The sequence below is a fragment of the Malaya genurostris genome, chromosome 1, assembly GCF_030247185.1.
Source record: "Malaya genurostris strain Urasoe2022 chromosome 1, Malgen_1.1, whole genome shotgun sequence".
NCBI classification, from domain to species: domain Eukaryota; kingdom Metazoa; phylum Arthropoda; class Insecta; order Diptera; family Culicidae; genus Malaya; species Malaya genurostris.
This window is the reverse complement of record NC_080570.1, coordinates 115823538-115944532: the sequence shown is the minus strand read 5'-3', so window position 1 is coordinate 115944532 and position 120995 is coordinate 115823538. Positions and strand designations below refer to the sequence as shown.

Sequence of the window (120995 nt, the reverse complement as noted above, 5' to 3'; positions counted from 1 at the left end):
CATGGGCAGTTCTTGAACGGCTTCTGGTTGCTCTTCACTCCAAATGCGGCAATTTTGCTTATTTACGTAGCCATTCAACCAGAAATGAGCCTCATCGCTGAACAAAATTTGTCGATAAAAAAGCGGATTTTCCGAATGGACCACCTAAGACGCAGCCGCGGTCAACATTTAAATGAAATTATCTTCAAAAAGTAAATGTCATGTACCAATCTAACGTTTAAAATAAAGAACCGATGAGATTTTGCAAATTTTATGCGTTTTACTGTTTAAAAAAGTTCTCAAGCTCTTAAAAAATCACCCTTTATAAGTAGGTAGGATTTTATAATAATTAAAACAAACAAAAGTTCAAACTTTGAAATGTATACTACTAGAAATTGAAAAATCGGTACATATTAATGTAAGAGAAAAAACCAAAGATGAAGAGCCATCAGGCTGAAACACTTGCAATGTACTAAATTAATGTAAAACACATAAAAATATCAAATAAACACATAATTAACAATTAAACGAGAACTATGAAATGAACCAATCTCTCCCACCAACGGATGATTCGTATGACACTGCCAATTCTGATTCGAACCACGAAGCAATGAGCATAGGTGATTACGACTCCGAACCAGAAATTGTTGTCAACAGGAAAGGAAATAAGAAGCCGAACAAACCCAACAATAGCCTTTACAGCCAATAATCAATCCAGACGAAAAAAGGATAAAATAGTTGACAACACATTTGCCATACAATGGAACATCGCAGGACTACGACGGAAACTTCATGAGCTTCAACTACTAATAAGTCAATACTCTCCCAGTATATTAGCTCTCCAAGAAACGATGACACCAGCAAATCGTACTCCAACCATAACGGATTACGATTTGTACACTGTGCACGGAAAAACAAATATAAATTGTCACGGAGTTGCCGTTGGAATTCGAAAAGGTATTCCACATAACCATCATAATGCACTGTATCTAATCACAGATTAATTATTGATCTATACGCTCCATAAAACTTTGTTTATAGTAGATTTAAGTGTAAATAGTTAGGTTAAGTAATTTAAAACGAAACAATCCCGACAAATCGGTAATTCATTGTTACCGTTCCTTTGGAACGTTTAACATTGGAGAAATGTCTAGTAATGCTTTTTTTTTAGTATTTAAGATTTAGTACCTAAGTTAATTAAATTTTGTTTTTTTGTTTTTTCTGGCTCTGTAAAGACTGTCATTAGCTTTATTAATTTTTGTTGAAATCAAAATTTGTATTTTTGTTTAACATAGTTTTGAAGTAAAAGTACTAACACTATTAAATATTTACCCCATAACTACGCACAAACCAAAAAAAATTAGAAAAAAAAGTTTGTAAACGCTATCGTTAGAGAAATTACGGACCCACTGCTTAACATATGGTGCAGGTAAACCTAAAAGAGACCTTTTGCGTCCACCCCGGAACGTCCATACCTGGTGTTGGGGCTTAGCTTGATTTCCCTTTTGGTATTCAAGAATCATTGTTTATCAACGCAGCTGTACTTCTCAAACGATAGCACAAAAAAATATAGAACCACTATGTACCGGAAACACCGCAACGGCAAAAGACGACAAAAAGACCGCACTAATAGCTAAAATACTAATATGTTCGAGAACCGGGAGTACAGCTAAAATTATACCACTTTTTGGGAATTTTTACTTCACAACACTACTGTATCCGGATAACGAGTGAGAGAAAGAGAGAGAAAGAGAGAAGTGAGGATGGCAAACAGTTGGACGGAAGATCATGAAGGCATTCGATAAGTGATCTTGAGTGGCATAGGACGTTTTCTGTTGAGTCCTTTATTTTCGATAAAAGTTCAGTGAGCTCAACGCGGCGTGGAAATAAAGCCGCCAAAAGTTCGATTGTGCCATATAAGTTGTTCCGGCTTTCATCCACCGGAACACCTACAACACAAGTGTCGGTGAAACCATTGACCGGCGGGCAGGTGAAAGTGCACGTTAAAACCCGTTTACCCTACGAGTGCAGTTATCGGAAGGCCGGCGTCCCTCGTTTAGCCGCCTGGACAGATCGGCAGACATCTCCAAGCAGCTGGGACGGTTATCCGTCGGAATTGCAGACTACGTCGACCAACAGTGAACACCAGAAGTAACGCCACCTGTTGTCCGCCACGCACGTCGTCGAAAATATCCCAGGTATGCCATTCTCCTTTCTCTCTTCATCGTTCATCAATGGGCCCCACCGTTCATCGTACACCGCCGTACAGAAATTTTGGAATCCATCAATAAACGAACCTATTGTAAAAATATATTTTTTTATTCAGAGTCAGAACGCATTTTCAGAGTCAGAACGCATTTTCAGAGTCAGAACGCATTTTCAGAGTCATTTCTCCATAAGTTCGCTTTGTTAACCGGTAAGTTTCGGGTTGATCGAGTCCTCCCTTAAACGGTAGCCGACCCTGAGGTTGTAATAAATTGAGCTAGTTGGGTCGCGTGTGCAAAGCAGCACTTACATCATACTAAATCCAACGTATAGTTAATGCTATTTGCAAAACACTTTGCTGTTACACACGAAGTGTAATGTCTAAACTGACGTCTAGGACGAAACAAGTTTCGTGTGGGCCGTACAGATTGTGGTAACTTGCATGGGGAAAAGTTTATTTTTTACCCCCAAATTTATGCTAGACGCACAAAACCATTTAAAACTATTCTGATTTGGCAGAGGCTGTTTTTTTTGGTTTTTGCTTCTGATGACAGACCGACATTTGACTCGTTGTTCAAACGACTTCGGTTTTTGTTTTAGTACTAATTTTTCACTGTCGCAAGATTTAAACTTCCTCTCTCGGAATTCCGATGTCCAGGTTTTATATTTGCAAGATGAACCAAATTCAAATGGCACAACAAGTGCATTACAAACGGTGACAAAAATGTTTCACCACCATGCTTTCAGAAAAACCAACTCGCCCGAGCCGGCGACGTTGGCATGTTTCGGAAGGCATATTCGGAAATATTATGCTCACGGAACATATCTGTTAGTCAAATTGTTTAAAAATTGTATTTTCCAAATGCAGAACCTCGCGATCGGTAAAAAAAAATCTATTCTCCAGCGCAATCGACCACCACACTTGTCACTTGTAATGTGGGAAATTGACCTAGAAGCTGTGGAAAAAAAACAAAGTCTTATGGTGCTTGCATGAGTAAATATGATTAATCGATAGTAAAATAGTAAATTTCTACAAGTTCTTTATCAGAAAATTGTGGTCGTCCTGAAAAGGACGTTTTATCGATTGGTTTCAGTGCGAATCAAGTGCAATTTAGGCCTTCTTTTCGGTTTTCTTCGGGAGCAACACTGCCTGGATGTTTGGCAGTACACCGCCCTGTGCGATGGTAACTCCGGAGAGCAGTTTGTTCAACTCCTCGTCGTTTTAAGACCATCGGAGACAATCAATGTTTCGTATGACCTCACACGAAATATTGATTGGAAATACTACGCAAATTCGATATCTGAGAAACTAGAATCAACACAAGAACTTCCTCCGGAGGAAGAGTACACGTTGTTGGCTGGCTTGATTCTCGACACCGCGACTCAAGCTCAGACGAAACGTGTACCTGGCGCGAAAACCAACATCCGTCCTCCTAACCTGTGGTGGGACAAAGAGTGCTCATCACTCAACGCGGAAAGATCTTTAGCGTTCAAAAAGTTCAGAAAAAATGGAACACCCGATAATTATCGGAATTACGCGGCGTTAGACAAGCAAATGAAGAACTTAGTCAAAGCAAAGAAACTTGGTTATTGGCGACGGTTTGTTCAAGGATTATCAAAAGAAACATCGATGAGCACTCTTTGGAACACAGCCCGACGAATGCGCAACCAAAACGCCACGAATGAAAGCGAGGAATATTCCAACCGCTGGATATTCGATTTCGCTAAAAAAGTATGCCCAGACTCTGTTCCGGAACAGAAGACCACCCGCGCCGCGACATCAAATACAAACGAAACACCGTTTTCGATGGTAGAGTTCTCACTCGCACTCTTGTCGTGTAACAATAAAGCCCCGGGGCTAGACAGAATTAAATTCAACTTGTTGAAAAATCTCCCTGACCCTGCTAAAAGGCGCTTGTTGAATTTATTTAACAAGTTTCTTACGGGTAATATTGTCCCACACGACTGGAGACAAGTGCGAGTGATCGCCATCCAAAAACCGGGAAAACCAGCCTCCGATCACAATTCGTATCGGCCGATTGCTATGCTTTCCTGCATCCGGAAATTGTTCGAAAAAATTATTCTCTTTCGTCTTGACAATTGGGTGGAGACTAATGGCTTGCTTTCAGATACACAATTTGGTTTCCGCAGGGGCAAAGGAACGAACGATTGTCTTGCGTTGCTCTCAACAGAAATTCAAATGGCATTTGCTCGTAAAGAACAAATGGCGTCAGTTTTCCTCGACATCAAGGGGGCCTTTGACTCAGTTTCCATAAACATCCTATCTGAGAAGTTGCATCAGCATGGTCTTTCGCCAGTTTTGAACAACTTTTTACATAATCTATTGTCTGAGAAACACATGTACTTCGCGCATGGTGATTTGTCGACAATACGATTCAGTTACATGGGTCTTCCTCAGGGCTCATGCTTAAGCCCCCTTTTATACAATTTTAACGTAAGCAATATTGATGAATGTATCAACACATCTTGCACGCTAAGACAACTTGCCGACGACAGCGTTGTGTCTATTATAGGACGCAAAGCTGCCGATCTCCAAGGACCATTACAAGATACCCTCGACAACTTGTCGACATGGGCTCTTCAAATGGGTATCGAGTTCTCTACGGAGAAAACTGAGCTAGTTGTATTTTCAAGGAAGCGAGAACCAGCACAATTACAGCTTCAACTAGGGGGTGAAACCATAGCTCAGGTCTTCACATTTAAATATCTCGGGGTCTGGTTCGACTCCAAAGGCACCTGGGGATGTCACATTAGATATCTGAAACAAAAATGCCAACGGAGAATCAACTTTCTTCGTACGATAACCGGATCGTGGTGGGGTGCCCATCCAGGAGACCTCAGGCTGTACCAAACAACGATATTGTCCGTTATGGAATATGGATGCTTTTGCTTCCGATCCGCGGCGAACACTCATTTCATCAAGCTGGAAAGAATCCAGTATCGTTGCTTGCGTATTTCCTTAGGTTGCATGCAGTCAACTCATACGATGAGTCTCGAAGTGTTGGCGGGCGCCTTACCGTTGAAAAACCGATTCTGGGATCTCTCATATCGATTGCTAATCCGATGCGAAATCTTGAATCCGAAGGTGATTGAAAACTTCGAAAGGCTTGTCGAGCTCAATTCTCAGACCCGTTTTATGTCCTTGTATTTTGATTACATGGCTCAGAATATTAACCCTTCTTCGTTTGTGCCCAAACGTGTCCTATTCTTGGATACTTCTGATTCCACTGTATTTTTCGACACATCCATGAGAGAAGAGATTCGTGGAATTCCGGATCACGTACGCCCTCAAGTGGCCCCCAATATTTTTTATAACAAATTCAGAACAGTCAACTGTGAAAAGATATTCTACACTGACGGATCATACATCAACGAGTCCACAGGCTTCGGCATCTTCAATCAAAACATCACCGCTTCTTACAAACTCAGTGATCCAGCTTCAGTTTACGTCGCAGAACTAGCTGCCATTCAGTACACTCTTGAGATCATTGAAACCTTGCCCAAAGATCATTACTTCATTGTCACGGACAGTCTAAGTTCAATAGAAGCTCTCCGGGCAATGAAGCCAGGAAAGTATCCCCCCTATTTTCTGGGGAAAATATGGGAACACTTGAGAGCTTTATCTGGACGGTCTTATTTAATATCCTTAGTCTGGGTCCCATCGCATTGTTCCATTCCAGGCAATGAACAGGCAGACTCATTGGCTAAAGTGGGCGCATTAGAAGGTGATATTTATGAAAGACCAATATGCTTCAATGAATTTTTCAGAATCTCTCGTCAGAAAACTCTCGAAAGTTGGCAAACTTCATAGAACAATGACGAACTGGGACGATGGCTACACTCCATTATCCCTAAGGTATCGACGAAACCTTGGTTCAGGGGGATGAACGTGAGTCGCGATTTCATTCGTGTTATGTCGCGGCTCATGTCAAATCACTACACTTTCAACGCACATCTCCGGCGTATTGGGCTCGCGGAGAGCGGTCTCTGCACCTGTGGCGACGGTTATCAGGACATCGAGCATGTCGTGTGGTCGTGCGTAGAGTATCGCGACGTCAGGTCGGAGCTACTGGAATCCCTTAGGGCCCGAGGTAGACCGTCCAATGTTCCGGTTCGGGATGTGTTGGCGAGTCGGGATAGTTTATATATGCTTCTCATATACCAGTACCTTAAACACATTAATATACAAGTGTAATCCGTAGTTTCCTCTCTCTTGTCGAGGCTAAGAATAATCTTCACCTACAGGTTCGAGACTAACATTCGCCCGATTCTCCAAATCCCTCGCCTGTCCACCATCTCTGTATAAAATAACAAGATCTTTTTGCTGTCACTAACTTCTTCGTTCCCCCTTTCTCCGTTTCTCCACCATCTCGATGTCAACTAATTAGATCTTTATCGTTTTTGGTCATTCGTTCTCATACCTCCTTTTTCATCCCGTTTTCCACAAAATTACTTCTCTATACTTCTTTCATTCTCTTAGGCAAAGGCATCGCCCACGGGAAAACTGCTTCAATCGATGAACAACATGCGGGCCACCCGCTGGGTCTCTGTGACCTGGGGGTGTTTCCCGCGGACCCATTGAAACGTATAATCGTCATCTGGAAGAAACTAATGCCATATTTAATCCACCGACCATTGCCGATCGCCAGCTGCAGACTGAATCTGCAGAATCGACCATTGCGACCGGAATTCGCCACTACCCTAATGATAATACCCTAGTTTTAAGTTAGTTTTAATTTAAAATAAGAAAATGCCCTTGGCATCTAAGAGCTTAAGCAGTGTGCCTTCAAATATGTTACTATTGAATAAAAAAAAAAAACTCCTCGTCGTTACGGATGGCCAGCTACAGATGACGAGGGATGATTCTCGTTTTCTTGTTGTCACGGGCAGCGTTACCGGCCAATTCCAGCACTTCGGCGGCCAGGTATTCCATCACTGCCGCCAGATAGACCGGTGCACCGGCACCGACACGTTCGGCGTAGTTTCCTTTCCGAAGCAGACGGTGGATTCTGCCTACTGGGAACTGCAGACCAGCACGGTTCGAGCGGGACTTTGCCTTTCCCTTAACTTTTCCTCCTTTGCCACGGCCAGACATTTTCTTTTATGTGTTTTGTTTTCGTAAAAAATCCACGAAACGATGCTAACAGCTAGGATGCTAACTCGGTAATACTGGCTGCCGCAGTACTAACTAGAGATGGGCAATTCGCTCCTGAGCTGTTCCAGTGAATCGAATCATCGAAGTGAGCTGACAGCTCACAGCTCTTTTCAAAAGAACCGCAGCTCACCAGCTCACTCATTTGCTACCCAGTTCACTGCATTATGACGAAGGGAACACGCTACGAGCTGATCGGATCTTCGGCTCTTTAAGAGATTCAATTTAGTCAACATCAATTAAAGATAAGTTAATTCGCATTGCATTCATTGCATCATTGCAAATCAATGATTCAATTTCGATCATGCATATGAAAGAAAACCGGTGCATAAGAAAAACGGCGCACAAAATGAACCTTCAGTTTAAACTAAAAGAGCTGATGAGCTGATACATCGAATCGATTCACTTTGGTGAGCTGATCGGTTCGGAGCTGTTCACCAAAATGAGCTGTTTTGCACACCTCTAGTACTAACCCTCTGTTTTATACCATCTCGCTGTTTCTCGTTCTGCGAATAGGCAGAGCATAAAGCGCAAAAGAGGATCAAATTTTGACAAAGGGGCTGTCCCTACTGCGTTGCCTGTAGCAGGTATAAAACGGGGTTTCTTGGGCGAGCTAGCGTCGATTCATTCGGTATTCAAGTGTGAACAAGTCCAGACGTGTTTTCTCTTGCGTGCGCGTTTTTCTCTCGTGTTTTTCCTCCCGTTCTTCGCTTATGACGAAATGAAGGCGGCGTTCGGGCGCCGGTTCGAAATCTAGCCCGAAACAGAAAACCAGTACCGGTGTGCTGGTTAGTCCCAAGGAACCAGATGGCAAACGTCTGCGATCAGATGCAGGCATCGTTTCTAATCGTTCTTCACGTCACGCGAGCATAGCTAGTGTTGCTAAAACCGTGACAAATAACAGTGAACTAGATGGGTTTGGTGATTTGAATCCAGATTTTCCACCAAATAATCAACCGCTACCAGTCAAAATCAAGCTTCCCCCCATCATGGTGAAGGCAATTCCCCTGGATAAATTAATGAAAACACTCAAAGCTCTCGGAATCTGTGCGCAGTATAAAATCTGCCAGATCGGCATAAAAGTGATAGTGCAATCTAAGAATGAATATTTCAAAGTTACAACATATCTGAAAAAGTCGAAAACTGAGTTTTTCACCCACGACATCTCTGGTGATAAACCGTTCAAGGCTGTAGTAAGAGGACTTCCACAGATGAGTGTGCAGGAAATTGATGACGAGCTCCGTTCACACTACAAGCTATCTCCAGTGGGGATATTCCAAATGTCTCGCCGAGATAAAAGCCAATCGTTCCGGGACTCTCTTTACCTGGTCCACTTTGCAAAGGGCACTGTCTCGCTCAATGCACTGCAGGCTATAAGAACCATTTGCTCAGTGGTCGTTCGATGGGAACCGTATCGGGGCACAAATCGAGACGTCACACAGTGCCAGCGGTGCTTAAATTTTGGACATGGCACCAGAAACTGCAATGTAAACCCACGATGCGGAAACTGTGCGCAGTCACATGCAACTAGTGACTGTTTGCTTGAAGGTGCAATCAATTACCGCTGTGCCAATTGCGGTGGTAATCATCGGGGATCAGAGCGCTCCTGTCCGAAGCGGGAGGAATACAAATATATTCGAAAACAAGCTTCTTCGAAACCCCAACAAGTAAATAAGAAACAACAAACCCCTCCATTATCGAAGGCGGACTTTCCTCCTCTACCTGGCGCTGGTACTAGGACCCCTCCTAATGGACCCTCTGTAATGAACGGAAACCCTCCAGGCGGTTCAGTCTGGAACAACGGACACCCGATGAATCCTACAGAACAGCTTTTTTCGCCAGAACAACTGATGAACATCTTCACCGAGATGTGCGGCAATCTCCAGCAATGCCGAACACGTCGTGACCAGATCTACGCTTTGGGTCTTCTCGTCATCAGATATGGCTGCTAAACCGTTAAAAATCCTCAACTGGAACGCTCGTTCTCTTAGAACGAAAAAAATAGAGTTAGTGGATTTCATGCGCAATCGTGAAATTGACATCGCACTTGTTACCGAAACACATCTCTCCCCATCGGTAACATTCTCAATTCCGGACTATTCAACCATAAGACTGGACCGCACTGCATCACAAGGTGGCGGAGTAGCTATCATCATTCGAAAAGGCGTTAAATTTTCAACACTTCCTCATCCTACCACATCCGTCATCGAAGCACTGGGGGTTGAATTAGCAACAACTTCGAGAAGCATCAAAGTGTTTGCTGTTTACTGCCCGTTACAAGCCAGGGACAGCAACGGTTCAACGCGGCGGTTCAAGAACGACTTGGCCAAACTGACACGAAATCGCTCCCAGTTTATAATCGGAGGTGACCTCAACGCCAGACACGATCTTTGGAGAAATAATCACCAAAATAAGAACGGATCGATCCTGTACGACGACATGCAGCTAGGCTACTACACTGTACATCATCCGGATGAACCGACCTATCTCTCTCCCGCTGGTATCACCTCAACGCTCGACATCTTCCTGACGAACATCAACATTGGTAAGCCGATAACGTACCAAGAACTGAGTTCCGACCACTACCCGGTGGTATGCGAACTTAGTGAGCAGATCTCAACAGCACCAAAACATCAACGGAAGAACTATCACAACGTAAACTGGATTCAATTTCAACGGATAGTCGATTCTCGGGTCGGCGAGAACCTCCAGCTGCAATCCCCAGCAGACATCGACCGGGCGCTGGATATCATCGGCTCAGCCATTGATGAAGCGGACAGAACCTGCGTAAGAAAAGTACCTGTTAGGGGTAAGTTCATTCATTTAGACAACTACACGAAAATGCTGATTAGGTTGAGGAACATTCGCAGAAGGCAGTTTCAGAGAACAAGTGACCTTAGAAAAAAAGAAAGCGTTAACGTTTTAAACAGCATGATCCGAACTAGGGTAGAATTTTTGAAAAATGATAGCTTTTCCAAAAACATTCAAACTTTAAAAGACCACTCACAACCCTTCTGGAAAGTCGCCAAGATTCTTAAAACCAAACCTAAACCAGTACCACCTTTAAAAATAGCCAACAACATTTTAATTGCCCCTATAGAAAAAGCCAATGCAATTGGCGAACACTTCATAAAATCCCACAACTTAGGTAGCACAATCCACAGCCCTCTAGAAGTTCAAGTTTCTGATAGAATCCTCGCGCTGGATAATACTCCGTGTATAGTTCCAGACAATAAGAAAATCACAGTCGAGCAAGTACAGTCGGCCATAAAAACGACGAAAAATATGAAAGCACCAGGATTTGACGAGCTAAATTACTTCCCAAACATCTGGAAACGTGCTAAAATCATACCCATCCTGAAACCTGGCAAAGATCCAACTTCCCCGACAAGCTATCGTCCCATAAGCTTGCTCGCTTCGCTCAGTAAAATTTTTGAAAGGCTGGTACTGGACCGCTTACTAGCCTTTATTGATGAAAATAATATAATTCTTCCGGAACAGTTCGGTTTCCGTAAAGGCCACGCTACTACCCATCAACTGTTGAGGGTGGTGAATATTGTCAAAAAGCACAAAACAGTATCGAAATCCACCGGAATGGCACTTCTCGATGTGGAAAAAGCTTTTGATAATGTCTGGCACGACGGACTATTGTACAAACTGTGTGAGCTGAATGTACCAATCTACTTATCAAAAATCATTCGCAGCTATCTGCATCAAAGATCCTTTCAAGTATCGTTGCAAGGTGCTGTTTCAGAAACTTTCCAAATCCCAGCCGGTGTTCCACAAGGCAGCTTGTTGGGACCAATACTGTACAATATATTTACTTCGGACATTCCCCAGTTGCCCGCAGGTTGCTTTCTCTCCTTATTCGCTGACGATACAGCCATTCTGGTGGGAGGCAGACAACCGCGTGAAATTAAAAGTAAACTACAGCGTTGCTTGAACATCTATGTTGAATACATGAATAAATGGAAAATTAAACTAAACTTGCCAAAAACCCAAGCAATAATCTTTAAACATCGTCAAACCTATCGACTAGACCCTCCAGAAGACTGCAAGATCGAACTCGATGGCCACCTTATCGATTGGTCACTCGAAGCCGTTTATCTTGGTCTCAATCTGGATTCTAAACTTCTTTTTCGCCAACACGTTGAAAAAACAAAAACCAAATGCTCTCTACTAGTGAAGCGTCTTTACCCGTTGATAAAACGGCGGTCAAAACTAACTAAGAAGAATAAATTAGCGGTCTATAAACAAATAATCAGTCCAGTCATTGACTATGCTGTTCCGGTGTGGAACTCCTGTGCAGTCACTCATAAGAAAAAACTGCAATGTCTTCAGAACAGAACTCTCCGAATGATCTTGGATGTTCCTTATGATACCAGGACTTCAGAAGTCCACCAGATGGCAAATTGCGACTTGCTACAGGTTCACTTTGATAAAATAATAACAAAATTCAGAGAAAAAAGCACTGTATCCGATCATAGATTGATCAAAGAGCTATACGCTCCATAAAATTGTGTACATAGTAGATTTAGGTGTAAATAGTAGGTTTAGTAGTAGATATAGTTAGGTTAAGAAATCAAAAACGAAACAATTCCGACTAATCGGTAATCCGTAACAAATCCAATGACCATTGGAAACATTGTAACATGAGCAAGACAGGAAAAATTTACCAAATATGAAAAGTGTCATACTGTATCACTTAAGAGAAAAATATGTAACCAGGGTTAAATGAAAGAAATAAAGTTCAATTTAAACAAACAAAAGCGAGCTAGCGTCATTTACGTGAAAACAGCTACTCTGAACGCACATCAACGTTAGAACGATGGCACCGAAAACTAGTGGAAAGGCGGCCAAAAAATCCGGCAAGGCCCAGAAGAACATCGCCAAGGGTGATAAGAAAAAGAAGAAGATCCGCAGGAAGGAAAGCTACGCTATCTACATCTACAAAGTGTTGAAACAGGTCCACCCTGATACCGGAGTATCCTCGAAGGCGATGAGCATCATGAACAGTTTCGTCAATGACATCTTCGAACGCATTGCATCCGAGGCATCGCGTTTGGCTCATTACAACAAACGTTCGACGATTACCTCTCGCGAAATCCAGACTGCCGTTCGTCTGCTTTTGCCAGGAGAGTTGGCCAAGCACGCCGTTTCTGAGGGAACCAAAGCCGTCACCAAGTACACCAGCTCCAAGTAAACTGAGTGAGAACAACCAAACCCCCCCCGATCGTGTGTGTGCATACGAATCGCCAAGCATAATCGGCCCTTTTAAGGGCCACAAACAAATCTACACAAAGTGTTAAGTTCGCATATTTCCCTTATTCAATCACCAAACACATTTTGTTCGTTGATGATTTTACTTTCATCAGCCAACAAACACCTAACGAGAAAAACAGACCAAATTATGAACAACACAGGTACAATTGTTCTCGCGTTTCGGAATATTCATCCATGCCATATGGACAATATATTGTTCGGAGCAAAAATATGTTGGTTTCGAAATAAAGAAAAGTATCGATTACTTTTCGGATCAATCGACAGAATTTGGAGGCGACCAACCAAATAACAAATTGCTACACATGCATGCTACTGTAAACCAACCAATGACATATCAACAGCAATCGTTTTTCTATCCTAGGCGGCTTTGAGTGAATGCTGCATGTTGTATAGTCGAAATTCGAAGCCAACAACATTGACAGTTGAATGGGAATGAATGATTTCGAAAAGATAGTTCATGTTAAACAACATAACTAATTTCTTTTCTCAAATGTTACGTTTTCCAACGGTGCGTTTAGTAGTACTTGACAGCAGTTTGAAACTCACAACCGACCAGAAATAAAATAATGTCGTGTTCGCTTGATGCCAAACCCAAACCCAGTTTCCATCCTAACGACTTGGACTTGTTGGACTGAAAAATTTAGTCAGTTTCGAACTCGGTTGAATTCACACTACTCACTCTATTGCACACTTCTTACTATTCTCATATCATCATCACCACCACCACCATCATCATCATGATTATAGATTATAGATAATGCAGAATACCAGCAAATGCTAACTAATTCTTTGCGAAACATATTGGTGGCCCTGAAAAGGGCCTTTTATCCTTCCGTATTATGTTATGTGTGTTCTCGTTACGACGTTTAACCTCCGAAACCATACAGAGTGCGACCCTGTCGCTTCAGAGCATACACGACATCCATGGCGGTGACGGTCTTGCGCTTGGCGTGTTCAGTGTAGGTTACTGCATCTCGGATCACATTTTCCAGGAACACCTTCAGCACTCCACGAGTTTCCTCATAGATCAGACCGGAGATACGCTTGACACCACCACGACGAGCCAGACGACGGATAGCGGGCTTGGTAATTCCCTGGATGTTATCACGAAGCACTTTACGATGACGCTTGGCGCCTCCTTTTCCGAGTCCCTTTCCTCCTTTGCCGCGACCAGTCATTTTTCTCTGCTAGCTGCTTGTTCTTGCAAGTAAGACAGTACAAGTGAAACTAATGCCACTTCGCTTTTGTTTTTTGTTTAAATTGAACTTTATTTCTTTCATTTAACCCTGGTTACATATTTTTCTCTTAAGTGATACAGTATGACACTTTTCATCTTTGGTAAATTTTTCCTGTCTTGCTCATGTTACAATGTTTCCAATGGTCATTGGATTTGTTACGGATTACCGATTAGTCGGAATTGTTTCGTTTTTGATTTCTTAACCTAACTATATCTACTACTAAACCTACTATTTACACCTAAATCTACTATGTACACAATTTTATGGAGCGTATAGCTCTTTGATCAATCTATGATCGGATACAGTGCTTTTTTCTCTGAATTTTGTTATTATTTTATCAAAGTGAACCTGTAGCAAGTCGCAATTTGCCATCTGGTGGACTTCTGAAGTCCTGGTATCATAAGGAACATCCAAGATCATTCGGAGAGTTCTGTTCTGAAGACATTGCAGTTTTTTCTTATGAGTGACTGCACAGGAGTTCCACACCGGAACAGCATAGTCAATGACTGGACTGATTATTTGTTTATAGACCGCTAATTTATTCTTCTTAGTTAGTTTTGACCGCCGTTTTATCAACGGGTAAAGACGCTTCACTAGTAGAGAGCATTTGGTTTTTGTTTTTTCAACGTGTTGGCGAAAAAGAAGTTTAGAATCCAGATTGAGACCAAGATAAACGGCTTCGAGTGACCAATCGATAAGGTGGCCATCGAGTTCGATCTTGCAGTCTTCTGGAGGGTCTAGTCGATAGGTTTGACGATGTTTAAAGATTATTGCTTGGGTTTTTGGCAAGTTTAGTTTAATTTTCCATTTATTCATGTATTCAACATAGATGTTCAAGCAACGCTGTAGTTTACTTTTAATTTCACGCGGTTGTCTGCCTCCCACCAGAATGGCTGTATCGTCAGCGAATAAGGAGAGAAAGCAACCTGCGGGCAACTGGGGAATGTCCGAAGTAAATATATTGTACAGTATTGGTCCCAACAAGCTGCCTTGTGGAACACCGGCTGGGATTTGGAAAGTTTCTGAAACAGCACCTTGCAACGATACTTGAAAGGATCTTTGATGCAGATAGCTGCGAATGATTTTTGATAAGTAGATTGGTACATTCAGCTCACACAGTTTGTACAATAGTCCGTCGTGCCAGACATTATCAAAAGCTTTTTCCACATCGAGAAGTGCCATTCCGGTGGATTTCGATACTGTTTTGTGCTTTTTGACAATATTCACCACCCTCAACAGTTGATGGGTAGTAGCGTGGCCTTTACGGAAACCGAACTGTTCCGGAAGAATTATATTATTTTCATCAATAAAGGCTAGTAAGCGGTCCAGTACCAGCCTTTCAAAAATTTTACTGAGCGAAGCGAGCAAGCTTATGGGACGATAGCTTGTCGGGGAAGTTGGATCTTTGCCAGGTTTCAGGATGGGTATGATTTTAGCACGTTTCCAGATGTTTGGGAAGTAATTTAGCTCGTCAAATCCTGGTGCTTTCATATTTTTCGTCGTTTTTATGGCCGACTGTACTTGCTCGACTGTGATTTTCTTATTGTCTGGAACTATACACGGAGTATTATCCAGCGCGAGGATTCTATCAGAAACTTGAACTTCTAGAGGGCTGTGGATTGTGCTACCTAAGTTGTGGGATTTTATGAAGTGTTCGCCAATTGCATTGGCTTTTTCTATAGGGGCAATTAAAATGTTGTTGGCTATTTTTAAAGGTGGTACTGGTTTAGGTTTGGTTTTAAGAATCTTGGCGACTTTCCAGAAGGGTTGTGAGTGGTCTTTTAAAGTTTGAATGTTTTTGGAAAAGCTATCATTTTTCAAAAATTCTACCCTAGTTCGGATCATGCTGTTTAAAACGTTAACGCTTTCTTTTTTTCTAAGGTCACTTGTTCTCTGAAACTGCCTTCTGCGAATGTTCCTCAACCTAATCAGCATTTTCGTGTAGTTGTCTAAATGAATGAACTTACCCCTAACAGGTACTTTTCTTACGCAGGTTCTGTCCGCTTCATCAATGGCTGAGCCGATGATATCCAGCGCCCGGTCGATGTCTGCTGGGGATTGCAGCTGGAGGTTCTCGCCGACCCGAGAATCGACTATCCGTTGAAATTGAATCCAGTTTACGTTGTGATAGTTCTTCCGTTGATGTTTTGGTGCTGTTGAGATCTGCTCACTAAGTTCGCATACCACCGGGTAGTGGTCGGAACTCAGTTCTTGGTACGTTATCGGCTTACCAATGTTGATGTTCGTCAGGAAGATGTCGAGCGTTGAGGTGATACCAGCGGGAGAGAGATAGGTCGGTTCATCCGGATGATGTACAGTGTAGTAGCCTAGCTGCATGTCGTCGTACAGGATCGATCCGTTCTTATTTTGGTGATTATTTCTCCAAAGATCGTGTCTGGCGTTGAGGTCACCTCCGATTATAAACTGGGAGCGATTTCGTGTCAGTTTGGCCAAGTCGTTCTTGAACCGCCGCGTTGAACCGTTGCTGTCCCTGGCTTGTAACGGGCAGTAAACAGCAAACACTTTGATGCTTCTCGAAGTTGTTGCTAATTCAACCCCCAGTGCTTCGATGACGGATGTGGTAGGATGAGGAAGTGTTGAAAATTTAACGCCTTTTCGAATGATGATAGCTACTCCGCCACCTTGTGATGCAGTGCGGTCCAGTCTTATGGTTGAATAGTCCGGAATTGAGAATGTTACCGATGGGGAGAGATGTGTTTCGGTAACAAGTGCGATGTCAATTTCACGATTGCGCATGAAATCCACTAACTCTATTTTTTTCGTTCTAAGAGAACGAGCGTTCCAGTTGAGGATTTTTAACGGTTTAGCAGCCATATCTGATGACGAGAAGACCCAAAGCGTAGATCTGGTCACGACGTGTTCGGCATTGCTGGAGATTGCCGCACATCTCGGTGAAGATGTTCATCAGTTGTTCTGGCGAAAAAAGCTGTTCTGTAGGATTCATCGGGTGTCCGTTGTTCCAGACTGAACCGCCTGGAGGGTTTCCGTTCATTACAGAGGGTCCATTAGGAGGGGTCCTAGTACCAGCGCCAGGTAGAGGAGGAAAGTCCGCCTTCGATAATGGAGGGGTTTGTTGTTTCTTATTTACTTGTTGGGGTTTCGAAGAAGCTTGTTTTCGAATATATTTGTATTCCTCCCGCTTCGGACAGGAGCGCTCTGATCCCCGATGATTACCACCGCAATTGGCACAGCGGTAATTGATTGCACCTTCAAGCAAACAGTCACTAGTTGCATGTGACTGCGCACAGTTTCCGCATCGTGGGTTTACATTGCAGTTTCTGGTGCCATGTCCAAAATTTAAGCACCGCTGGCACTGTGTGACGTCTCGATTTGTGCCCCGATACGGTTCCCATCGAACGACCACTGAGCAAATGGTTCTTATAGCCTGCAGTGCATTGAGCGAGACAGTGCCCTTTGCAAAGTGGACCAGGTAAAGAGAGTCCCGGAACGATTGGCTTTTATCTCGGCGAGACATTTGGAATATCCCCACTGGAGATAGCTTGTAGTGTGAACGGAGCTCGTCATCAATTTCCTGCACACTCATCTGTGGAAGTCCTCTTACTACAGCCTTGAACGGTTTATCACCAGAGATGTCGTGGGTGAAAAACTCACTTTTCGACTTTTTCAGATATGTTGTAACTTTGAAATATTCATTCTTAGATTGCACTATCACTTTTATGCCGATCTGGCAGATTTTATACTGCGCACAGATTCCGAGAGCTTTGAGTGTTTTCATTAATTTATCCAGGGGAATTGCCTTCACCATGATGGGGGGAAGCTTGATTTTGACTGGTAGCGGTTGATTATTTGGTGGAAAATCTGGATTCAAATCACCAAACCCATCTAGTTCACTGTTATTTGTCACGGTTTTAGCAACACTAGCTATGCTCGCGTGACGTGAAGAACGATTAGAAACGATGCCTGCATCTGATCGCAAACGTTTGCCATCTGGTTCCTTGGGACTAACCAGCACACCGGTACTGGTTTTCTGTTTCGGGCTAGATTTCGAACCGGCGCCCGAACGCCGCCTTCGTTTCGTCATAAGCGAAGAACGGGAGAAAAAACACGAGAGAAAAACGCGCACGCAAGAGAAAACACGTCTGGACTTGTTCACACTTGAATACCCAATGAATGCCACTTCGCAGACCGGTGCTTTTTTTTATACCTACCGAGAGGGTCCGTTTCGTGCTTTGCTTTGTGCTGATTGGCTGCTTCAGAGCGGTCGGGCAGGTATAAAACAGCCAGCCAGGTCCGTTTTGAGCTCATTCTGTGTTTTGTTTTCAACGCGTACAGTACGGTGTAGAGAGAAAGGATAAGCAAAAGAAAGAAATAATGGCTCGTACCAAGCAGACCGCTCGTAAATCGACCGGAGGAAAGGCTCCTCGTAAGCAACTGGCGACAAAGGCTGCTCGCAAAAGTGCTCCTGCTACTGGCGGAGTGAAGAAACCCCATCGTTATCGGCCAGGAACAGTAGCCCTTCGGGAGATCCGTCGTTACCAGAAATCGACTGAGCTGTTGATTCGCAAGCTGCCGTTCCAGCGTTTAGTGCGTGAAATTGCCCAAGATTTCAAGACCGACCTTCGCTTCCAGAGTTCCGCCGTCATGGCACTGCAGGAAGCCAGCGAAGCCTATCTAGTCGGTTTGTTCGAGGACACCAATCTATGCGCGATCCACGCCAAGCGTGTTACCATCATGCCAAAGGACATCCAGCTGGCTCGTCGGATCCGTGGCGAACGTGCTTAAACAGGCTATCGGCTTTCGTTTGATCTCACAACATATACCCCAAAGGCCCTTTTCAGGGCCACCCAATCAATTACCAACGAGTTTACGAATTCGAATATTTTCCCTTAAACAATCACATACTCAGACACACACACACACACAAGTTGCGCGCGCACAGAAAATGACATCCGATCCGTTGCACAATTCATGCCCCCCATATGGAAAGTCAGTAATCTATAGGTGTTTGAAATGTTTTCCTTATTTTTTGGTCTTTCATTTTTGTTTCTGCTAAAGTAGCAGTTGAGAGGAGAATAGACGACCTGCTGACAGACAAGCAGCACAGACAATACACATTGCTTCCCTGTTACATAGTTCAGCAAAATTTGTAACCCAGCTTGCAACACATCGTGCACTCGCCGTGTCATGCCATGTGACTGACTGCCTGACAATTCTGACGGGATTCGGCCACCAGTTACTAGTATTACTCTGCTACTGCTACTCTCAATACACTATACTATACAATATTGGTTCAAAATCATGAAAATACCAATTTGTTTCGTTCCAAGACTACCCCGACAGACGCTTGCTTGCCGTTGACATAGTCAACGTCCCATCCCCAGACGACTGGTGGGGATGTTTCTGGCGAAAGAAATACACAGCAATTGCCAATCTTTGAATAGTAGGCTAATGTTCGGTTGGGTTCGGTGCTTTCTTCCGGTACGTGACAATTTTCGGCCAATATCTATCAAATATAAGCAACACTCAAATTCGGTATCAAATCAAATCACTGCTCGAGTTCTTTGTTGCCAATCGATTGAGACTGAGAGACTGACTATGTCTGGCACGCACGCTAGACAGATGGAGGTGTCGAAGGATTATTATTATTATTTAATGGTAATACTTGCACCGTATATTTTGCATGTAAAATCCTAAATGCGCTCCACAATTCCGGTATTCTGATTTGGGAAAGATTGTTTTTTGGTTTTTGCTTCTGATGACAAATATTCTCAGCCCAGCCAGCCGTTTGTGGTACGTGAACAACACACCACACATTTGACTCGTTGTGTTAGAAAGGACTTCGGTTTGTTTGATTCTAATTTTTCACTGTCGAAATTTTTAAACATCCTCTCTCTTGGAATTGACCTGTCCTGATGTTCAGGTTTAATATTTGCAAGATGAACCAAATTCAAATGGCAAAACAAGTTCATTACAAAAAATAGTAACCAAAATGCTTTCAGAACAACCGACACGCCCGGGCGTTGGCGACGTTGGCCAGCATTATTCGTTGGCAGTGCCATCGTGTTCCAGATTTCGGAAGGCATGTTCGGAAATATTATGCTCACGTAACATATCTGTTAGTCAAATTGTTTAAAAATTGTATTTTCCAAATGCAGAACACGGAAAAATTGAAAAGCTTAGTCACCGGTTCGTACTGCGTTTTGGTCGTTTGATCGATTTGCGCCAGACAGCAGGTTCAAGTTTGACCGATTCAATCTCGTGCGCGTCGCAACCGTCATCGAACGGGTTGTGTTAGTTGTCAAGAGAAAATATTTCTCTTCCCAATGAACCATGTTTCGTTGGAGTCCGCATTGTTTAAATGGTACTGTTTTACTATTTTTGACAATTCGAAATAAGCATGTACCGTTTGTCCGATATTGAATGCATATTTCGCTATCATCACTGCCCGTCCGGCTGTTCGCGAATGGTGGAGCAGAAAGTTCAAACATCGTAGCAAACATAAAACCACTCTTTGGCGATACTTCCGCTGCTGTCGATTCATTGTTTACAATTTAAAAAACAATAGTCCAGAAAAATTACCTACACCTACCTAGCACCGAATGGTAACCGTCATGTGCGTATTCCCTAACAGGGCCGACGGATTCGGTGCCCGAACGTATCGCACGATTCTACTGCATTCACACACTCGTTTGTATTCGCTTAGTCGTTCGCTCGTTCTACCTGCTTTAGAAAAGTGCACATTAGAAAAAATGGCTGAAACCGCTGTTGACGTATCGGCCGCAGCTCCGGTTGCTGCTTCACCGGCCAAGGCACCGAAGAAAGCCAAAGCCGCCAAGGGAGAAGCCAAAAAACCGAAGAAGCCATCGACACATCCACCAGTCAATGACATGGTAGTGGCTGCCATCAAGACGCTGAAGGAACGCAACGGATCTTCGCTGCAGGCCATCAAGAAGTACATCGCCGCCAACTACAAGTGCGACGTCGCCAAGCTGGCCCCGTTCATCAAGAAGGCCCTGAAATCTGGCGTCGAGAAGGGAAAGCTCACCCAGACCAAGGGTTCCGGTGCATCCGGCTCGTTCAAAATCAAAGCCGGTGCCAAGCAACCGGCTGGCGAGAAGAAGCCGAAGAAGGCTGCTGCCAAAAAACCGAAGAAGGCTGCCGGAGAGAAGAAAAAGGTTGCCAAGAAACCCGCTGGCGAGAAGAAACCGAAGGCCAAAAAGCCTGCAGGTGAGAAAAAGCCGAAAGCCGCCGCTGCAAAGAAGGCTAAGGCAGCACCAGCCAAGGCCGCCAAGAAGGCTGCTGCACCGAAGCAGAAGGCCACCAAGCCATCGAAAGCCGCTGCCAACAAGCCCAAGACCCCGAAGCTAAAGAAGGCCGCGCCAGCCAAAAAAGCTGCCCCGAAGAAGGTGGCTGCCAAGAAGTAAATTGACCCATCGTCAGTCAGTCATCATCATCATGTCGAATTCTACCGTTCTTATTTCGACGGTGTTCAACAAAACAGTCCTTTTCAGGACTACCAAAAAATCCATGCAAAGAATTAATCGATATTTCCTACTTCGCTCGCTTTTGGGTAGTCCGCTTCAACAAAACTGCACAGTAAGAAAAAAAAAAAAAGTATGCTTTTATCCATCACAGCAGCACTACTTTCTGAGCGTGTGCTTCACCGACACGCTATAGTGGATAAATTGGTGCGCAGCCATAGAGCCGACCCCGCTGCTACGCGCATGCTTCTCTTGTAGTACAATCAAATATGTTCGTTCGCTCAGTCGGTAAGCAGCGACGAAAGGATCGGTAGGTGATCAAATGAAAATGCGGACGGATTATGCACGATGATTGATGAAGTCCGTTCGTAAAAATCTAGCTTGCGAAAATTCATCAATAAAAATGGTTGATGTTTTTGTTCCCAATTATATTTGTATTTTAAAACTATCCCAGTTTTCCTTTTCTTGGAAAATGAATGCCGTTATAGTTTCCATTTAGTGTAGAGCCAGTTCGGACACGGTATCGCTCTGTACGCGGTTTTTCGTATAATCATATTTAATTTAGTAGCTTGACTCTCCAGACGATTGTCGTTTTCATTCAACCAACCTTGCTTGATCGGTAAAAAAAAAATAAATCTATTCTCCAGCGCAATCGACCACCGACCATCGACTTTTCACTTGTAATGTGGGAAATTATCCTAGAAGCTATGGAAAAAAAAACAAGTCTTATGGCGCTTGCATGAGTAAATATGATTGATCGATAGTAAAATAGTAAATTTCTATAAGTTCTTTATCAGAAAATTGTGGTCGTCCTGAAAAGGACGTTTTTTCGATTGGTTTCAGTGCGAATCAAGTGCAATTTAGGCCTTCTTTTCGGTTTTCTTCGGGAGCAACACTGCCTGGATGTTTGGCAGTACACCGCCCTGTGCGATGGTAACTCCGGAGAGCAGTTTGTTCAACTCCTCGTCGTTACGGATGGCCAGCTGCAGATGACGAGGGATGATTCTCGTTTTCTTGTTGTCACGGGCAGCGTTACCGGCTAATTCCAGCACTTCGGCGGCCAGGTATTCCATCACTGCCGCCAGATAGACCGGTGCACCGGCACCGACACGTTCGGCGTAGTTTCCCTTCCGGAGCAGACGGTGGATTCTGCCTACTGGGAACTGCAGACCAGCACGGTTTGAGCGGGACTTTGCCTTTCCCTTAACTTTTCCTCCTTTGCCACGGCCAGACATTTTCTTTTATGTGTTTTGTTTTCGTAAAAAATCCACGAAACGATGCTAACAGCTAGGATGCTAACTCGGTAATACTGGCTGCCGCATTTTTTTTTTTTTTTTTTTTACATTAAATATTTATTGTTTCTCTTTGGTTACATTTCTGTATGATATTACATGTCAAGTGATGTAGTAATGTTACTTTTCATCTTTTGATTTACGGTAATTTACTAGTTAATAATTTTGATTCAATTTCTTTTTAACAGTTTAACTGATAGACAGTTTGATTTATAAAACTAAACTACAACTAAAACTACAACAAAACTAAAATAGTGAACTAATAAGAGGGTATTCAGAAATTGCACATTTTTCTTGGAATTTTCCATTGGCTGCAATTAGTTTCTCGTTGACGGTAGTGACGTCTGCTAGTTGATGAACTGTTGAAGTCCTGGTGAACCACGGAAGATCCAGAATCATTTTCAGGGCTCTGTTCTGCAGCACTTGGATTTTGTTCCGATGTGTAACGGCACACCTCCCCCACACAGGCAACGCGTACTGAAACACTGGAGCGATGATCTGGGTGTAAACGGCTAACTTATTCTTGCGAATAAGAGATGACCTTCTCTTGATTAATGGGTAGAGACATTTGATGAGCAAAGAGCATTTAGATTTTATCTTGTCGACATGCGAGCGGAAAAGTAGTTTACGATCAAAAGTGAGCCCCAGATAGACCACCTCATTGGACCAGTCGATTTGAAGCCCATCAACCACGATCTTGCAATCAGCTGGAGGAGTGAGTCGCTGAGATAGGCTGTATGGAAACAGGATCGCCTGAGTTTTGGAAGCGTTAATTTTTATCTTCCAGGTGTTCATGTAGCTGACAACGGAATCAAGGCAGTTTTGCAGCTTTTTGGTGAGATGTTTTGTGACCCTTCCTTTGCAAAGGATAGCTGTATCATCCGCGAAGAAGCAGAATTGGCAACCATCAGGAAGTCGAGGGAAATCCGAGGTGTAGACGTTGTACAGTACTGGTCCGAGAATACTACCCTGAGGTACTCCGGCGGGTACAACAAACCCGTTCGATAGGGTTCCGTTCACGCTGACTTTGAAGCTTCTGCCACTGAGATAGTTTTGTACTATCTTGATGAGGTACACTGGGAAGTTGTAGCGATACATCTTGTAGATGAGACCTTCGTGCCAGACGTTGTCGAATGCCTTCTCGACGTCCAGCAGAGCCATGGCTGTAGACTTTGCGACGTGCTTGTTACGGTCGATGATGTTCACTACTCTTTGCAACTGATGAGTTGTGGAATGACCCTTTCTGAATCCGAACTGTTCGGGCAGGAAAATGTTGTTGTTTTCGATGTGCAATAGAACACGATCTAAGATGAGTCTTTCGAAGAGCTTGCTTAGCGACGACAGAAGGCTAATGGGACGATAGCTAGAGGGATTCGTTGGATCTTTAGATGGTTTAAGTAACGGTACAACCTTGGCGATTTTCCACTCCGAGGGGAAGTAGTTCAAATCGAGACATCTGTTGAAAACACTGGCAATAAAGGTGTAGGTCTGATGGCTGAGTTTCTTCAGTGTAAGGTTAAAAATCGAGTCAAAGCCCGGCGCCTTCATGTTTTTGGATGCTTTTACTGTTGCGGCAACTTGTTCGGGTTTAACCTTAACATTTTCCGGAACGTAGCAGCGGGTGTTACGCAAAGTGGACATCGTTTCTCGAACTGCGTCTTCCATGGGACTGACAACGGAATTACCCAGGTTGTGAGAGCGCAAAATGTGTTCGCCGATTGCGGTCGCTTTTTCAAACGGGGTTACCAGAATGTCGTTGTTCTGAGTTAACGGAGGGATTTGTTTCGGTTTTGACTTTAATACCTTTGACACCTTCCAGAAAGGCCGCGAGAACGGGTCTAGCCTTTGGATCATTGACGAGAAGTTTTCGTTTTTCAAGTCATCAACTCGAGAACTGATCAGCTCTGACAATTTCGATGCAACGTATTTTTTCGATAAATCGCCTGACCGTTGAAATTGGCGCCGTACTTTGTTACGTTGACGGATAATTGCTTTGGTCATCGTGTCGATTTTAAGCAATACTCCGTGGATCGGAACCTGTCTAACGCAGTGGTTCTCAACTACAGAGATAGCGGCCTTCAGCTCGGATAAAGCCTCATCTATATCGTCAGTGTAATTCAACGCTTTAGTAGCATCGATATGCCGATCAACAATCCGGGCGAATTCCACCCAGTTGACGTCGTGGTAATTTTTCCTGGTTTGCGGTTCACCGCACTGAATATCACCACCGATTTGAAATGAAACCGGAAAATGATCAGAGCTGAGATCGTTTTTTGTAACTGGTTGGCTCAGCAAGTCGAAGTTCGACAGAACTATATCCAAGGTGGACGAGATGCCGGCAGGCGAAAGATATGTCGGCTGATACGGAGCGTGGATAGTGTAATAACCCAACTGTAGATCCTCGAAGAGAAGACACCCATTTTTATTCCTACGGATATTTCGCCATGTCTCGTGTTTCGCGTTTAAATCGCAAGCCAAGATAAACTTCTTGTCGGTTCTTGTTAGCTTCCCAAGATCGTTTTTAAACTTTCTTGCCATCCCATTGCCGTCATAGCACTGTGTCGGACAATAAGCGGCAATAATAATAATTTTTCCAGTATCGGAAGACACCTCGATACCGACGGCTTCGATCACCGATGTGCGATAGTGCGGTTGAATGATATATTTAATAGTTTTTCTGATGGCTAGAGCGACACCCCCTCCGCCCGAGTGGGTTCGATCCAGCCTAACTATGTTAAACCCAGGAAGGTACAGATTATTTCCGGGTTTTAAATGCGTTTCCGTGATAGCTACGATATCTGTTGATTGTTGCTCCAAGAGATCACACAACTCAACGCGTTTCCGCGACAATCCGCGGGCGTTCCATAAAACAATATTTAACGGGTTAACAGGCATATTGTATAATGAATTGCCCTAACACAGAAATCTGGTCAAATCTTGTTTGACATTTTTGCATTTTGTTGCACATCTCTGCGAAGATCGGCAAGAGTTGTTCGGTGGTAAATTTGGGCGGAAGATTTTGGTCCAAATGAGGGGTATTTAAATGGGGACTCACCTGAGCTGGTTGACCGTTCACTCCAGCAAGTGGCATTCCGGATCCTGCCAACAACGATGACCAGGGAACCGTAGGATTTGGCTGCGGCGGCAGTTGCTGTGTGGAGGAAGTTCCAGCGCCGTTCTTCCGATTTGACGCCAGCAAAGGAAACTCGCCGTTATTGAAAACCGGACCCTTGTTGGGTTTTCTTCCAGGCTGATGATTCTGCGATGCACGTTTCCGTATTTGTTTATACTCCTCCCTCTTGCGACACTGCTTGTCGGTAGACCGATGACCTTCACCGCAATGAATACATTTCAATACGGCGTCTCCTTCTGCAGGGCAGCTGGACGTTAAATGCACCTGACCGCAGTTGTTGCATCTCGGTTGAAGATGGCAGTTGCGTGTACCGTGTCCGAAGTTCAGACAGCGCATACACTGGGTGACGTCACGGTTTGTCCCACGGTACGGTTCCCAGCTCACGATCATACTGCTGATGGATCTAACAGCTTTCAAAGCGTTCAGTGTCACTGTACCTTTTTTTAAATGCATGAGGTACAGACAATCGCGATACTTGTTGGTGACATCCTTCCTAGTCATCGGGAAAACAGCAACCGGTTGGAGCTTGTATCGTTCGGCCAGCTCCGATGCGATGTCATTACCGCTCATCAGCGGTAAACCACGTACCACTGCTTTGAATGGCTTTTCCGTTGCCAAATCGTGCGAGAAATACTCTGCACCAGCACGATCGAGATAATTTTTTGCTTTCACGTACTCGGATTTGGTATGCAACATCACCTTGATGCCGATACCACACAGCTTGAATTCGGCTTGAATTCCATTTCGAATCAGTTCACGCTGTAACGTTGCGAGCGGGACTGATTTCACCATCAGCGGTGGAAGTTTCACTTTAGCTTCTTCTTCTTCTTCGGGCAGTTCATCGAGAGGGCCACCGAATCCGTTGACATCGCTTACGTTGGTTGCGGTACGGTTGCTTCTTATTTCCGAACGAGCGGAGTGCACTGACATCATATCACCAATTGTGGATTGATTCTGGTTCTGGTTTTGAATAACCACACGCGGACTGGGTGTGTTATTTTTGTTACGCTTAGGATTCGCCTTGGGACTAGCTTTTGAGCCTCCCGAGCGGCGTCTACGTTTCGCCATAAAAACTCAACAAACGAACGAACAAACGCGAGAGAACGAAAACACGTCTGAACACGTTCAACTATCGACAAAGAATGACTGGCTGCCGCAGTACTAACCCTCTGTTTTATACCATCTCGCTGTTTCTCGTTCTGCGAATAGGCAGAGCATAAAGCGCAAAAGAGGATCAAATTTTGACAAAGGGGCTGTCCCTACTGCGTTGCCTGTAGCAGGTATAAAACGGGGTTTCTTGGGCGAGCTAGCGTCATTTACGTGAAAACAGCTACTCTGAACGCACGTCAACGTTAGAACGATGGCACCGAAAACTAGTGGAAAGGCGGCCAAAAAATCCGGCAAGGCCCAGAAGAACATCGCCAAGGGTGATAAGAAGAAGAAGAAGATCCGCAGGAAGGAAAGCTACGCTATCTACATCTACAAAGTGTTGAAACAGGTCCACCCTGATACCGGAGTATCCTCGAAGGCGATGAGCATCATGAACAGTTTCGTCAATGACATCTTCGAACGCATTGCATCCGAGGCATCGCGTTTGGCTCATTACAACAAACGTTCGACGATTACCTCTCGCGAAATCCAGACTGCCGTTCGTCTGCTTTTGCCAGGAGAGTTGGCCAAGCACGCCGTTTCTGAGGGAACCAAAGCCGTCACCAAGTACACCAGCTCCAAGTAAACTGAGAACAACACCGACCCCGTGTATGCGAGAACTAACAAACGGCCCTTTTAAGGGCCACAAACAAATCTACACAAAGTGTTAAATTCGAATTCTCGTGTGTTGTTTTGCTTGCTTCTTCTTTACTCGTTTCGATTGTGATGGTGGTGGCCGTTTGTGAAAGAAAGTGCAATAGAGGGAAGGTGCTGGGCAATTGGTTTGAGTGAGTTTAGTTGTTTTGAACAATCTCATCCAATTTGTGCATTACATTATGCTGGAACTGAATTCCTTGAAACCAGCCACACACCGTTGCGGAAGCGAGAGAGAGCGAATTGTTTTAGACACTACTTTTGTACAGGGATGACCAAAGATTTCCCGCCTTTTCCGAAGAACGGCGAAAGAAGACATTGATAAAACAAAAAACTTATCACATTCTCAGAGGGTAAATTTTGAAAAGGCGTTCCATAGTAAAGTATTCTTCTATGATGCTTTGATGGTAAGACTTCATCACGAAGACGACAAGCAAATGTAAATTTCTTTCGAACATGCACTTTTTCATTTGATTGCGCGCGTGCGTGTGTGTTTGTTTTCGTGAAAATCGCAGGTTTTCGAGAAGAATAAATCTCCTGTGCCAAAATAACGAAAATGTCTCAAAATCGGACATCATCTCTAGCAACCGAAGTTTACTGTTTGCTTGTTAGGAACAATTAGATTTGTACCTGCAGGACAGAAAACATTAGTTTGTTCGATTTTGCGAGTGGTGATTTATATTTTAATAGCGATTTGAGTTAGCATTCATCATTTATCACTCATCCATCGATTATCAATGAAAGGAGATGAATTCGGAGACAAAGAACGAAAAAGAAGATTTTCCGCTTTCCAAAAACATACACCAATACATATGTATATCAACGTCATACTGGTTTACTTCAATGTATGGGTATTGGTTTTTCCCTCAGTCATAATAAAGTTCATTCTTATGTTCTCTAACTTGCTTTTCTCTCTCTCTCGCTCTCCCAACGCACCTCTGTTTGCGATAAGTTGGAACATGTTGTTCATGGCAGTCTACACACACACACACACACACACACAATTTGCGCAATAGTGCAACTGAGGTATGCGATTCACAAAATTGCTTGCTACTGAAAATTGCGGAAAAGAAAACACAAGACAAATTTTTTCAATTTTGTAGGCACAAGCGTTTTGAAACACGTACAATAACGGGAAGGTATCATATAAAGATTGGTTTTTACTTTTGTCGTTAAGTTTTTTTTTTCATGTACGTATTGTTTACCTCTCGGATGGTGGTAGGTAGAAACGAACAACCGTTTATACGACGCAAAGTCAAACCGATTTCCCATATCCCATCCATGAGCATGAGCAGAGGGAGAAAAAATACCGGTTAACCTGGACTACTTTTCACTTGAGAGTTTGAGAGATTTTTCACCATTTCAACCATTTTTCGTTCAGTTGCCATTTGTCATTGTTGCTAAGCTAACCTAACCATCCGAACAGCGAGAGTTCCGTTCACTGCGTTAGGATTGAGTAAGCCGCGTTCATCGTTTGATCATGTCAACGAAACTCAACAATCGATGCTAAATAAGCAACTTGCTATTGAGTAATCTTTCAGTAATTTCTTACATGGACCGTCGGAAAACAATTCGGAGTTCCTGTTTTCCAAGTAGATAGTCTTTCCAATAGGATATTCTAATGAGCAGCAGTTTTTATTTTTCCTGCTAGAATCGCACACCAATACACACTTACCAACCACTAAACTGCGGTTCGGTCTAGACAATTGGTGTACACTGTTGCCATAGTTGTTCGTCGGTTATTTTCATTCTCTCTTTCACGCCTCTCGCATTCTCGTAGTAGCCAATATTACTCTCCTTATTGTTTACGTTCGTGTCGCTATCGTATTTGTGGCATTCGTATTCGTTCGAAAATATATGTTAGTCGAATGGTCGAAACATCATCGGATTGATGAAAATATGTTCAAACAATCAAAATTATTCGCCAATCCAACAAAACTTTCATTGGCGAGAGTGTACTGTTTAATGAACTCTTCTCTCAATGTTTCAATATTCAGTTGCAATACTTAAAGCTCTAAACGTTTTCTCGAAAAATACCGACACAAGTTACCAAGCTAATTGGATTGGTGGTACTGACGATGCTTTTGGTTGTCAATAATAAACAATGCCACGTGTAGGGGCCGCTAATGTAATGTAAATGAATATACAGACACACACACACACACACACACACGCACGCGCGCGTTTATGCGACCTTGCCCTCCGGTTCTGAGACCGATGGCTGAACTTAGGTACAGCTTGATTTTCGTTTCCTCATATACACATTACATTACCATTTGTTTTTGGCCTGTGTGTGTGGCAGTGTTTATTCACCATCATGGTGGTAGCTACGATATCTTCTTCTTCTTCTTCTTTTTTTCTAGTCGGTCGTCACCATTCATGAGATGATGCCGACCAATGACACAGATACATGCGCTATATTGGATCGGTGTGTCGTCACGGATACGAACGAAAATTATTCTCTTATTTCTCGTGCGACACTTTCTCTAAGATTATATGATCAAGTTTGGATGTTTTAATGGCTGCATTTTCCGGTAAATCGATGGGAAAGATTTTCGCCATTGAACTCACATCGATCATTCTAAAATTCCGATTCGTCTGGTATGACCGATTTTGTCTTCTGTTTTCCAAACACTGAAAAAGCGGACATCATTTTCGCATCAGGTAGATACACCGATTCAGGGTAAAATTCCGAAAACGAAAATGAACAAAGGTCGCTATACTTGATTTGCGCATTATACTTTCCAGGCGTATCACAACTTTAGCAATCTTTAATTCAAAGCAATCTTAAATATTTCTTTATCACAGTGAGGTGGTCGTCCTGAAAAGGACGGGTTCTGTAAGGGGGGTAACACCAATATGTTCCGGAAATCGCAATTTAGGCCTTTTTCTCGGTTTTCTTCGGGAGCAGCACTGCCTGGATGTTTGGCAGTACACCGCCCTGTGCGATGGTAACTCCGGAGAGCAGTTTGTTCAACTCCTCGTCGTTACGGATGGCCAGCTGCAGATGGCGAGGGATGATTCTCGTTTTCTTGTTGTCACGGGCAGCGTTACCGGCCAATTCCAGCACTTCGGCGGCCAGGTATTCCATCACTGCCGCCAGATAGACCGGTGCACCGGCACCGACACGTTCGGCGTAGTTTCCCTTCCGGAGCAGACGGTGGATTCTGCCTACTGGGAACTGCAGACCAGCACGGTTTGAGCGGGACTTTGCCTTTCCCTTAACTTTTCCTCCTTTACCACGGCCAGACATTTTGTGTGTGCGTGTTTCTGCGTAAAAAATCCACGAGATGCTGTTAACGACTAGACAGCCAATTTAGTAATACTGGCTGCCGCCGTACTAACCCTCTGTTTTATATCGTCTCACTGTTTCCCGTTCTGCGAACAGGAAAAGGAATTCTAACAAAGGGGCAGTCCATGCGCCGCTCTCAATAGCAGGTATAAAACGAGCTGTCATATGGCAAATAGCGTCATTTAAGTTAAAGCAGTTACTCTGAACGTACGAGAACCGTCAAGCACGATGGCACCGAAAACCAGTGGAAAGGCAGCCAAAAAATCCGGCAAGGCCCAGAAAAACATCGCCAAGGGAGATAAGAAAAAGAAGAAGATCCGCAGGAAGGAAAGCTACGCTATCTACATCTACAAAGTGTTGAAACAGGTCCACCCTGATACCGGAGTATCCTCGAAGGCGATGAGCATCATGAACAGTTTCGTCAATGACATCTTCGAACGCATTGCATCCGAGGCATCGCGTTTGGCCCATTACAACAAACGTTCGACGATTACCTCTCGCGAAATCCAGACCGCCGTTCGTCTGCTTTTGCCAGGAGAGTTGGCCAAGCACGCCGTTTCGGAAGGAACCAAAGCCGTCACCAAGTACACTAGCTCCAAGTAAACTGAGTGAGAACAACCAAACCCCCCCCCCCCCCCCCCCCGATCGTGTGTGTGCATACGAATCGCCAAGCATAATCGGCCCTTTTAAGGGCCACAAACAAATCTACACAAAGTGTTAAGTTCGCATATTTCCCTCATTCAATCACCAAACACATTTTGTTCGTTGATGATTTTACTTTCATCAGCCAACAAACACCTAACGAGAAAAACAGAACAAATTATGAACAACACAGGTACAATTGTTCTCGCGTTTCGGAGTATTCATCCATGCCATATGGACAATATATTGTTCGGAGCAAAAATATGTTGGTTTCGAAATAAAGAAAAGTATCGATTACTTTTCGGACCAATCGACAGACTTGGTCGACCAACCAAATAATAAATTGCTACACATACACATGCATGCTACTGTAAACCAACCAATGACATATCAACAGCAATCGTTTTTCTATCCTAGGCGGCTTTGAGCAAATGCTGCATGTTGTATAGTCGAAATTCGAAGCCAACAGCATTGACAGTTGACCAGAACAGTTGAATGGGAATGAATGATTTCGAAAAGATAGTTCATGTTAAACAACATAACTAATTTCTTTTCTCAAATGTTACGTTTTTCAGCGGCGCGTTGAGTAGTACTCAAGTGTCAACAGCAGTTTGAAACTCACAACCGACCAGAAATAATAATGTCGTGTTTGCTTGATGCGAAACCGAAAACCAGTTTCCACCCTAACGACTGCTGGTTAAATTGTTTGTTTGAAAACCTAGTTGTTGGACTGAAAAATCTAGTCAGTTTCGAACCCGGTTGAATTCACACTACTCACTCTATTGCACACTTCTTACTATTCTCATATCATCACCACCACCACCATCATCATCATTATCATCATGATTATAGATTATAATGAATACCAGCAAATGCTAACTAATTCTTTGCGAAACATATTGGTGGCCCTGAAAAGGGCCTTTTATCCTTCCGTATTATGTTATGTGTGTTCTCGTTACGACGTTTAACCTCCGAAACCATACAGAGTGCGACCCTGTCGCTTCAGAGCATACACGACATCCATGGCGGTGACGGTCTTGCGCTTGGCGTGTTCAGTGTAGGTTACTGCATCTCGGATCACATTTTCCAGGAACACCTTCAGCACTCCACGAGTTTCCTCATAGATCAGACCGGAGATACGCTTGACACCACCACGACGAGCCAGACGACGGATAGCGGGCTTGGTAATTCCCTGGATGTTATCACGAAGCACTTTACGATGACGCTTGGCGCCTCCTTTTCCGAGTCCCTTTCCTCCTTTGCCGCGACCAGTCATTTTTCTCTGCTAGCTGCTTGTTCTTGCAAGTAAGACAGTACAAGTGAAACTAATGCCACTTCGCATTTTTTTTTTACATTAAATATTTATTGTTTCTCTTTGGTTACATTTCTGTATGATATTACATGTCAAGTGATGTAGTAATGTTACTTTTCATCTTTTGATTTACGGTAATTTACTAGTTAATAATTTTGATTCAATTTCTTTTTAACAGTTTAACTGATAGACAGTTTGATTTATAAAACTAAACTACAACTAAAACTACAACAAAACTAAAATAGTGAACTAATAAGAGGGTATTCAGAAATTGCACATTTTTCTTGGAATTTTCCATTGGCTGCAATTAGTTTCTCGTTGACGGTAGTGACGTCTGCTAGTTGATGAACTGTTGAAGTCCTGGTGAACCACGGAAGATCCAGAATCATTTTCAGGGCTCTGTTCTGCAGCACTTGGATTTTGTTCCGATGTGTAACGGCACACCTCCCCCACACAGGCAACGCGTACTGAAACACTGGAGCGATGATCTGGGTGTAAACGGCTAACTTATTCTTGCGAATAAGAGATGACCTTCTCTTGATTAATGGGTAGAGACATTTGATGAGCAAAGAGCATTTAGATTTTATCTTGTCGACATGCGAGCGGAAAAGTAGTTTACGATCAAAAGTGAGCCCCAGATAGACCACCTCATTGGACCAGTCGATTTGAAGCCCATCAACCACGATCTTGCAATCAGCTGGAGGAGTGAGTCGCTGAGATAGGCTGTATGGAAACAGGATCGCCTGAGTTTTGGAAGCGTTAATTTTTATCTTCCAGGTGTTCATGTAGCTGACAACGGAATCAAGGCAGTTTTGCAGCTTTTTGGTGAGATGTTTTGTGACCCTTCCTTTGCAAAGGATAGCTGTATCATCCGCGAAGAAGCAGAATTGGCAACCATCAGGAAGTCGAGGGAAATTCGAGGTGTAGACGTTGTACAGTACTGGTCCGAGAATACTACCCTGAGGTACTCCGGCGGGTACAACAAACCCGTTCGATAGGGTTCCGTTCACGCTGACTTTGAAGCTTCTGCCACTGAGATAGTTTTGTACTATCTTGATGAGGTACACTGGGAAGTTGTAGCGATACATCTTGTAGATGAGACCTTCGTGCCAGACGTTGTCGAATGCCTTCTCGACGTCCAGCAGAGCCATGGCTGTAGACTTTGCGACGTGCTTGTTACGGTCGATGATGTTCACTACTCTTTGCAACTGATGAGTTGTGGAATGACCCTTTCTGAATCCGAACTGTTCGGGCAGGAAAATGTTGTTGTTTTCGATGTGCAATAGAACACGATCTAAGATGAGTCTTTCGAAGAGCTTGCTTAGCGACGACAGAAGGCTAATGGGACGATAGCTAGAGGGATTCGTTGGATCTTTAGATGGTTTAAGTAACGGTACAACCTTGGCGATTTTCCACTCCGAGGGGAAGTAGTTCAAATCGAGACATCTGTTGAAAACACTGGCAATAAAGGTGTAGGTCTGATGGCTGAGTTTCTTCAGTGTAAGGTTAAAAATCGAGTCAAAGCCCGGCGCCTTCATGTTTTTGGATGCTTTTACTGTTGCGGCAACTTGTTCGGGTTTAACCTTAACATTTTCCGGAACGTAGCAGCGGGTGTTACGCAAAGTGGACATCGTTTCTCGAACTGCGTCTTCCATGGGACTGACAACGGAATTACCCAGGTTGTGAGAGCGCAAAATGTGTTCGCCGATTGCGGTCGCTTTTTCAAACGGGGTTACCAGAATGTCGTTGTTCTGAGTTAACGGAGGGATTTGTTTCGGTTTTGACTTTAATACCTTTGACACCTTCCAGAAAGGCCGCGAGAACGGGTCTAGCCTTTGGATCATTGACGAGAAGTTTTCGTTTTTCAAGTCATCAACTCGAGAACTGATCAGCTCTGACAATTTCGATGCAACGTATTTTTTCGATAAATCGCCTGACCGTTGAAATTGGCGCCGTACTTTGTTACGTTGACGGATAATTGCTTTGGTCGTCGTGTCGATTTTAAGCAATACTCCGTGGATCGGAACCTGTCTAACGCAGTGGTTCTCAGCTACAGAGATAGCGGCCTTCAGCTCGGATAAAGCCTCATCTATATCGTCAGTGGAATTCAACGCTTTAGTAGCATCGATATGCCGATCAACAATCCGGACGAATTCCACCCAGTTGACGTCGTGGTAGTTTTTCCTGGTTTGCGGTTCACCGCACTGAATATCACCACCGATTTGAAATGAAACCGGAAAATGATCAGAGCTGAGATCGTTTGTTGTAACTGGTTGGCTCAGCAAGTCGAAGTTCGACAGAACTATATCCAAGGTGGACGAGATGCCGGCAGGCGAAAGATATGTCGGCTGATACGGAGCGTGGATGGTGTAATAACCCAACTGTAGATCCTCGAAGAGAAGACACCCATTTTTATTCCTACGGATATTTCGCCATGTCTCGTGTTTCGCGTTTAAATCGCAAGCCAAGATAAACTTCTTGTCGGTTCTTGTTAGCTTCCCAAGATCGTTTTTAAACTTTCTTGCCATCCCATTGCCGTCATAGCACTGTGTCGGACAATAAGCGGCAATAATAATAATTTTTCCAGTATCGGAAGACACCTCGATACCGACGGCTTCGATCACCGATGTGCGATAGTGCGGTTGAATGATATATTTAATAGTTTTTCTGATGGCTAGAGCGACACCCCCTCCGCCCGAGTGGGTTCGATCCAGCCTAACTATGTTAAACCCAGGAAGGTACAGATTATTTCCGGGTTTTAAATGCGTTTCCGTGATAGCTACGATATCTGTTGATTGTTGCTCCAAGAGATCACACAACTCAACGCGTTTCCGCGACAATCCGCGGGCGTTCCATAAAACAATATTTAACGGGTTAACAGGCATATTGTATAATGAATTGCCCTAACACAGAAATCTGGTCAAATCTTGTTTGACATTTTTGCATTTTGTTGCACATCTCTGCGAAGATCGGCAAGAGTTGTTCGGTGGTAAATTTGGGCGGAAGATTTTGGTCCAAATGAGGGGTATTTAAATGGGGACTCACCTGAGCTGGTTGACCGTTCACTCCAGCAAGTGGCATTCCGGATCCTGCCAACAACGATGACCAGGGAACCGTAGGATTTGGCTGCGGCGGCAGTTGCTGTGTGGAGGAAGTTCCAGCGCCGTTCTTCCGATTTGACGCCAGCAAAGGAAACTCGCCGTTATTGAAAACCGGACCCTTGTTGGGTTTTCTTCCAGGCTGATGATTCTGCGATGCACGTTTCCGTATTTGTTTATACTCCTCCCTCTTGCGACACTGCTTGTCGGTAGACCGATGACCTTCACCGCAATGAATACATTTCAATACGGCGTCTCCTTCTGCAGGGCAGCTGGACGTTAAATGCACCTGACCGCAGTTGTTGCATCTCGGTTGAAGATGGCAGTTGCGTGTACCGTGTCCGAAGTTCAGACAGCGCATACACTGGGTGACGTCACGGTTTGTCCCACGGTACGGTTCCCAGCTCACGATCATACTGCTGATGGATCTAACAGCTTTCAAAGCGTTCAGTGTCACTGTACCTTTTTTTAAATGCACGAGGTACAGACAATCGCGATACTTGTTGGTGACATCCTTCCTAGTCATCGGGAAAACAGCAACCGGTTGGAGCTTGTATCGTTCGGCCAGCTCCGATGCGATGTCATTACCGCTCATCAGCGGTAAACCACGTACCACTGCTTTGAATGGCTTTTCCGTTGCCAAATCGTGCGAGAAATACTCTGCACCAGCACGATCGAGATAATTTTTTGCTTTCACGTACTCGGATTTGGTATGCAACATCACCTTGATGCCGATACCACACAGCTTGAATTCGGCTTGAATTCCATTTCGAATCAGTTCACGCTGTAACGTTGCGAGCGGGACTGATTTCACCATCAGCGGTGGAAGTTTCACTTTAGCTTCTTCTTCTTCTTCGGGCAGTTCATCGAGAGGGCCACCGAATCCGTTGACATCGCTTACGTTGGTTGCGGTACGGTTGCTTCTTATTTCCGAACGAGCGGAGTGCACTGACATCATATCACCAATTGTGGATTGATTCTGGTTCTGGTTTTGAATAACCACACGCGGACTGGGTGTGTTATTTTTGTTACGCTTAGGATTCGCCTTGGGACTAGCTTTTGAGCCTCCCGAGCGGCGTCTACGTTTCGCCATAAAAACTCAACAAACGAACGAACAAACGCGAGAGAACGAAAACACGTCTGAACACGTTCAACTATCGACAAAGAATGACTGCACTGAATGAATGCCACTTCGCAGACCGGTGCTTTTTTTTATACCTACCGAGAGGGTCCGTTTCGTGCTTTGCTTTGTGCTGATTGGCTGCCTCAGACCGGTCGGGCAGGTATAAAACAGCCAGCCAGGTCCGTTTTGAGCTCATTCTGTGTTTTGTTTTCAACGCGTACAGTACGGTGTAGAGAGAAAGGATAAGCAAAAGAAAGAAATAATGGCTCGTACCAAGCAGACCGCTCGTAAATCGACCGGAGGAAAGGCTCCTCGTAAGCAACTGGCGACAAAGGCTGCTCGCAAAAGTGCTCCTGCTACTGGCGGAGTGAAGAAACCCCATCGTTATCGGCCAGGAACAGTAGCCCTTCGGGAGATCCGTCGTTACCAGAAATCGACTGAGCTGTTGATTCGCAAGCTGCCGTTCCAGCGTTTAGTGCGTGAAATTGCCCAAGATTTCAAGACCGACCTTCGCTTCCAGAGTTCCGCCGTCATGGCACTGCAGGAAGCCAGCGAAGCCTATCTCGTCGGTTTGTTCGAGGACACCAATCTATGCGCGATCCACGCCAAGCGTGTTACCATCATGCCAAAGGACATCCAGCTGGCTCGTCGGATCCGTGGCGAACGTGCTTAAACAGGCTATCGGCTTTCGTTTGATCTCACAACATATACCCCAAAGGCCCTTTTCAGGGCCACCCAATCAATTACCAACGAGTTTACGAATTCGAATATTTTCCCTTAAACAATCACATACTCAGACACACACACACACACAAGTTGCGCGCGCACAGAAAATGACATCCGATCCGTTGCACAATTCATGCCCCCCATATGGAAAGTCAGTAATCTATAGGTGTTTGAAATGTTTTCCTTATTTTTTGGTCTTTCATTTTTGTTTCTGCTAAAGTAGCAGTTGAGAGGAGAATAGACGACCTGCTGACAGACAAGCAGCACAGACAATACACATTGCTTCCCTGTTACATAGTTCAGCAAAATTTGTAACCCAGCTTGCAACACATCGTGCACTCGCCGTGTCATGCCATGTGACTGACTGCCTGACAATTCTGACGGGATTCGGCCACCAGTTACTAGTATTACTCTGCTACTGCTACTCTCAATACACTATACTATACAATATTGGTTCAAAATCATGAAAATACCAATTTGTTTCGTTCCAAGACTACCCCGACAGACGCTTGCTTGCCGTTGACATAGTCAACGTCCCATCCCCAGACGACTGGTGGGGATGTTTCTGGCGAAAGAAATACACAGCAATTGCCAATCTTTGAATAGTAGGCTAATGTTCGGTTGGGTTCGGTGCTTTCTTCCGGTACGTGACAATTTTCGGCCAATATCTATCAAATATAAGCAACACTCAAATTCGGTATCAAATCAAATCACTGCTCGAGTTCTTTGTTGCCAATCGATTGAGACTGAGAGACTGACTATGTCTGGCACGCACGCTAGACAGATGGAGGTGTCGAAGGATTATTATTATTATTTAATGGTAATACTTGCACCGTATATTTTGCATGTAAAATCCTAAATGCGCTCCACAATTCCGGTATTCTGATTTGGGAAAGATTGTTTTTTGGTTATTGCTTCTGATGACAAATATTCTCAGCCCAGCCAGCCGTTTGTGGTACGTGAACAACACACCACACATTTGACTCGTTGTGTTAGAAAGGACTTCGGTTTGTTTGATTCTAATTTTTCACTGTCGAAATTTTTAAACATCCTCTCTCTTGGAATTGACCTGTCCTGATGTTCAGGTTTAATATTTGCAAGATGAACCAAATTCAAATGGCAAAACAAGTTCATTACAAAAAATAGTAACCAAAATGCTTTCAGAACAACCGACACGCCCGGGCGTTGGCGACGTTGGCCAGCATTATTCGTTGGCAGTGCCATCGTGTTCCAGATTTCGGAAGGCATGTTCGGAAATATTATGCTCACGTAACATATCTGTTAGTCAAATTGTTTAAAAATTGTATTTTCCAAATGCAGAACACGGAAAAATTGAAAAGCTTAGTCACCGGTTCGTACTGCGTTTTGGTCGTTTGATCGATTTGCGCCAGACAGCAGGTTCAAGTTTGACCGATTCAATCTCGTGCGCGTCGCAACCGTCATCGAACGGGTTGTGTTAGTTGTCAAGAGAAAATATTTCTCTTCCCAATGAACCATGTTTCGTTGGAGTCCGCATTGTTTAAATGGTACTGTTTTACTATTTTTGACAATTCGAAATAAGCATGTACCGTTTGTCCGATATTGAATGCATATTTCGCTATCATCACTGCCCGTCCGGCTGTTCGCGAATGGTGGAGCAGAAAGTTCAAACATCGTAGCAAACATAAAACCACTCTTTGGCGATACTTCCGCTGCTGTCGATTCATTGTTTACAATTTAAAAAACAATAGTCCAGAAAAATTACCTACACCTACCTAGCACCGAATGGTAACCGTCATGTGCGTATTCCCTAACAGGGCCGACGGATTCGGTGCCCGAACGTATCGCACGATTCTACTGCATTCACACACTCGTTTGTATTCGCTTAGTCGTTCGCTCGTTCTACCTGCTTTAGAAAAGTGCACATTAGAAAAAATGGCTGAAACCGCTGTTGACGTATCGGCCGCAGCTCCGGTTGCTGCTTCACCGGCCAAGGCACCGAAGAAAGCCAAAGCCGCCAAGGGAGAAGCCAAAAAACCGAAGAAGCCATCGACACATCCACCAGTCAATGACATGGTAGTGGCTGCCATCAAGACGCTGAAGGAACGCAACGGATCTTCGCTGCAGGCCATCAAGAAGTACATCGCCGCCAACTACAAGTGCGACGTCGCCAAGCTGGCCCCGTTCATCAAGAAGGCCCTGAAATCTGGCGTCGAGAAGGGAAAGCTCACCCAGACCAAGGGTTCCGGTGCATCCGGCTCGTTCAAAATCAAAGCCGGTGCCAAGCAACCGGCTGGCGAGAAGAAGCCGAAGAAGGCTGCTGCCAAAAAACCGAAGAAGGCTGCCGGAGAGAAGAAAAAGGTTGCCAAGAAACCCGCTGGCGAGAAGAAACCGAAGGCCAAAAAGCCTGCAGGTGAGAAAAAGCCGAAAGCCGCCGCTGCAAAGAAGGCTAAGGCAGCACCAGCCAAGGCCGCCAAGAAGGCTGCTGCACCGAAGCAGAAGGCCACCAAGCCATCGAAAGCCGCTGCCAACAAGCCCAAGACCCCGAAGCCAAAGAAGGCCGCGCCAGCCAAAAAAGCTGCCCCGAAGAAGGTGGCTGCCAAGAAGTAAATTGACCCATCGTCAGTCAGTCATCATCATCATGTCGAATTCTACCGTTCTTATTTCGACGGTGTTCAACAAAACAGTCCTTTTCAGGACTACCAAAAAATCCATGCAAAGAATTAATCGATATTTCCTACTTCGCTCGCTTTTGGGTAGTCCGCTTCAACAAAACTGCACAGTAAGAAAAAAAAAAAAAGTATGCTTTTATCCATCACAGCAGCACTACTTTCTGAGCGTGTGCTTCACCGACACGCTATAGTGGATAAATTGGTGCGCAGCCATAGAGCCGACCCCGCTGCTACGCGCATGCTTCTCTTGTAGTACAATCAAATATGTTCGTTCGCTCAGTCGGTAAGCAGCGACGAAAGGATCGGTAGGTGATCAAATGAAAATGCGGACGGATTATGCACGATGATTGATGAAGTCCGTTCGTAAAAATCTAGCTTGCGAAAATTCATCAATAAAAATGGTTGATGTTTTTGTTCCCAATTATATTTGTATTTTAAAACTATCCCAGTTTTCCTTTTCTTGGAAAATGAATGCCGTTATAGTTTCCATTTAGTGTAGAGCCAGTTCGGACACGGTATCGCTCTGTACGCGGTTTTTCGTATAATCATATTTAATTTAGTAGCTTGACTCTCCAGACGATTGTCGTTTTCATTCAACCAACCTTGCTTGATCGGTAAAAAAAAAATAAATCTATTCTCCAGCGCAATCGACCACCGACCATCGACTTTTCACTTGTAATGTGGGAAATTATCCTAGAAGCTATGGAAAAAAAAACAAGTCTTATGGCGCTTGCATGAGTAAATATGATTGATCGATAGTAAAATAGTAAATTTCTATAAGTTCTTTATCAGAAAATTGTGGTCGTCCTGAAAAGGACGTTTTTTCGATTGGTTTCAGTGCGAATCAAGTGCAATTTAGGCCTTCTTTTCGGTTTTCTTCGGGAGCAACACTGCCTGGATGTTTGGCAGTACACCGCCCTGTGCGATGGTAACTCCGGAGAGCAGTTTGTTCAACTCCTCGTCGTTACGGATGGCCAGCTGCAGATGACGAGGGATGATTCTCGTTTTCTTGTTGTCACGGGCAGCGTTACCGGCCAATTCCAGCACTTCGGCGGCCAGGTATTCCATCACTGCCGCCAGATAGACCGGTGCACCGGCACCGACACGTTCGGCGTAGTTTCCTTTCCGAAGCAGACGGTGGATTCTGCCTACTGGGAACTGCAGACCAGCACGGTTCGAGCGGGACTTTGCCTTTCCCTTAACTTTTCCTCCTTTGCCACGGCCAGACATTTTCTTTTATGTGTTTTGTTTTCGTAAAAAATCCACGAAACGATGCTAACAGCTAGGATGCTAACTCGGTAATACTGGCTGCCGCAGTACTAACCCTCTGTTTTATACCATCTCGCTGTTTCTCGTTCTGCGAATAGGCAGAGCATAAAGCGCAAAAGAGGATCAAATTTTGACAAAGGGGCTGTCCCTACTGCGTTGCCTGTAGCAGGTATAAAACGGGGTTTCTTGGGCGAGCTAGCGTCATTTACGTGAAAACAGCTACTCTGAACGCACGTCAACGTTAGAACGATGGCACCGAAAACTAGTGGAAAGGCGGCCAAAAAATCCGGCAAGGCCCAGAAGAACATCGCCAAGGGTGATAAGAAGAAGAAGAAGATCCGCAGGAAGGAAAGCTACGCTATCTACATCTACAAAGTGTTGAAGCAGGTCCACCCTGATACCGGAGTATCCTCGAAGGCGATGAGCATCATGAACAGTTTCGTCAATGACATCTTCGAACGCATTGCATCCGAGGCATCGCGTTTGGCTCATTACAACAAACGTTCGACGATTACCTCTCGCGAAATCCAGACTGCCGTTCGTCTGCTTTTGCCAGGAGAGTTGGCCAAGCACGCCGTTTCTGAGGGAACCAAAGCCGTCACCAAGTACACCAGCTCCAAGTAAACTGAGAACAACACCGACCCCGTGTATGCGAGAACTAACAAACGGCCCTTTTAAGGGCCACAAACAAATCTACACAAAGTGTTAAATTCGAATTCTCGTGTGTTGTTTTGCTTGCTTCTTCTTTACTCGTTTCGATTGTGATGGTGGTGGCCGTTTGTGAAAGAAAGTGCAATAGAGGGAAGGTGCTGGGCAATTGGTTTGAGTGAGTTTAGTTGTTTTGAACAATCTCATCCAATTTGTGCATTACATTATGCTGGAACTGAATTCCTTGAAACCAGCCACACACCGTTGCGGAAGCGAGAGAGAGCGAATTGTTTTAGGCACTACTTTTGTACAGGGATGACCAAAGATTTCCCGCCTTTTCCGAAGAACGGCGAAAGAAGACATTGATAAAACAAAAAACTTATCACATTCTCAGAGGGTAAATTTTGAAAAGGCGTCCCATAGTAAAGTATTCTTCTATGATGCTTTGATGGTAAGACTTCATCACGAAGACGACAAGCAAATGTAAATTTCTTTCGAACATGCACTTTTTCATTTGATTGCGCGCGTGCGTGTGTGTTTGTTTTCGTGAAAATCGCAGGTTTTCGAGAAGAATAAATCTCCTGTGCCAAAATAACGAAAATGTCATTATCTCTAGCAACCGAAGTTTACTGTTTGCTTGTTAGGAACAATTAGATTTGTACCTGCAGGACAGAAAACATTAGTTTGTTCGATTTTGCGAGTGGTGATTTATATTTTAATAGCGATTTGAGTTAGCATTCATCATTTATCACTCATCCATCGATTATCAATGAAAGGAGATGAATTCGGAGACAAAGAACGAAAAAGAAGATTTTCCGCTTTCCAAAAACATACACCAATACATATGTATATCAACGTCATACTGGTTTACTTCAATGTATGGGTATTGGTTTTTCCCTCAGTCATAATAAAGTTCATTCTTATGTTCTCTAACTTGCTTTTCTCTCTCTCTCGCTCTCCCAACGCACCTCTGTTTGCGATAAGTTGGAACATGTTGTTCATGGCAGTCTACACACACACACACACACACACACACAATTTGCGCAATAGTGCAACTGAGGTATGCGATTCACAAAATTGCTTGCTACTGAAAATTGCGGAAAAGAAAACACAAGACAAATTTTTTCAATTTTGTAGGCACAAGCGTTTTGAAACACGTACAATAACGGGAAGGTATCATATAAAGATTGGTTTTTACTTTTGTCGTTAAGTTTTTTTTTTCATGTACGTATTGTTTACCTCTCGGATGGTGGTAGGTAGAAACGAACAACCGTTTATACGACGCAAAGTCAAACCGATTTCCCATATCCCATCCATGAGCATGAGCAGAGGGAGAAAAAATACCGGTTAACCTGGACTACTTTTCACTTGAGAGTTTGAGAGATTTTTCACCATTTCAACCATTTTTCGTTCAGTTGCCATTTGTCATTGTTGCTAAGCTAACCTAACCATCCGAACAGCGAGAGTTCCGTTCACTGCGTTAGGATTGAGTAAGCCGCGTTCATCGTTTGATCATGTCAACGAAACTCAACAATCGATGCTAAATAAGCAACTTGCTATTGAGTAATCTTTCAGTAATTTCTTACATGGACCGTCGGAAAACAATTCGGAGTTCCTGTTTTCCAAGTAGATAGTCTTTCCAATAGGATATTCTAATGAGCAGCAGTTTTTATTTTTCCTGCTAGAATCGCACACCAATACACACTTACCAACCACTAAACTGCGGTTCGGTCTAGACAATTGGTGTACACTGTTGCCATAGTTGTTCGTCGGTTATTTTCATTCTCTCTTTCACGCCTCTCGCATTCTCGTAGTAGCCAATATTACTCTCCTTATTGTTTACGTTCGTGTCGCTATCGTATTTGTGGCATTCGTATTCGTTCGAAAATATATGTTAGTCGAATGGTCGAAACATCATCGGATTGATGAAAATATGTTCAAACAATCAAAATTATTCGCCAATCCAACAAAACTTTCATTGGCGAGAGTGTACTGTTTAATGAACTCTTCTCTCAATGTTTCAATATTCAGTTGCAATACTTAAAGCTCTAAACGTTTTCTCGAAAAATACCGACACAAGTTACCAAGCTAATTGGATTGGTGGTACTGACGATGCTTTTGGTTGTCAATAATAAACAATGCCACGTGTAGGGGCCGCTAATGTAATGTAAATGAATATACAGACACACACACACACACACACACACGCACGCGCGCGTTTATGCGACCTTGCCCTCCGGTTCTGAGACCGATGGCTGAACTTAGGTACAGCTTGATTTTCGTTTCCTCATATACACATTACATTACCATTTGTTTTTGGCCTGTGTGTGTGGCAGTGTTTATTCACCATCATGGTGGTAGCTACGATATCTTCTTCTTCTTCTTCTTTTTTTCTAGTCGGTCGTCACCATTCATGAGATGATGCCGACCAATGACACAGATACATGCGCTATATTGGATCGGTGTGTCGTCACGGATACGAACGAAAATTATTCTCTTATTTCTCGTGCGACACTTTCTCTAAGATTATATGATCAAGTTTGGATGTTTTAATGGCTGCATTTTCCGGTAAATCGATGGGAAAGATTTTCGCCATTGAACTCACATCGATCATTCTAAAATTCCGATTCGTCTGGTATGACCGATTTTGTCTTCTGTTTTCCAAACACTGAAAAAGCGGACATCATTTTCGCATCAGGTAGATACACCGATTCAGGGTAAAATTCCGAAAACGAAAATGAACAAAGGTCGCTATACTTGATTTGCGCATTATACTTTCCAGGCGTATCACAACTTTAGCAATCTTTAATTCAAAGCAATCTTAAATATTTCTTTATCACAGTGAGGTGGTCGTCCTGAAAAGGACGGGTTCTGTAAGGGGGGTAACACCAATATGTTCCGGAAATCGCAATTTAGGCCTTTTTCTCGGTTTTCTTCGGGAGCAGCACTGCCTGGATGTTTGGCAGTACACCGCCCTGTGCGATGGTAACTCCGGAGAGCAGTTTGTTCAACTCCTCGTCGTTACGGATGGCCAGCTGCAGATGGCGAGGGATGATTCTCGTTTTCTTGTTGTCACGGGCAGCGTTACCGGCCAATTCCAGCACTTCGGCGGCCAGGTATTCCATCACTGCCGCCAGATAGACCGGTGCACCGGCACCGACACGTTCGGCGTAGTTTCCCTTCCGGAGCAGACGGTGGATTCTGCCTACTGGGAACTGCAGACCAGCACGGTTTGAGCGGGACTTTGCCTTTCCCTTAACTTTTCCTCCTTTACCACGGCCAGACATTTTGTGTGTGCGTGTTTCTGCGTAAAAAATCCACGAGATGCTGTTAACGACTAGACAGCCAATTCAGTAATACTGGCTGCCGCCGTACTAACCCTCTGTTTTATATCGTCTCACTGTTTCCCGTTCTGCGAACAGGAAAAGGAATTCTAACAAAGGGGCAGTCCATGCGCCGCTCTCAATAGCAGGTATAAAACGAGCTGTCATATGGCAAATAGCGTCATTTAAGTTAAAGCAGTTACTCTGAACGTACGAGAACCGTCAAGCACGATGGCACCGAAAACCAGTGGAAAGGCAGCCAAAAAATCCGGCAAGGCCCAGAAAAACATCGCCAAGGGAGATAAGAAAAAGAAGAAGATCCGCAGGAAGGAAAGCTACGCTATCTACATCTACAAAGTGTTGAAGCAGGTCCACCCTGATACCGGAGTATCCTCGAAGGCGATGAGCATCATGAACAGTTTCGTCAATGACATCTTCGAACGCATTGCATCCGAGGCATCGCGTTTGGCCCATTACAACAAACGTTCGACGATTACCTCTCGCGAAATCCAGACCGCCGTTCGTCTGCTTTTGCCAGGAGAGTTGGCCAAGCACGCCGTTTCGGAAGGAACCAAAGCCGTCACCAAGTACACTAGCTCCAAGTAAACTGAGTGAGAACAACCAAACCCCCCCGATCGTGTGTGTGCATACGAATCGCCAAGCATAATCGGCCCTTTTAAGGGCCACAAACAAATCTACACAAAGTGTTAAGTTCGCATATTTCCCTCATTCAATCACCAAACACATTTTGTTCGTTGATGATTTTACTTTCATCAGCCAACAAACACCTAACGAGAAAAACAGAACAAATTATGAACAACACAGGTACAATTGTTCTCGCGTTTCGGAGTATTCATCCATGCCATATGGACAATATATTGTTCGGAGCAAAAATATGTTGGTTTCGAAATAAAGAAAAGTATCGATTACTTTTCGGACCAATCGACAGACTTGGTCGACCAACCAAATAATAAATTGCTACACATACACATGCATGCTACTGTAAACCAACCAATGACATATCAACAGCAATCGTTTTTCTATCCTAGGCGGCTTTGAGCAAATGCTGCATGTTGTATAGTCGAAATTCGAAGCCAACAGCATTGACAGTTGACCAGAACAGTTGAATGGGAATGAATGATTTCGAAAAGATAGTTCATGTTAAACAACATAACTAATTTCTTTTCTCAAATGTTACGTTTTTCAGCGGCGCGTTGAGTAGTACTCAAGTGTCAACAGCAGTTTGAAACTCACAACCGACCAGAAATAATAATGTCGTGTTTGCTTGATGCGAAACCGAAAACCAGTTTCCACCCTAACGACTGCTGGTTAAATTGTTTGTTTGAAAACCTAGTTGTTGGACTGAAAAATCTAGTCAGTTTCGAACCCGGTTGAATTCACACTACTCACTACTCTATTGCACACTTCTTACTATTCTCATATCATCACCACCACCACCACCATCATCATCATCATCATCATCATGATTATAGATTATAATGAATACCAGCAAATGCTAACTAATTCTTTGCGAAACATATTGGTGGCCCTGAAAAGGGCCTTTTATCCTTCCGTATTATGTTATGTGTGTTCTCGTTACGACGTTTAACCTCCGAAACCATACAGAGTGCGACCCTGTCGCTTCAGAGCATACACGACATCCATGGCGGTGACGGTCTTGCGCTTGGCGTGTTCAGTGTAGGTTACTGCATCTCGGATCACATTTTCCAGGAACACCTTCAGCACTCCACGAGTTTCCTCATAGATCAGACCGGAGATACGCTTGACACCACCACGACGAGCCAGACGACGGATAGCGGGCTTGGTAATTCCCTGGATGTTATCACGAAGCACTTTACGATGACGCTTGGCGCCTCCTTTTCCGAGTCCCTTTCCTCCTTTGCCGCGACCAGTCATTTTTCTCTGCTAGCTGCTTGTTCTTGCAAGTAAGACAGTACAAGTGAAACTAATGCCACTTCGCAGACCGGTGCTTTTTTTTATACCTACCGAGAGGGTCCGTTTCGTGCTTTGCTTTGTGCTGATTGGCTGCTTCAGAGCGGTCGGGCAGGTATAAAACAGCCAGCCAGGTCCGTTTTGAGCTCATTCTGTGTTTTGTTTTCAACGCGTACAGTACGGTGTAGAGAGAAAGGATAAGCAAAAGAAAGAAATAATGGCTCGTACCAAGCAGACCGCTCGTAAATCGACCGGAGGAAAGGCTCCTCGTAAGCAACTGGCGACAAAGGCTGCTCGCAAAAGTGCTCCTGCTACTGGCGGAGTGAAGAAACCCCATCGTTATCGGCCAGGAACAGTAGCCCTTCGGGAGATCCGTCGTTACCAGAAATCGACTGAGCTGTTGATTCGCAAGCTGCCGTTCCAGCGTTTAGTGCGTGAAATTGCCCAAGATTTCAAGACCGACCTTCGCTTCCAGAGTTCCGCCGTCATGGCACTGCAGGAGGCCAGCGAAGCCTATCTAGTCGGTTTGTTCGAGGACACCAATCTATGCGCGATCCACGCCAAGCGTGTTACCATCATGCCAAAGGACATCCAGCTGGCTCGTCGGATCCGTGGCGAACGTGCTTAAACAGGCTATCGGCTTTCGTTTGATCTCACAACATATACCCCAAAGGCCCTTTTCAGGGCCACCCAATCAATTACCAACGAGTTTACGAATTCGAATATTTTCCCTTAAACAATCACATACTCAGACACACACACACAAGTTGCGCGCGCACAGAAAATGACATCCGATCCGTTGCACAATTCATGCCCCCCATATGGAAAGTCAGTAATCTATAGGTGTTTGAAATGTTTTCCTTATTTTTTGGTCTTTCATTTTTGTTTCTGCTAAAGTAGCAGTTGAGAGGAGAATAGACGACCTGCTGACAGACAAGCAGCACAGACAATACACATTGCTTCCCTGTTACATAGTTCAGCAAAATTTGTAACCCAGCTTGCAACACATCGTGCACTCGCCGTGTCATGCCATGTGACTGACTGCCTGACAATTCTGACGGGATTCGGCCACCAGTTACTAGTATTACTCTGCTACTGCTACTCTCAATACACTATACTATACAATATTGGTTCAAAATCATGAAAATACCAATTTGTTTCGTTCCAAGACTACCCCGACAGACGCTTGCTTGCCGTTGACATAGTCAACGTCCCATCCCCAGACGACTGGTGGGGATGTTTCTGGCGAAAGAAATACACAGCAATTGCCAATCTTTGAATAGTAGGCTAATGTTCGGTTGGGTTCGGTGCTTTCTTCCGGTACGTGACAATTTTCGGCCAATATCTATCAAATATAAGCAACACTCAAATTCGGTATCAAATCAAATCACTGCTCGAGTTCTTTGTTGCCAATCGATTGAGACTGAGAGACTGACTATGTCTGGCACGCACGCTAGACAGATGGAGGTGTCGAAGGATTATTATTATTATTTAATGGTAATACTTGCACCGTATATTTTGCATGTAAAATCCTAAATGCGCTCCACAATTCCGGTATTCTGATTTGGGAAAGATTGTTTTTTGGTTATTGCTTCTGATGACAAATATTCTCAGCCCAGCCAGCCGTTTGTGGTACGTGAACAACACACCACACATTTGACTCGTTGTGTTAGAAAGGACTTCGGTTTGTTTGATTCTAATTTTTCACTGTCGAAATTTTTAAACATCCTCTCTCTTGGAATTGACCTGTCCTGATGTTCAGGTTTAATATTTGCAAGATGAACCAAATTCAAATGGCAAAACAAGTTCATTACAAAAAATAGTAACCAAAATGCTTTCAGAACAACCGACACGCCCGGGCGTTGGCGACGTTGGCCAGCATTATTCGTTGGCAGTGCCATCGTGTTCCAGATTTCGGAAGGCATGTTCGGAAATATTATGCTCACGTAACATATCTGTTAGTCAAATTGTTTAAAAATTGTATTTTCCAAATGCAGAACACGGAAAAATTGAAAAGCTTAGTCACCGGTTCGTACTGCGTTTTGGTCGTTTGATCGATTTGCGCCAGACAGCAGGTTCAAGTTTGACCGATTCAATCTCGTGCGCGTCGCAACCGTCATCGAACGGGTTGTGTTAGTTGTCAAGAGAAAATATTTCTCTTCCCAATGAACCATGTTTCGTTGGAGTCCGCATTGTTTAAATGGTACTGTTTTACTATTTTTGACAATTCGAAATAAGCATGTACCGTTTGTCCGATATTGAATGCATATTTCGCTATCATCACTGCCCGTCCGGCTGTTCGCGAATGGTGGAGCAGAAAGTTCAAACATCGTAGCAAACATAAAACCACTCTTTGGCGATACTTCCGCTGCTGTCGATTCATTGTTTACAATTTAAAAAACAATAGTCCAGAAAAATTACCTACACCTACCTAGCACCGAATGGTAACCGTCATGTGCGTATTCCCTAACAGGGCCGACGGATTCGGTGCCCGAACGTATCGCACGATTCTACTGCATTCACACACTCGTTTGTATTCGCTTAGTCGTTCGCTCGTTCTACCTGCTTTAGAAAAGTGCACATTAGAAAAAATGGCTGAAACCGCTGTTGACGTATCGGCCGCAGCTCCGGTTGCTGCTTCACCGGCCAAGGCACCGAAGAAAGCCAAAGCCGCCAAGGGAGAAGCCAAAAAACCGAAGAAGCCATCGACACATCCACCAGTCAATGACATGGTAGTGGCTGCCATCAAGACGCTGAAGGAACGCAACGGATCTTCGCTGCAGGCCATCAAGAAGTACATCGCCGCCAACTACAAGTGCGACGTCGCCAAGCTGGCCCCGTTCATCAAGAAGGCCCTGAAATCTGGCGTCGAGAAGGGAAAGCTCACCCAGACCAAGGGTTCCGGTGCATCCGGCTCGTTCAAAATCAAAGCCGGTGCCAAGCAACCGGCTGGCGAGAAGAAGCCGAAGAAGGCTGCTGCCAAAAAACCGAAGAAGGCTGCCGGAGAGAAGAAAAAGGTTGCCAAGAAACCCGCTGGCGAGAAGAAACCGAAGGCCAAAAAGCCTGCAGGTGAGAAAAAGCCGAAAGCCGCCGCTGCAAAGAAGGCTAAGGCAGCACCAGCCAAGGCCGCCAAGAAGGCTGCTGCACCGAAGCAGAAGGCCACCAAGCCATCGAAAGCCGCTGCCAACAAGCCCAAGACCCCGAAGCCAAAGAAGGCCGCGCCAGCCAAAAAAGCTGCCCCGAAGAAGGTGGCTGCCAAGAAGTAAATTGACCCATCGTCAGTCAGTCATCATCATCATGTCGAATTCTACCGTTCTTATTTCGACGGTGTTCAACAAAACAGTCCTTTTCAGGACTACCAAAAAATCCATGCAAAGAATTAATCGATATTTCCTACTTCGCTCGCTTTTGGGTAGTCCGCTTCAACAAAACTGCACAGTAAGAAAAAAAAAAAAAGTATGCTTTTATCCATCACAGCAGCACTACTTTCTGAGCGTGTGCTTCACCGACACGCTATAGTGGATAAATTGGTGCGCAGCCATAGAGCCGACCCCGCTGCTACGCGCATGCTTCTCTTGTAGTACAATCAAATATGTTCGTTCGCTCAGTCGGTAAGCAGCGACGAAAGGATCGGTAGGTGATCAAATGAAAATGCGGACGGATTATGCACGATGATTGATGAAGTCCGTTCGTAAAAATCTAGCTTGCGAAAATTCATCAATAAAAATGGTTGATGTTTTTGTTCCCAATTATATTTGTATTTTAAAACTATCCCAGTTTTCCTTTTCTTGGAAAATGAATGCCGTTATAGTTTCCATTTAGTGTAGAGCCAGTTCGGACACGGTATCGCTCTGTACGCGGTTTTTCGTATAATCATATTTAATTTAGTAGCTTGACTCTCCAGACGATTGTCGTTTTCATTCAACCAACCTTGCTTGATCGGTAAAAAAAAAATAAATCTATTCTCCAGCGCAATCGACCACCGACCATCGACTTTTCACTTGTAATGTGGGAAATTATCCTAGAAGCTATGGAAAAAAAAACAAGTCTTATGGCGCTTGCATGAGTAAATATGATTGATCGATAGTAAAATAGTAAATTTCTATAAGTTCTTTATCAGAAAATTGTGGTCGTCCTGAAAAGGACGTTTTTTCGATTGGTTTCAGTGCGAATCAAGTGCAATTTAGGCCTTCTTTTCGGTTTTCTTCGGGAGCAACACTGCCTGGATGTTTGGCAGTACACCGCCCTGTGCGATGGTAACTCCGGAGAGCAGTTTGTTCAACTCCTCGTCGTTACGGATGGCCAGCTGCAGATGACGAGGGATGATTCTCGTTTTCTTGTTGTCACGGGCAGCGTTACCGGCCAATTCCAGCACTTCGGCGGCCAGGTATTCCATCACTGCCGCCAGATAGACCGGTGCACCGGCACCGACACGTTCGGCGTAGTTTCCTTTCCGAAGCAGACGGTGGATTCTGCCTACTGGGAACTGCAGACCAGCACGGTTCGAGCGGGACTTTGCCTTTCCCTTAACTTTTCCTCCTTTGCCACGGCCAGACATTTTCTTTTATGTGTTTTGTTTTCGTAAAAAATCCACGAAACGATGCTAACAGCTAGGATGCTAACTCGGTAATACTGGCTGCCGCAGTACTAACCCTCTGTTTTATACCATCTCGCTGTTTCTCGTTCTGCGAATAGGCAGAGCATAAAGCGCAAAAGAGGATCAAATTTTGACAAAGGGGCTGTCCCTACTGCGTTGCCTGTAGCAGGTATAAAACGGGGTTTCTTGGGCGAGCTAGCGTCATTTACGTGAAAACAGCTACTCTGAACGCACGTCAACGTTAGAACGATGGCACCGAAAACTAGTGGAAAGGCGGCCAAAAAATCCGGCAAGGCCCAGAAGAACATCGCCAAGGGTGATAAGAAGAAGAAGAAGATCCGCAGGAAGGAAAGCTACGCTATCTAAATCTACAAAGTGTTGAAGCAGGTCCACCCTGATACCGGAGTATCCTCGAAGGCGATGAGCATCATGAACAGTTTCGTCAATGACATCTTCGAACGCATTGCATCCGAGGCATCGCGTTTGGCTCATTACAACAAACGTTCGACGATTACCTCTCGCGAAATCCAGACTGCCGTTCGTCTGCTTTTGCCAGGAGAGTTGGCCAAGCACGCCGTTTCTGAGGGAACCAAAGCCGTCACCAAGTACACCAGCTCCAAGTAAACTGAGAACAACACCGACCCCGTGTATGCGAGAACTAACAAACGGCCCTTTTAAGGGCCACAAACAAATCTACACAAAGTGTTAAATTCGAATTCTCGTGTGTTGTTTTGCTTGCTTCTTCTTTACTCGTTTCGATTGTGATGGTGGTGGCCGTTTGTGAAAGAAAGTGCAATAGAGGGAAGGTGCTGGGCAATTGGTTTGAGTGAGTTTAGTTGTTTTGAACAATCTCATCCAATTTGTGCATTACATTATGCTGGAACTGAATTCCTTGAAACCAGCCACACACCGTTGCGGAAGCGAGAGAGAGCGAATTGTTTTAGGCACTACTTTTGTACAGGGATGACCAAAGATTTCCCGCCTTTTCCGAAGAACGGCGAAAGAAGACATTGATAAAACAAAAAACTTATCACATTCTCAGAGGGTAAATTTTGAAAAGGCGTCCCATAGTAAAGTATTCTTCTATGATGCTTTGATGGTAAGACTTCATCACGAAGACGACAAGCAAATGTAAATTTCTTTCGAACATGCACTTTTTCATTTGATTGCGCGCGTGCGTGTGTGTTTGTTTTCGTGAAAATCGCAGGTTTTCGAGAAGAATAAATCTCCTGTGCCAAAATAACGAAAATGTCATTATCTCTAGCAACCGAAGTTTACTGTTTGCTTGTTAGGAACAATTAGATTTGTACCTGCAGGACAGAAAACATTAGTTTGTTCGATTTTGCGAGTGGTGATTTATATTTTAATAGCGATTTGAGTTAGCATTCATCATTTATCACTCATCCATCGATTATCAATGAAAGGAGATGAATTCGGAGACAAAGAACGAAAAAGAAGATTTTCCGCTTTCCAAAAACATACACCAATACATATGTATATCAACGTCATACTGGTTTACTTCAATGTATGGGTATTGGTTTTTCCCTCAGTCATAATAAAGTTCATTCTTATGTTCTCTAACTTGCTTTTCTCTCTCTCTCGCTCTCCCAACGCACCTCTGTTTGCGATAAGTTGGAACATGTTGTTCATGGCAGTCTACACACACACACACACACACACACAATTTGCGCAATAGTGCAACTGAGGTATGCGATTCACAAAATTGCTTGCTACTGAAAATTGCGGAAAAGAAAACACAAGACAAATTTTTTCAATTTTGTAGGCACAAGCGTTTTGAAACACGTACAATAACGGGAAGGTATCATATAAAGATTGGTTTTTACTTTTGTCGTTAAGTTTTTTTTTTCATGTACGTATTGTTTACCTCTCGGATGGTGGTAGGTAGAAACGAACAACCGTTTATACGACGCAAAGTCAAACCGATTTCCCATATCCCATCCATGAGCATGAGCAGAGGGAGAAAAAATACCGGTTAACCTGGACTACTTTTCACTTGAGAGTTTGAGAGATTTTTCACCATTTCAACCATTTTTCGTTCAGTTGCCATTTGTCATTGTTGCTAAGCTAACCTAACCATCCGAACAGCGAGAGTTCCGTTCACTGCGTTAGGATTGAGTAAGCCGCGTTCATCGTTTGATCATGTCAACGAAACTCAACAATCGATGCTAAATAAGCAACTTGCTATTGAGTAATCTTTCAGTAATTTCTTACATGGACCGTCGGAAAACAATTCGGAGTTCCTGTTTTCCAAGTAGATAGTCTTTCCAATAGGATATTCTAATGAGCAGCAGTTTTTATTTTTCCTGCTAGAATCGCACACCAATACACACTTACCAACCACTAAACTGCGGTTCGGTCTAGACAATTGGTGTACACTGTTGCCATAGTTGTTCGTCGGTTATTTTCATTCTCTCTTTCACGCCTCTCGCATTCTCGTAGTAGCCAATATTACTCTCCTTATTGTTTACGTTCGTGTCGCTATCGTATTTGTGGCATTCGTATTCGTTCGAAAATATATGTTAGTCGAATGGTCGAAACATCATCGGATTGATGAAAATATGTTCAAACAATCAAAATTATTCGCCAATCCAACAAAACTTTCATTGGCGAGAGTGTACTGTTTAATGAACTCTTCTCTCAATGTTTCAATATTCAGTTGCAATACTTAAAGCTCTAAACGTTTTCTCGAAAAATACCGACACAAGTTACCAAGCTAATTGGATTGGTGGTACTGACGATGCTTTTGGTTGTCAATAATAAACAATGCCACGTGTAGGGGCCGCTAATGTAATGTAAATGAATATACAGACACACACACACACACACACACACGCACGCGCGCGTTTATGCGACCTTGCCCTCCGGTTCTGAGACCGATGGCTGAACTTAGGTACAGCTTGATTTTCGTTTCCTCATATACACATTACATTACCATTTGTTTTTGGCCTGTGTGTGTGGCAGTGTTTATTCACCATCATGGTGGTAGCTACGATATCTTCTTCTTCTTCTTCTTTTTTTCTAGTCGGTCGTCACCATTCATGAGATGATGCCGACCAATGACACAGATACATGCGCTATATTGGATCGGTGTGTCGTCACGGATACGAACGAAAATTATTCTCTTATTTCTCGTGCGACACTTTCTCTAAGATTATATGATCAAGTTTGGATGTTTTAATGGCTGCATTTTCCGGTAAATCGATGGGAAAGATTTTCGCCATTGAACTCACATCGATCATTCTAAAATTCCGATTCGTCTGGTATGACCGATTTTGTCTTCTGTTTTCCAAACACTGAAAAAGCGGACATCATTTTCGCATCAGGTAGATACACCGATTCAGGGTAAAATTCCGAAAACGAAAATGAACAAAGGTCGCTATACTTGATTTGCGCATTATACTTTCCAGGCGTATCACAACTTTAGCAATCTTTAATTCAAAGCAATCTTAAATATTTCTTTATCACAGTGAGGTGGTCGTCCTGAAAAGGACGGGTTCTGTAAGGGGGGTAACACCAATATGTTCCGGAAATCGCAATTTAGGCCTTTTTCTCGGTTTTCTTCGGGAGCAGCACTGCCTGGATGTTTGGCAGTACACCGCCCTGTGCGATAGTAACTCCGGAGAGCAGTTTGTTCAACTCCTCGTCGTTACGGATGGCCAGCTGCAGATGGCGAGGGATGATTCTCGTTTTCTTGTTGTCACGGGCAGCGTTACCGGCCAATTCCAGCACTTCGGCGGCCAGGTATTCCATCACTGCCGCCAGATAGACCGGTGCACCGGCACCGACACGTTCGGCGTAGTTTCCCTTCCGGAGCAGACGGTGGATTCTGCCTACTGGGAACTGCAGACCAGCACGGTTTGAGCGGGACTTTGCCTTTCCCTTAACTTTTCCTCCTTTACCACGGCCAGACATTTTGTGTGTGCGTGTTTCTGCGTAAAAAATCCACGAGATGCTGTTAACGACTAGACAGCCAATTCAGTAATACTGGCTGCCGCCATTTTTTTTTTTTTTTTTACATTAAATATTTATTGTTTCTCTTTGGTTACATTTCTGTATGATATTACATGTCAAGTGATGTAGTAATGTTACTTTTCATCTTTTGATTTACGGTAATTTACTAGTTAATAATTTTGATTCAATTTTTTTTTTAACAGTTTAACTGATAGACAGTTTGATTTATATAACAAAACTACAACTAAAACTATAAACTATAAACAAATACTAAAATAGCGAACTAATTAGAGGATATTCTGAGATTGCACATTTTTCTTGGAATTTTCTATTGGCTGCAGTTATTTTCTCGTCGACGGTAGTGACGTCTGCTAGTTGATGAACTGTTGAAGTCCTGGTGAACCACGGAAGATCCAGAATCATTTTCAGGGCTCTGTTCTGCAGCACTTGGATTTTGTTCCGATGTGTAACGGCACACCTCCCCCACACAGGCAACGCGTACTGAAACACTGGAGCGATGATCTGGGTGTAAACAGCTAGCTTATTCTTGCGAATAAGAGATGACCTTCTCTTGATTAGCGGGTAGAGACATTTAATGAGCAAGGAGCATTTAGATTTTATCTTGTCGACATGCGAGCGGAAAAGTAGTTTACGATCAAAAGTGAGCCCCAAGTAGACCACCTCATTGGACCAGTCGATTGGAAGCCCATCAACCACGATCTTGCAATCAGCTGGAGGAGTGAGTCGCTGAGATAGACTGTATGGAAACAGGATCGCCTGAGTTTTGGAAGCGTTAATTTTTATCTTCCAGGTGTTCATGTAGCTGACAACGGAATCAAGGCAGTTTTGCAGCTTTTTGGTGAGATGTTTTGTGACCCTTCCTTTGCAAAGGATAGCTGTATCATCCGCGAAGAAGCAGAATTGGCAACCATCAGGAAGTCGAGGGAAATCCGAGGTGTAGACGTTGTACAATACTGGTCCGAGAATACTACCCTGAGGTACTCCGGCGGGTACAACAAACCCGTTCGATAGGGTTCCGTTCACGCTGACTTTGAAGCTTCTGCCACTGAGATAGTTTTGCACTATCTTGATGAGGTACACTGGGAAGTTGTAGCGATACATCTTGTAGATGAGACCTTCGTGCCAGACGTTGTCGAATGCCTTCTCGACGTCCAGTAGAGCCATAGCTGTAGATTTTGCGACGTGCTTGTTACGGTCGATGATGTTCACTACTCTTTGCAACTGATGAGTTGTGGAATGTCCCTTTCTGAATCCGAACTGTTCGGGCAAGAAAATGTTGTTGTTTTCGATGTGCAACAGAACACGATCTAAGATGAGTCTTTCGAAGAGCTTGCTTAGCGACGACAGAAGGCTAATGGGACGATAGCTAGAGGGATTCGTTGGATCTTTAGATGGTTTCAGTAACGGTACAACCTTGGCGATTTTCCACTCCGAGGGAAAGTAGTTTATATCGAGACATCTGTTGAAAACATTGGCAATAAAGGTGTAGGTCTGATGGCTGAGTTTCTTTAATGTAAGGTTAAAAATCGAGTCAAAGCCCGGCGCCTTCATGTTTTTGGATGCTTTTACTGTTGCGGCAACTTGTTCGGGTTTAACCTTAACATTTTCCGGAACGTAGCAGCGGGTGTTACGCAATGTGGACATCGTTTCTCGAACTGCGTCTTCCATGAGACTGACAACGGAATTACCCAGATTGTGAGAGCGCAAAATGTGTTCGCCGATTGCGGTCGCTTTTTCAAACGGTGTGACCAGAATGTCGTTGTTCTGAGTTAACGGAGGGATTTGTTTCGGTTTTGACTTTAATACCTTTGACACCTTCCAGAAAGGCCGCGAGAACGGGTCTAGCCTTCGGATCATTGACGAGAAGTTTTCGTTTTTCAAGTCATCAACTCGAGAACTGATCAGCTCTGACAATTTCGATGCAACGTATTTTTTCGATAAATCGCCTGACCTTTGAAATTGGCGCCGTACTTTGTTACGTTGACGGATAATTGCTTTGGTCATCGAGTCGATTTTAAGCAATACTCCGTGGATCGGAACCTGTCTAACGCAGTGGTTCTCAGCTACAGAGATAGCGGCCTTTAGCTCGGATAAAGCTTCATCTATATCGTCAGTGGAATTCAACGCTTTGGTTGCATCGATATGCCGATCAACAATCCGGGCGAATTCCACCCAGTTGACGTCGTGGTAGTTTTTTCTGGTTTGCGGTTCACCGCGCTGAATATCACCACCGATTTGAAATGAAACCGGAAAATGATCAGAGCTGAGATCGTTTGTTGTAACTGGTTGGCTCAGTAAGTCGAAGTTCGACAGAACTATATCCAAGGTGGACGAGATGCCGGCAGGCGAAAGATATGTCGGCTGATACGGAGCGTGGATAGTGTAATAACCCAGCTGTAGATCCTCGAAGAGAAGACACCCATTTTTATTCCTACGGATATTTCGCCATGTCTCGTGTTTCGCGTTTAAATCGCAAGCCAAGATAAACTTCTTGTCGGTTCTGGTTAGCTTCGCAAGATCATTTTTAAATTTCCTTGCCATCCCATTGCCGTCATAGCACTGTGTCGGACAATAAGCGGCAATAATAATAATTTTTCCAGTATCGGAAGACACCTCGATACCGACGGCTTCGATAACAGATGTTCGATAGTGTGGTTGAATGGTGAATTTAATGGTTTTCCTGATGGCTAGAGCGACACCTCCTCCGCCCGAGTGGGTTCGATCCAGCCTAACTATGTTAAACCCAGGAAGGTATAGGTTATTTCCGGGTTTTAAATGCGTTTCCGTGATAGCTACGATATCTGTTGATTGTTGCTCCAAGAGATCACACAACTCAACTCGTTTCCGCGACAATCCGCGGGCGTTCCATAAAACAATATTTAACGGGTTAACAGGCATATTGTATAATGAATTGCCCTAACACAGAAATCTGGTCAAATCTTGTTTGACATTTTTGCATTTTGTTGCACATCTCTGCGAAGATCGGCAAGAGTTGTTCTGTGGTAAATTTGGGCGGAAGATTTTGGTCCAAATGAGGGGTAGTTAAATGGGGACTCACCTGAGCTGGTTGACCGTTCACTCCAGCAAGTGGCATTCCGGATCCTGCCAACAACGATGACCAGAGAACCGTAGGATTTGGCTGCGGCGGCAGTTGCTGTGTGGAGGAAGTTCCAGCGCCGTTCTTCCGATTTGACGCCAGCAAAGGAAACTCGCCGTTATTGAAAACCGGACCCTTGTTGGGTTTTCTTCCAGGCTGATGATTCTGCGATGCACGTTTCCGTATTTGTTTGTACTCCTCCCTCTTGCGACACTGCTTGTCGGTGGACCGATGACCTTCACCGCAATGGATACATTTCAATACGGCGTCTCCTTCTGCAGGGCAGCTAGACGTTAAATGCACCTGACCGCAGTTGTTGCATCTCGGTTGAAGATGGCAGTTGCGTGTACCGTGTCCGAAGTTCAGACAGCGCATACACTGGGTGACGTCACGGTTTGTCCCACGGTACGGTTCCCAGCTCACGATCATACTGCTGATGGATCTAACAGCTTTCAAAGCGTTCAGTGTCACTGTACCTTTTTTAAAATGCACGAGGTACAGACAATCGCGATACTTGTTGGTGACATCCTTCCTAGTCATCGGGAAAACAGCAACCGGTTGGAGCTTGTATCGTTCGGCCAGCTCCGATGCGATGTCATTACCGCTCATCAGCGGTAAACCACGTACCACTGCTTTGAATGGCTTTTCCGTTGCCAAATCGTGCGAGAAATACTCTGCACCAGCACGATCGAGATAATTTTTTGCTTTCACGTACTCGGATTTGGTATGCAACATCACCTTGATGCCGATACCACACAGCTTGAATTCGGCTTGAATTCCATTTCGAATCAGTTCACGCTGTAACGTTGCGAGCGGAACTGATTTCACCATCAGCGGTGGAAGTTTCACTTTAGCTTCTTCTTCTTCTTCGGGCAGTTCATCGAGAGGGCCACCGAATCCGTTGACATCGCTTACGTTGGTTGCGGTACGGTTGCTTCTTATTTCCGAACGAGCGGAGTGCACTGACATCATATCACCAATTGTGGATTGATTCTGGTTCTGGGTTTGAATAACCACACGCGGACTGGGTGTGTTATTTTTGTTACGCTTAGGATTCGCCTTGGGACTAGCTTTTGAGCCTCCCGAGCGGCGTCTACGTTTCGCCATAAAAACTCGACAACGAACGAACAAACGCGAGAGAACGAAAACACGTCTGAACACGTTCAACTATCGACAAAGAATCATGACTGGCTGCCGCCGTACTAACCCTCTGTTTTATATCGTCTCACTGTTTCCCGTTCTGCGAACAGGAAAAGGAATTCTAACAAAGGGGCAGTCCATGCGCCGCTCTCAATAGCAGGTATAAAACGAGCTGTCATATGGCAAATAGCGTCATTTAAGTTAAAGCAGTTACTCTGAACGTACGAGAACCGTCAAGCACGATGGCACCGAAAACCAGTGGAAAGGCAGCCAAAAAATCCGGCAAGGCCCAGAAAAACATCGCCAAGGGAGATAAGAAAAAGAAGAAGATCCGCAGGAAGGAAAGCTACGCTATCTACATCTACAAAGTGTTGAAGCAGGTCCACCCTGATACCGGAGTATCCTCGAAGGCGATGAGCATCATGAACAGTTTCGTCAATGACATCTTCGAACGCATTGCATCCGAGGCATCGCGTTTGGCCCATTACAACAAACGTTCGACGATTACCTCTCGCGAAATCCAGACCGCCGTTCGTCTGCTTTTGCCAGGAGAGTTGGCCAAGCACGCCGTTTCGGAAGGAACCAAAGCCGTCACCAAGTACACTAGCTCCAAGTAAACTGAGTGAGAACAACCAAACCCCCCCGATCGTGTGTGTGCATACGAATCGCCAAGCATAATCGGCCCTTTTAAGGGCCACAAACAAATCTACACAAAGTGTTAAGTTCGCATATTTCCCTCATTCAATCACCAAACACATTTTGTTCGTTGATGATTTTACTTTCATCAGCCAACAAACACCTAACGAGAAAAACAGAACAAATTATGAACAACACAGGTACAATTGTTCTCGCGTTTCGGAGTATTCATCCATGCCATATGGACAATATATTGTTCGGAGCAAAAATATGTTGGTTTCGAAATAAAGAAAAGTATCGATTACTTTTCGGACCAATCGACAGACTTGGTCGACCAACCAAATAATAAATTGCTACACATACACATGCATGCTACTGTAAACCAACCAATGACATATCAACAGCAATCGTTTTTCTATCCTAGGCGGCTTTGAGCAAATGCTGCATGTTGTATAGTCGAAATTCGAAGCCAACAGCATTGACAGTTGACCAGAACAGTTGAATGGGAATGAATGATTTCGAAAAGATAGTTCATGTTAAACAACATAACTAATTTCTTTTCTCAAATGTTACGTTTTTCAGCGGCGCGTTGAGTAGTACTCAAGTGTCAACAGCAGTTTGAAACTCACAACCGACCAGAAATAATAATGTCGTGTTTGCTTGATGCGAAACCGAAAACCAGTTTCCACCCTAACGACTGCTGGTTAAATTGTTTGTTTGAAAACCTAGTTGTTGGACTGAAAAATCTAGTCAGTTTCGAACCCGGTTGAATTCACACTACTCACTACTCTATTGCACACTTCTTACTATTCTCATATCATCACCACCACCACCACCATCATCATCATCATCATCATCATGATTATAGATTATAATGAATACCAGCAAATGCTAACTAATTCTTTGCGAAACATATTGGTGGCCCTGAAAAGGGCCTTTTATCCTTCCGTATTATGTTATGTGTGTTCTCGTTACGACGTTTAACCTCCGAAACCATACAGAGTGCGACCCTGTCGCTTCAGAGCATACACGACATCCATGGCGGTGACGGTCTTGCGCTTGGCGTGTTCAGTGTAGGTTACTGCATCTCGGATCACATTTTCCAGGAACACCTTCAGCACTCCACGAGTTTCCTCATAGATCAGACCGGAGATACGCTTGACACCACCACGACGAGCCAGACGACGGATAGCGGGCTTGGTAATTCCCTGGATGTTATCACGAAGCACTTTACGATGACGCTTGGCGCCTCCTTTTCCGAGTCCCTTTCCTCCTTTGCCGCGACCAGTCATTTTTCTCTGCTAGCTGCTTGTTCTTGCAAGTAAGACAGTACAAGTGAAACTAATGCCACTTCGCAGACCGGTGCTTTTTTTTATACCTACCGAGAGGGTCCGTTTCGTGCTTTGCTTTGTGCTGATTGGCTGCTTCAGAGCGGTCGGGCAGGTATAAAACAGCCAGCCAGGTCCGTTTTGAGCTCATTCTGTGTTTTGTTTTCAACGCGTACAGTACGGTGTAGAGAGAAAGGATAAGCAAAAGAAAGAAATAATGGCTCGTACCAAGCAGACCGCTCGTAAATCGACCGGAGGAAAGGCTCCTCGTAAGCAACTGGCGACAAAGGCTGCTCGCAAAAGTGCTCCTGCTACTGGCGGAGTGAAGAAACCCCATCGTTATCGGCCAGGAACAGTAGCCCTTCGGGAGATCCGTCGTTACCAGAAATCGACTGAGCTGTTGATTCGCAAGCTGCCGTTCCAGCGTTTAGTGCGTGAAATTGCCCAAGATTTCAAGACCGACCTTCGCTTCCAGAGTTCCGCCGTCATGGCACTGCAGGAGGCCAGCGAAGCCTATCTAGTCGGTTTGTTCGAGGACACCAATCTATGCGCGATCCACGCCAAGCGTGTTACCATCATGCCAAAGGACATCCACCTGGCTCGTCGGATCCGTGGCGAACGTGCTTAAACAGGCTATCGGCTTTCGTTTGATCTCACAACATATACCCCAAAGGCCCTTTTCAGGGCCACCCAATCAATTACCAACGAGTTTACGAATTCGAATATTTTCCCTTAAACAATCACATACTCAGACACACACACACAAGTTGCGCGCGCACAGAAAATGACATCCGATCCGTTGCACAATTCATGCCCCCCATATGGAAAGTCAGTAATCTATAGGTGTTTGAAATGTTTTCCTTATTTTTTGGTCTTTCATTTTTGTTTCTGCTAAAGTAGCAGTTGAGAGGAGAATAGACGACCTGCTGACAGACAAGCAGCACAGACAATACACATTGCTTCCCTGTTACATAGTTCAGCAAAATTTGTAACCCAGCTTGCAACACATCGTGCACTCGCCGTGTCATGCCATGTGACTGACTGCCTGACAATTCTGACGGGATTCGGCCACCAGTTACTAGTATTACTCTGCTACTGCTACTCTCAATACACTATACTATACAATATTGGTTCAAAATCATGAAAATACCAATTTGTTTCGTTCCAAGACTACCCCGACAGACGCTTGCTTGCCGTTGACATAGTCAACGTCCCATCCCCAGACGACTGGTGGGGATGTTTCTGGCGAAAGAAATACACAGCAATTGCCAATCTTTGAATAGTAGGCTAATGTTCGGTTGGGTTCGGTGCTTTCTTCCGGTACGTGACAATTTTCGGCCAATATCTATCAAATATAAGCAACACTCAAATTCGGTATCAAATCAAATCACTGCTCGAGTTCTTTGTTGCCAATCGATTGAGACTGAGAGACTGACTATGTCTGGCACGCACGCTAGACAGATGGAGGTGTCGAAGGATTATTATTATTATTTAATGGTAATACTTGCACCGTATATTTTGCATGTAAAATCCTAAATGCGCTCCACAATTCCGGTATTCTGATTTGGGAAAGATTGTTTTTTGGTTATTGCTTCTGATGACAAATATTCTCAGCCCAGCCAGCCGTTTGTGGTACGTGAACAACACACCACACATTTGACTCGTTGTGTTAGAAAGGACTTCGGTTTGTTTGATTCTAATTTTTCACTGTCGAAATTTTTAAACATCCTCTCTCTTGGAATTGACCTGTCCTGATGTTCAGGTTTAATATTTGCAAGATGAACCAAATTCAAATGGCAAAACAAGTTCATTACAAAAAATAGTAACCAAAATGCTTTCAGAACAACCGACACGCCCGGGCGTTGGCGACGTTGGCCAGCATTATTCGTTGGCAGTGCCATCGTGTTCCAGATTTCGGAAGGCATGTTCGGAAATATTATGCTCACGTAACATATCTGTTAGTCAAATTGTTTAAAAATTGTATTTTCCAAATGCAGAACACGGAAAAATTGAAAAGCTTAGTCACCGGTTCGTACTGCGTTTTGGTCGTTTGATCGATTTGCGCCAGACAGCAGGTTCAAGTTTGACCGATTCAATCTCGTGCGCGTCGCAACCGTCATCGAACGGGTTGTGTTAGTTGTCAAGAGAAAATATTTCTCTTCCCAATGAACCATGTTTCGTTGGAGTCCGCATTGTTTAAATGGTACTGTTTTACTATTTTTGACAATTCGAAATAAGCATGTACCGTTTGTCCGATATTGAATGCATATTTCGCTATCATCACTGCCCGTCCGGCTGTTCGCGAATGGTGGAGCAGAAAGTTCAAACATCGTAGCAAACATAAAACCACTCTTTGGCGATACTTCCGCTGCTGTCGATTCATTGTTTACAATTTAAAAAACAATAGTCCAGAAAAATTACCTACACCTACCTAGCACCGAATGGTAACCGTCATGTGCGTATTCCCTAACAGGGCCGACGGATTCGGTGCCCGAACGTATCGCACGATTCTACTGCATTCACACACTCGTTTGTATTCGCTTAGTCGTTCGCTCGTTCTACCTGCTTTAGAAAAGTGCACATTAGAAAAAATGGCTGAAACCGCTGTTGACGTATCGGCCGCAGCTCCGGTTGCTGCTTCACCGGCCAAGGCACCGAAGAAAGCCAAAGCCGCCAAGGGAGAAGCCAAAAAACCGAAGAAGCCATCGACACATCCACCAGTCAATGACATGGTAGTGGCTGCCATCAAGACGCTGAAGGAACGCAACGGATCTTCGCTGCAGGCCATCAAGAAGTACATCGCCGCCAACTACAAGTGCGACGTCGCCAAGCTGGCCCCGTTCATCAAGAAGGCCCTGAAATCTGGCGTCGAGAAGGGAAAGCTCACCCAGACCAAGGGTTCCGGTGCATCCGGCTCGTTCAAAATCAAAGCCGGTGCCAAGCAACCGGCTGGCGAGAAGAAGCCGAAGAAGGCTGCTGCCAAAAAACCGAAGAAGGCTGCCGGAGAGAAGAAAAAGGTTGCCAAGAAACCCGCTGGCGAGAAGAAACCGAAGGCCAAAAAGCCTGCAGGTGAGAAAAAGCCGAAAGCCGCCGCTGCAAAGAAGGCTAAGGCAGCACCAGCCAAGGCCGCCAAGAAGGCTGCTGCACCGAAGCAGAAGGCCACCAAGCCATCGAAAGCCGCTGCCAACAAGCCCAAGACCCCGAAGCCAAAGAAGGCCGCGCCAGCCAAAAAAGCTGCCCCGAAGAAGGTGGCTGCCAAGAAGTAAATTGACCCATCGTCAGTCAGTCATCATCATCATGTCGAATTCTACCGTTCTTATTTCGACGGTGTTCAACAAAACAGTCCTTTTCAGGACTACCAAAAAATCCATGCAAAGAATTAATCGATATTTCCTACTTCGCTCGCTTTTGGGTAGTCCGCTTCAACAAAACTGCACAGTAAGAAAAAAAAAAAAAGTATGCTTTTATCCATCACAGCAGCACTACTTTCTGAGCGTGTGCTTCACCGACACGCTATAGTGGATAAATTGGTGCGCAGCCATAGAGCCGACCCCGCTGCTACGCGCATGCTTCTCTTGTAGTACAATCAAATATGTTCGTTCGCTCAGTCGGTAAGCAGCGACGAAAGGATCGGTAGGTGATCAAATGAAAATGCGGACGGATTATGCACGATGATTGATGAAGTCCGTTCGTAAAAATCTAGCTTGCGAAAATTCATCAATAAAAATGGTTGATGTTTTTGTTCCCAATTATATTTGTATTTTAAAACTATCCCAGTTTTCCTTTTCTTGGAAAATGAATGCCGTTATAGTTTCCATTTAGTGTAGAGCCAGTTCGGACACGGTATCGCTCTGTACGCGGTTTTTCGTATAATCATATTTAATTTAGTAGCTTGACTCTCCAGACGATTGTCGTTTTCATTCAACCAACCTTGCTTGATCGGTAAAAAAAAAATAAATCTATTCTCCAGCGCAATCGACCACCGACCATCGACTTTTCACTTGTAATGTGGGAAATTATCCTAGAAGCTATGGAAAAAAAAACAAGTCTTATGGCGCTTGCATGAGTAAATATGATTGATCGATAGTAAAATAGTAAATTTCTATAAGTTCTTTATCAGAAAATTGTGGTCGTCCTGAAAAGGACGTTTTTTCGATTGGTTTCAGTGCGAATCAAGTGCAATTTAGGCCTTCTTTTCGGTTTTCTTCGGGAGCAACACTGCCTGGATGTTTGGCAGTACACCGCCCTGTGCGATGGTAACTCCGGAGAGCAGTTTGTTCAACTCCTCGTCGTTACGGATGGCCAGCTGCAGATGACGAGGGATGATTCTCGTTTTCTTGTTGTCACGGGCAGCGTTACCGGCCAATTCCAGCACTTCGGCGGCCAGGTATTCCATCACTGCCGCCAGATAGACCGGTGCACCGGCACCGACACGTTCGGCGTAGTTTCCTTTCCGAAGCAGACGGTGGATTCTGCCTACTGGGAACTGCAGACCAGCACGGTTCGAGCGGGACTTTGCCTTTCCCTTAACTTTTCCTCCTTTGCCACGGCCAGACATTTTCTTTTATGTGTTTTGTTTTCGTAAAAAATCCACGAAACGATGCTAACAGCTAGGATGCTAACTCGGTAATACTGGCTGCCGCAGTACTAACCCTCTGTTTTATACCATCTCGCTGTTTCTCGTTCTGCGAATAGGCAGAGCATAAAGCGCAAAAGAGGATCAAATTTTGACAAAGGGGCTGTCCCTACTGCGTTGCCTGTAGCAGGTATAAAACGGGGTTTCTTGGGCGAGCTAGCGTCATTTACGTGAAAACAGCTACTCTGAACGCACGTCAACGTTAGAACGATGGCACCGAAAACTAGTGGAAAGGCGGCCAAAAAATCCGGCAAGGCCCAGAAGAACATCGCCAAGGGTGATAAGAAGAAGAAGAAGATCCGCAGGAAGGAAAGCTACGCTATCTAAATCTACAAAGTGTTGAAGCAGGTCCACCCTGATACCGGAGTATCCTCGAAGGCGATGAGCATCATGAACAGTTTCGTCAATGACATCTTCGAACGCATTGCATCCGAGGCATCGCGTTTGGCTCATTACAACAAACGTTCGACGATTACCTCTCGCGAAATCCAGACTGCCGTTCGTCTGCTTTTGCCAGGAGAGTTGGCCAAGCACGCCGTTTCTGAGGGAACCAAAGCCGTCACCAAGTACACCAGCTCCAAGTAAACTGAGAACAACACCGACCCCGTGTATGCGAGAACTAACAAACGGCCCTTTTAAGGGCCACAAACAAATCTACACAAAGTGTTAAATTCGAATTCTCGTGTGTTGTTTTGCTTGCTTCTTCTTTACTCGTTTCGATTGTGATGGTGGTGGCCGTTTGTGAAAGAAAGTGCAATAGAGGGAAGGTGCTGGGCAATTGGTTTGAGTGAGTTTAGTTGTTTTGAACAATCTCATCCAATTTGTGCATTACATTATGCTGGAACTGAATTCCTTGAAACCAGCCACACACCGTTGCGGAAGCGAGAGAGAGCGAATTGTTTTAGGCACTACTTTTGTACAGGGATGACCAAAGATTTCCCGCCTTTTCCGAAGAACGGCGAAAGAAGACATTGATAAAACAAAAAACTTATCACATTCTCAGAGGGTAAATTTTGAAAAGGCGTCCCATAGTAAAGTATTCTTCTATGATGCTTTGATGGTAAGACTTCATCACGAAGACGACAAGCAAATGTAAATTTCTTTCGAACATGCACTTTTTCATTTGATTGCGCGCGTGCGTGTGTGTTTGTTTTCGTGAAAATCGCAGGTTTTCGAGAAGAATAAATCTCCTGTGCCAAAATAACGAAAATGTCATTATCTCTAGCAACCGAAGTTTACTGTTTGCTTGTTAGGAACAATTAGATTTGTACCTGCAGGACAGAAAACATTAGTTTGTTCGATTTTGCGAGTGGTGATTTATATTTTAATAGCGATTTGAGTTAGCATTCATCATTTATCACTCATCCATCGATTATCAATGAAAGGAGATGAATTCGGAGACAAAGAACGAAAAAGAAGATTTTCCGCTTTCCAAAAACATACACCAATACATATGTATATCAACGTCATACTGGTTTACTTCAATGTATGGGTATTGGTTTTTCCCTCAGTCATAATAAAGTTCATTCTTATGTTCTCTAACTTGCTTTTCTCTCTCTCTCGCTCTCCCAACGCACCTCTGTTTGCGATAAGTTGGAACATGTTGTTCATGGCAGTCTACACACACACACACACACACACACAATTTGCGCAATAGTGCAACTGAGGTATGCGATTCACAAAATTGCTTGCTACTGAAAATTGCGGAAAAGAAAACACAAGACAAATTTTTTCAATTTTGTAGGCACAAGCGTTTTGAAACACGTACAATAACGGGAAGGTATCATATAAAGATTGGTTTTTACTTTTGTCGTTAAGTTTTTTTTTTCATGTACGTATTGTTTACCTCTCGGATGGTGGTAGGTAGAAACGAACAACCGTTTATACGACGCAAAGTCAAACCGATTTCCCATATCCCATCCATGAGCATGAGCAGAGGGAGAAAAAATACCGGTTAACCTGGACTACTTTTCACTTGAGAGTTTGAGAGATTTTTCACCATTTCAACCATTTTTCGTTCAGTTGCCATTTGTCATTGTTGCTAAGCTAACCTAACCATCCGAACAGCGAGAGTTCCGTTCACTGCGTTAGGATTGAGTAAGCCGCGTTCATCGTTTGATCATGTCAACGAAACTCAACAATCGATGCTAAATAAGCAACTTGCTATTGAGTAATCTTTCAGTAATTTCTTACATGGACCGTCGGAAAACAATTCGGAGTTCCTGTTTTCCAAGTAGATAGTCTTTCCAATAGGATATTCTAATGAGCAGCAGTTTTTATTTTTCCTGCTAGAATCGCACACCAATACACACTTACCAACCACTAAACTGCGGTTCGGTCTAGACAATTGGTGTACACTGTTGCCATAGTTGTTCGTCGGTTATTTTCATTCTCTCTTTCACGCCTCTCGCATTCTCGTAGTAGCCAATATTACTCTCCTTATTGTTTACGTTCGTGTCGCTATCGTATTTGTGGCATTCGTATTCGTTCGAAAATATATGTTAGTCGAATGGTCGAAACATCATCGGATTGATGAAAATATGTTCAAACAATCAAAATTATTCGCCAATCCAACAAAACTTTCATTGGCGAGAGTGTACTGTTTAATGAACTCTTCTCTCAATGTTTCAATATTCAGTTGCAATACTTAAAGCTCTAAACGTTTTCTCGAAAAATACCGACACAAGTTACCAAGCTAATTGGATTGGTGGTACTGACGATGCTTTTGGTTGTCAATAATAAACAATGCCACGTGTAGGGGCCGCTAATGTAATGTAAATGAATATACAGACACACACACACACACACACACACGCACGCGCGCGTTTATGCGACCTTGCCCTCCGGTTCTGAGACCGATGGCTGAACTTAGGTACAGCTTGATTTTCGTTTCCTCATATACACATTACATTACCATTTGTTTTTGGCCTGTGTGTGTGGCAGTGTTTATTCACCATCATGGTGGTAGCTACGATATCTTCTTCTTCTTCTTCTTTTTTTCTAGTCGGTCGTCACCATTCATGAGATGATGCCGACCAATGACACAGATACATGCGCTATATTGGATCGGTGTGTCGTCACGGATACGAACGAAAATTATTCTCTTATTTCTCGTGCGACACTTTCTCTAAGATTATATGATCAAGTTTGGATGTTTTAATGGCTGCATTTTCCGGTAAATCGATGGGAAAGATTTTCGCCATTGAACTCACATCGATCATTCTAAAATTCCGATTCGTCTGGTATGACCGATTTTGTCTTCTGTTTTCCAAACACTGAAAAAGCGGACATCATTTTCGCATCAGGTAGATACACCGATTCAGGGTAAAATTCCGAAAACGAAAATGAACAAAGGTCGCTATACTTGATTTGCGCATTATACTTTCCAGGCGTATCACAACTTTAGCAATCTTTAATTCAAAGCAATCTTAAATATTTCTTTATCACAGTGAGGTGGTCGTCCTGAAAAGGACGGGTTCTGTAAGGGGGGTAACACCAATATGTTCCGGAAATCGCAATTTAGGCCTTTTTCTCGGTTTTCTTCGGGAGCAGCACTGCCTGGATGTTTGGCAGTACACCGCCCTGTGCGATAGTAACTCCGGAGAGCAGTTTGTTCAACTCCTCGTCGTTACGGATGGCCAGCTGCAGATGGCGAGGGATGATTCTCGTTTTCTTGTTGTCACGGGCAGCGTTACCGGCCAATTCCAGCACTTCGGCGGCCAGGTATTCCATCACTGCCGCCAGATAGACCGGTGCACCGGCACCGACACGTTCGGCGTAGTTTCCCTTCCGGAGCAGACGGTGGATTCTGCCTACTGGGAACTGCAGACCAGCACGGTTTGAGCGGGACTTTGCCTTTCCCTTAACTTTTCCTCCTTTACCACGGCCAGACATTTTGTGTGTGCGTGTTTCTGCGTAAAAAATCCACGAGATGCTGTTAACGACTAGACAGCCAATTCAGTAATACTGGCTGCCGCCGTACTAACCCTCTGTTTTATATCGTCTCACTGTTTCCCGTTCTGCGAACAGGAAAAGGAATTCTAACAAAGGGGCAGTCCATGCGCCGCTCTCAATAGCAGGTATAAAACGAGCTGTCATATGGCAAATAGCGTCATTTAAGTTAAAGCAGTTACTCTGAACGTACGAGAACCGTCAAGCACGATGGCACCGAAAACCAGTGGAAAGGCAGCCAAAAAATCCGGCAAGGCCCAGAAAAACATCGCCAAGGGAGATAAGAAAAAGAAGAAGATCCGCAGGAAGGAAAGCTACGCTATCTACATCTACAAAGTGTTGAAGCAGGTCCACCCTGATACCGGAGTATCCTCGAAGGCGATGAGCATCATGAACAGTTTCGTCAATGACATCTTCGAACGCATTGCATCCGAGGCATCGCGTTTGGCCCATTACAACAAACGTTCGACGATTACCTCTCGCGAAATCCAGACCGCCGTTCGTCTGCTTTTGCCAGGAGAGTTGGCCAAGCACGCCGTTTCGGAAGGAACCAAAGCCGTCACCAAGTACACTAGCTCCAAGTAAACTGAGTGAGAACAACCAAACCCCCCCGATCGTGTGTGTGCATACGAATCGCCAAGCATAATCGGCCCTTTTAAGGGCCACAAACAAATCTACACAAAGTGTTAAGTTCGCATATTTCCCTCATTCAATCACCAAACACATTTTGTTCGTTGATGATTTTACTTTCATCAGCCAACAAACACCTAACGAGAAAAACAGAACAAATTATGAACAACACAGGTACAATTGTTCTCGCGTTTCGGAGTATTCATCCATGCCATATGGACAATATATTGTTCGGAGCAAAAATATGTTGGTTTCGAAATAAAGAAAAGTATCGATTACTTTTCGGACCAATCGACAGACTTGGTCGACCAACCAAATAATAAATTGCTACACATACACATGCATGCTACTGTAAACCAACCAATGACATATCAACAGCAATCGTTTTTCTATCCTAGGCGGCTTTGAGCAAATGCTGCATGTTGTATAGTCGAAATTCGAAGCCAACAGCATTGACAGTTGACCAGAACAGTTGAATGGGAATGAATGATTTCGAAAAGATAGTTCATGTTAAACAACATAACTAATTTCTTTTCTCAAATGTTACGTTTTTCAGCGGCGCGTTGAGTAGTACTCAAGTGTCAACAGCAGTTTGAAACTCACAACCGACCAGAAATAATAATGTCGTGTTTGCTTGATGCGAAACCGAAAACCAGTTTCCACCCTAACGACTGCTGGTTAAATTGTTTGTTTGAAAACCTAGTTGTTGGACTGAAAAATCTAGTCAGTTTCGAACCCGGTTGAATTCACACTACTCACTACTCTATTGCACACTTCTTACTATTCTCATATCATCACCACCACCACCACCATCATCATCATCATCATCATCATGATTATAGATTATAATGAATACCAGCAAATGCTAACTAATTCTTTGCGAAACATATTGGTGGCCCTGAAAAGGGCCTTTTATCCTTCCGTATTATGTTATGTGTGTTCTCGTTACGACGTTTAACCTCCGAAACCATACAGAGTGCGACCCTGTCGCTTCAGAGCATACACGACATCCATGGCGGTGACGGTCTTGCGCTTGGCGTGTTCAGTGTAGGTTACTGCATCTCGGATCACATTTTCCAGGAACACCTTCAGCACTCCACGAGTTTCCTCATAGATCAGACCGGAGATACGCTTGACACCACCACGACGAGCCAGACGACGGATAGCGGGCTTGGTAATTCCCTGGATGTTATCACGAAGCACTTTACGATGACGCTTGGCGCCTCCTTTTCCGAGTCCCTTTCCTCCTTTGCCGCGACCAGTCATTTTTCTCTGCTAGCTGCTTGTTCTTGCAAGTAAGACAGTACAAGTGAAACTAATGCCACTTCGCAGTTTTCAGTTTCAGTTTAAATAATCTTTATTTTCATTTTTTTGTTTACAAAGAGACATGAATTTGGTTTTTAAGTGATTTAGGGTTGCCTTTACATCTTTGATAATGTTTACATTTTTGTTTTGTTTGTGAGTGATGAATTGATTGGCTTTACTTAATGATTACCGTTTCTAACGGAATTTTGGTTGTTTGTTGTCCTTAAATCTACTATATACAAAATATTTACATCTTAACCTACTTAAAATACTAAATTTCGTATAAGTATATACTCGGAATCATGACATTTTTCTCTGAATTTATTACAAATTTTGGTTTTTCTCTCTTCTATAGTATCGAATTTTGCTATGTTATGTACCAGGGATGTACGTGTATCAAACGGGAGATTTAATATCATTTTTAATGTTCTATTCTGCAATACTTGAAGTTTTTTCCGGTGAGAAACAGCACAAGTTTGCCACACCGGAAGCGCGTAGTCCATCACTGGAACAATGATCTGCCTGTAGACGGCCAGTTTGTTTCTTTCACTCAGCTTGGAGCGACGATTGATGAGTGGGTAAAGGCATTTTACCAGCAGGGAACATCTGGACAGCATCTTCTCAATGTGCTGACGGAACAGGAGCTTGGAGTCCATCAGAAGCCCAAGATAGATAGCTTCGGGTGACCAGTCGATCGGGGTGACGCCTAAGGTCACTTTACAGTCAGCTGGGGGATCCAGCCTGGTGGTTTGCCGATGTTTGAACAGGATCACTTGAGTTTTCGGTAGATTCAACTGGATTTTCCACTTCCGCGTGTAGGTGATGAATATGTTCAAACACCTTTGGAGCTTATTCTTGATTTCACGGATTTGCCTGCCCTTCACTAGAATGGCGGTATCATCCGCGAACAGTGATAGCCAGCAACCGTCGGGAAGAGGAGGAATATCCGAGGTGAAGATGCTGTATAGCAATGGACCCAGGAGACTACCTTGGGGAACGCCTGCTGGAATAGTGAAAGCATCTGAGACCGTTCCCTGGAGAGACACTTTGAACGATCTGTTCTGAAGATAACTGCGGATGATTTTCGTCAGGTAAATTGGAACGTTCAGCTCGAGTAACTTGTAAACCAGTCCATCATGCCAAACGTTGTCAAAAGCTTTTTCGACGTCAAGTAGAGCCATGCCGGTTGATTTTGAAACTGTGCGGTTCTGTTTCACAATGTTCACCACTCGCATAAGTTGGTGTGTTGTGGAATGACCCTTCCTAAACCCAAATTGTTCCGGAAGGAGAATGTTGTTTCGGTTCGCGAAGTCTACTATGCGTTCGAGGAGAAGCTTTTCAAATATTTTGCTCATCGATGAAAGCAAACTAATCGGCCTATAGCTCGTAGGAGATGTTGGATCCTTTCCAGGCTTGAGGATTGGAATGATTTTTGCCAATTTCCAAATAGATGGGAAATAACTCATCTCTAGGCACTTGTTAAGAACGTATGTGAGAAAAGTGAGTGCCCTGAGGCTTAGATTTTTCAATACTAAATTGAATACGCCGTCGAAGCCAGGAGCTTTCATGTTCTTTGTGGTTTTAATTGCTGAGCGGATTTGATCAACGGTAAATAATTGATTTGGGTTGACAACACAAGCCATTTCATCCAGGTTTTGGACATTTTCCCTCACTGCTGATTCGAGTGGGCTTTGAATATTAACACCAAGACTATGGGAATTAACAAAGTGGTTTCCGATGATACAGGCCTTTTCTACAGGTGAAACAAGAAGCTTACCATCCGCTTTTAATGGGGGGACTGTCTTGGGTCGATACTTCAGAACTCGGGCAACTTTCCAAAATGGTCTAGAATAATCCTTCAACTTTCCTACCATTTTCCTAAAGCTGTCATTTTTGAGTTCCTCGATTCTACATCTGATTATGACGTTCAGATCAGCAACTAGCTGCTTTTTTATCAGAGTACCAGTTCTCTGAAATTGCCTCCTATAAATATTCCGAAGACGGATATAATATTTGGTGGTTTGGTCGATTGGGATAAAATCGGCTTTTACCGGTTTTTCCCGAATGCACGATTTTTCAGCGCGGTTTAACGCTAGTTGAAAGTTGTTCAGGCACGTCTCGATGTCTTCCGGAGAATTTATTACTGGGTTTTCTTCCAAATGTGAGTCAACCAATCTTTGAAAAACCACCCAATTTACATTGTGAAAATCTTTCCGTTTTTGTATAACCGTTTCTATCTCTCCGCCAAACTCACAGACCACGGGGTAATGATCTGAACTAAGCTCCGAAAGCGTTACTGGTTTGGATATAACAGTGTTGGTGAGGAAAATATCCAAAGTAGACGTTATTCCCGCCGGTGAAAGAAAAGTGGGTTGATCAGGATAGTGAACACAGTAATAACCGAGTTGGCTATCTTCGAAAAGAATTGAACCGTTCTGATTTTTACGGCTATTTCTCCAGAGATCGTGTTTTGCATTGAGATCACCTCCGATAATATATTTTGCATTAGATCTTGTAAGTTTAGCCAAGTCGTTTTTAAATTTTCTTGCTAATCCATTGCTTTCGTAACATTGCTGATGGCAGTAAACAGCAATAATCTTTAGTTTTCCTGAAGATGTTTCGACTTCAATGCACAGGGATTCAATAACAGTTGTGTTATGATGGGGAAGGATTTGAAACTTCAAGCCTTTTCTAACCAAAATGGCTACCCCGCCACCACGAGAATTGAGTCTATCTAACCGCACAGTTGAGAAATTTGGCACAGAGAACGAAATTTCGGGGGAAAGATGAGTTTCAGTGATGATACTTACATCTACCACATTAGATGTGATAAAATCCAACAGCTCAAGTTTTTTCGTTCTAAGAGAACGAGCGTTCCAGTTGAGAATTTTTAACGGTTTAGCAGCCATATCTGATAACGAGAAGACCCAAAGCGTAGATCTGGTCACGACGTGTTCGGCATTGCTGGAGATTGCCGCACATCTCGGTGAAGATGCTCATCAGTTGTTCTGGCGAAAAAAGCTGTTCTGTAGGATTCACCGGGTGTCCGTTGTTCCATACTGAACCGCGTGGAGGGTTTCCGTTCATTACAGAGGGTCCATTAGGAGGGGTCCTAGTACCAGCGCCAGGTAGAGGAGGAAAGTCCGCCTTCGATAATGGAAGGGTTTGTTGTTTCTTATTTCCTTGTTGGGGTTTCGAAGAAGCTTGTTTTCGAATATATTTGTATTCCTCCCGCTTCGGACAGGAACGCTCAGATCCCCGATGATTACCACCGCAATTGGCACAGCGGTAATTGATTGCACCTTCAAGCAAACAGTCACTAGTTGCATGTGACTGCGCACAGTTTCCGCATCGTGGCTTTACATTGCAGTTTCTGGTGCCATGTCCAAAATTTAAGCACCGCTGGCACTGTGTGACGTCTCGATTTGTGCCCCGATACGGTTCCCATCGAACGACCACTGAGCAAATGGTTCTTATAGCCTGCAGTGCATTGAGCGAGACAGTGCCCTTTGCAAAGTGGACCAGGTAAAGAGAGTCCCGGAACGATTGGCTTTTATCTCGGCGAGACATTTGGAATATCCCCACTGGAGATAGCTTGTAGTGTGAACGGAGCTCGTCATCAATTTCCTGCACACTCATCTGTGGAAGTCCTCTTACTACAGCCTTGAACGGTTTATCACCAGAGATGTCGTGGGTGAAAAACTCAGTTTTTGATTTTTTCAGATATGTCATAATATGTTCAAATTCATTCTTAGATTGCACTATCACTTTTATGCCGATCTGGCAGATTTTATACTGCGCACAGATTCCGAGAGCTTTTAATGTTTTCATTAATTTATCCAGGGGAACAGCCTTCACCATGATGGGGGGAAGCTTGATTTTGACTGGTAGCGGTTGATTATTTGGTGGAAAATCTGGATTCAAATCACCAAACCCATCTAGTTCACTGTGATTTGTCACGGTTTTAGCAACACTAGCTATGCTCGCGTGACGTGAAGAACGATTAGAAACGATGCCTGCATCTGATCGCAGACGTTTGCCATCTGGTTCCTTGGGACTAACCAGCACACCGGTACTGGTTTTCTGTTTCGGGCTAGATTTCGAACCGGCGCCCGAACGCCGCCTTCGTTTCGTCATAAGCGAAGAACGGGAGGAAAAACACGAGAGAAAAACGCGCACGCAAGAGAAAACACGTCTGGACTTGTTCACACTTGAATACCGAATCACTGAATCAATGCCACTTCGCAGACCGGTGCTTTTTTTTATACCTACCGAGAGGGTCCGTTTCGTGCTTTGCTTTGTGCTGATTGGCTGCTTCAGAGCGGTCGGGCAGGTATAAAACAGCCAGCCAGGTCCGTTTTGAGCTCATTCTGTGTTTTGTTTTCAACGCGTACAGTACGGTGTAGAGAGAAAGGATAAGCAAAAGAAAGAAATAATGGCTCGTACCAAGCAGACCGCTCGTAAATCGACCGGAGGAAAGGCTCCTCGTAAGCAACTGGCGACAAAGGCTGCTCGCAAAAGTGCTCCTGCTACTGGCGGAGTGAAGAAACCCCATCGTTATCGGCCAGGAACAGTAGCCCTTCGGGAGATCCGTCGTTACCAGAAATCGACTGAGCTGTTGATTCGCAAGCTGCCGTTCCAGCGTTTAGTGCGTGAAATTGCCCAAGATTTCAAGACCGACCTTCGCTTCCAGAGTTCCGCCGTCATGGCACTGCAGGAGGCCAGCGAAGCCTATCTAGTCGGTTTGTTCGAGGACACCAATCTATGCGCGATCCACGCCAAGCGTGTTACCATCATGCCAAAGGACATCCAGCTGGCTCGTCGGATCCGTGGCGAACGTGCTTAAACAGGCTATCGGCTTTCGTTTGATCTCACAACATATACCCCAAAGGCCCTTTTCAGGGCCACCCAATCAATTACCAACGAGTTTACGAATTCGAATATTTTCCCTTAAACAATCACATACTCAGACACACACACACAAGTTGCGCGCGCACAGAAAATGACATCCGATCCGTTGCACAATTCATGCCCCCCATATGGAAAGTCAGTAATCTATAGGTGTTTGAAATGTTTTCCTTATTTTTTGGTCTTTCATTTTTGTTTCTGCTAAAGTAGCAGTTGAGAGGAGAATAGACGACCTGCTGACAGACAAGCAGCACAGACAATACACATTGCTTCCCTGTTACATAGTTCAGCAAAATTTGTAACCCAGCTTGCAACACATCGTGCACTCGCCGTGTCATGCCATGTGACTGACTGCCTGACAATTCTGACGGGATTCGGCCACCAGTTACTAGTATTACTCTGCTACTGCTACTCTCAATACACTATACTATACAATATTGGTTCAAAATCATGAAAATACCAATTTGTTTCGTTCCAAGACTACCCCGACAGACGCTTGCTTGCCGTTGACATAGTCAACGTCCCATCCCCAGACGACTGGTGGGGATGTTTCTGGCGAAAGAAATACACAGCAATTGCCAATCTTTGAATAGTAGGCTAATGTTCGGTTGGGTTCGGTGCTTTCTTCCGGTACGTGACAATTTTCGGCCAATATCTATCAAATATAAGCAACACTCAAATTCGGTATCAAATCAAATCACTGCTCGAGTTCTTTGTTGCCAATCGATTGAGACTGAGAGACTGACTATGTCTGGCACGCACGCTAGACAGATGGAGGTGTCGAAGGATTATTATTATTATTTAATGGTAATACTTGCACCGTATATTTTGCATGTAAAATCCTAAATGCGCTCCACAATTCCGGTATTCTGATTTGGGAAAGATTGTTTTTTGGTTATTGCTTCTGATGACAAATATTCTCAGCCCAGCCAGCCGTTTGTGGTACGTGAACAACACACCACACATTTGACTCGTTGTGTTAGAAAGGACTTCGGTTTGTTTGATTCTAATTTTTCACTGTCGAAATTTTTAAACATCCTCTCTCTTGGAATTGACCTGTCCTGATGTTCAGGTTTAATATTTGCAAGATGAACCAAATTCAAATGGCAAAACAAGTTCATTACAAAAAATAGTAACCAAAATGCTTTCAGAACAACCGACACGCCCGGGCGTTGGCGACGTTGGCCAGCATTATTCGTTGGCAGTGCCATCGTGTTCCAGATTTCGGAAGGCATGTTCGGAAATATTATGCTCACGTAACATATCTGTTAGTCAAATTGTTTAAAAATTGTATTTTCCAAATGCAGAACACGGAAAAATTGAAAAGCTTAGTCACCGGTTCGTACTGCGTTTTGGTCGTTTGATCGATTTGCGCCAGACAGCAGGTTCAAGTTTGACCGATTCAATCTCGTGCGCGTCGCAACCGTCATCGAACGGGTTGTGTTAGTTGTCAAGAGAAAATATTTCTCTTCCCAATGAACCATGTTTCGTTGGAGTCCGCATTGTTTAAATGGTACTGTTTTACTATTTTTGACAATTCGAAATAAGCATGTACCGTTTGTCCGATATTGAATGCATATTTCGCTATCATCACTGCCCGTCCGGCTGTTCGCGAATGGTGGAGCAGAAAGTTCAAACATCGTAGCAAACATAAAACCACTCTTTGGCGATACTTCCGCTGCTGTCGATTCATTGTTTACAATTTAAAAAACAATAGTCCAGAAAAATTACCTACACCTACCTAGCACCGAATGGTAACCGTCATGTGCGTATTCCCTAACAGGGCCGACGGATTCGGTGCCCGAACGTATCGCACGATTCTACTGCATTCACACACTCGTTTGTATTCGCTTAGTCGTTCGCTCGTTCTACCTGCTTTAGAAAAGTGCACATTAGAAAAAATGGCTGAAACCGCTGTTGACGTATCGGCCGCAGCTCCGGTTGCTGCTTCACCGGCCAAGGCACCGAAGAAAGCCAAAGCCGCCAAGGGAGAAGCCAAAAAACCGAAGAAGCCATCGACACATCCACCAGTCAATGACATGGTAGTGGCTGCCATCAAGACGCTGAAGGAACGCAACGGATCTTCGCTGCAGGCCATCAAGAAGTACATCGCCGCCAACTACAAGTGCGACGTCGCCAAGCTGGCCCCGTTCATCAAGAAGGCCCTGAAATCTGGCGTCGAGAAGGGAAAGCTCACCCAGACCAAGGGTTCCGGTGCATCCGGCTCGTTCAAAATCAAAGCCGGTGCCAAGCAACCGGCTGGCGAGAAGAAGCCGAAGAAGGCTGCTGCCAAAAAACCGAAGAAGGCTGCCGGAGAGAAGAAAAAGGTTGCCAAGAAACCCGCTGGCGAGAAGAAACCGAAGGCCAAAAAGCCTGCAGGTGAGAAAAAGCCGAAAGCCGCCGCTGCAAAGAAGGCTAAGGCAGCACCAGCCAAGGCCGCCAAGAAGGCTGCTGCACCGAAGCAGAAGGCCACCAAGCCATCGAAAGCCGCTGCCAACAAGCCCAAGACCCCGAAGCCAAAGAAGGCCGCGCCAGCCAAAAAAGCTGCCCCGAAGAAGGTGGCTGCCAAGAAGTAAATTGACCCATCGTCAGTCAGTCATCATCATCATGTCGAATTCTACCGTTCTTATTTCGACGGTGTTCAACAAAACAGTCCTTTTCAGGACTACCAAAAAATCCATGCAAAGAATTAATCGATATTTCCTACTTCGCTCGCTTTTGGGTAGTCCGCTTCAACAAAACTGCACAGTAAGAAAAAAAAAAAAAGTATGCTTTTATCCATCACAGCAGCACTACTTTCTGAGCGTGTGCTTCACCGACACGCTATAGTGGATAAATTGGTGCGCAGCCATAGAGCCGACCCCGCTGCTACGCGCATGCTTCTCTTGTAGTACAATCAAATATGTTCGTTCGCTCAGTCGGTAAGCAGCGACGAAAGGATCGGTAGGTGATCAAATGAAAATGCGGACGGATTATGCACGATGATTGATGAAGTCCGTTCGTAAAAATCTAGCTTGCGAAAATTCATCAATAAAAATGGTTGATGTTTTTGTTCCCAATTATATTTGTATTTTAAAACTATCCCAGTTTTCCTTTTCTTGGAAAATGAATGCCGTTATAGTTTCCATTTAGTGTAGAGCCAGTTCGGACACGGTATCGCTCTGTACGCGGTTTTTCGTATAATCATATTTAATTTAGTAGCTTGACTCTCCAGACGATTGTCGTTTTCATTCAACCAACCTTGCTTGATCGGTAAAAAAAAAATAAATCTATTCTCCAGCGCAATCGACCACCGACCATCGACTTTTCACTTGTAATGTGGGAAATTATCCTAGAAGCTATGGAAAAAAAAACAAGTCTTATGGCGCTTGCATGAGTAAATATGATTGATCGATAGTAAAATAGTAAATTTCTATAAGTTCTTTATCAGAAAATTGTGGTCGTCCTGAAAAGGACGTTTTTTCGATTGGTTTCAGTGCGAATCAAGTGCAATTTAGGCCTTCTTTTCGGTTTTCTTCGGGAGCAACACTGCCTGGATGTTTGGCAGTACACCGCCCTGTGCGATGGTAACTCCGGAGAGCAGTTTGTTCAACTCCTCGTCGTTACGGATGGCCAGCTGCAGATGACGAGGGATGATTCTCGTTTTCTTGTTGTCACGGGCAGCGTTACCGGCCAATTCCAGCACTTCGGCGGCCAGGTATTCCATCACTGCCGCCAGATAGACCGGTGCACCGGCACCGACACGTTCGGCGTAGTTTCCTTTCCGAAGCAGACGGTGGATTCTGCCTACTGGGAACTGCAGACCAGCACGGTTCGAGCGGGACTTTGCCTTTCCCTTAACTTTTCCTCCTTTGCCACGGCCAGACATTTTCTTTTATGTGTTTTGTTTTCGTAAAAAATCCACGAAACGATGCTAACAGCTAGGATGCTAACTCGGTAATACTGGCTGCCGCAGTACTAACCCTCTGTTTTATACCATCTCGCTGTTTCTCGTTCTGCGAATAGGCAGAGCATAAAGCGCAAAAGAGGATCAAATTTTGACAAAGGGGCTGTCCCTACTGCGTTGCCTGTAGCAGGTATAAAACGGGGTTTCTTGGGCGAGCTAGCGTCATTTACGTGAAAACAGCTACTCTGAACGCACGTCAACGTTAGAACGATGGCACCGAAAACTAGTGGAAAGGCGGCCAAAAAATCCGGCAAGGCCCAGAAGAACATCGCCAAGGGTGATAAGAAGAAGAAGAAGATCCGCAGGAAGGAAAGCTACGCTATCTACATCTACAAAGTGTTGAAGCAGGTCCACCCTGATACCGGAGTATCCTCGAAGGCGATGAGCATCATGAACAGTTTCGTCAATGACATCTTCGAACGCATTGCATCCGAGGCATCGCGTTTGGCTCATTACAACAAACGTTCGACGATTACCTCTCGCGAAATCCAGACTGCCGTTCGTCTGCTTTTGCCAGGAGAGTTGGCCAAGCACGCCGTTTCTGAGGGAACCAAAGCCGTCACCAAGTACACCAGCTCCAAGTAAACTGAGAACAACACCGACCCCGTGTATGCGAGAACTAACAAACGGCCCTTTTAAGGGCCACAAACAAATCTACACAAAGTGTTAAATTCGAATTCTCGTGTGTTGTTTTGCTTGCTTCTTCTTTACTCGTTTCGATTGTGATGGTGGTGGCCGTTTGTGAAAGAAAGTGCAATAGAGGGAAGGTGCTGGGCAATTGGTTTGAGTGAGTTTAGTTGTTTTGAACAATCTCATCCAATTTGTGCATTACATTATGCTGGAACTGAATTCCTTGAAACCAGCCACACACCGTTGCGGAAGCGAGAGAGAGCGAATTGTTTTAGGCACTACTTTTGTACAGGGATGACCAAAGATTTCCCGCCTTTTCCGAAGAACGGCGAAAGAAGACATTGATAAAACAAAAAACTTATCACATTCTCAGAGGGTAAATTTTGAAAAGGCGTCCCATAGTAAAGTATTCTTCTATGATGCTTTGATGGTAAGACTTCATCACGAAGACGACAAGCAAATGTAAATTTCTTTCGAACATGCACTTTTTCATTTGATTGCGCGCGTGCGTGTGTGTTTGTTTTCGTGAAAATCGCAGGTTTTCGAGAAGAATAAATCTCCTGTGCCAAAATAACGAAAATGTCATTATCTCTAGCAACCGAAGTTTACTGTTTGCTTGTTAGGAACAATTAGATTTGTACCTGCAGGACAGAAAACATTAGTTTGTTCGATTTTGCGAGTGGTGATTTATATTTTAATAGCGATTTGAGTTAGCATTCATCATTTATCACTCATCCATCGATTATCAATGAAAGGAGATGAATTCGGAGACAAAGAACGAAAAAGAAGATTTTCCGCTTTCCAAAAACATACACCAATACATATGTATATCAACGTCATACTGGTTTACTTCAATGTATGGGTATTGGTTTTTCCCTCAGTCATAATAAAGTTCATTCTTATGTTCTCTAACTTGCTTTTCTCTCTCTCTCGCTCTCCCAACGCACCTCTGTTTGCGATAAGTTGGAACATGTTGTTCATGGCAGTCTACACACACACACACACACACACACACACAATTTGCGCAATAGTGCAACTGAGGTATGCGATTCACAAAATTGCTTGCTACTGAAAATTGCGGAAAAGAAAACACAAGACAAATTTTTTCAATTTTGTAGGCACAAGCGTTTTGAAACACGTACAATAACGGGAAGGTATCATATAAAGATTGGTTTTTACTTTTGTCGTTAAGTTTTTTTTTTCATGTACGTATTGTTTACCTCTCGGATGGTGGTAGGTAGAAACGAACAACCGTTTATACGACGCAAAGTCAAACCGATTTCCCATATCCCATCCATGAGCATGAGCAGAGGGAGAAAAAATACCGGTTAACCTGGACTACTTTTCACTTGAGAGTTTGAGAGATTTTTCACCATTTCAACCATTTTTCGTTCAGTTGCCATTTGTCATTGTTGCTAAGCTAACCTAACCATCCGAACAGCGAGAGTTCCGTTCACTGCGTTAGGATTGAGTAAGCCGCGTTCATCGTTTGATCATGTCAACGAAACTCAACAATCGATGCTAAATAAGCAACTTGCTATTGAGTAATCTTTCAGTAATTTCTTACATGGACCGTCGGAAAACAATTCGGAGTTCCTGTTTTCCAAGTAGATAGTCTTTCCAATAGGATATTCTAATGAGCAGCAGTTTTTATTTTTCCTGCTAGAATCGCACACCAATACACACTTACCAACCACTAAACTGCGGTTCGGTCTAGACAATTGGTGTACACTGTTGCCATAGTTGTTCGTCGGTTATTTTCATTCTCTCTTTCACGCCTCTCGCATTCTCGTAGTAGCCAATATTACTCTCCTTATTGTTTACGTTCGTGTCGCTATCGTATTTGTGGCATTCGTATTCGTTCGAAAATATATGTTAGTCGAATGGTCGAAACATCATCGGATTGATGAAAATATGTTCAAACAATCAAAATTATTCGCCAATCCAACAAAACTTTCATTGGCGAGAGTGTACTGTTTAATGAACTCTTCTCTCAATGTTTCAATATTCAGTTGCAATACTTAAAGCTCTAAACGTTTTCTCGAAAAATACCGACACAAGTTACCAAGCTAATTGGATTGGTGGTACTGACGATGCTTTTGGTTGTCAATAATAAACAATGCCACGTGTAGGGGCCGCTAATGTAATGTAAATGAATATACAGACACACACACACACACACACACACGCACGCGCGCGTTTATGCGACCTTGCCCTCCGGTTCTGAGACCGATGGCTGAACTTAGGTACAGCTTGATTTTCGTTTCCTCATATACACATTACATTACCATTTGTTTTTGGCCTGTGTGTGTGGCAGTGTTTATTCACCATCATGGTGGTAGCTACGATATCTTCTTCTTCTTCTTCTTTTTTTCTAGTCGGTCGTCACCATTCATGAGATGATGCCGACCAATGACACAGATACATGCGCTATATTGGATCGGTGTGTCGTCACGGATACGAACGAAAATTATTCTCTTATTTCTCGTGCGACACTTTCTCTAAGATTATATGATCAAGTTTGGATGTTTTAATGGCTGCATTTTCCGGTAAATCGATGGGAAAGATTTTCGCCATTGAACTCACATCGATCATTCTAAAATTCCGATTCGTCTGGTATGACCGATTTTGTCTTCTGTTTTCCAAACACTGAAAAAGCGGACATCATTTTCGCATCAGGTAGATACACCGATTCAGGGTAAAATTCCGAAAACGAAAATGAACAAAGGTCGCTATACTTGATTTGCGCATTATACTTTCCAGGCGTATCACAACTTTAGCAATCTTTAATTCAAAGCAATCTTAAATATTTCTTTATCACAGTGAGGTGGTCGTCCTGAAAAGGACGGGTTCTGTAAGGGGGGTAACACCAATATGTTCCGGAAATCGCAATTTAGGCCTTTTTCTCGGTTTTCTTCGGGAGCAGCACTGCCTGGATGTTTGGCAGTACACCGCCCTGTGCGATGGTAACTCCGGAGAGCAGTTTGTTCAACTCCTCGTCGTTACGGATGGCCAGCTGCAGATGGCGAGGGATGATTCTCGTTTTCTTGTTGTCACGGGCAGCGTTACCGGCCAATTCCAGCACTTCGGCGGCCAGGTATTCCATCACTGCCGCCAGATAGACCGGTGCACCGGCACCGACACGTTCGGCGTAGTTTCCCTTCCGGAGCAGACGGTGGATTCTGCCTACTGGGAACTGCAGACCAGCACGGTTTGAGCGGGACTTTGCCTTTCCCTTAACTTTTCCTCCTTTACCACGGCCAGACATTTTGTGTGTGCGTGTTTCTGCGTAAAAAATCCACGAGATGCTGTTAACGACTAGACAGCCAATTCAGTAATACTGGCTGCCGCCGTACTAACCCTCTGTTTTATATCGTCTCACTGTTTCCCGTTCTGCGAACAGGAAAAGGAATTCTAACAAAGGGGCAGTCCATGCGCCGCTCTCAATAGCAGGTATAAAACGAGCTGTCATATGGCAAATAGCGTCATTTAAGTTAAAGCAGTTACTCTGAACGTACGAGAACCGTCAAGCACGATGGCACCGAAAACCAGTGGAAAGGCAGCCAAAAAATCCGGCAAGGCCCAGAAAAACATCGCCAAGGGAGATAAGAAAAAGAAGAAGATCCGCAGGAAGGAAAGCTACGCTATCTACATCTACAAAGTGTTGAAGCAGGTCCACCCTGATACCGGAGTATCCTCGAAGGCGATGAGCATCATGAACAGTTTCGTCAATGACATCTTCGAACGCATTGCATCCGAGGCATCGCGTTTGGCCCATTACAACAAACGTTCGACGATTACCTCTCGCGAAATCCAGACCGCCGTTCGTCTGCTTTTGCCAGGAGAGTTGGCCAAGCACGCCGTTTCGGAAGGAACCAAAGCCGTCACCAAGTACACTAGCTCCAAGTAAACTGAGTGAGAACAACCAAACCCCCCCGATCGTGTGTGTGCATACGAATCGCCAAGCATAATCGGCCCTTTTAAGGGCCACAAACAAATCTACACAAAGTGTTAAGTTCGCATATTTCCCTCATTCAATCACCAAACACATTTTGTTCGTTGATGATTTTACTTTCATCAGCCAACAAACACCTAACGAGAAAAACAGAACAAATTATGAACAACACAGGTACAATTGTTCTCGCGTTTCGGAGTATTCATCCATGCCATATGGACAATATATTGTTCGGAGCAAAAATATGTTGGTTTCGAAATAAAGAAAAGTATCGATTACTTTTCGGACCAATCGACAGACTTGGTCGACCAACCAAATAATAAATTGCTACACATACACATGCATGCTACTGTAAACCAACCAATGACATATCAACAGCAATCGTTTTTCTATCCTAGGCGGCTTTGAGCAAATGCTGCATGTTGTATAGTCGAAATTCGAAGCCAACAGCATTGACAGTTGACCAGAACAGTTGAATGGGAATGAATGATTTCGAAAAGATAGTTCATGTTAAACAACATAACTAATTTCTTTTCTCAAATGTTACGTTTTTCAGCGGCGCGTTGAGTAGTACTCAAGTGTCAACAGCAGTTTGAAACTCACAACCGACCAGAAATAATAATGTCGTGTTTGCTTGATGCGAAACCGAAAACCAGTTTCCACCCTAACGACTGCTGGTTAAATTGTTTGTTTGAAAACCTAGTTGTTGGACTGAAAAATCTAGTCAGTTTCGAACCCGGTTGAATTCACACTACTCACTACTCTATTGCACACTTCTTACTATTCTCATATCATCACCACCACCACCACCATCATCATCATCATCATCATCATGATTATAGATTATAATGAATACCAGCAAATGCTAACTAATTCTTTGCGAAACATATTGGTGGCCCTGAAAAGGGCCTTTTATCCTTCCGTATTATGTTATGTGTGTTCTCGTTACGACGTTTAACCTCCGAAACCATACAGAGTGCGACCCTGTCGCTTCAGAGCATACACGACATCCATGGCGGTGACGGTCTTGCGCTTGGCGTGTTCAGTGTAGGTTACTGCATCTCGGATCACATTTTCCAGGAACACCTTCAGCACTCCACGAGTTTCCTCATAGATCAGACCGGAGATACGCTTGACACCACCACGACGAGCCAGACGACGGATAGCGGGCTTGGTAATTCCCTGGATGTTATCACGAAGCACTTTACGATGACGCTTGGCGCCTCCTTTTCCGAGTCCCTTTCCTCCTTTGCCGCGACCAGTCATTTTTCTCTGCTAGCTGCTTGTTCTTGCAAGTAAGACAGTACAAGTGAAACTAATGCCACTTCGCAGACCGGTGCTTTTTTTTATACCTACCGAGAGGGTCCGTTTCGTGCTTTGCTTTGTGCTGATTGGCTGCTTCAGAGCGGTCGGGCAGGTATAAAACAGCCAGCCAGGTCCGTTTTGAGCTCATTCTGTGTTTTGTTTTCAACGCGTACAGTACGGTGTAGAGAGAAAGGATAAGCAAAAGAAAGAAATAATGGCTCGTACCAAGCAGACCGCTCGTAAATCGACCGGAGGAAAGGCTCCTCGTAAGCAACTGGCGACAAAGGCTGCTCGCAAAAGTGCTCCTGCTACTGGCGGAGTGAAGAAACCCCATCGTTATCGGCCAGGAACAGTAGCCCTTCGGGAGATCCGTCGTTACCAGAAATCGACTGAGCTGTTGATTCGCAAGCTGCCGTTCCAGCGTTTAGTGCGTGAAATTGCCCAAGATTTCAAGACCGACCTTCGCTTCCAGAGTTCCGCCGTCATGGCACTGCAGGAGGCCAGCGAAGCCTATCTAGTCGGTTTGTTCGAGGACACCAATCTATGCGCGATCCACGCCAAGCGTGTTACCATCATGCCAAAGGACATCCAGCTGGCTCGTCGGATCCGTGGCGAACGTGCTTAAACAGGCTATCGGCTTTCGTTTGATCTCACAACATATACCCCAAAGGCCCTTTTCAGGGCCACCCAATCAATTACCAACGAGTTTACGAATTCGAATATTTTCCCTTAAACAATCACATACTCAGACACACACACACAAGTTGCGCGCGCACAGAAAATGACATCCGATCCGTTGCACAATTCATGCCCCCCATATGGAAAGTCAGTAATCTATAGGTGTTTGAAATGTTTTCCTTATTTTTTGGTCTTTCATTTTTGTTTCTGCTAAAGTAGCAGTTGAGAGGAGAATAGACGACCTGCTGACAGACAAGCAGCACAGACAATACACATTGCTTCCCTGTTACATAGTTCAGCAAAATTTGTAACCCAGCTTGCAACACATCGTGCACTCGCCGTGTCATGCCATGTGACTGACTGCCTGACAATTCTGACGGGATTCGGCCACCAGTTACTAGTATTACTCTGCTACTGCTACTCTCAATACACTATACTATACAATATTGGTTCAAAATCATGAAAATACCAATTTGTTTCGTTCCAAGACTACCCCGACAGACGCTTGCTTGCCGTTGACATAGTCAACGTCCCATCCCCAGACGACTGGTGGGGATGTTTCTGGCGAAAGAAATACACAGCAATTGCCAATCTTTGAATAGTAGGCTAATGTTCGGTTGGGTTCGGTGCTTTCTTCCGGTACGTGACAATTTTCGGCCAATATCTATCAAATATAAGCAACACTCAAATTCGGTATCAAATCAAATCACTGCTCGAGTTCTTTGTTGCCAATCGATTGAGACTGAGAGACTGACTATGTCTGGCACGCACGCTAGACAGATGGAGGTGTCGAAGGATTATTATTATTATTTAATGGTAATACTTGCACCGTATATTTTGCATGTAAAATCCTAAATGCGCTCCACAATTCCGGTATTCTGATTTGGGAAAGATTGTTTTTTGGTTATTGCTTCTGATGACAAATATTCTCAGCCCAGCCAGCCGTTTGTGGTACGTGAACAACACACCACACATTTGACTCGTTGTGTTAGAAAGGACTTCGGTTTGTTTGATTCTAATTTTTCACTGTCGAAATTTTTAAACATCCTCTCTCTTGGAATTGACCTGTCCTGATGTTCAGGTTTAATATTTGCAAGATGAACCAAATTCAAATGGCAAAACAAGTTCATTACAAAAAATAGTAACCAAAATGCTTTCAGAACAACCGACACGCCCGGGCGTTGGCGACGTTGGCCAGCATTATTCGTTGGCAGTGCCATCGTGTTCCAGATTTCGGAAGGCATGTTCGGAAATATTATGCTCACGTAACATATCTGTTAGTCAAATTGTTTAAAAATTGTATTTTCCAAATGCAGAACACGGAAAAATTGAAAAGCTTAGTCACCGGTTCGTACTGCGTTTTGGTCGTTTGATCGATTTGCGCCAGACAGCAGGTTCAAGTTTGACCGATTCAATCTCGTGCGCGTCGCAACCGTCATCGAACGGGTTGTGTTAGTTGTCAAGAGAAAATATTTCTCTTCCCAATGAACCATGTTTCGTTGGAGTCCGCATTGTTTAAATGGTACTGTTTTACTATTTTTGACAATTCGAAATAAGCATGTACCGTTTGTCCGATATTGAATGCATATTTCGCTATCATCACTGCCCGTCCGGCTGTTCGCGAATGGTGGAGCAGAAAGTTCAAACATCGTAGCAAACATAAAACCACTCTTTGGCGATACTTCCGCTGCTGTCGATTCATTGTTTACAATTTAAAAAACAATAGTCCAGAAAAATTACCTACACCTACCTAGCACCGAATGGTAACCGTCATGTGCGTATTCCCTAACAGGGCCGACGGATTCGGTGCCCGAACGTATCGCACGATTCTACTGCATTCACACACTCGTTTGTATTCGCTTAGTCGTTCGCTCGTTCTACCTGCTTTAGAAAAGTGCACATTAGAAAAAATGGCTGAAACCGCTGTTGACGTATCGGCCGCAGCTCCGGTTGCTGCTTCACCGGCCAAGGCACCGAAGAAAGCCAAAGCCGCCAAGGGAGAAGCCAAAAAACCGAAGAAGCCATCGACACATCCACCAGTCAATGACATGGTAGTGGCTGCCATCAAGACGCTGAAGGAACGCAACGGATCTTCGCTGCAGGCCATCAAGAAGTACATCGCCGCCAACTACAAGTGCGACGTCGCCAAGCTGGCCCCGTTCATCAAGAAGGCCCTGAAATCTGGCGTCGAGAAGGGAAAGCTCACCCAGACCAAGGGTTCCGGTGCATCCGGCTCGTTCAAAATCAAAGCCGGTGCCAAGCAACCGGCTGGCGAGAAGAAGCCGAAGAAGGCTGCTGCCAAAAAACCGAAGAAGGCTGCCGGAGAGAAGAAAAAGGTTGCCAAGAAACCCGCTGGCGAGAAGAAACCGAAGGCCAAAAAGCCTGCAGGTGAGAAAAAGCCGAAAGCCGCCGCTGCAAAGAAGGCTAAGGCAGCACCAGCCAAGGCCGCCAAGAAGGCTGCTGCACCGAAGCAGAAGGCCACCAAGCCATCGAAAGCCGCTGCCAACAAGCCCAAGACCCCGAAGCCAAAGAAGGCCGCGCCAGCCAAAAAAGCTGCCCCGAAGAAGGTGGCTGCCAAGAAGTAAATTGACCCATCGTCAGTCAGTCATCATCATCATGTCGAATTCTACCGTTCTTATTTCGACGGTGTTCAACAAAACAGTCCTTTTCAGGACTACCAAAAAATCCATGCAAAGAATTAATCGATATTTCCTACTTCGCTCGCTTTTGGGTAGTCCGCTTCAACAAAACTGCACAGTAAGAAAAAAAAAAAAAGTATGCTTTTATCCATCACAGCAGCACTACTTTCTGAGCGTGTGCTTCACCGACACGCTATAGTGGATAAATTGGTGCGCAGCCATAGAGCCGACCCCGCTGCTACGCGCATGCTTCTCTTGTAGTACAATCAAATATGTTCGTTCGCTCAGTCGGTAAGCAGCGACGAAAGGATCGGTAGGTGATCAAATGAAAATGCGGACGGATTATGCACGATGATTGATGAAGTCCGTTCGTAAAAATCTAGCTTGCGAAAATTCATCAATAAAAATGGTTGATGTTTTTGTTCCCAATTATATTTGTATTTTAAAACTATCCCAGTTTTCCTTTTCTTGGAAAATGAATGCCGTTATAGTTTCCATTTAGTGTAGAGCCAGTTCGGACACGGTATCGCTCTGTACGCGGTTTTTCGTATAATCATATTTAATTTAGTAGCTTGACTCTCCAGACGATTGTCGTTTTCATTCAACCAACCTTGCTTGATCGGTAAAAAAAAAATAAATCTATTCTCCAGCGCAATCGACCACCGACCATCGACTTTTCACTTGTAATGTGGGAAATTATCCTAGAAGCTATGGAAAAAAAAACAAGTCTTATGGCGCTTGCATGAGTAAATATGATTGATCGATAGTAAAATAGTAAATTTCTATAAGTTCTTTATCAGAAAATTGTGGTCGTCCTGAAAAGGACGTTTTTTCGATTGGTTTCAGTGCGAATCAAGTGCAATTTAGGCCTTCTTTTCGGTTTTCTTCGGGAGCAACACTGCCTGGATGTTTGGCAGTACACCGCCCTGTGCGATGGTAACTCCGGAGAGCAGTTTGTTCAACTCCTCGTCGTTACGGATGGCCAGCTGCAGATGACGAGGGATGATTCTCGTTTTCTTGTTGTCACGGGCAGCGTTACCGGCCAATTCCAGCACTTCGGCGGCCAGGTATTCCATCACTGCCGCCAGATAGACCGGTGCACCGGCACCGACACGTTCGGCGTAGTTTCCTTTCCGAAGCAGACGGTGGATTCTGCCTACTGGGAACTGCAGACCAGCACGGTTCGAGCGGGACTTTGCCTTTCCCTTAACTTTTCCTCCTTTGCCACGGCCAGACATTTTCTTTTATGTGTTTTGTTTTCGTAAAAAATCCACGAAACGATGCTAACAGCTAGGATGCTAACTCGGTAATACTGGCTGCCGCAGTACTAACCCTCTGTTTTATACCATCTCGCTGTTTCTCGTTCTGCGAATAGGCAGAGCATAAAGCGCAAAAGAGGATCAAATTTTGACAAAGGGGCTGTCCCTACTGCGTTGCCTGTAGCAGGTATAAAACGGGGTTTCTTGGGCGAGCTAGCGTCATTTACGTGAAAACAGCTACTCTGAACGCACGTCAACGTTAGAACGATGGCACCGAAAACTAGTGGAAAGGCGGCCAAAAAATCCGGCAAGGCCCAGAAGAACATCGCCAAGGGTGATAAGAAGAAGAAGAAGATCCGCAGGAAGGAAAGCTACGCTATCTACATCTACAAAGTGTTGAAGCAGGTCCACCCTGATACCGGAGTATCCTCGAAGGCGATGAGCATCATGAACAGTTTCGTCAATGACATCTTCGAACGCATTGCATCCGAGGCATCGCGTTTGGCTCATTACAACAAACGTTCGACGATTACCTCTCGCGAAATCCAGACTGCCGTTCGTCTGCTTTTGCCAGGAGAGTTGGCCAAGCACGCCGTTTCTGAGGGAACCAAAGCCGTCACCAAGTACACCAGCTCCAAGTAAACTGAGAACAACACCGACCCCGTGTATGCGAGAACTAACAAACGGCCCTTTTAAGGGCCACAAACAAATCTACACAAAGTGTTAAATTCGAATTCTCGTGTGTTGTTTTGCTTGCTTCTTCTTTACTCGTTTCGATTGTGATGGTGGTGGCCGTTTGTGAAAGAAAGTGCAATAGAGGGAAGGTGCTGGGCAATTGGTTTGAGTGAGTTTAGTTGTTTTGAACAATATCATCCAATTTGTGCATTACATTATGCTGGAACTGAATTCCTTGAAACCAGCCACACACCGTTGCGGAAGCGAGAGAGAGCGAATTGTTTTAGGCACTACTTTTGTACAGGGATGACCAAAGATTTCCCGCCTTTTCCGAAGAACGGCGAAAGAAGACATTGATAAAACAAAAAACTTATCACATTCTCAGAGGGTAAATTTTGAAAAGGCGTCCCATAGTAAAGTATTCTTCTATGATGCTTTGATGGTAAGACTTCATCACGAAGACGACAAGCAAATGTAAATTTCTTTCGAACATGCACTTTTTCATTTGATTGCGCGCGTGCGTGTGTGTTTGTTTTCGTGAAAATCGCAGGTTTTCGAGAAGAATAAATCTCCTGTGCCAAAATAACGAAAATGTCATTATCTCTAGCAACCGAAGTTTACTGTTTGCTTGTTAGGAACAATTAGATTTGTACCTGCAGGACAGAAAACATTAGTTTGTTCGATTTTGCGAGTGGTGATTTATATTTTAATAGCGATTTGAGTTAGCATTCATCATTTATCACTCATCCATCGATTATCAATGAAAGGAGATGAATTCGGAGACAAAGAACGAAAAAGAAGATTTTCCGCTTTCCAAAAACATACACCAATACATATGTATATCAACGTCATACTGGTTTACTTCAATGTATGGGTATTGGTTTTTCCCTCAGTCATAATAAAGTTCATTCTTATGTTCTCTAACTTGCTTTTCTCTCTCTCTCGCTCTCCCAACGCACCTCTGTTTGCGATAAGTTGGAACATGTTGTTCATGGCAGTCTACACACACACACACACACACACACAATTTGCGCAATAGTGCAACTGAGGTATGCGATTCACAAAATTGCTTGCTACTGAAAATTGCGGAAAAGAAAACACAAGACAAATTTTTTCAATTTTGTAGGCACAAGCGTTTTGAAACACGTACAATAACGGGAAGGTATCATATAAAGATTGGTTTTTACTTTTGTCGTTAAGTTTTTTTTTTCATGTACGTATTGTTTACCTCTCGGATGGTGGTAGGTAGAAACGAACAACCGTTTATACGACGCAAAGTCAAACCGATTTCCCATATCCCATCCATGAGCATGAGCAGAGGGAGAAAAAATACCGGTTAACCTGGACTACTTTTCACTTGAGAGTTTGAGAGATTTTTCACCATTTCAACCATTTTTCGTTCAGTTGCCATTTGTCATTGTTGCTAAGCTAACCTAACCATCCGAACAGCGAGAGTTCCGTTCACTGCGTTAGGATTGAGTAAGCCGCGTTCATCGTTTGATCATGTCAACGAAACTCAACAATAGCAACTTGCTATTGAGTAATCTTTCAGTAATTTCTTACATGGACCGTCGGAAAACAATTCGGAGTTCCTGTTTTCCAAGTAGATAGTCTTTCCAATAGGATATTCTAATGAGCAGCAGTTTTTATTTTTCCTGCTAGAATCGCACACCAATACACACTTACCAACCACTAAACTGCGGTTCGGTCTAGACAATTGGTGTACACTGTTGCCATAGTTGTTCGTCGGTTATTTTCATTCTCTCTTTCACGCCTCTCGCATTCTCGTAGTAGCCAATATTACTCTCCTTATTGTTTACGTTCGTGTCGCTATCGTATTTGTGGCATTCGTATTCGTTCGAAAATATATGTTAGTCGAATGGTCGAAACATCATCGGATTGATGAAAATATGTTCAAACAATCAAAATTATTCGCCAATCCAACAAAACTTTCATTGGCGAGAGTGTACTGTTTAATGAACTCTTCTCTCAATGTTTCAATATTCAGTTGCAATACTTAAAGCTCTAAACGTTTTCTCGAAAAATACCGACACAAGTTACCAAGCTAATTGGATTGGTGGTACTGACGATGCTTTTGGTTGTCAATAATAAACAATGCCACGTGTAGGGGCCGCTAATGTAATGTAAATGAATATACAGACACACACACACACACACACACACGCACGCGCGCGTTTATGCGACCTTGCCCTCCGGTTCTGAGACCGATGGCTGAACTTAGGTACAGCTTGATTTTCGTTTCCTCATATACACATTACATTACCATTTGTTTTTGGCCTGTGTGTGTGGCAGTGTTTATTCACCATCATGGTGGTAGCTACGATATCTTCTTCTTCTTCTTCTTTTTTTCTAGTCGGTCGTCACCATTCATGAGATGATGCCGACCAATGACACAGATACATGCGCTATATTGGATCGGTGTGTCGTCACGGATACGAACGAAAATTATTCTCTTATTTCTCGTGCGACACTTTCTCTAAGATTATATGATCAAGTTTGGATGTTTTAATGGCTGCATTTTCCGGTAAATCGATGGGAAAGATTTTCGCCATTGAACTCACATCGATCATTCTAAAATTCCGATTCGTCTGGTATGACCGATTTTGTCTTCTGTTTTCCAAACACTGAAAAAGCGGACATCATTTTCGCATCAGGTAGATACACCGATTCAGGGTAAAATTCCGAAAACGAAAATGAACAAAGGTCGCTATACTTGATTTGCGCATTATACTTTCCAGGCGTATCACAACTTTAGCAATCTTTAATTCAAAGCAATCTTAAATATTTCTTTATCACAGTGAGGTGGTCGTCCTGAAAAGGACGGGTTCTGTAAGGGGGGTAACACCAATATGTTCCGGAAATCGCAATTTAGGCCTTTTTCTCGGTTTTCTTCGGGAGCAGCACTGCCTGGATGTTTGGCAGTACACCGCCCTGTGCGATAGTAACTCCGGAGAGCAGTTTGTTCAACTCCTCGTCGTTACGGATGGCCAGCTGCAGATGGCGAGGGATGATTCTCGTTTTCTTGTTGTCACGGGCAGCGTTACCGGCCAATTCCAGCACTTCGGCGGCCAGGTATTCCATCACTGCCGCCAGATAGACCGGTGCACCGGCACCGACACGTTCGGCGTAGTTTCCCTTCCGGAGCAGACGGTGGATTCTGCCTACTGGGAACTGCAGACCAGCACGGTTTGAGCGGGACTTTGCCTTTCCCTTAACTTTTCCTCCTTTACCACGGCCAGACATTTTGTGTGTGCGTGTTTCTGCGTAAAAAATCCACGAGATGCTGTTAACGACTAGACAGCCAATTCAGTAATACTGGCTGCCGCCGTACTAACCCTCTGTTTTATATCGTCTCACTGTTTCCCGTTCTGCGAACAGGAAAAGGAATTCTAACAAAGGGGCAGTCCATGCGCCGCTCTCAATAGCAGGTATAAAACGAGCTGTCATATGGCAAATAGCGTCATTTAAGTTAAAGCAGTTACTCTGAACGTACGAGAACCGTCAAGCACGATGGCACCGAAAACCAGTGGAAAGGCAGCCAAAAAATCCGGCAAGGCCCAGAAAAACATCGCCAAGGGAGATAAGAAAAAGAAGAAGATCCGCAGGAAGGAAAGCTACGCTATCTACATCTACAAAGTGTTGAAGCAGGTCCACCCTGATACCGGAGTATCCTCGAAGGCGATGAGCATCATGAACAGTTTCGTCAATGACATCTTCGAACGCATTGCATCCGAGGCATCGCGTTTGGCCCATTACAACAAACGTTCGACGATTACCTCTCGCGAAATCCAGACCGCCGTTCGTCTGCTTTTGCCAGGAGAGTTGGCCAAGCACGCCGTTTCGGAAGGAACCAAAGCCGTCACCAAGTACACTAGCTCCAAGTAAACTGAGTGAGAACAACCAAACCCCCCCGATCGTGTGTGTGCATACGAATCGCCAAGCATAATCGGCCCTTTTAAGGGCCACAAACAAATCTACACAAAGTGTTAAGTTCGCATATTTCCCTCATTCAATCACCAAACACATTTTGTTCGTTGATGATTTTACTTTCATCAGCCAACAAACACCTAACGAGAAAAACAGAACAAATTATGAACAACACAGGTACAATTGTTCTCGCGTTTCGGAGTATTCATCCATGCCATATGGACAATATATTGTTCGGAGCAAAAATATGTTGGTTTCGAAATAAAGAAAAGTATCGATTACTTTTCGGACCAATCGACAGACTTGGTCGACCAACCAAATAATAAATTGCTACACATACACATGCATGCTACTGTAAACCAACCAATGACATATCAACAGCAATCGTTTTTCTATCCTAGGCGGCTTTGAGCAAATGCTGCATGTTGTATAGTCGAAATTCGAAGCCAACAGCATTGACAGTTGACCAGAACAGTTGAATGGGAATGAATGATTTCGAAAAGATAGTTCATGTTAAACAACATAACTAATTTCTTTTCTCAAATGTTACGTTTTTCAGCGGCGCGTTGAGTAGTACTCAAGTGTCAACAGCAGTTTGAAACTCACAACCGACCAGAAATAATAATGTCGTGTTTGCTTGATGCGAAACCGAAAACCAGTTTCCACCCTAACGACTGCTGGTTAAATTGTTTGTTTGAAAACCTAGTTGTTGGACTGAAAAATCTAGTCAGTTTCGAACCCGGTTGAATTCACACTACTCACTACTCTATTGCACACTTCTTACTATTCTCATATCATCACCACCACCACCACCATCATCATCATCATCATCATCATGATTATAGATTATAATGAATACCAGCAAATGCTAACTAATTCTTTGCGAAACATATTGGTGGCCCTGAAAAGGGCCTTTTATCCTTCCGTATTATGTTATGTGTGTTCTCGTTACGACGTTTAACCTCCGAAACCATACAGAGTGCGACCCTGTCGCTTCAGAGCATACACGACATCCATGGCGGTGACGGTCTTGCGCTTGGCGTGTTCAGTGTAGGTTACTGCATCTCGGATCACATTTTCCAGGAACACCTTCAGCACTCCACGAGTTTCCTCATAGATCAGACCGGAGATACGCTTGACACCACCACGACGAGCCAGACGACGGATAGCGGGCTTGGTAATTCCCTGGATGTTATCACGAAGCACTTTACGATGACGCTTGGCGCCTCCTTTTCCGAGTCCCTTTCCTCCTTTGCCGCGACCAGTCATTTTTCTCTGCTAGCTGCTTGTTCTTGCAAGTAAGACAGTACAAGTGAAACTAATGCCACTTCGCAGACCGGTGCTTTTTTTTATACCTACCGAGAGGGTCCGTTTCGTGCTTTGCTTTGTGCTGATTGGCTGCTTCAGAGCGGTCGGGCAGGTATAAAACAGCCAGCCAGGTCCGTTTTGAGCTCATTCTGTGTTTTGTTTTCAACGCGTACAGTACGGTGTAGAGAGAAAGGATAAGCAAAAGAAAGAAATAATGGCTCGTACCAAGCAGACCGCTCGTAAATCGACCGGAGGAAAGGCTCCTCGTAAGCAACTGGCGACAAAGGCTGCTCGCAAAAGTGCTCCTGCTACTGGCGGAGTGAAGAAACCCCATCGTTATCGGCCAGGAACAGTAGCCCTTCGGGAGATCCGTCGTTACCAGAAATCGACTGAGCTGTTGATTCGCAAGCTGCCGTTCCAGCGTTTAGTGCGTGAAATTGCCCAAGATTTCAAGACCGACCTTCGCTTCCAGAGTTCCGCCGTCATGGCACTGCAGGAGGCCAGCGAAGCCTATCTAGTCGGTTTGTTCGAGGACACCAATCTATGCGCGATCCACGCCAAGCGTGTTACCATCATGCCAAAGGACATCCAGCTGGCTCGTCGGATCCGTGGCGAACGTGCTTAAACAGGCTATCGGCTTTCGTTTGATCTCACAACATATACCCCAAAGGCCCTTTTCAGGGCCACCCAATCAATTACCAACGAGTTTACGAATTCGAATATTTTCCCTTAAACAATCACATACTCAGACACACACACACAAGTTGCGCGCGCACAGAAAATGACATCCGATCCGTTGCACAATTCATGCCCCCCATATGGAAAGTCAGTAATCTATAGGTGTTTGAAATGTTTTCCTTATTTTTTGGTCTTTCATTTTTGTTTCTGCTAAAGTAGCAGTTGAGAGGAGAATAGACGACCTGCTGACAGACAAGCAGCACAGACAATACACATTGCTTCCCTGTTACATAGTTCAGCAAAATTTGTAACCCAGCTTGCAACACATCGTGCACTCGCCGTGTCATGCCATGTGACTGACTGCCTGACAATTCTGACGGGATTCGGCCACCAGTTACTAGTATTACTCTGCTACTGCTACTCTCAATACACTATACTATACAATATTGGTTCAAAATCATGAAAATACCAATTTGTTTCGTTCCAAGACTACCCCGACAGACGCTTGCTTGCCGTTGACATAGTCAACGTCCCATCCCCAGACGACTGGTGGGGATGTTTCTGGCGAAAGAAATACACAGCAATTGCCAATCTTTGAATAGTAGGCTAATGTTCGGTTGGGTTCGGTGCTTTCTTCCGGTACGTGACAATTTTCGGCCAATATCTATCAAATATAAGCAACACTCAAATTCGGTATCAAATCAAATCACTGCTCGAGTTCTTTGTTGCCAATCGATTGAGACTGAGAGACTGACTATGTCTGGCACGCACGCTAGACAGATGGAGGTGTCGAAGGATTATTATTATTATTTAATGGTAATACTTGCACCGTATATTTTGCATGTAAAATCCTAAATGCGCTCCACAATTCCGGTATTCTGATTTGGGAAAGATTGTTTTTTGGTTATTGCTTCTGATGACAAATATTCTCAGCCCAGCCAGCCGTTTGTGGTACGTGAACAACACACCACACATTTGACTCGTTGTGTTAGAAAGGACTTCGGTTTGTTTGATTCTAATTTTTCACTGTCGAAATTTTTAAACATCCTCTCTCTTGGAATTGACCTGTCCTGATGTTCAGGTTTAATATTTGCAAGATGAACCAAATTCAAATGGCAAAACAAGTTCATTACAAAAAATAGTAACCAAAATGCTTTCAGAACAACCGACACGCCCGGGCGTTGGCGACGTTGGCCAGCATTATTCGTTGGCAGTGCCATCGTGTTCCAGATTTCGGAAGGCATGTTCGGAAATATTATGCTCACGTAACATATCTGTTAGTCAAATTGTTTAAAAATTGTATTTTCCAAATGCAGAACACGGAAAAATTGAAAAGCTTAGTCACCGGTTCGTACTGCGTTTTGGTCGTTTGATCGATTTGCGCCAGACAGCAGGTTCAAGTTTGACCGATTCAATCTCGTGCGCGTCGCAACCGTCATCGAACGGGTTGTGTTAGTTGTCAAGAGAAAATATTTCTCTTCCCAATGAACCATGTTTCGTTGGAGTCCGCATTGTTTAAATGGTACTGTTTTACTATTTTTGACAATTCGAAATAAGCATGTACCGTTTGTCCGATATTGAATGCATATTTCGCTATCATCACTGCCCGTCCGGCTGTTCGCGAATGGTGGAGCAGAAAGTTCAAACATCGTAGCAAACATAAAACCACTCTTTGGCGATACTTCCGCTGCTGTCGATTCATTGTTTACAATTTAAAAAACAATAGTCCAGAAAAATTACCTACACCTACCTAGCACCGAATGGTAACCGTCATGTGCGTATTCCCTAACAGGGCCGACGGATTCGGTGCCCGAACGTATCGCACGATTCTACTGCATTCACACACTCGTTTGTATTCGCTTAGTCGTTCGCTCGTTCTACCTGCTTTAGAAAAGTGCACATTAGAAAAAATGGCTGAAACCGCTGTTGACGTATCGGCCGCAGCTCCGGTTGCTGCTTCACCGGCCAAGGCACCGAAGAAAGCCAAAGCCGCCAAGGGAGAAGCCAAAAAACCGAAGAAGCCATCGACACATCCACCAGTCAATGACATGGTAGTGGCTGCCATCAAGACGCTGAAGGAACGCAACGGATCTTCGCTGCAGGCCATCAAGAAGTACATCGCCGCCAACTACAAGTGCGACGTCGCCAAGCTGGCCCCGTTCATCAAGAAGGCCCTGAAATCTGGCGTCGAGAAGGGAAAGCTCACCCAGACCAAGGGTTCCGGTGCATCCGGCTCGTTCAAAATCAAAGCCGGTGCCAAGCAACCGGCTGGCGAGAAGAAGCCGAAGAAGGCTGCTGCCAAAAAACCGAAGAAGGCTGCCGGAGAGAAGAAAAAGGTTGCCAAGAAACCCGCTGGCGAGAAGAAACCGAAGGCCAAAAAGCCTGCAGGTGAGAAAAAGCCGAAAGCCGCCGCTGCAAAGAAGGCTAAGGCAGCACCAGCCAAGGCCGCCAAGAAGGCTGCTGCACCGAAGCAGAAGGCCACCAAGCCATCGAAAGCCGCTGCCAACAAGCCCAAGACCCCGAAGCCAAAGAAGGCCGCGCCAGCCAAAAAAGCTGCCCCGAAGAAGGTGGCTGCCAAGAAGTAAATTGACCCATCGTCAGTCAGTCATCATCATCATGTCGAATTCTACCGTTCTTATTTCGACGGTGTTCAACAAAACAGTCCTTTTCAGGACTACCAAAAAATCCATGCAAAGAATTAATCGATATTTCCTACTTCGCTCGCTTTTGGGTAGTCCGCTTCAACAAAACTGCACAGTAAGAAAAAAAAAAAAAGTATGCTTTTATCCATCACAGCAGCACTACTTTCTGAGCGTGTGCTTCACCGACACGCTATAGTGGATAAATTGGTGCGCAGCCATAGAGCCGACCCCGCTGCTACGCGCATGCTTCTCTTGTAGTACAATCAAATATGTTCGTTCGCTCAGTCGGTAAGCAGCGACGAAAGGATCGGTAGGTGATCAAATGAAAATGCGGACGGATTATGCACGATGATTGATGAAGTCCGTTCGTAAAAATCTAGCTTGCGAAAATTCATCAATAAAAATGGTTGATGTTTTTGTTCCCAATTATATTTGTATTTTAAAACTATCCCAGTTTTCCTTTTCTTGGAAAATGAATGCCGTTATAGTTTCCATTTAGTGTAGAGCCAGTTCGGACACGGTATCGCTCTGTACGCGGTTTTTCGTATAATCATATTTAATTTAGTAGCTTGACTCTCCAGACGATTGTCGTTTTCATTCAACCAACCTTGCTTGATCGGTAAAAAAAAAATAAATCTATTCTCCAGCGCAATCGACCACCGACCATCGACTTTTCACTTGTAATGTGGGAAATTATCCTAGAAGCTATGGAAAAAAAAACAAGTCTTATGGCGCTTGCATGAGTAAATATGATTGATCGATAGTAAAATAGTAAATTTCTATAAGTTCTTTATCAGAAAATTGTGGTCGTCCTGAAAAGGACGTTTTTTCGATTGGTTTCAGTGCGAATCAAGTGCAATTTAGGCCTTCTTTTCGGTTTTCTTCGGGAGCAACACTGCCTGGATGTTTGGCAGTACACCGCCCTGTGCGATGGTAACTCCGGAGAGCAGTTTGTTCAACTCCTCGTCGTTACGGATGGCCAGCTGCAGATGACGAGGGATGATTCTCGTTTTCTTGTTGTCACGGGCAGCGTTACCGGCCAATTCCAGCACTTCGGCGGCCAGGTATTCCATCACTGCCGCCAGATAGACCGGTGCACCGGCACCGACACGTTCGGCGTAGTTTCCTTTCCGAAGCAGACGGTGGATTCTGCCTACTGGGAACTGCAGACCAGCACGGTTCGAGCGGGACTTTGCCTTTCCCTTAACTTTTCCTCCTTTGCCACGGCCAGACATTTTCTTTTATGTGTTTTGTTTTCGTAAAAAATCCACGAAACGATGCTAACAGCTAGGATGCTAACTCGGTAATACTGGCTGCCGCAGTACTAACCCTCTGTTTTATACCATCTCGCTGTTTCTCGTTCTGCGAATAGGCAGAGCATAAAGCGCAAAAGAGGATCAAATTTTGACAAAGGGGCTGTCCCTACTGCGTTGCCTGTAGCAGGTATAAAACGGGGTTTCTTGGGCGAGCTAGCGTCATTTACGTGAAAACAGCTACTCTGAACGCACGTCAACGTTAGAACGATGGCACCGAAAACTAGTGGAAAGGCGGCCAAAAAATCCGGCAAGGCCCAGAAGAACATCGCCAAGGGTGATAAGAAGAAGAAGAAGATCCGCAGGAAGGAAAGCTACGCTATCTACATCTACAAAGTGTTGAAGCAGGTCCACCCTGATACCGGAGTATCCTCGAAGGCGATGAGCATCATGAACAGTTTCGTCAATGACATCTTCGAACGCATTGCATCCGAGGCATCGCGTTTGGCTCATTACAACAAACGTTCGACGATTACCTCTCGCGAAATCCAGACTGCCGTTCGTCTGCTTTTGCCAGGAGAGTTGGCCAAGCACGCCGTTTCTGAGGGAACCAAAGCCGTCACCAAGTACACCAGCTCCAAGTAAACTGAGAACAACACCGACCCCGTGTATGCGAGAACTAACAAACGGCCCTTTTAAGGGCCACAAACAAATCTACACAAAGTGTTAAATTCGAATTCTCGTGTGTTGTTTTGCTTGCTTCTTCTTTACTCGTTTCGATTGTGATGGTGGTGGCCGTTTGTGAAAGAAAGTGCAATAGAGGGAAGGTGCTGGGCAATTGGTTTGAGTGAGTTTAGTTGTTTTGAACAATATCATCCAATTTGTGCATTACATTATGCTGGAACTGAATTCCTTGAAACCAGCCACACACCGTTGCGGAAGCGAGAGAGAGCGAATTGTTTTAGGCACTACTTTTGTACAGGGATGACCAAAGATTTCCCGCCTTTTCCGAAGAACGGCGAAAGAAGACATTGATAAAACAAAAAACTTATCACATTCTCAGAGGGTAAATTTTGAAAAGGCGTCCCATAGTAAAGTATTCTTCTATGATGCTTTGATGGTAAGACTTCATCACGAAGACGACAAGCAAATGTAAATTTCTTTCGAACATGCACTTTTTCATTTGATTGCGCGCGTGCGTGTGTGTTTGTTTTCGTGAAAATCGCAGGTTTTCGAGAAGAATAAATCTCCTGTGCCAAAATAACGAAAATGTCATTATCTCTAGCAACCGAAGTTTACTGTTTGCTTGTTAGGAACAATTAGATTTGTACCTGCAGGACAGAAAACATTAGTTTGTTCGATTTTGCGAGTGGTGATTTATATTTTAATAGCGATTTGAGTTAGCATTCATCATTTATCACTCATCCATCGATTATCAATGAAAGGAGATGAATTCGGAGACAAAGAACGAAAAAGAAGATTTTCCGCTTTCCAAAAACATACACCAATACATATGTATATCAACGTCATACTGGTTTACTTCAATGTATGGGTATTGGTTTTTCCCTCAGTCATAATAAAGTTCATTCTTATGTTCTCTAACTTGCTTTTCTCTCTCTCTCGCTCTCCCAACGCACCTCTGTTTGCGATAAGTTGGAACATGTTGTTCATGGCAGTCTACACACACACACACACACACACACAATTTGCGCAATAGTGCAACTGAGGTATGCGATTCACAAAATTGCTTGCTACTGAAAATTGCGGAAAAGAAAACACAAGACAAATTTTTTCAATTTTGTAGGCACAAGCGTTTTGAAACACGTACAATAACGGGAAGGTATCATATAAAGATTGGTTTTTACTTTTGTCGTTAAGTTTTTTTTTTCATGTACGTATTGTTTACCTCTCGGATGGTGGTAGGTAGAAACGAACAACCGTTTATACGACGCAAAGTCAAACCGATTTCCCATATCCCATCCATGAGCATGAGCAGAGGGAGAAAAAATACCGGTTAACCTGGACTACTTTTCACTTGAGAGTTTGAGAGATTTTTCACCATTTCAACCATTTTTCGTTCAGTTGCCATTTGTCATTGTTGCTAAGCTAACCTAACCATCCGAACAGCGAGAGTTCCGTTCACTGCGTTAGGATTGAGTAAGCCGCGTTCATCGTTTGATCATGTCAACGAAACTCAACAATAGCAACTTGCTATTGAGTAATCTTTCAGTAATTTCTTACATGGACCGTCGGAAAACAATTCGGAGTTCCTGTTTTCCAAGTAGATAGTCTTTCCAATAGGATATTCTAATGAGCAGCAGTTTTTATTTTTCCTGCTAGAATCGCACACCAATACACACTTACCAACCACTAAACTGCGGTTCGGTCTAGACAATTGGTGTACACTGTTGCCATAGTTGTTCGTCGGTTATTTTCATTCTCTCTTTCACGCCTCTCGCATTCTCGTAGTAGCCAATATTACTCTCCTTATTGTTTACGTTCGTGTCGCTATCGTATTTGTGGCATTCGTATTCGTTCGAAAATATATGTTAGTCGAATGGTCGAAACATCATCGGATTGATGAAAATATGTTCAAACAATCAAAATTATTCGCCAATCCAACAAAACTTTCATTGGCGAGAGTGTACTGTTTAATGAACTCTTCTCTCAATGTTTCAATATTCAGTTGCAATACTTAAAGCTCTAAACGTTTTCTCGAAAAATACCGACACAAGTTACCAAGCTAATTGGATTGGTGGTACTGACGATGCTTTTGGTTGTCAATAATAAACAATGCCACGTGTAGGGGCCGCTAATGTAATGTAAATGAATATACAGACACACACACACACACACACACACGCACGCGCGCGTTTATGCGACCTTGCCCTCCGGTTCTGAGACCGATGGCTGAACTTAGGTACAGCTTGATTTTCGTTTCCTCATATACACATTACATTACCATTTGTTTTTGGCCTGTGTGTGTGGCAGTGTTTATTCACCATCATGGTGGTAGCTACGATATCTTCTTCTTCTTCTTCTTTTTTTCTAGTCGGTCGTCACCATTCATGAGATGATGCCGACCAATGACACAGATACATGCGCTATATTGGATCGGTGTGTCGTCACGGATACGAACGAAAATTATTCTCTTATTTCTCGTGCGACACTTTCTCTAAGATTATATGATCAAGTTTGGATGTTTTAATGGCTGCATTTTCCGGTAAATCGATGGGAAAGATTTTCGCCATTGAACTCACATCGATCATTCTAAAATTCCGATTCGTCTGGTATGACCGATTTTGTCTTCTGTTTTCCAAACACTGAAAAAGCGGACATCATTTTCGCATCAGGTAGATACACCGATTCAGGGTAAAATTCCGAAAACGAAAATGAACAAAGGTCGCTATACTTGATTTGCGCATTATACTTTCCAGGCGTATCACAACTTTAGCAATCTTTAATTCAAAGCAATCTTAAATATTTCTTTATCACAGTGAGGTGGTCGTCCTGAAAAGGACGGGTTCTGTAAGGGGGGTAACACCAATATGTTCCGGAAATCGCAATTTAGGCCTTTTTCTCGGTTTTCTTCGGGAGCAGCACTGCCTGGATGTTTGGCAGTACACCGCCCTGTGCGATAGTAACTCCGGAGAGCAGTTTGTTCAACTCCTCGTCGTTACGGATGGCCAGCTGCAGATGGCGAGGGATGATTCTCGTTTTCTTGTTGTCACGGGCAGCGTTACCGGCCAATTCCAGCACTTCGGCGGCCAGGTATTCCATCACTGCCGCCAGATAGACCGGTGCACCGGCACCGACACGTTCGGCGTAGTTTCCCTTCCGGAGCAGACGGTGGATTCTGCCTACTGGGAACTGCAGACCAGCACGGTTTGAGCGGGACTTTGCCTTTCCCTTAACTTTTCCTCCTTTACCACGGCCAGACATTTTGTGTGTGCGTGTTTCTGCGTAAAAAATCCACGAGATGCTGTTAACGACTAGACAGCCAATTCAGTAATACTGGCTGCCGCCGTACTAACCCTCTGTTTTATATCGTCTCACTGTTTCCCGTTCTGCGAACAGGAAAAGGAATTCTAACAAAGGGGCAGTCCATGCGCCGCTCTCAATAGCAGGTATAAAACGAGCTGTCATATGGCAAATAGCGTCATTTAAGTTAAAGCAGTTACTCTGAACGTACGAGAACCGTCAAGCACGATGGCACCGAAAACCAGTGGAAAGGCAGCCAAAAAATCCGGCAAGGCCCAGAAAAACATCGCCAAGGGAGATAAGAAAAAGAAGAAGATCCGCAGGAAGGAAAGCTACGCTATCTACATCTACAAAGTGTTGAAGCAGGTCCACCCTGATACCGGAGTATCCTCGAAGGCGATGAGCATCATGAACAGTTTCGTCAATGACATCTTCGAACGCATTGCATCCGAGGCATCGCGTTTGGCCCATTACAACAAACGTTCGACGATTACCTCTCGCGAAATCCAGACCGCCGTTCGTCTGCTTTTGCCAGGAGAGTTGGCCAAGCACGCCGTTTCGGAAGGAACCAAAGCCGTCACCAAGTACACTAGCTCCAAGTAAACTGAGTGAGAACAACCAAACCCCCCCGATCGTGTGTGTGCATACGAATCGCCAAGCATAATCGGCCCTTTTAAGGGCCACAAACAAATCTACACAAAGTGTTAAGTTCGCATATTTCCCTCATTCAATCACCAAACACATTTTGTTCGTTGATGATTTTACTTTCATCAGCCAACAAACACCTAACGAGAAAAACAGAACAAATTATGAACAACACAGGTACAATTGTTCTCGCGTTTCGGAGTATTCATCCATGCCATATGGACAATATATTGTTCGGAGCAAAAATATGTTGGTTTCGAAATAAAGAAAAGTATCGATTACTTTTCGGACCAATCGACAGACTTGGTCGACCAACCAAATAATAAATTGCTACACATACACATGCATGCTACTGTAAACCAACCAATGACATATCAACAGCAATCGTTTTTCTATCCTAGGCGGCTTTGAGCAAATGCTGCATGTTGTATAGTCGAAATTCGAAGCCAACAGCATTGACAGTTGACCAGAACAGTTGAATGGGAATGAATGATTTCGAAAAGATAGTTCATGTTAAACAACATAACTAATTTCTTTTCTCAAATGTTACGTTTTTCAGCGGCGCGTTGAGTAGTACTCAAGTGTCAACAGCAGTTTGAAACTCACAACCGACCAGAAATAATAATGTCGTGTTTGCTTGATGCGAAACCGAAAACCAGTTTCCACCCTAACGACTGCTGGTTAAATTGTTTGTTTGAAAACCTAGTTGTTGGACTGAAAAATCTAGTCAGTTTCGAACCCGGTTGAATTCACACTACTCACTACTCTATTGCACACTTCTTACTATTCTCATATCATCACCACCACCACCACCATCATCATCATCATCATCATCATGATTATAGATTATAATGAATACCAGCAAATGCTAACTAATTCTTTGCGAAACATATTGGTGGCCCTGAAAAGGGCCTTTTATCCTTCCGTATTATGTTATGTGTGTTCTCGTTACGACGTTTAACCTCCGAAACCATACAGAGTGCGACCCTGTCGCTTCAGAGCATACACGACATCCATGGCGGTGACGGTCTTGCGCTTGGCGTGTTCAGTGTAGGTTACTGCATCTCGGATCACATTTTCCAGGAACACCTTCAGCACTCCACGAGTTTCCTCATAGATCAGACCGGAGATACGCTTGACACCACCACGACGAGCCAGACGACGGATAGCGGGCTTGGTAATTCCCTGGATGTTATCACGAAGCACTTTACGATGACGCTTGGCGCCTCCTTTTCCGAGTCCCTTTCCTCCTTTGCCGCGACCAGTCATTTTTCTCTGCTAGCTGCTTGTTCTTGCAAGTAAGACAGTACAAGTGAAACTAATGCCACTTCGCAGACCGGTGCTTTTTTTTATACCTACCGAGAGGGTCCGTTTCGTGCTTTGCTTTGTGCTGATTGGCTGCTTCAGAGCGGTCGGGCAGGTATAAAACAGCCAGCCAGGTCCGTTTTGAGCTCATTCTGTGTTTTGTTTTCAACGCGTACAGTACGGTGTAGAGAGAAAGGATAAGCAAAAGAAAGAAATAATGGCTCGTACCAAGCAGACCGCTCGTAAATCGACCGGAGGAAAGGCTCCTCGTAAGCAACTGGCGACAAAGGCTGCTCGCAAAAGTGCTCCTGCTACTGGCGGAGTGAAGAAACCCCATCGTTATCGGCCAGGAACAGTAGCCCTTCGGGAGATCCGTCGTTACCAGAAATCGACTGAGCTGTTGATTCGCAAGCTGCCGTTCCAGCGTTTAGTGCGTGAAATTGCCCAAGATTTCAAGACCGACCTTCGCTTCCAGAGTTCCGCCGTCATGGCACTGCAGGAGGCCAGCGAAGCCTATCTAGTCGGTTTGTTCGAGGACACCAATCTATGCGCGATCCACGCCAAGCGTGTTACCATCATGCCAAAGGACATCCAGCTGGCTCGTCGGATCCGTGGCGAACGTGCTTAAACAGGCTATCGGCTTTCGTTTGATCTCACAACATATACCCCAAAGGCCCTTTTCAGGGCCACCCAATCAATTACCAACGAGTTTACGAATTCGAATATTTTCCCTTAAACAATCACATACTCAGACACACACACACAAGTTGCGCGCGCACAGAAAATGACATCCGATCCGTTGCACAATTCATGCCCCCCATATGGAAAGTCAGTAATCTATAGGTGTTTGAAATGTTTTCCTTATTTTTTGGTCTTTCATTTTTGTTTCTGCTAAAGTAGCAGTTGAGAGGAGAATAGACGACCTGCTGACAGACAAGCAGCACAGACAATACACATTGCTTCCCTGTTACATAGTTCAGCAAAATTTGTAACCCAGCTTGCAACACATCGTGCACTCGCCGTGTCATGCCATGTGACTGACTGCCTGACAATTCTGACGGGATTCGGCCACCAGTTACTAGTATTACTCTGCTACTGCTACTCTCAATACACTATACTATACAATATTGGTTCAAAATCATGAAAATACCAATTTGTTTCGTTCCAAGACTACCCCGACAGACGCTTGCTTGCCGTTGACATAGTCAACGTCCCATCCCCAGACGACTGGTGGGGATGTTTCTGGCGAAAGAAATACACAGCAATTGCCAATCTTTGAATAGTAGGCTAATGTTCGGTTGGGTTCGGTGCTTTCTTCCGGTACGTGACAATTTTCGGCCAATATCTATCAAATATAAGCAACACTCAAATTCGGTATCAAATCAAATCACTGCTCGAGTTCTTTGTTGCCAATCGATTGAGACTGAGAGACTGACTATGTCTGGCACGCACGCTAGACAGATGGAGGTGTCGAAGGATTATTATTATTATTTAATGGTAATACTTGCACCGTATATTTTGCATGTAAAATCCTAAATGCGCTCCACAATTCCGGTATTCTGATTTGGGAAAGATTGTTTTTTGGTTATTGCTTCTGATGACAAATATTCTCAGCCCAGCCAGCCGTTTGTGGTACGTGAACAACACACCACACATTTGACTCGTTGTGTTAGAAAGGACTTCGGTTTGTTTGATTCTAATTTTTCACTGTCGAAATTTTTAAACATCCTCTCTCTTGGAATTGACCTGTCCTGATGTTCAGGTTTAATATTTGCAAGATGAACCAAATTCAAATGGCAAAACAAGTTCATTACAAAAAATAGTAACCAAAATGCTTTCAGAACAACCGACACGCCCGGGCGTTGGCGACGTTGGCCAGCATTATTCGTTGGCAGTGCCATCGTGTTCCAGATTTCGGAAGGCATGTTCGGAAATATTATGCTCACGTAACATATCTGTTAGTCAAATTGTTTAAAAATTGTATTTTCCAAATGCAGAACACGGAAAAATTGAAAAGCTTAGTCACCGGTTCGTACTGCGTTTTGGTCGTTTGATCGATTTGCGCCAGACAGCAGGTTCAAGTTTGACCGATTCAATCTCGTGCGCGTCGCAACCGTCATCGAACGGGTTGTGTTAGTTGTCAAGAGAAAATATTTCTCTTCCCAATGAACCATGTTTCGTTGGAGTCCGCATTGTTTAAATGGTACTGTTTTACTATTTTTGACAATTCGAAATAAGCATGTACCGTTTGTCCGATATTGAATGCATATTTCGCTATCATCACTGCCCGTCCGGCTGTTCGCGAATGGTGGAGCAGAAAGTTCAAACATCGTAGCAAACATAAAACCACTCTTTGGCGATACTTCCGCTGCTGTCGATTCATTGTTTACAATTTAAAAAACAATAGTCCAGAAAAATTACCTACACCTACCTAGCACCGAATGGTAACCGTCATGTGCGTATTCCCTAACAGGGCCGACGGATTCGGTGCCCGAACGTATCGCACGATTCTACTGCATTCACACACTCGTTTGTATTCGCTTAGTCGTTCGCTCGTTCTACCTGCTTTAGAAAAGTGCACATTAGAAAAAATGGCTGAAACCGCTGTTGACGTATCGGCCGCAGCTCCGGTTGCTGCTTCACCGGCCAAGGCACCGAAGAAAGCCAAAGCCGCCAAGGGAGAAGCCAAAAAACCGAAGAAGCCATCGACACATCCACCAGTCAATGACATGGTAGTGGCTGCCATCAAGACGCTGAAGGAACGCAACGGATCTTCGCTGCAGGCCATCAAGAAGTACATCGCCGCCAACTACAAGTGCGACGTCGCCAAGCTGGCCCCGTTCATCAAGAAGGCCCTGAAATCTGGCGTCGAGAAGGGAAAGCTCACCCAGACCAAGGGTTCCGGTGCATCCGGCTCGTTCAAAATCAAAGCCGGTGCCAAGCAACCGGCTGGCGAGAAGAAGCCGAAGAAGGCTGCTGCCAAAAAACCGAAGAAGGCTGCCGGAGAGAAGAAAAAGGTTGCCAAGAAACCCGCTGGCGAGAAGAAACCGAAGGCCAAAAAGCCTGCAGGTGAGAAAAAGCCGAAAGCCGCCGCTGCAAAGAAGGCTAAGGCAGCACCAGCCAAGGCCGCCAAGAAGGCTGCTGCACCGAAGCAGAAGGCCACCAAGCCATCGAAAGCCGCTGCCAACAAGCCCAAGACCCCGAAGCCAAAGAAGGCCGCGCCAGCCAAAAAAGCTGCCCCGAAGAAGGTGGCTGCCAAGAAGTAAATTGACCCATCGTCAGTCAGTCATCATCATCATGTCGAATTCTACCGTTCTTATTTCGACGGTGTTCAACAAAACAGTCCTTTTCAGGACTACCAAAAAATCCATGCAAAGAATTAATCGATATTTCCTACTTCGCTCGCTTTTGGGTAGTCCGCTTCAACAAAACTGCACAGTAAGAAAAAAAAAAAAAGTATGCTTTTATCCATCACAGCAGCACTACTTTCTGAGCGTGTGCTTCACCGACACGCTATAGTGGATAAATTGGTGCGCAGCCATAGAGCCGACCCCGCTGCTACGCGCATGCTTCTCTTGTAGTACAATCAAATATGTTCGTTCGCTCAGTCGGTAAGCAGCGACGAAAGGATCGGTAGGTGATCAAATGAAAATGCGGACGGATTATGCACGATGATTGATGAAGTCCGTTCTGGTTGATGTTTTTGTTCCCAATTATATTTGTATTTTAAAACTATCCCAGTTTTCCTTTTCTTGGAAAATGAATGCCGTTATAGTTTCCATTTAGTGTAGAGCCAGTTCGGACACGGTATCGCTCTGTACGCGGTTTTTCGTATAATCATATTTAATTTAGTAGCTTGACTCTCCAGACGATTGTCGTTTTCATTCAACCAACCTTGCTTGATCGGTAAAAAAAAAATAAATCTATTCTCCAGCGCAATCGACCACCGACCATCGACTTTTCACTTGTAATGTGGGAAATTATCCTAGAAGCTATGGAAAAAAAAACAAGTCTTATGGCGCTTGCATGAGTAAATATGATTGATCGATAGTAAAATAGTAAATTTCTATAAGTTCTTTATCAGAAAATTGTGGTCGTCCTGAAAAGGACGTTTTTTCGATTGGTTTCAGTGCGAATCAAGTGCAATTTAGGCCTTCTTTTCGGTTTTCTTCGGGAGCAACACTGCCTGGATGTTTGGCAGTACACCGCCCTGTGCGATGGTAACTCCGGAGAGCAGTTTGTTCAACTCCTCGTCGTTACGGATGGCCAGCTGCAGATGACGAGGGATGATTCTCGTTTTCTTGTTGTCACGGGCAGCGTTACCGGCCAATTCCAGCACTTCGGCGGCCAGGTATTCCATCACTGCCGCCAGATAGACCGGTGCACCGGCACCGACACGTTCGGCGTAGTTTCCTTTCCGAAGCAGACGGTGGATTCTGCCTACTGGGAACTGCAGACCAGCACGGTTCGAGCGGGACTTTGCCTTTCCCTTAACTTTTCCTCCTTTGCCACGGCCAGACATTTTCTTTTATGTGTTTTGTTTTCGTAAAAAATCCACGAAACGATGCTAACAGCTAGGATGCTAACTCGGTAATACTGGCTGCCGCAGTACTAACCCTCTGTTTTATACCATCTCGCTGTTTCTCGTTCTGCGAATAGGCAGAGCATAAAGCGCAAAAGAGGATCAAATTTTGACAAAGGGGCTGTCCCTACTGCGTTGCCTGTAGCAGGTATAAAACGGGGTTTCTTGGGCGAGCTAGCGTCATAACGGGGTTTCTTGGGCGAGCTAGCGTCATTTACGTGAAAACAGCTACTCTGAACGCACGTCAACGTTAGAACGATGGCACCGAAAACTAGTGGAAAGGCGGCCAAAAAATCCGGCAAGGCCCAGAAGAACATCGCCAAGGGTGATAAGAAGAAGAAGAAGATCCGCAGGAAGGAAAGCTACGCTATCTACATCTACAAAGTGTTGAAGCAGGTCCACCCTGATACCGGAGTATCCTCGAAGGCGATGAGCATCATGAACAGTTTCGTCAATGACATCTTCGAACGCATTGCATCCGAGGCATCGCGTTTGGCTCATTACAACAAACGTTCGACGATTACCTCTCGCGAAATCCAGACTGCCGTTCGTCTGCTTTTGCCAGGAGAGTTGGCCAAGCACGCCGTTTCTGAGGGAACCAAAGCCGTCACCAAGTACACCAGCTCCAAGTAAACTGAGAACAACACCGACCCCGTGTATGCGAGAACTAACAAACGGCCCTTTTAAGGGCCACAAACAAATCTACACAAAGTGTTAAATTCGAATTCTCGTGTGTTGTTTTGCTTGCTTCTTCTTTACTCGTTTCGATTGTGATGGTGGTGGCCGTTTGTGAAAGAAAGTGCAATAGAGGGAAGGTGCTGGGCAATTGGTTTGAGTGAGTTTAGTTGTTTTGAACAATCTCATCCAATTTGTGCATTACATTATGCTGGAACTGAATTCCTTGAAACCAGCCACACACCGTTGCGGAAGCGAGAGAGAGCGAATTGTTTTAGGCACTACTTTTGTACAGGGATGACCAAAGATTTCCCGCCTTTTCCGAAGAACGGCGAAAGAAGACATTGATAAAACAAAAAACTTATCACATTCTCAGAGGGTAAATTTTGAAAAGGCGTCCCATAGTAAAGTATTCTTCTATGATGCTTTGATGGTAAGACTTCATCACGAAGACGACAAGCAAATGTAAATTTCTTTCGAACATGCACTTTTTCATTTGATTGCGCGCGTGCGTGTGTGTTTGTTTTCGTGAAAATCGCAGGTTTTCGAGAAGAATAAATCTCCTGTGCCAAAATAACGAAAATGTCATTATCTCTAGCAACCGAAGTTTACTGTTTGCTTGTTAGGAACAATTAGATTTGTACCTGCAGGACAGAAAACATTAGTTTGTTCGATTTTGCGAGTGGTGATTTATATTTTAATAGCGATTTGAGTTAGCATTCATCATTTATCACTCATCCATCGATTATCAATGAAAGGAGATGAATTCGGAGACAAAGAACGAAAAAGAAGATTTTCCGCTTTCCAAAAACATACACCAATACATATGTATATCAACGTCATACTGGTTTACTTCAATGTATGGGTATTGGTTTTTCCCTCAGTCATAATAAAGTTCATTCTTATGTTCTCTAACTTGCTTTTCTCTCTCTCTCGCTCTCCCAACGCACCTCTGTTTGCGATAAGTTGGAACATGTTGTTCATGGCAGTCTACACACACACACACACACACACACACACAATTTGCGCAATAGTGCAACTGAGGTATGCGATTCACAAAATTGCTTGCTACTGAAAATTGCGGAAAAGAAAACACAAGACAAATTTTTTCAATTTTGTAGGCACAAGCGTTTTGAAACACGTACAATAACGGGAAGGTATCATATAAAGATTGGTTTTTACTTTTGTCGTTAAGTTTTTTTTTTCATGTACGTATTGTTTACCTCTCGGATGGTGGTAGGTAGAAACGAACAACCGTTTATACGACGCAAAGTCAAACCGATTTCCCATATCCCATCCATGAGCATGAGCAGAGGGAGAAAAAATACCGGTTAACCTGGACTACTTTTCACTTGAGAGTTTGAGAGATTTTTCACCATTTCAACCATTTTTCGTTCAGTTGCCATTTGTCATTGTTGCTAAGCTAACCTAACCATCCGAACAGCGAGAGTTCCGTTCACTGCGTTAGGATTGAGTAAGCCGCGTTCATCGTTTGATCATGTCAACGAAACTCAACAATCGATGCTAAATAAGCAACTTGCTATTGAGTAATCTTTCAGTAATTTCTTACATGGACCGTCGGAAAACAATTCGGAGTTCCTGTTTTCCAAGTAGATAGTCTTTCCAATAGGATATTCTAATGAGCAGCAGTTTTTATTTTTCCTGCTAGAATCGCACACCAATACACACTTACCAACCACTAAACTGCGGTTCGGTCTAGACAATTGGTGTACACTGTTGCCATAGTTGTTCGTCGGTTATTTTCATTCTCTCTTTCACGCCTCTCGCATTCTCGTAGTAGCCAATATTACTCTCCTTATTGTTTACGTTCGTGTCGCTATCGTATTTGTGGCATTCGTATTCGTTCGAAAATATATGTTAGTCGAATGGTCGAAACATCATCGGATTGATGAAAATATGTTCAAACAATCAAAATTATTCGCCAATCCAACAAAACTTTCATTGGCGAGAGTGTACTGTTTAATGAACTCTTCTCTCAATGTTTCAATATTCAGTTGCAATACTTAAAGCTCTAAACGTTTTCTCGAAAAATACCGACACAAGTTACCAAGCTAATTGGATTGGTGGTACTGACGATGCTTTTGGTTGTCAATAATAAACAATGCCACGTGTAGGGGCCGCTAATGTAATGTAAATGAATATACAGACACACACACACACACACACACACGCACGCGCGCGTTTATGCGACCTTGCCCTCCGGTTCTGAGACCGATGGCTGAACTTAGGTACAGCTTGATTTTCGTTTCCTCATATACACATTACATTACCATTTGTTTTTGGCCTGTGTGTGTGGCAGTGTTTATTCACCATCATGGTGGTAGCTACGATATCTTCTTCTTCTTCTTCTTTTTTTCTAGTCGGTCGTCACCATTCATGAGATGATGCCGACCAATGACACAGATACATGCGCTATATTGGATCGGTGTGTCGTCACGGATACGAACGAAAATTATTCTCTTATTTCTCGTGCGACACTTTCTCTAAGATTATATGATCAAGTTTGGATGTTTTAATGGCTGCATTTTCCGGTAAATCGATGGGAAAGATTTTCGCCATTGAACTCACATCGATCATTCTAAAATTCCGATTCGTCTGGTATGACCGATTTTGTCTTCTGTTTTCCAAACACTGAAAAAGCGGACATCATTTTCGCATCAGGTAGATACACCGATTCAGGGTAAAATTCCGAAAACGAAAATGAACAAAGGTCGCTATACTTGATTTGCGCATTATACTTTCCAGGCGTATCACAACTTTAGCAATCTTTAATTCAAAGCAATCTTAAATATTTCTTTATCACAGTGAGGTGGTCGTCCTGAAAAGGACGGGTTCTGTAAGGGGGGTAACACCAATATGTTCCGGAAATCGCAATTTAGGCCTTTTTCTCGGTTTTCTTCGGGAGCAGCACTGCCTGGATGTTTGGCAGTACACCGCCCTGTGCGATGGTAACTCCGGAGAGCAGTTTGTTCAACTCCTCGTCGTTACGGATGGCCAGCTGCAGATGGCGAGGGATGATTCTCGTTTTCTTGTTGTCACGGGCAGCGTTACCGGCCAATTCCAGCACTTCGGCGGCCAGGTATTCCATCACTGCCGCCAGATAGACCGGTGCACCGGCACCGACACGTTCGGCGTAGTTTCCCTTCCGGAGCAGACGGTGGATTCTGCCTACTGGGAACTGCAGACCAGCACGGTTTGAGCGGGACTTTGCCTTTCCCTTAACTTTTCCTCCTTTACCACGGCCAGACATTTTGTGTGTGCGTGTTTCTGCGTAAAAAATCCACGAGATGCTGTTAACGACTAGACAGCCAATTCAGTAATACTGGCTGCCGCCGTACTAACCCTCTGTTTTATATCGTCTCACTGTTTCCCGTTCTGCGAACAGGAAAAGGAATTCTAACAAAGGGGCAGTCCATGCGCCGCTCTCAATAGCAGGTATAAAACGAGCTGTCATATGGCAAATAGCGTCATTTAAGTTAAAGCAGTTACTCTGAACGTACGAGAACCGTCAAGCACGATGGCACCGAAAACCAGTGGAAAGGCAGCCAAAAAATCCGGCAAGGCCCAGAAAAACATCGCCAAGGGAGATAAGAAAAAGAAGAAGATCCGCAGGAAGGAAAGCTACGCTATCTACATCTACAAAGTGTTGAAGCAGGTCCACCCTGATACCGGAGTATCCTCGAAGGCGATGAGCATCATGAACAGTTTCGTCAATGACATCTTCGAACGCATTGCATCCGAGGCATCGCGTTTGGCCCATTACAACAAACGTTCGACGATTACCTCTCGCGAAATCCAGACCGCCGTTCGTCTGCTTTTGCCAGGAGAGTTGGCCAAGCACGCCGTTTCGGAAGGAACCAAAGCCGTCACCAAGTACACTAGCTCCAAGTAAACTGAGTGAGAACAACCAAACCCCCCCGATCGTGTGTGTGCATACGAATCGCCAAGCATAATCGGCCCTTTTAAGGGCCACAAACAAATCTACACAAAGTGTTAAGTTCGCATATTTCCCTCATTCAATCACCAAACACATTTTGTTCGTTGATGATTTTACTTTCATCAGCCAACAAACACCTAACGAGAAAAACAGAACAAATTATGAACAACACAGGTACAATTGTTCTCGCGTTTCGGAGTATTCATCCATGCCATATGGACAATATATTGTTCGGAGCAAAAATATGTTGGTTTCGAAATAAAGAAAAGTATCGATTACTTTTCGGACCAATCGACAGACTTGGTCGACCAACCAAATAATAAATTGCTACACATACACATGCATGCTACTGTAAACCAACCAATGACATATCAACAGCAATCGTTTTTCTATCCTAGGCGGCTTTGAGCAAATGCTGCATGTTGTATAGTCGAAATTCGAAGCCAACAGCATTGACAGTTGACCAGAACAGTTGAATGGGAATGAATGATTTCGAAAAGATAGTTCATGTTAAACAACATAACTAATTTCTTTTCTCAAATGTTACGTTTTTCAGCGGCGCGTTGAGTAGTACTCAAGTGTCAACAGCAGTTTGAAACTCACAACCGACCAGAAATAATAATGTCGTGTTTGCTTGATGCGAAACCGAAAACCAGTTTCCACCCTAACGACTGCTGGTTAAATTGTTTGTTTGAAAACCTAGTTGTTGGACTGAAAAATCTAGTCAGTTTCGAACCCGGTTGAATTCACACTACTCACTACTCTATTGCACACTTCTTACTATTCTCATATCATCACCACCACCACCACCATCATCATCATCATCATCATCATGATTATAGATTATAATGAATACCAGCAAATGCTAACTAATTCTTTGCGAAACATATTGGTGGCCCTGAAAAGGGCCTTTTATCCTTCCGTATTATGTTATGTGTGTTCTCGTTACGACGTTTAACCTCCGAAACCATACAGAGTGCGACCCTGTCGCTTCAGAGCATACACGACATCCATGGCGGTGACGGTCTTGCGCTTGGCGTGTTCAGTGTAGGTTACTGCATCTCGGATCACATTTTCCAGGAACACCTTCAGCACTCCACGAGTTTCCTCATAGATCAGACCGGAGATACGCTTGACACCACCACGACGAGCCAGACGACGGATAGCGGGCTTGGTAATTCCCTGGATGTTATCACGAAGCACTTTACGATGACGCTTGGCGCCTCCTTTTCCGAGTCCCTTTCCTCCTTTGCCGCGACCAGTCATTTTTCTCTGCTAGCTGCTTGTTCTTGCAAGTAAGACAGTACAAGTGAAACTAATGCCACTTCGCAGACCGGTGCTTTTTTTTATACCTACCGAGAGGGTCCGTTTCGTGCTTTGCTTTGTGCTGATTGGCTGCTTCAGAGCGGTCGGGCAGGTATAAAACAGCCAGCCAGGTCCGTTTTGAGCTCATTCTGTGTTTTGTTTTCAACGCGTACAGTACGGTGTAGAGAGAAAGGATAAGCAAAAGAAAGAAATAATGGCTCGTACCAAGCAGACCGCTCGTAAATCGACCGGAGGAAAGGCTCCTCGTAAGCAACTGGCGACAAAGGCTGCTCGCAAAAGTGCTCCTGCTACTGGCGGAGTGAAGAAACCCCATCGTTATCGGCCAGGAACAGTAGCCCTTCGGGAGATCCGTCGTTACCAGAAATCGACTGAGCTGTTGATTCGCAAGCTGCCGTTCCAGCGTTTAGTGCGTGAAATTGCCCAAGATTTCAAGACCGACCTTCGCTTCCAGAGTTCCGCCGTCATGGCACTGCAGGAGGCCAGCGAAGCCTATCTAGTCGGTTTGTTCGAGGACACCAATCTATGCGCGATCCACGCCAAGCGTGTTACCATCATGCCAAAGGACATCCAGCTGGCTCGTCGGATCCGTGGCGAACGTGCTTAAACAGGCTATCGGCTTTCGTTTGATCTCACAACATATACCCCAAAGGCCCTTTTCAGGGCCACCCAATCAATTACCAACGAGTTTACGAATTCGAATATTTTCCCTTAAACAATCACATACTCAGACACACACACACAAGTTGCGCGCGCACAGAAAATGACATCCGATCCGTTGCACAATTCATGCCCCCCATATGGAAAGTCAGTAATCTATAGGTGTTTGAAATGTTTTCCTTATTTTTTGGTCTTTCATTTTTGTTTCTGCTAAAGTAGCAGTTGAGAGGAGAATAGACGACCTGCTGACAGACAAGCAGCACAGACAATACACATTGCTTCCCTGTTACATAGTTCAGCAAAATTTGTAACCCAGCTTGCAACACATCGTGCACTCGCCGTGTCATGCCATGTGACTGACTGCCTGACAATTCTGACGGGATTCGGCCACCAGTTACTAGTATTACTCTGCTACTGCTACTCTCAATACACTATACTATACAATATTGGTTCAAAATCATGAAAATACCAATTTGTTTCGTTCCAAGACTACCCCGACAGACGCTTGCTTGCCGTTGACATAGTCAACGTCCCATCCCCAGACGACTGGTGGGGATGTTTCTGGCGAAAGAAATACACAGCAATTGCCAATCTTTGAATAGTAGGCTAATGTTCGGTTGGGTTCGGTGCTTTCTTCCGGTACGTGACAATTTTCGGCCAATATCTATCAAATATAAGCAACACTCAAATTCGGTATCAAATCAAATCACTGCTCGAGTTCTTTGTTGCCAATCGATTGAGACTGAGAGACTGACTATGTCTGGCACGCACGCTAGACAGATGGAGGTGTCGAAGGATTATTATTATTATTTAATGGTAATACTTGCACCGTATATTTTGCATGTAAAATCCTAAATGCGCTCCACAATTCCGGTATTCTGATTTGGGAAAGATTGTTTTTTGGTTATTGCTTCTGATGACAAATATTCTCAGCCCAGCCAGCCGTTTGTGGTACGTGAACAACACACCACACATTTGACTCGTTGTGTTAGAAAGGACTTCGGTTTGTTTGATTCTAATTTTTCACTGTCGAAATTTTTAAACATCCTCTCTCTTGGAATTGACCTGTCCTGATGTTCAGGTTTAATATTTGCAAGATGAACCAAATTCAAATGGCAAAACA

The 120995-nt window shown here is 44.2% G+C and overlaps 12 protein-coding genes across 12 annotated transcripts; 7 read left to right on the top strand and 5 right to left on the bottom strand.

Annotated features, from left to right (window-relative positions):
• The first annotated feature begins 39676 nt into the window (after window positions 1–39676).
• On the top strand, window positions 39677–40351 carry LOC131427875 (histone H1B-like). The gene has a single exon (XM_058591437.1). The coding sequence runs from the start codon at window positions 39677–39679 to the stop codon at window positions 40349–40351; it is 675 nt and encodes a 224-aa protein (XP_058447420.1).
• Window positions 40352–47258: 6907 nt separating this feature from the next.
• Window positions 47259–47570, bottom strand: LOC131427868 (histone H4). The gene has a single exon (XM_058591426.1). The coding sequence runs from the start codon at window positions 47568–47570 to the stop codon at window positions 47259–47261; it is 312 nt and encodes a 103-aa protein (XP_058447409.1).
• Window positions 47571–47823: 253 nt separating this feature from the next.
• On the top strand, window positions 47824–48234 carry LOC131427857 (histone H3). Its single transcript, XM_058591414.1, has one exon. The coding sequence runs from the start codon at window positions 47824–47826 to the stop codon at window positions 48232–48234; it is 411 nt and encodes a 136-aa protein (XP_058447397.1).
• A 1963-nt stretch (window positions 48235–50197) lies between these two features.
• LOC131427850 (histone H1B-like) lies at window positions 50198–50872 on the top strand. The gene has a single exon (XM_058591402.1). It carries the CDS (start codon window positions 50198–50200, stop codon window positions 50870–50872), a length of 675 nt encoding a protein of 224 aa, XP_058447385.1.
• An 11177-nt stretch (window positions 50873–62049) lies between these two features.
• LOC131427835 (histone H4) lies at window positions 62050–62361 on the bottom strand. The gene has a single exon (XM_058591380.1). The coding sequence runs from the start codon at window positions 62359–62361 to the stop codon at window positions 62050–62052; it is 312 nt and encodes a 103-aa protein (XP_058447363.1).
• A 253-nt stretch (window positions 62362–62614) lies between these two features.
• On the top strand, window positions 62615–63025 carry LOC131425159 (histone H3-like). Its single transcript, XM_058586789.1, has one exon. It carries the CDS (start codon window positions 62615–62617, stop codon window positions 63023–63025), a length of 411 nt encoding a protein of 136 aa, XP_058442772.1.
• Window positions 63026–64988: 1963 nt separating this feature from the next.
• On the top strand, window positions 64989–65663 carry LOC131427827 (histone H1B-like). The gene has a single exon (XM_058591368.1). It carries the CDS (start codon window positions 64989–64991, stop codon window positions 65661–65663), a length of 675 nt encoding a protein of 224 aa, XP_058447351.1.
• Window positions 65664–72568: 6905 nt separating this feature from the next.
• LOC131427820 (histone H4) lies at window positions 72569–72880 on the bottom strand. The gene has a single exon (XM_058591355.1). It carries the CDS (start codon window positions 72878–72880, stop codon window positions 72569–72571), a length of 312 nt encoding a protein of 103 aa, XP_058447338.1.
• Window positions 72881–90251: 17371 nt separating this feature from the next.
• LOC131427802 (histone H1B-like) lies at window positions 90252–90926 on the top strand. The gene has a single exon (XM_058591322.1). The coding sequence runs from the start codon at window positions 90252–90254 to the stop codon at window positions 90924–90926; it is 675 nt and encodes a 224-aa protein (XP_058447305.1).
• Window positions 90927–97819: 6893 nt separating this feature from the next.
• LOC131427792 (histone H4) lies at window positions 97820–98131 on the bottom strand. Its single transcript, XM_058591310.1, has one exon. It carries the CDS (start codon window positions 98129–98131, stop codon window positions 97820–97822), a length of 312 nt encoding a protein of 103 aa, XP_058447293.1.
• Window positions 98132–111265: 13134 nt separating this feature from the next.
• On the top strand, window positions 111266–111940 carry LOC131427788 (histone H1B-like). The gene has a single exon (XM_058591297.1). It carries the CDS (start codon window positions 111266–111268, stop codon window positions 111938–111940), a length of 675 nt encoding a protein of 224 aa, XP_058447280.1.
• Window positions 111941–118843: 6903 nt separating this feature from the next.
• Window positions 118844–119155, bottom strand: LOC131427780 (histone H4). Its single transcript, XM_058591284.1, has one exon. It carries the CDS (start codon window positions 119153–119155, stop codon window positions 118844–118846), a length of 312 nt encoding a protein of 103 aa, XP_058447267.1.
• Window positions 119156–120995: the final 1840 nt, after the last annotated feature.

Excerpts from the sequence above, each read along its gene's own strand:
- LOC131427788 (XM_058591297.1), top strand. The coding sequence starts at position 111,266 with ATGGCTGAAACCGCTGTTGACGTATCGGCCGCAGCTCCGGTTGCTGCT.
- LOC131427792 (XM_058591310.1), bottom strand. The coding sequence starts at position 98,131 with ATGACTGGTCGCGGCAAAGGAGGAAAGGGACTCGGAAAAGGAGGCGCC.
- LOC131427820 (XM_058591355.1), bottom strand. The coding sequence starts at position 72,880 with ATGACTGGTCGCGGCAAAGGAGGAAAGGGACTCGGAAAAGGAGGCGCC.
- LOC131427850 (XM_058591402.1), top strand. The coding sequence starts at position 50,198 with ATGGCTGAAACCGCTGTTGACGTATCGGCCGCAGCTCCGGTTGCTGCT.
- LOC131427868 (XM_058591426.1), bottom strand. The coding sequence starts at position 47,570 with ATGACTGGTCGCGGCAAAGGAGGAAAGGGACTCGGAAAAGGAGGCGCC.
- LOC131427827 (XM_058591368.1), top strand. The coding sequence starts at position 64,989 with ATGGCTGAAACCGCTGTTGACGTATCGGCCGCAGCTCCGGTTGCTGCT.
- LOC131427835 (XM_058591380.1), bottom strand. The coding sequence starts at position 62,361 with ATGACTGGTCGCGGCAAAGGAGGAAAGGGACTCGGAAAAGGAGGCGCC.
- LOC131427802 (XM_058591322.1), top strand. The coding sequence starts at position 90,252 with ATGGCTGAAACCGCTGTTGACGTATCGGCCGCAGCTCCGGTTGCTGCT.
- LOC131427780 (XM_058591284.1), bottom strand. The coding sequence starts at position 119,155 with ATGACTGGTCGCGGCAAAGGAGGAAAGGGACTCGGAAAAGGAGGCGCC.
- LOC131425159 (XM_058586789.1), top strand. The coding sequence starts at position 62,615 with ATGGCTCGTACCAAGCAGACCGCTCGTAAATCGACCGGAGGAAAGGCT.
- LOC131427857 (XM_058591414.1), top strand. The coding sequence starts at position 47,824 with ATGGCTCGTACCAAGCAGACCGCTCGTAAATCGACCGGAGGAAAGGCT.
- LOC131427875 (XM_058591437.1), top strand. The coding sequence starts at position 39,677 with ATGGCTGAAACCGCTGTTGACGTATCGGCCGCAGCTCCGGTTGCTGCT.